This window comes from Pan troglodytes, chromosome 1, assembly GCF_028858775.2.
Source record: "Pan troglodytes isolate AG18354 chromosome 1, NHGRI_mPanTro3-v2.0_pri, whole genome shotgun sequence".
In the NCBI taxonomy this organism is placed as follows: domain Eukaryota; kingdom Metazoa; phylum Chordata; class Mammalia; order Primates; family Hominidae; genus Pan; species Pan troglodytes.
In genome coordinates this window covers 23,380,902-23,520,961 of record NC_072398.2, presented here as the reverse complement: position 1 = coordinate 23,520,961, position 140,060 = coordinate 23,380,902, and the positions used below count along the sequence as shown (strand labels likewise).

At 49.2% G+C, this 140,060-nt stretch overlaps 4 protein-coding genes across 15 annotated transcripts; 2 read left to right on the top strand and 2 right to left on the bottom strand.

The window, feature by feature from the left end:
* The first annotated feature begins 2,372 nt into the window (after window positions 1–2,372).
* On the top strand, window positions 2,373–15,012 carry SRP9 (signal recognition particle 9). Of its 2 annotated transcripts, XM_009441553.5 has the most exons (4): window positions 2,373–2,572; window positions 7,845–7,913; window positions 11,408–11,531; window positions 13,779–15,012. In XM_009441553.5, the coding sequence occupies exons 1-3, from the start codon at window positions 2,501–2,503 to the stop codon at window positions 11,513–11,515; spliced, it is 249 nt and encodes an 82-aa protein (XP_009439828.1). In that variant the 5' UTR covers window positions 2,373–2,500; the 3' UTR covers window positions 11,516–11,531; window positions 13,779–15,012. The 2 variants fall into 2 exon arrangements, with proteins under 2 accessions (XP_009439828.1, NP_001233507.1); NM_001246578.1 differs by lacking the exon at window positions 11,408–11,531 and having other exon boundaries at window positions 2,418–2,572; window positions 13,779–15,008.
* Window positions 15,013–34,462: 19,450 nt separating this feature from the next.
* EPHX1 (epoxide hydrolase 1) lies at window positions 34,463–69,744 on the top strand. Of its 7 annotated transcripts, none has more exons than XM_063791360.1 (10): window positions 34,584–34,876; window positions 35,806–35,977; window positions 53,299–53,486; window positions 56,303–56,483; window positions 62,879–63,106; window positions 63,443–63,572; window positions 64,037–64,245; window positions 66,577–66,685; window positions 68,712–68,837; window positions 69,335–69,744. In XM_063791360.1, the coding sequence occupies exons 3-10, from the start codon at window positions 53,304–53,306 to the stop codon at window positions 69,534–69,536; spliced, it is 1,368 nt and encodes a 455-aa protein (XP_063647430.1). In that variant the 5' UTR covers window positions 34,584–34,876; window positions 35,806–35,977; window positions 53,299–53,303; the 3' UTR covers window positions 69,537–69,744. The 7 variants fall into 7 exon arrangements, with proteins under 7 accessions (XP_016795325.2, XP_063647430.1, XP_063647444.1 ...); XM_063791366.1 differs by lacking the exon at window positions 34,584–34,876 and adding an exon at window positions 35,119–35,322 and having other exon boundaries at window positions 35,744–35,977; XM_024352169.3 differs by lacking the exons at window positions 34,584–34,876; window positions 35,806–35,977 and adding exons at window positions 50,059–50,125; window positions 50,534–50,637.
* A 1,064-nt stretch (window positions 69,745–70,808) lies between these two features.
* Window positions 70,809–107,019, bottom strand: TMEM63A (transmembrane protein 63A). Of its 3 annotated transcripts, none has more exons than XM_003308777.6 (25): window positions 106,587–107,019; window positions 103,478–103,668; window positions 101,652–101,851; window positions 98,493–98,572; window positions 96,206–96,272; window positions 95,297–95,334; window positions 92,098–92,240; window positions 91,322–91,373; window positions 90,784–90,892; window positions 90,108–90,178; window positions 86,986–87,066; window positions 86,670–86,793; window positions 86,433–86,566; window positions 85,055–85,192; window positions 83,373–83,526; window positions 81,095–81,201; window positions 80,836–80,922; window positions 80,058–80,120; window positions 77,807–77,969; window positions 76,845–76,950; window positions 74,096–74,263; window positions 73,081–73,196; window positions 72,676–72,738; window positions 71,215–71,394; window positions 70,809–71,113 (listed from the first exon to the last, which is right to left on the bottom strand). In XM_003308777.6, exons 3-24 carry the CDS (start codon window positions 101,835–101,837, stop codon window positions 71,221–71,223), a joined length of 2,424 nt encoding a protein of 807 aa, XP_003308825.1. In that variant the 5' UTR covers window positions 101,838–101,851; window positions 103,478–103,668; window positions 106,587–107,019; the 3' UTR covers window positions 70,809–71,113; window positions 71,215–71,220. The 3 variants fall into 3 exon arrangements, with proteins under 3 accessions (XP_003308825.1, XP_016795298.1, XP_009439845.1); XM_016939809.4 differs by having other exon boundaries at window positions 101,652–102,244; window positions 106,587–106,685; XM_009441570.5 differs by lacking the exon at window positions 103,478–103,668 and having other exon boundaries at window positions 106,587–106,685.
* A 3,549-nt stretch (window positions 107,020–110,568) lies between these two features.
* LEFTY1 (left-right determination factor 1) lies at window positions 110,569–135,733 on the bottom strand. Of its 3 annotated transcripts, XM_054674617.2 has the most exons (6): window positions 123,532–123,630; window positions 122,525–122,644; window positions 113,107–114,471; window positions 112,076–112,322; window positions 111,689–111,928; window positions 110,569–111,380 (listed from the first exon to the last, which is right to left on the bottom strand). In XM_054674617.2, the coding sequence occupies exons 3-6, from the start codon at window positions 113,354–113,356 to the stop codon at window positions 111,017–111,019; spliced, it is 1,101 nt and encodes a 366-aa protein (XP_054530592.1). In that variant the 5' UTR covers window positions 113,357–114,471; window positions 122,525–122,644; window positions 123,532–123,630; the 3' UTR covers window positions 110,569–111,016. The 3 variants fall into 3 exon arrangements, with proteins under 3 accessions (XP_054530592.1, XP_063647485.1, XP_001138066.2); XM_063791415.1 differs by lacking the exons at window positions 122,525–122,644; window positions 123,532–123,630 and adding an exon at window positions 135,399–135,733 and having other exon boundaries at window positions 113,107–113,467; XM_001138066.6 differs by lacking the exon at window positions 122,525–122,644 and having other exon boundaries at window positions 123,532–123,667.
* Between the last annotated feature and the right edge of the window lie 4,327 nt (window positions 135,734–140,060).

Here is a 140,060-nt window from a genome sequence, read left to right as displayed (position 1 = left end):
CCATAACTTCTTCCTTATCTTGATTTCTCTGCCTCTGTAGGGGCTGAGGCTGGGCTAAGCTTGGAGATGCTGGAACTCACAGTGATGGGGACCCTCACAATGGAGATCTGTTCTTTACTGTCATTCTCTCCATAACTGTGAGCTCTATGAGGCAGGGACTGAGCCTGTCTTGTTCACTGCTGGGTCTCTAATGCCTAGCCCAGCTCTTGGTGTTTGTCCAGGGTGGACACTTGTTTTACTTTTTGCTGAATTGAATTGAAACTGATCTCTTATGTTCCTTCTGACAGAAGGCAAAGTTGGCATTGTCTTAACTTCCATTGTTTTCATCTTCAGGGAAAAACCCCTACACCTGGGGGTCATTCTGCCCAACTCTGCTCTCTCTGCCTCTGCTCATTGCTCTTTATAGCTTCCCTCAACACACACACACACACACACACACACGTCTCATTAACTGAGGATTTGGGTCCCTGGCTCATAGCCTTCTCCTTCATCTTATTCCTTTTCTTACTCATACAAGACTTTGACTTTGTGTGGACAACCCAACTATAAATCCAGCCTCACCAGGGACTATTGCTACTCTAAAATGTTAAACCCCAATATCCAATCTGACTAAAACTTATTTCCTGCTATATTGAATTCAGATTTCCTTTAATCCTGGTTCCTTAACGTCTCTCTTTTGACTCAATTAATTACCAGCTATCTAGCATGGATCCCATAATTTATCATTTCAGTCATTCTCTTGCCAGTACCACCTGCAACATTCTTGACCCTTTGTTCTTCTTCCTCATGTACCCTATAAATCCCTAATATCTGTCTTTTCCAGTCCAAAATCCAAGCTTCTGGGTGTTGCTGGAGACAGACCCTAATTGGGGCTATTCCCAGATATGATCTCCAGTTTCAGCTTTTTACTCTACTTGACATATTGCTTTTGAGTTTCTTTTGTTGTTGTTGTTGTTGTTGTTGTTGTTGCTGTTTTAGAGACAGAGTCTTGCTCTGTTGCCCAGGCTGGAGTGCAGTGAGATGCGATCTTGGCTCACTACATCCTCCATCTCCTGGGTTCAAGAGATTCTCCTACCTCAGCCTCCCGAGTAGAGTAGCTGGGATTACAGGCACCCACGACCAAGCCCAACTAATTTTTTTATTTTTAGTAGAGATGGGGTTTCACGATGTTGACCAGGCTGGTCTTGAACTCCTGACTTCAAGTGATCTGCCCACCTCAGCCTCCCAGAGTGCTGGGATTGCAGGTGTGCACCACCGCTTCCCACCTGTTTTTTTCTAATAGGCTTCCTTATTCATTTCTCACAATGGCTTTTCCAAACCTTCTCCTCAAGGATCCAAACCCATCCTTGCTTCCTCAAAGATCCAAAACCACCCTTCCTATTTACGAAGGTGGTCTCCTGTCTTAGGTGACAAGAAAATGTACCTTCTTGCCCTCGTATCTACATGCTCACCTATACCCTCACCCGACTTTTCCCTCTTCCTCACCCCATCAAAGGCAATAATGCACCTGTTTTTATTCATCTGGGCCTTTGGTCTTCCCCTTCATATTTCCCGAGACCTCGCTTTCTTCTTTCTCTTGTATTTTTGATTTTTCTATCTCTTATGTGTCCTTCTCTAAAAGTTATAAACATGCACAAAATCTTTCCATCTCAAAATATAATACTCTTTACCTGGTGTCCCCTGCAGGCCATCTTCTTTATTTATTTACTTTTGCGCCAGCGTCTTGCTCTGAAGCCCAGGCTGGGTGCGTAGCGCGATCATGGCTCACTGCAGCCTCGGACTCCCGGGCTCAAGCAATCCTCCTGCTTGGAGGATCAGATTTTTTATCCTTGCAGAAGTGATAATATGACTTCTTCCTCATCTCCTAAACACCAGTCATCTGACATACACTGCAGATCTAAAATGGGCCTACGTGTTCTGTCCTTCCTTGCCTACCTGTTGAGCTTGCACCGCTTCTGTGAGTTTCCCCCCACCCACAAGTGATCCTTCTTCCTTCGCGCTCCACTAACCCGACATAAATGTTTATCATATAAAGTTTTCCGTTGCACTCTTGTGTTTATGTCTCCTGGCTTCTTCACCAAGCTGTGTGACAGCTGGGCCCTGTCGCCTCCTTCCTCGTATATGCAGCGCCTATCGCAGAGCCGCTTAATCTTTGTTGAAGGCAGCTGCGGTTCAGCCCTGAGTGCCACGGGACGGACGCCACTCATTCAGCCCTACCGGGGGCGCTGTGGCAGCCGGCATTGGTTGCCTTGCCCTCCGCTTGTCTCGCTCAGCTCTCGAGCCACACGCCCTGGGCTCCGCCCACTCCCTGACAACATCCCTCCTGCCCATTGGGCGAGCATGGACGGAGCTGTCCAATGGAGCGAGGCGTTGGTGCGAGGAGGCGCCGCCATCTTGGGGCTGCTGGGACTCGCGTCAGTTGGCGACTCCCGGACGTAGGTAGTTTGTTGGGCCGGGTTCTGAGGCCTTGCTTCTCTTTACTTTTCCACTCTAGGCCACGATGCCGCAGTACCAGACCTGGGAGGAGTTCAGCCGCGCTGCCGAGAAGCTTTACCTCGCTGACCCTATGAAGGTAAATCGCTGGCGGGGCCGCTGCTTTGGGCCCCAGCCCAGGATGTCTTCCCGCCATCCACTCGGCCCCTGGAGCTTCCCCAGCGCTCCCAGGAGGTGCTGGGAATGAACACAAATGGACCCTGCCAAGTTAATGTTCTGCTCTCTCGTCCCCTTCTTCCCTGATCTAGCGGCCCAGTGAGGCCCTGAAGCTGGCAACAGCCAGGTTCATCTCAGCCCTAAACATTTCTGCAATCGATCTTCCCGCCCCAGTCCCTCAGCTTCCTTTATGGCTTCGGTTGTTTTACGAGTCCCTGAAGCCAGGGCTCCTCCCCCTGCAGCTTCCTGTCCTTTGTCTTGGTTCACTTTTCCTGTACCGCCTAGGCGGTAAGGGTACCTCATGTATATAAAACTGATGATGTTTTTCTACTGCCGCTCAGACATTCTTGAAAGATTCCAATTTGGAAGCATCTGTACCCCCCAGAATATTGGTTCTTAGTATTTTGGGAGTCACAGGCTTTGGGACCATAAGAATAATATTTGCACCTTTCCTCAGAAAAATGGTATAAGTAAATGTATAAGTAAATGTTTGCAAACAATTTTAAGGGATTCATGGACCTCTGAAATACATTCTTAGCCCCCACAAAAATTATAATGGAGGTGGATGTCAGAGGTTAGCTCATTATTAAAAAGCAAAGAAGTCCAAGTGATGGGAGTTTAGCATTCGGGTCTTACTTTTCGTCTCTTGAGGTTTCGGTTATTTTATTGTCATGTCTAAGAATTATTTGAAGCATCTTCGTGTTAATTAAAAGTTCTGCTTCTTTTTAGAACTCAGCATATTGAAGGGATTTTATACTGAAAACCTCAGACCTGGTTATGTATGATGCTTCTTTTGTTTTGTGTTTGTTGTAACTCAGTTATCTCTTTTATGCTGCATTCATTTCCCACTCTCGTGTTACTGACCCCAAGTTAAATTAGGTTCTGTGGGAGACACAAAGGTGAATGAGATTCCGTTCAACCCTTAAGGAGCTGGTATTATTGGAGGGTATTATAGATACAGTGTATTGTGACTGTATCCCTCGGAGAAGAAAGAAAATTAAAAGCAGATAAAATCTCGGAAAACCGGGGCTCAGGATCTTTTTTTCTTTTTTTTTAATATTTTTATTTTTTTTGAGACGAAATCTCGCACTGTCGCCCGGACTGGAGTGCATTGGCTCAATCTCAGCTCGCTGCAACCTCCACTTCCTGGGTTCAAACGGTTCTCCTGCCTCAGCTTCCCGAGTAGCTAGGTTTACAGGCGCCTGCCACCACACCTGGCTAATTTTTTGTATTTTTAATAGAGGCGGGGTTTCACCATCTTGGCCAGGCTGGTCTGGAACTCCTGACCTCGTGATCCACCCGCGTTGGCCTCCCAAAGTGTTGATTACAGGTGTGAGCCACTGCGCCCAGCCCAGGGCTCAGGATTTACTGTGTGAAACTATTGATGATCATTAAGTAATATGAATTATGTTTTAAGTGTATGCAGTGAGCTGGTAACCTGTAACTCCAATGCCACATACAGTTTATAGTGCATATAAGTTTAAAGTGTGCAGCAAAGAATGTTGATAATTATGATTAAAAATAGTATTAGACCCACAGAAAGACCTAGGTAAGTAACAAGCTGTAAAACATTCTTAGTTCTATTTTTTACAATAAAATGATACAATAATAAATGATGGAAATTGTATTTTTTAAATTGAGTAATTTGTTTATAACACTGGTGACTTCTGGTTGCTTCATTTGGTTAGCTTCCCTTGTTGGCAGGGTCATTTGTTTCTTCATTCAGACAATGGTACTCTGAGACCACACACGACTTTTATCCAGAAGTACCCACAGTATAAACTAAAAATACTTGAGAAACAGTAAAGAATATATAAATTCACATCAAGAGTAACTGTACTGTAAGAATGTGATGGCAGTGGTAGGGAAAATGAAAATAATTAGAGCATCACTGTGAGCAAAGCATGTCTAGAATAGACGAGAAAGAGAATATTTCACCTCTTACCCAGTCAGAAAATTGCAGTTGGCACAGGCTGGAGTGCAGTGGCACAAATCACAGTTCGCTGCACCATTGAACTGGGCTCGAGTGATCCTCCCACCTCAGCCTCCTGAGTAGCTGAGACTACAGACATGCCACCATGCCTGCCTAATTTTTTTTTTTTTTTTAAAGACGGGGCTCTTGCTTTGTTGCCCAGGTTGGTCTTAAATCCTTGCCTCAGGTGATTCTCCTGCCTCAGCTTCCCAAGTAGCTGGGATTACAGACACAAGCCATGGCGCCTGGCTTGACTGATATGTTGAGAGGGGAGAGGATGAGTGTAGAGGAAGAGCTTAACAGTTTTTGTTTGTTTGTTTGTTTGTTTTCCAAGATGGTGTTTTGTTCTTGTTGCCCAGGCTGGAGGGCAGTGGCGCCATCTTGGCTCACTGCAACCTCCGCCTCTACGTGACAGGCATTTTACATATGTTTATATGTTACAGGCATTTAATATATATTTATGTGTGTTTACATAGATTTATACATAATACATGAACAATTACAGCAACCCATCAAAGTATATAAATGAATGATTTTATATCTGTTAAGTGATTTACCTAGTTTCTTGAGAGATTAAGATGAAATTTGGACCCAGATCTTTGAACCCCAAGTCCATTCTCTTTCTGCTAGGGCTAAAGAACAAATTTTGTCAGGTCTCTGGAATCTGTTTTCCAAAATTCTCTGTCTTCTCTCCGCAACACATTTAACCTGTTGATTATACCCAGTATCTTTTTACCACTCTGTCTTGTATTGCTGTAATTGAAGATGGCATTACCACCGGATTATGTAATAACCTCTTTGTTGGTCTGTCAGCCTTTTTAGTTCCTTAACACTCTTGCCACAACTGTCTAAAAAACAAAAGTTGAATTCTTCATCTCCTGCTTCAAAACTGGCTCTTTGATAACTGGATATAGTCCCAACTCCCAGTCACAGTCTGACCCATCTCCAGTCTTTCTGGCTTTGTCTCACCATTTTCATGATCTTCAGCTCTAGTCTCATGAAGCTACTGGATTGTATCCTTGTTCAGAATGATTTTTAGCCTTCTGCCCTCTTCTATAAGGTTAAAACAAAAAAAGCATTTCAAAGCCACCTCCTTTTTTAGACTTTCCTTTTTCCCAGTCTAAATTACTTGTTTTCTGTCTTTAGCATTTTATCTGTATATCCCTTTATAGGACTTAATTCATTCTGTCCTTGTGTTTTGGTTATTTTTGGTAAAGAACCTTGATTTTTCTTTCTTTATGGCATCTGACATGGTGACTTGGCACCCTCTAAATTACCAAATGGACCCTTTTATAAACACGATTGGCCTTTTTTCTTTTCTTTTTCTTTTTTCTTTTTTTTGAGACAGAGTTTTACTTTTGTTGTCCAGGCTGGAATGCAGTGGTGCAATCTCAGCTCACTGTAACCTCCGCCTCCCAAGTTCAAGCGATTCTCCTGCCTCAGCCTCCCGAGTAGCTGGGATTACAGACACCCACCACCATGCCCAGCTAATTTTTGTAATTTTAGTAGAGACGGGGTTTCACCATGTTGGCCAGACTGGTCTCGAACTCCTGACCTCGTGAGTGAACTCCTGCCCTCCCAAAGTGCTGGGATTATAGGCATGAGCCACTGCGCCCAGCCATGATTGGCCTTTTAACTCTCATTTCTCCTAAATGAAACCAGTGAGTGTTCCTTTAACTGAGAGTTAAAACTTCACATAGTTGTCATGCTTAGTATATTTTTAAGTGTTTCGTTTCTAGAGAACTGAATTTTTAAAATGTGTAAAACTGAATTTACTAGATCAATAAATAGAATCAGGTATTCTAAAGATAATTAACCTAGTTACTACTATTTATACCTGCTTAAATGCTTGATGAGTTCCCTTTCCTCCTTCACTCAGACAAATCGCATATAGTGATGTAACTTTTTTTTTTTCAGTCTCAGGAATGCAAAGACCGTAATGGGGAAAGGGCTAAGTTCCATTAGCCCTTTTTATTTAGTTTCCAGAATTGTCTTGGGGCCTCTGGTGCTAGATTGTAACCATTTTAAAATTATGTTTCTGTTCTGGCTTGTAGATAAGTAGCAGTTTTTATTTTATTTTATTTTATTTTATTTTATTTATTTTTTTTGAAATGGAGTCTCGCTCTGTCCCCAGGCTGGAGTGCAATGGTGCGATCTCGGCTCACTGCAAGCTCCACCTCCCTGGTTCACACCATTCTCTTGCCTCAGCCTCCCGATTAGCTGGGACTGCAGGCACTCGCCACCACGCCCGGCTAATTTTTTGTATTTTTTAGTAGAGACGGGGTTTCACCGTGTTAGCCAGGATGGTCTCAATCTCCTGACTTTATGATCCACCCGCCTTGGCCTCCCAAAGTGCTGAGATTACAGGCGTGAGCCACCGCGCCTGGCCGATACTTAGCAGTTTTTAAAACAGCTAGCTAAACAAGAGTTACTGATACTGGTTAGGGAAAAACTGCTATACACTGTGCTTGAATCCATCACTGAAAAAAAATAATGTTCATGGAAGTGTTCTTGGGAGATGTCTTATAGGAATATGCTAATATCTAAATGCCTTGGCAATCTGTAGAATATTGAACATAAAGTATTGTGTAACATGGAACTTCAGTATAGGAGTTATTCTGGTTTTTGGAAAAGTTGTTGGTGGAGACTTCAAGGCAGAATTCTGCTTTTATGTAATAATGCGTTATGTTCTACCTGCGTGATAAAGACCTGATTTTGCTGAATATTTTAGTCTGAATCTGCTTGCTAAGATTTGTGGAAAAATGGAAAGTGTGAGTTGCACTGACCTGCAGTTTGCTAATGAATGGATTTGGACTTTTTAACTAGCCATTTCTGCTAAATGTTTTCCTCCCTTTCCTGTCATTCCTCTGTGGCTAGGTGTGTTGGTGTATATTCTTATTGGCAAGAAATGCCACCTTATAAGTCTCACAGACATTCCCTGAATGTGGATGTGTTTTGAGAATGTTCAGTACATCTCTTCAAACTGGCTGCAAATAAATAATCCAACTTTTAAAAAGTCTTAAATAAATGGTAGCAAAGGAATGAACTAAAATAGCTGATTTTTTTTTTTAACCTCATTTCGGTTTAGTTTATAGTAAAAATGCCTTTAGATGTTTGGGGGTATTTATTCTAAAAGGATCCTTTTCAGCCTACCTGAAGACTAAATTATTTATAAGAAATGTCATCTGTCTTCACTGTTTCTAAATATGTATTTTTGTTTCAGGCACGTGTGGTTCTCAAATATAGGCATTCTGATGGGAACTTGTGTGTTAAAGTAACAGATGATTTAGTTGTAAGTATACATTTTTATTTGTTACATACTGTCAGATTTGTTTGAGTTAATTATTTGTTTGGAATTATTTACTTAGAGTTTATGGAGATTACCCATTAGGATGCTTATTTTGCATTTCATTTAAAGATGAAGAACCTCATTCTAGCAGCTACTTTTATAGACCCTCAGGAAATTATTTAACCTGCTTTCTTAATGCATTATGTCAAGTGTCTTTAATAAGTGCTGTCTTCAGACCTTAAGCAACAGAAATGTAGAGACCAAATTGGATGTAAGGGAGTAAAAGTTTCCTTTAAATGACAGTGTTTGAACACAACTTACAGGCTTTATTGTATTTCCTGTCTTTGATATGCTCACTCTTGTTACTTCCTCATATCCCATTCATTCCTTAACCCTCTGCCATTTGTTTTCTGCATATGGTACTCCAGTGAAACTGCTCTTTGTGAGAGCACATCAGCAGCTCCTTTCTTTTCAAACCCAGTGATCTTATTATTCATATCTTATTTGACCTCCTTGCTGCTTTTGATACAGAAGCCCACTCTTTCATAGAAATAATTATTTTGGCACTTGTGGTTCTGTTTTATCTTGGCCTTACTATTCTGTGTTTCTGTTGTTTCATTCTTCTTTGCTGATTGTTTTTTTTTTTTTTTGATGTGCCCCATATATATGTGCTTCTCTAGGATTGTGTCCTTGATTGTCTTTTCATACAGCTTCTGGAGCAGTTCATTTAACTGAGTCTAATACTGCATCTGTCTATGTCTACTTGCAAATGTGTGTTTAGTTCATATTCTTCTGACTTTCTGACTAGCATCTGTATCTCACATACCCTCAAAATTCACTTATCTACAGTGGAGTTTATCACCTGTTCTTTTTTTTTTTTTTTTTTTTTTTTTTTTTTTTTTTTTTTTTGAGACGGAGTCTTGCTCTGTCGCCCAGGCTGGAGTGCAGTGGTGTGATCTCGGCTCACTGCAAGCTCTGCCTCCCGGGTTCATGCCATTCTTCTGCCTCAGCCTCCCGAGTAGCTGGGACTACAGGCACCCACCACCACGCCCAGCTAATTTTTTTTTGTATTTTTAGTAGAGACAGGGTTTCACCATGTTGGCCAGGATGATCTGGATCTCCTGACCTTGTGATCCACCCGTCTCGGCCTCCGAAAATGCTGGGATTACAGGCATGAACCACCCCACCTGGCCTATCATCTGTTCTTAAACTAGCTCTTTCTCTTGCCTGTAATCCCAGCATTTTGGAAGGTCAAGCGGGCAGATCACAAGGTCAGGAGATCGAGACCATCCTGGCTAACATGGTGAAACCCCATCTCTACTAAAAATACAAAAAAATTAGCGAGGCGTGGTGGCGGGCACCTGTAGTCCCAGCTACTCAGGAGGCTGAGGCAGGAGAATGGCGTAAACCTGGGAGGTGGAGCTTGCAGTGAGCAGAGATCGTGCCACTGCACTCCAGCCTGGGTGACACAGCAAGACTCCATCTCAAAAAAACAAACAAAAAAACTAGCTGCTGCTTCTGTTCCTACCTTCCTACCTTTAGTTGCATTATTTTCCACGTGGTCAGAAATCTGGGGATTTTTTTTAATTAAAAAAATTTTTTTAGAGACAGGATATCGCTATGTTGCCCAGGCTGGTCTTGAACTCCTGGCTTCAAGCAGTCCTCCCACTCAGCCTCCCAAGTTGCTGGGATTACACACATGGGCCACAGTGTACAGCCCAGAGTGATTTCTATTTAGACGGAGTCTCGCCCTGTTGCGAGGCTGGAGTGCAGTGGGCGATCTCTGCTCACTGTAGCCTCCACCTCCTGGGTTCAAGTGATTCTCCTGCCTCAGCCTCCTGAGTAGCTGGGACTACAGCCGTGCACCACCACGCCCAACTAATTTTTTTTTTTTTTTTTTTTTTTTTTTTTTTTAAGTAGAGACGGGGTTTTCACCATGTTGACCAGGATGGTCTCCATCTCTTTACCTCATGATCCACCCACCTTGGCCTCTGAAAGTGCTGAGATTACTGGGGTGAGCTACTGCGCCTGGCCTTTTCTTTTTATTTGTTTGTTTGATGGAGTCTCGCTCTGTCGCCCAGGCTGGAGTGCAGTGGCGCAATCTCGGCTCACTGCAAACTGCCTCCTGGGTTCACGCCATTCTCCTGCCTCAGCCTCCTGAGTAGCTGGGACTACAGGCGCCCGCCACCACGCCTGGCTAATTTTGTGTATTTTTAGTAGAGACGGGGTTTCACCCTGTTAGCCAGGATGGTCTCGAACTCCTGACCTCGTGATCTGCCCGCCTTGGCCTCCCAAAGTGTTGGGATTACAGACGTGAGCCACTGTGCCTGGACTTTTTTTTTTTTTTTAAAGAAGGAGTCTGGCTCTATTACCCAGACTGGAGTGCAATGGTTCATTCTTGGCTCACTGCAACCTCTGCCTTCCGGGTTCAAGCAATTCTCCTGCCTCGGCCTCCCAAGTAGGTGGGATTACAGGTGGGCACCACCACACCCAGCTAATTTTTGTATTTTTAGTAGAGATGAGATTTCACCACGTCGCCCAGGCTGGAGTTGAACTCCTGACCTCAAGCGATCCACCCACCTCGGCCTCCCAAAGTGCTGGGATTACAGGTGTGATCCACCACGCCCAGCCCCAGAGTGATTTCTGAAAGGCTAATTTGATTGTTACTCCCTTGCTTAGAAACCTTTAAACTCCACCCTTGCATCCTCTCTAATCTCTGTCATTTCTATATTATGTAAGGGCTCCTTTAATGTGCTGTGATGTGTTAGGCCTCAGTGCTTTTAAACATTGTTTCCTCCTTTGCAATATTGAATCCCACCTCCACCCCTAATGTGGCCAGACTGCTGCTTATCTTTCAAAACCCAACTTGAGGATTACTTCATTTCTTGCTTTTCATTTTGGCTTTTTGTGCTGTATCACAATTCTTTTATCACATTTGTCTTTTTAATAGACTGCCCTTCAAGACAATAGAGATAGATCAGTAATATTCTTACATGTTTTATTTCCATTGCCTACTATGATGTCTTGACCCAGAGAGCACTCAGTAAACATTTTTTAAATAGTTCTTTTGAAAATTTTATAGAGTGATTTTAAAAATCACTTTTTGTCTTTGGTCATATATTGTATTTGTGTTCAGGGTTCCATTATGATGAGACTGCATGAAGTTAGACCTTTTAGTGATTACCATGTCTTCTAAGAACCAATTGAATGTAGTGAGTAGCTAAACGTGGAAAAGGAAGAGTGAATCGAGATGTAATATACTAGACATAGACTGAAGAGATGTGAATCCTAGCTTAGTCATTTACTAGCATTTTGGCCTTGGAAAAGTTTAGGCCAAAAATTTAGCCTTCTGGTCTCAATTTCCTCATCTGTAAAGTATCATAGTGATAGTAAAAAAATATATGAAAGTATCTAACATTAGTGCTTACCCTTGGTAGATTGAGTACATGTATTCTTTTGTTTGTTGGTTGGTTGGTTGATTGCTTTTCTTTTTTTAGAGACAGTGTCTTGCTGTATTGCTCAGGCTGCAGTGCAGTGGCATGATCATAGCTCACTGCATCCTCAACCTCCTGGGCTCAAGCGGTCCTCTTGCTTCAGCCTCCTGAATAGCAGAGACTACAGGTGTGCACCACCACACTCAGCTAATTTTTAAATTTTTTTGTCAAGACAGGGTCTCATTATATTGCCCAGGTTGATCTGGAACTCCTGGACTCAAGCCATCTTTCTGCCTTAGCCTCCCAAACCACTGGGATTATGGGTGTGAACCACTAAGTACTTCTTAAATCTTGACATTCCACACAGAAAAATTTTAATTGTGATTGTCACAGAGTGGTTAGGTATACTTGCTAAAGAAAAACCCCTATGTCCTGTCTTAAAAATAGGGGAATAGGCTGGGCACGGTGGCTCATGCTTGTAATCCCAGCATTTTGGGAGGCTGAGGTGGGCAGATCATGAGGTCAGGAGTTCGAGACCAGCCTGACCAACACAGTGAAACCCCGTCTCTACTAAAAATACAAATATTAGCGTGGTGGTGGGTGCCTGTAATCTCAGCTACTCGGGAGGCTGAGGCAGGAGAATCGCTTGAACCTGGGAGGCGGAGGTTGCAATGAGCCAAGATTGTGCCACTGCACTCTAGCCTGGGTGACAGAACTAGACTCGGTCTCAAAAAAAATAAAATAAAATAGGGGAATAAATGCAGAACGAACTTTAATACAAAAGGCCTTATCTCCAATTGATGGCTCTTTTTGCCCTGTTAATGATTGAATATAATTAAGGATCCATGTTAACTTTGACTTTTTTATAATCCCATGTATCCATCATTTTTCTAATCCCATAATTGATTTAGAGTACTGTCTTCTATGGACCTAAAATCTTTTTCTGTCAGAAACTTCAGTGAGAAGGTATGTACATTCTCTCATAGGACATATGCTAAAATTTTGATGATGAAGATTAATATGGCCTTTTTACAAGATTGCTGCACAAATTTGTACAATGCGTGGATAAAAATTTTTTTTGAGTGAGTTGTTTAAAAGGCTGAATGAATTCAGATCAGTTGGGCATGATGAGGTTGAACTTCAAGTTATTTAAGTTGTTGACTTTTATTATAGGATCATTAGTTCCTGTTGTTTAAAACTCGTGAACCTTTAAGATGGGCTGAAGAAAAGTGGATCTGTACTACAAAATGAGGAAAGGGCAGCCAGCTTAAAGTTGTTGTTTTTGAAGATTCTACAACAGATGGCTTTATGACCAACCATAAGCAGATCTTAAGTATCTAGTGAAGAATTTAACTGCTAACAAGGAAGAATTTGGTTTGATTTAAAAGTAATATCTTCAAGCCTGGGCAACATGGAGAAACCCCGTCTCTACTAAAAATAGAAAAATTAGCTAGGTGTGGTTGTGTGTGCCTGTAGTCCCAGCTACTCAGGAAGCTGAGGATCGCTTGAGCCCAGGACGCAGGTTGCAGTGAGCTGAGATTGCACCACTACACCCCCAACCTGGGCCACAGAGTGAGACACTGTCTCAAAAATACATACCTTCAGCAAATCAAGATTTTTTTTTTTTTGAGACGGAATCTCACTCTGTCGCCCAGGCTGGAGTGCAGTGGCATGATCTTGGCTCACTGCAGCCCTGACTCCTGGGTTCAAGCGATTCTCCTGCCTCAGCCTCCTAAGTAGCTGGGATTACAGGCACACGCCACCATGCCCAGCTAATTTTTGTATTTTTAGTAGAGACGGGGTTTCACCATATTGGCCAGGCTGGTTTCGAACTGCTGACCTGGTGGTCCGCCTGCCTCGGCCTCCCAGAGTGCTGGGATTACAGGCGTAAGCCACCACGCCTGGCCAAGAAAATAAAGATTTACCTGGTTTATGTGTTGACCAGCTATACATAGAGAATTCTAGATTTTTTTCTAAAAATTATTATCAAACCCCCAATTTCACCAGTAGAAAAAGAGATCTTAAGATTTCTGTGTTTTTTTTTTCCAGCATAACTCAGTTACTTATGGCTGGGAGAAAATATGTAGGGAGATAATCTAATACCTAATTCGAAGGAAGAAAATATCTAATTCTAAGCCTTGAGTTCTTCTCATCAGACCATAGCAGGATTTAACATTTAACATTTTTCAGAAGCTTCTAATAGACTTCATTCAGTTTTTTGTCCACAGCAGTGGCATTTAAATTACTGTACTTTAAGACATGGAATTGCTGGAGGCTTGGAAACTTGAGTGCAATTTCCCTAGTACGACCTCCAAGGAGAATAGAGCAAAACAGTGGTAGGAAAAACTCTCAAAATTTTACCCAATTGTATGTTTTCTACATTGTCAGTATCTAGTTTTATATAGTTAATATGTACTTCTAAAATTTCTGACAGTGTTTGGTGTATAAAACAGACCAAGCTCAAGATGTAAAGAAGATTGAGAAATTCCACAGTCAACTAATGCGACTTATGGTAGCCAAGGAAGCCCGCAATGTTACCATGGAAACTGAGTGAATGGTTTGAAATGAAGACTTTGTCGTGTACTTAGGAAGTAAATATCTTTTGAATTAGAGAAAGTGTTGGGACAGAAAGTACTTTATGTAACTAAGTGGACTGTTCAGAAGCTTAGAGGTCATTTTTTGTAATTTTCTTTTTAATGTTTACTTTAGAGAGCTAGGGATGCAAATGTTTTCAGTTAGAAAGCCTTTATTTACTTTTGGAAATTGAACAAGAAATGCATCTGTCTTAGAAACTGGAGATTATTTGATGTTAAGTAAAAGATGTAATTGTTTCTCTGGCAAATTTGTATCAGTAATTTGAAAATGAGATATTAGGAAAAACCAATTATTCTTAAATTTAGTTCATCTTTCTTTAAAAGAACATTAAATGTAACCATTTTGTCAGATCCATGTATTTTGGAGCATAAAATGTATGCTGTTGTGACCAATAAATATAAAATATGGTAATTGGAATTAACTCCACACCATAGTATGCATTGTTATACATACTGTGTACCTAATTATGTATAGCAGTGTAGTCTCAATTATATCTAAAAGTAATTGTGACTAACAAGTATGCTTTGCCTTATTTCCACATTTAAACTACCTGTTAATATAAGGGGTTTGTAGTATCAGCTTGTTGAGCAATGACTTTGAATCTAGTTTTCAGTGATCAGAAGCAGCAGTTATTTGAGTGTATGAATGGAATGATGATCACTGTGCTATAATGTACTGAAACCACCATATTACAGAAATATTTACTACATATTTTCCATCTGTAGTTTCTCAGAAGGGCTATGGATTAGTTTGAACTGTAAAATCCTTGCATACTTCTGTGACACCCCTGCCCATTTTCTGTCTTTAATTAACCAAGGTGTTAGGTGTGACTGTCACAACTGTTATGTTTTCCAGTAAACTAGAAGTACGATATTTGATAATTATATTTGTATCCTAAATTTCACCACCTAAATGTAATGTTGATTCCTCAAGAATGAAATGGCACTACATTGAAATATGTTTTGTATAAATTTGTCATGTTGAACAACATTTTAGCATGGTAAGTTCCCTTAGCTATATGAATTTTGGCATGTTTCAGAGAGATCAGTAAATAAAATATTAGATAAAATATATATTGTTTGTGTTGAAGTTTTTAACTTTTCAGAAATTCTTGATTTCTGAGCTGGGATATACTATATTCATTTAGTCCAAAATGAGCCTAGTAATGCTGAAAGCAAATTTTTTGTTTCTCAGCACTTTATATTATATGACTTTCTCTGCACTATATGTTAATAGCAAGTTTGTTTTCTTGAATTAGAAAAGTAACATCAAATAGTATAGGATTATTTTGGCTTTTTGTTTTTTCCCCCCCCCCCCAAAATTAATGGGATCACTGTCAGGGGAGGGGAGAGGCTTGACCTTTTTCCCCCTTATTTAACACTACAGAGATGACCTGAAAAGGAGGGACTGGCATTTGGGTTCTTTGAGTCCTGGTAGCTTGTAACAGAGTGGTTAAGAACAGACATTCCGAGTCAGACTGCCTGGCTTTAAATCCTGGCTCCACTATTTCCTAACTCTGTGGTCTTAGACTAGATACTTTTCTAAGCCTTCATTTTCATCTCTGGAAATGGGGCCAACAATAGTACTTTGCTTGTAAGACTGTTAAGATTAAACATCATGATCCAAGGCTGGGCACAGTGGCTCATGCCTGTAATCCCAGCACTTTGCGAGGCTGAGGTGGGCGGTTCATTTGAGGCCAGGAGTTTGAAACCAGCCTGGCCAACAAGGTGAAACCCCATCTCTGCTACAAATACAAAAATGAGCTGGACACAGTGGCACACTGTTGGGGTGATCAGGCCCAACACCAGGCCATGGGGGCTACAAAGTCCAGCAGGGTCAAAGGAATGAGAAAAGACAAGAGTGCATAAAGTGGGCCAGGCACGGTAGCTCATGCCCGTAATCCCAGCACTTTGGGAGGCCGAGGCAGGCGGATCACAAGGTCAGGAGATTGAGACCATCCTAACACTGTGAAACCCCGTCTCTACTAAAAATACGAAAAAAATTAGTTGGGTGTGGTGGCGGGCGCCTGTAGACCCAGCTACTTGGGAGGCTGAGGCAGGAGAATGGTGTGAACCCGGGAGGCAGAGCTTGCAGTGAGCAGAGATCACACCACTGCACTCCAGCCTGGGTGACAGAGTGAGACTGGGTCTCAAAAAAAAAAAAAGTGCATAAAGTGGGTCCAGAGGGCCAGTGCCAGATTGGAGGCTGTGAAGGCACCAAGCTCTGGGAGCCCACACTATTTATTGGTGATCAAACAAAGAAGCAGGTGGTAAGGACATGAGGATAAACAGGTGAGGGCGTGAGGATGTGGGGTAGAAAGGTAGTGGTACATAAGCGTAGCTGTGATGGTTTAGCCTTTCCTTTGATGCATATAGAATATGCTCTGCTGCTTGAGTTAATGGAGGACATGTTTACAAGTAAGAAGCAAGGAACCAAGTCTGTGCACATTACAGAGGCTACAAGGGGTCTTAGGCCCTGAGCCCTGGGTTCCATCCAAGCCACAAGGGGTTCTATGCCCTGGGCTTAGATTGTGGTGCGGCAGGGCAGCCTTCCACCCTTTGGCACAGAGCTTGGTGTTCCAAAGGCCACGAGGGGTTTTAAAACCTGGACCCCGGACATCTTTCAAGACTTACATTATGACAGACAAGCCAGTCCTGCCTCAGCTCTTCTACCAACATGTCTCCCTCTCCTTGTTTGCAAAACCGCCATAGTTATCATTGCTTGTTCTTGGCGGTGGCTTTCTCTCCAGAGGCAGCTTCCACATCTGCAGGCTGTATAAAGACAAACAACACAGATTAAAAGCACAATCATTATTGAAATCACAGAGCCTCCAAGTGTCTTGATCGATTTTAGCAGGTTAATAGCTGCTAATCCATCTGCAGCTCCTTCAAGCACTTCACTTCCTGGCATTAGTGTCAGATGTGCCTGAGAGGCTTGAAATACTTGTTCCTTCAGTTTTGCAATATCCAAAGATAAATTTCCAGTATGACCTTTTTGTTTGTTTGTTTGTTTTTTGAGGCGGAGTCTCGCTCTGTCGCCCAGGCTGGAGTGCAGTGGCGCAATCTCGGCTCACTGCAAGCTCCGCCTCCTGGGTTCACGCCATTCTCCTGCCTCAGCCTTCTGAGTAGCTGGGACTACAGGCACCCGCCACCACGCCCGGCTAATTTTTTGTATTTTTAGTAGAGGTGGGGTTTCACCGTGTTAGCCAGGATGGTCTCGATCTCCTGACCTCGTGATCCGCCCACCTCGGCCTCCCAAAGTGCTGGGATTACAGGTGTGAGCCACCGCGCCCGGCTCCAGTATGACCTTTTAAATGTCTCAACTTTTTCCCACTCATGCTCTGTTTCATTATACAGATGAGGAGTAATGTAAAAACCAGAGGTATTTCAATCACAATGCATTTGAATTTTACTTTTTAAGCTTACAATAATGCTCTCCCAATCAAATCACTGTCTGATGGAGATCATTAATTTGGTTTTTTGATTTATTTGAGTTGGAGAGTTCCATAATTTTGTGGAATTCTTTTGCCACTTATTGACAAATTTAACACTTTGTACAGATGAATGTAGAGCCATTCATGTACAGCTATTGCAGTAGTAGTAGTAACAGCAACGAGGCCAATTATAGCAACTATGAGAGCAACTATAAATCTTTTTGAACGGGATAAAAGTTTTTTAAGGATTTCATTTACTGTATGAATGGATGGAGATGCCGCCCACGGTCTATTTAAAGACATAGGTATCCAGACTCCTTCCCTGGCTTTAATTATTAGGACAGTCTGATTTTTATTAAAGGTTGAACTAATACAGGTAAACAAATGACATGCGGGGCATGAAATAAAGTGTGTGTTTATATCAAGAGTAACATTTCCTATTGCTAGCAGAAAAGGTGGCCGGACACAACTTTGAATCCAAAAAGTCCTGTTGGAAAGAAAAGAAAGAGCATATTTATTTTTACCTCCTTCCCCTTTATTCTTGTTATATTTACCCTCCCAAATTTGGATTGAACTTTGAGCCATAGCTAATTTTTATAATTCAGAATGTTCCTGTCCTATGGCAGGAGATACCATTTTTGGACTAGGGGCGACAATGCCAGTAGGACTCCATATGATAGGGACCTCAGCTTTTGTCCGAATATATTGTGTATTATTTAATTGCCAATGGTTCTATCAGTTTGTTACATTTGTTCTACAAGAAGGCCTTCTGGTGCAATTTTCTTTAAAGATCCCCTTAGGGGACTAATTAATGATGATTCCATAGGAATTATTTTATGGCACCTCAGCCTTAACTTGCTATACAATTTTCCCAAGTTCAAGCATCCCCACCTTTAAACTAAACTCTATTTTGTTTATATTTGAACTTATTCAGATGGAACCTCAGGGTTTTAGGATGGGAATGATTATATTTTAAACTGTGCCCTGAAATCATATGCAAAACAGCCCATAATTTATTTTTTCGGGGAATACTGCCAACCAGGCCTGTGTGTCAATCCGTAAACCTCCAACAGCAGGTCCCAGGCATACTGGGGATATTTATATTCTATGGATATATTTATTTTTATCCCTTCCTCATTAGGATGCATTGGCCCTTGGTTATCTGTGGGCTCAGACATCCAGCTACTGTTGTTGGTGTATACCTCAATAACAGGGTCCATCCAACTCACAGACCTAATTAAAGGAAGAAATGGGACATATGCCCAATAAGTGAAATTCTGAGTTGCTCCTATAGTAGGGAGGCTTGCTGCCATGGTGAGTACCGCCAGCATGGCCATCATCAGGTTACTAGTTGTTTTTAGTTTGTTCTGTGTTTTCAAGTTGTCCTTTGCCATCTGCGCCAACTTCTTGATTTGTCCCTATGTTGGAGAATTTGCCTGACGACTATTCTCGGTTTTCTCCTTCATCTCTGAGAGGTTTATTTGTGCCATCACTCATACCGGGATTTTTGGCTCTTCCCAGAGTCCTCTCTTCCTGCTGTAGTTCATGATAGATCTTCAGATGTTTGGTGGGCACGCATACAGGCACATGATTGTCACCTGGAGAGACACAAGCAAATCCTCTTCCCCATGTAATTATCCGCCCTTTGAGTAGTTAAAGGGCCAGGGAGGTTAGTATGTGCTTTTATATGAGTAATATAAAAAGGGGAATGTCTTTGTTGTACTGCTTGCTGTAAAGAATGAAATAAAAGATTAAGTTGGTCATTAGTCACATTTTGAATTAAGGCATATTCAATATTTTGTGTGGCTTGCACTACATAGGCTGAATCAGAAACAATGTTTACTGGCTGTTTAAAAGTTTTTAGTACTGTAATTACAGCCATAAGTTCAGCCCTTTGAGCAGAAGCAAAGTCAGTTTGAAAAACTTGCTGTTGAGGTCCCACAAATGAGACTTTTCCATTATTAGATCCATCAGTAAAAACAGTGATGGCCCCCTTCAATAGGAGCTTTTTGAGTAATGGAAGGCAATATCCATGATGTTAATTTAAGAAGTTGGAATATTTTGGATTTAGGATAATGTATCAAGAATGCCAATAAAACCTGTCAAATTACTTGCCATTCCTGGGAATTAATACAAGCTTACTGAATTTGTTGCTTGTTTAATGGAACTATAATTTGATTTGGATCATATCCCATTAACTTTCTTGTGCGCAGCCTTGCTTGTCCTACTAGTACAGCAATTTGATCTAAGTATAGAGTGAGCGTTTAGTTGTATTGGGAGGTAGAAAAAGCCACTCAACCAGATAATTCTGTTGAACAGTAACTCCTGTAGGTGAATGTTTAGTAGGAAAAACTAAAAACTAATGGCTGCATAGGGTCAATTCGAGTCACTTGTGCCTGTTGAATTTTTTTCTTCAATTAATTGAAGTCCCTCTAATGCCTCTTTGGACAGGAAGCATTTACTGTTTAGTTAGAATTACCTCGTAAGGTAGAAAAGAGGTAAGACATAGCAAAAGTAGGAATGCCTAAAGTGGGATGAATCCAATTAATGCCTCCTAACAATTTTTGAAAATCATTTAGTTTTTTTTTTTCCTGAGGAATAGAAGATTAGTTTAATATGTGACCATTATTGATAATGAACAACAATAACAGAATAAGGAAGAAAATCTCATGATTACCTCAATAAGTACAGAGAAATCTGGTCACACTCACTATCCATTCATGATTACAACTCTTCAATACTATCACTGCAAACATCATACTTTTTTTTTTTTTTTTTTTTAGTGTTTATTAATCATTCTTGGGTGTTTCTCAGAGAGGGGCATGTGGCAGGGTCATAGGATAATAGTGGAGAGAAGGTCAGCAGATAAACACCTGAACAAAGGTCTCTGGTTTTCCTAGGCAGAGGTCCCTGCGGCCTTCCGCAGTGTTTGTGTCCCTGGGTACTTGAGATTAGGGAGTGGCGATGACTCTTAACGAGCATGCTGCCTTCAAGCATCTGTTTAACAAAGCACATCTTGCACCGCCCTTAATCCATTTAACCCTGAGTGGACACAGCACATGTTTCAGAGAGCATGGGATTGGGGGTAAGGTTATAGATTAACAGCATCCCAAGGCAGAAGAATTTTTCTTAGTACAGAACAAAATGGAATCTCCTATGTCTAGTTCTTTCTACACAGACACAATAACAATCTGATCTCTCTTTCTTTTCCCCACATTTCCCCCTTTTCTTTCTGACAAAACCGCCATCATCATCATGGCCCGTTCTCGATGGTCGCTGTCTTTTTGGAGCTGTTGGGTACACCTGCAGAAAGGCTGTCACTTCACACTTGGAAGATTGCACAGCGGCCAGGCAGAGGCGCTCCTCACTTCCCAGACGGGGCGGCTGGGCAGAGGTGCTCCTCACTTCCCAGACGGGGTGGTCAGGCAGAGGTGCTCCTCACATCCCAGACAGGGCGGCCGGGCAGAGGCGCTCCTCACATCCCAGATGGGGCGGCCGGGCAGAGGCGCTCCTCACTTCCCAGGTGGGGTGGCAGCTGGGCAGAGGCACTCCTCACCTCCCAGACGGGGCGGCCGGGCAGAGGCGCTCCTCACCTCCCAGATGGGGCAGCCGGGCAGAGGGGCTCCTCACATCCCAGACAGGGTGGTGGCCAGGCAGAGGCGCTCCTCACTTCCCAGATGGGGTGGCGGCCGGGCAGAGGCTCTCCTCACCTCCCAGACGGGGCGGCTGGGCAGAGGCGCTCCTCATTTCCCAGACGGGGCAGCCGGGCAGAGGCGCTCCTCACATCCCAGACGATGGGCAGCCAGGCAGAGATGCTCCTCACTTCCTAGACGGGGTGGCAAACGGGCAGAGGCTGTAATCTTAGCACTTTGGGAGGCAAAGGCAGGTGGCTGGGAGGTGGAGGTTGTAGCGAGCCGAGATCAAGCCACTGCACTCCAGCCTGGGCAACACTGAGCATTGAGTGAGCAAGACTCCATCTGCAATCCCAGCACCTCGGGAGGCCGAGGCAGGCAGATCACTCAAGGTCAGGAGCTGGAGACCAGCCCGGCCAACATGGCGAAACCCTGTCTCCACCAAAAATACAAAAACCAGTCAGGTGTGGCAGTGCGTGCCTGCAATCCCAGGCACTCAGCAGGCCAAGGCAGGAGAATCACAGGAGCCCGAGGCAAGGAGGTTGCAGCGAGCCGAGATCATGGCAGTACAGTCCAGCCTCGGCAACAGAGGGAGACCGTCGAAAGAGAGAAAGAGAGAGAGAGGGAGGGAGGAAGGGAGGGAGGGAGGGAGGGAGGGAGGGAAGGAAAGGAAGGCAGGCCGGCCATTTAGAGTTTTTAAATCATCTCTTCTAATTTGAACCTTTTGAAGCTTAATAGTACTTTATTCTGCTTTCATTCCTAAATACTGAAAGGGAGTAGAAGTTTGGATTTTATCGGGGCTATGATTGATTAATCCCACTGCAGTCACAGCCTTTTCCAGTTGTTTGTAGCATAGCATTAATTCCTCTTTAGTTTCAGCTGCAAATAAAATTATCCATGTAATGGATAATATAACATTTGTAAAATTGTTCTTTAATTGGCTTCATAACTTTTCCAATATAAGTTTGACAAATAGTCGGGCTATTTAACATGCCTTGTGGCAGTACTTTCCAATGGTATCTGTCCACTGGTTCTTTGTTATTTATAGAAGGAACAGTAAAAGCAAATTTTTCATAATCTTGGGTAGCTAAAGGAATGGTAAAGAAGCAATCTTTTAAATCTATCACTATGAGAGGCCAGTATTTTGGGATCATTGTTGGAGAAGGCAGCCTGGTTGCAGTGCACCAATGGGTTGAATTACAGCATTAACAGCCCTCAAATCTGTTAACATTCTCCATTTTCCTGATTTTTTCTTAATAACAAACACAGGAGAATTCCAAGGAGAGAAGGTAGACTCTATGTGTCCCTTTTGCAATTGTTTCTGTACCAATTCTTTTAAAGCCCCCAGTTTTTCCTTCTTCAGTGGCCATTGCTCTACCCAAACCAGTCTGGCAGTTAACCAAACAAGAGGAATGGGAGCAGGAGGCTCAGCAATGGCCACTCCTAAAAATGATAGCCTAATCCAGTTCGATCTGTTTGTCCTTTTAGTTCTAAAGTTTCTGGTTGGCCATTTTCATTTTTTCCTAGTCCCTTCCCCAGGAGATTTCCCCTTTTTCTCATCATTTGTTTTATTTACTGTTATTACTATACTGGTCCATAGGAATAGATATTTCAGCACCCCATTGTTGCAATAAGTCTCTACCCTGTAGATTGGCAGGAATAGGTATAATAATAGGTTGAATTGTCCCTTCTTGGCCATCCAGCCCTTGGCATGGCAAAATTAAAGAACTTTGAAAACTTCTGAGGCAGCTCCTACCCCAATAATACCAATGGATGCCTTTTGTTTTGGCCAATGCTGGGGCCATTGATTTAAACCAATAATAGAAACATCAGCTCCAGTATCTACTAACCCTTCAAAGTCCTTTCCTTGAATACTTACTATACAAATAGGTCTTTTGTCAGACACTTGATTAACCCAATATACAGGTTTTTCCTGCTGGATTCGTACTACCAAAGCCTCATTCTTTTTAGTGTGCTGCTTCCCAGTTTTGTATAAGGTAACAGCAACAACTGAGCAATTCTTTCTCCTGGGGAAGCAGACCATGGAATTGAGGAACTAATAACTAATTGAATCTCTCTGGTATAATCAGAATCAATTATTCCTGTATGTACAGTGACACCTCTTAAATTTAAACTAGACCTTCCAAGAAATAGACCAACTGTTCCTGAGGGTAAAGGGCCCCTAACTCCTATGGGGCCCTTTGGTGGCTCCCCAGGAGGTAAGGAAATGGGAACCGTGCTGCAAAGATCTACGGCAGCACTGCCTGTTGTGGCGGGGGACAATTGTTGTACTTTTATAAGGGCACTGGCTGTGCCGGATATGCCTCGGTTTGTTGAGGGGCCTGAGGCAGGCCCCTCTTCCTGTTTCCCAAAAGAGGTTACCCATCTTTGCTAAATTTAGAATGACACTGATTTGCCCAGTGATTGCCTTTCTTACACTGGGAGCATCCACTGGGACTTTTCTGTTGACTGATGGTAATAGTTTTTGCCTTTTGATTTCCTTTTCTACATTCCTTTTTTGTGTGTCCAAATTGCTCACAATTAAAATAAGACCCTGAGAAATGGGGCATATTTTTTCCCACCTTTAATTCGGCCATAGCTTGAGCTAAAAGAGTAGCCTTACATAAATTACCCCCAATGCCATCACGTAAATTACCCCCAATGCCATCACAAGCCTTAATATATTCAGCCAAATGAGCCTTCCCTCTCATAGGTCTAATGAAAGAAGGATATTTTTTCCCTGTAACATTTATTTTTTTCCATGCCCATAAGCATACAGTGCATAACTGAACAATGGCAATATTTTTCATTACTGCTTGTCTATCTAATCAGCCTCAATTAGGGCCCAACCCCATTAACTGCTCAAAGGAAACAGGCACAGGAGACTGTGCTTGTGTGTTTTCCCTTGCCTGAGTTTGAGCTTCATCAACCCACCAAGTTGTTGTTGTTGTTGTTGTTGTTTTTTGACGGAGTATCGCTCTGTCTCCCAGGCTGGAGTGCAGTGGCGCAATCTCGGCTCACTGCAAGCTCCGGCTCACTGCAAACTCCACCTCCCCGGTTCATGCCATTCTCCTGCCTCAGCCTCCCGAGTAGCTGGGACTACAGGCGCCCGCCACCACGCCCGGCTAATTTTTGTATTTTTAGTAGAGACAGGGTTTCACCTTATTAGCCAGGATGGTCTTGATCTCCTGACCTCGTGATCCGCCCACCTCGGCCTCCCAAAGTGCTGGGATTACAGGCATGAGCCACCGCACCCGGCCTCAGCCCACCAAGTTTTAAACTGTAAGTACTGGGTCAGAGTGAGAACAGATTTTGTTAAAGTATCCCAGTCATATGGTATTAATCTATTATCAAGAGCCACATTTTTTAGTAAAGTTTGTACAAAAGGAGAATTTGGCCCATATTGACTAATGGCTTATTTAAATTCCTTCAACAACTTAAAAGAAAAGTGGCCCAATTAGCTATATGTTGCCCTCCTTGTTGGGTTATAATAATGGGAAATTGCCATGCTTCTAGGTCTCCTTCAGCTCTGGCCTTCTGAATAGAATTTTGTATGGCACCACCAATTGCTCCAGGTTTTAATGTTGCAGCTACCAGAGCAGTAAGTTTTACAGCTAATTCATCTTCTCGCCCATTATGGGGAGAGGAAGGAGGTGGCCATTTACTTAATTCAGCAGGTGGAACTGACAGGCTAGTAAAATACACCTTTTTCAGCTTTCCTTTCTTTTCTTTAATTTCCTCTGGTTCCTGTTCCTTACATTCAGAATCTGAAGGTAATTTTTTATACTCATCTGCCTCTTTCTCATCTGAATCTGCCTCGCCATCTGTTTGAAATGGCTCAAGAGCTGCCTTTCTCAACGCCCACACTGACCAACAGAAACTGGAATTCTGGCTCCTTCTTTATGCACCTTTTTTAAATCTCTGCCAATTCTTTCCCATTCATCCAACTCCATTGTCCCTTGTTCTGGGAACCATGGGCAAAACTGCTCTACTGTACTAAAGAGTGTTAATAAATGTTGAGTACTAACTTTCACTCCTCCTCTCCATAGTAAATGCCTTAGAAAGTTTAAATAGGCCAGGCACGGTGACTCATGCCTGTAATCCCAGCACTTTGGGAGGCTGAGGTGGGCGGATCACAAGGTCAGGAGATCGAGACCATCCTGGCTAACAAGGTGAAACCCCGTCTCTACTAAAAATACAAAAAATTAGCTGGGCGTCGTGGCGGGTGCCTGTAGTCTCAGGTACTCGGGAGGCTGAGGCAGGAGAATGGCATGAACCCAGGAGGCGGAGGTTGCAGCGAGCCAAGATCACACCACTGCACTTCAGCCTGGGCGACAGAGCAAGACTCCGTTTCAAAAAAAAAAAAGAAAATTTAAGCAGAATGTTTACTTTCATTTTGTCCCATTGTTACCCTGGTTCTTCTGAGCGCCCAGCTTACCCACCGAGCTCTTTTCGGTCGTCCTCAGGTTTCCTTTGATGATGCGTCCTCCACTTCCACATGCTCTAGCTACTGGGGTCTTCGTAGCCCCACGCTGGGCGCCAGAAATGTTGGGGTGATCAGGCCCAACACCAGGCCATGGGGGCTACAAAACCCAGCAGGATCAAAGGAATGAGAAAAGACAAGTTAAGAGTGCATAAAGTAGGTCCACGGGGCCAGCGCTAGATTGGAGGCTGTGAAGGCCCCAAGCTCTGGGATCCCACACTATTTATTGGTGATCAAACAAAGAAGCAGGTGGTGAGGACATGAGGGTAAACAGGTGAGGGCGTGGGGATGTGGGGGTAGAAAGGTGGTGCATTAAGCCTAGCTGTGACGGTTTAGCATTTCCTTTGACACATATAGTATATGCTCTGCTGCTTGAGATAATGGAGGACATGTTTACAAGTAAGAAGCAAGGAACCAACAAGTCTGTGCACATTCCAGAGGCTACGAGGGGTTTTATGCCCTGAGCCCTGGGTTCCATCCAAGCCACAAGGGGTTCTATGCCCTGAGCTTAGATTGTGGTGCGGCAGGGCAGCCTTCCACCCTTTGGCACAGAGCTTGGTGTTCCAAAGGCCACAAGGGGTTTTAGACCCTGGACCCTGGACATCTTCCTAGACTCTTTTACATTGTGACAGATAAGCCAGTCCTGCCTCAGCTCTTCTACCAACAGCGCACGCCTGTTGATCCCAGACAGAGTGGCTCACGTCTATAATCCTAGCACTTTGGGAGGCAGAGGCAAGTGGATCACCTGAGGTCAAGAGTTCGGGACCAACCTGGCCAACATGGTGAAACCTCATCTCTACTAAAAATACAAAAAAATTAGCCAGGTGTGGTGGCATGCACCTGTAATCCCAGCTACTTGGGAGGCTGAGGCAGGAAAATCGCTTGAACCTGGAGGATGGAGGTTGCAGTGAGTTGAGATCCTGCCACTGCACTCCAGGGTGGGCAAAAGAGCGAAATCCATCTCAAAAAAAAAGAAAATCAAAAGGTGTGAAGGCAAGTTAATGGAGATAAGGCAGTCTATTCAACAAATAGTGCTGGAAAAACTAGATATCCAAATGTTTTTAAAAAGTGAACTTTGAGCTCTACCTTGTACTATATACAAAAATTAAAAAGATAGATCATAGTTCTAAATGTAAAACCACAAAACTTATAAGAAGAAAAGATAGGAAGAAATCTTCGTGACCTTGGTTAGGCAAAGATTGAGAAACAACACCAAAAAAAATCTGTAAAAGAAAAAAATGATAAACTGGACTTCTTTAAAATTAAAATCTTCTGCTATTCTAAAGACACTGTTAAGAGAATGAAAAGACAAGCCACATGTTAGAAAAAAATTATTTGCAGCTGGGCACAGTGACACACACCTGTAGTCCCAGCTCCTTGGCAGGCTGAGGTTGGAGGCCAGCTTAGTCAACATAGCCAGGCCTTGTCTCAAAAAAAAAAAAAGAGAGAGAGAGAGAGACCCAGGGTGGTGGCTCACACCTGTAATCCCAGCACTTTGGGAGGCCGAGGCAGGTGGATCACTTGAGGTCAGGAGTTTGAGACCACCCTGGCCTACATGGTGAAACCCAGTCAGTCTCTACTAAAAATACAAAAATTAGCTGGGCACAGTGGCACATGCCTGTAGTCCCAGCTACTAGGGAGGCTGAGGCATGAGAATTGCTTGAACCTGGGAGGTGGAGGTTGCAGTGAGCCGAGATCGAGACATTGCACTCCAGCCTGGCCAAGAAGAGTGAACACTTATCTCAAAAAAAAAAAAAAAGGAAGAAATTGCATTATTCATTTTATTGCAAAATATCTTTGACAATTTTCAATGGATTTTTGTATTGCCATTGACTCCATATACACGATTGTAATCATCTACTTTCACTTCACCCTTCTCTGTGATTAAATCTTTGAAAAATCCTAGCTTTAGCTGTTACTAGAGGAGATGAGCTTTCCTCCTGCTTTAAGAATTCTTTCCTCATGGACAAGTTAACTCTCTGGAGCAGACGGGGGCTGCGTAGCACAGTGGTTAAGAAGAGGCCTTGGAACCAGTTGGTCTGGCCTCCATCTAGCTCTGCCTTCCACTGGCTGCAGGTCCTCTGGCACGTCACTGAACACCTCTGGGTGTCAGTGGCCTCAGGTGGAATGGGGTTAATGCAGGAACCTACCTGAGGATGAAATGCAGACATCACCTGAGATAATACATGTGAAGTACCTAGTCCATTGTCTGGCCTATTAGGAGACCTAGCTGATTTAATTATTTATGATTCAAATATGTTTATTCATTCATCTTCTCACAAATATTGAGCTTTTAAAACATAGTGAGAGCTAGATCATAAATCTCCCTCCCAGGTGCCCACTAAGCTGTGCCCCAGGCCTTCTGACCTCAGTCTTCCCAGCTGACCTCTGACCCTGCTCTCCTTGCCCACACAGAGCTCAGGGCGACTGTGACCCTGAAGCACCAGTGACCGAGGGCACCTGCTGCTGCCACCAGGAGATGTACACTGACCTGCAGGGGATGAAGTGGGCCAAGAACTGGATGCTGGAGCCCCTGGGCTTCCTGGCTTACAAGTGTGTGGGCACCTGCCAGCAGCCCCTGGAGGCCCTGGCCTTCAATTGGCCATTTCTAGGGCCGCGACAGTGCATCGCCTCAGAGACTGCCTCGCTGCCCATGATCGTCAGCATCAAGGAGGGAGGCAGGACCAGGCCCCAGGTGGTCAGCCTGCCTAACATGAGGGTCCACCACTACGCCCCGCTAATTTTTGTAATTTTAGTAGAGATGAGGTTTCACCATGTTGGCCAGGCTGGTCTCAAACTCCTGACCTCGGGTGATCCACCCGCCTCAGCTTCCCAAAGTGCTGGGATTACAGACATGAGCCACCACGCCCGGCCCTCCTATTCTACTTTCAAGTCTTTTGGTATTTGTCTCTGTATATTTAAATATTATGCTTATAATGCATTTTTCTTACACTAAACCCTACTGCTCCCACTCCATCCCCCCAATATATTTATAATTTTTGTAAAATTTATAATTTTACAAAAGTAATAATTATAATTTTTGTAAAATCAATAATGTCTTTTTTTTTTTTTTTTGAGATGGTCTCACTCTGTCGCTTAGGCTGGAGTGTAGTGGTGCAATCTCAGCTCACTGCAACCTCCGCCTCCTGGGTTCAAGCAATTCTTGTACCTCAGCCTCCCGAATAGCAGGGATTACAGGCATGCACCACCAAGCCAGGCTAATTTTTGTATTTTTAGTAGCGACAGGGTTTCACCATGTTGGCCAGGCTGGTCTCAATCTCCTGGCCTCAAGTAATTCACCTGCCTCTGCCTCCCAAAGTGCTGCGATTACAGGTGTGAGCCACTACACCAGGCCTAAATCAATAATGCCTACAAAATTATGATTATATAAATATTGTCTGCTACAGAGCCAAGCAATGTGCCATTATTACATTTTCTTTCTCAATTTTCCATTTTTCCTGTAGTTTTTTCCCTTTGCTTATTTTTCTATATACTGTCTTAATTCCCCCCCCCCCCAATATACCATTGGATGTGACAAATGTCCATTGATATTATTTTCCGAAAACTTTATCAGTTGGCCGGGCGCGGTGGCTCACGCCTGTAATCCCAGCACTTTGGGAGGCCGAGGCGGGTGGATCACGAGGTCAAGAGATGGAGACCATCCTGGCTAACATGGTGAAACCCCGTCTCTACTAAAAATATTAAAAAAAAAAAAAAAAAATTAGCCGGGCGTGGCGGCGTGCGCCTGTAGTCCCAGCTACTCAGGAGGCTGAAGCAGGAGAATGGCGTGAACCCGGGAGGCGGAGCTTGCAGTGAGCCGAGATCGCACCACTGCACTCCAGCCTGGGAGACAGAGCGAGACTCCGTCTCAAAAAAAAAAAAAAAAAAAAAACTTTATCAGTAAATGCATTAATTATTCCCTCCCCCACAACCCGAGGCCTGCTTCCTAGCACCCTTTGTCTTTCTCTCCTTCCCACTCCGTGTCTTTTTCTTCTAATCTGGACAAGTTGCCCTCTAATTTTGCTGCACAGCTGTCAAGCTGAGACTCCTCTTTGCTGATAATCTGTATTAGATTCTCTGTTTCCCAAAAACCATGTCTTCCCCTTTTTTGTGTATATATATATATACACACACACACATACATATATATGTATATACACATATACATATATATGTGTATATATACACACATATATGTGTATACGTGTGTGTGTGTGTATATATATATATATATATATTTTTTTTTTTTTTTTTTTTTTTTTTTTTGAGTCTCGCTCTGCCACCAAGGCTGGAGTGCAGTGGTGCAATCTCGGTTCACTGCAAGCTCCGCCTCCCGGGTTCACGCCATTCTCCTGCCTCAGCCTCCCGAGTAGCTGGGACTATAGGCGCCCGTCACCACGCCTGGCTAATTTTTTGTATTTTTAGTAGAGACGGGGTTTCACCGTATTAGCCAGAATGGTCTGGATCTCCTGACCTCGTGATCCGCCGGCCTCGGCTTCCCAAAGTGCTGGGATTGCAGGCATGAGCCGCCGCACCCGCCTCCCCTTTTATATTTTAACTCCCTTGTTTTGCTGGATTATATCCTCTAGTAAGTACCCAAGACAAGGTGCATGAGAAGTAAAAATGTTTTTAGTCCCTGAATGTCTGAAAATACCTTTAATTTGTCCCCACATTTTATTATAGAATTGTTAGAAATACTTTTCCCATAGACATTTCAAGGTCTTGCTGCATGCACTACTTTATGACAGCCAGTGTTGCTCTTGAGAAGTCTGATGATCTTTGTGTTGACCTTTTTGAAAATCTTTCCCTCTCTCTAGAAGCTGTTAGGATCTTCCCTTTTTCTTTAGCATTCTGAAATTTCACAATATGTCTCATTGGTACGGGTTTTCTAACTTTTGAGCATGCCTTTTTGATCTGGAGCTACTTGTCCTTTGGTTTGGGAAGTATTATTGGATTATTTCTTTAATAATTTCTTTTGTTTGGTGTTCTCTTTCTCTCTCATATAACTCATATTAGTCTGGGTGCTTCCTGGATTGGTCATCTGATTTTCTTTTCCTTCCCCTACCCACCGCCGCCCGACTGTCCATCTCTTTAATTTGTGTTCTGTTTTTCTGGGAGAATTCTCAATTCTATCTCCTGACTTTTCTGTTAGAATTTTTATTTCAAGAAGTATTATCTAATTCTCTGAATGTTCCTTTTTTTCAAATTGTCCCTTTTTCATAGATAGAATTCTTCTCATATCTTCAAGGGCATTGTGATTTCTTTGAAGATTTTTCTGCTTTTTGCCTTGTCTCTGTTGCCTGTGAGCAGTTTTTCTCTATTTTGGGCTTTGCCTTTCATGTCACAGGCTTTGCCCAAGTGTTTGGTGATCCTTCAGTATTTAGAAATGAGACACTAAAACATCAATTGAAAGTTCTGTGTGTGGTGGGTAGTAAACTGATTGGCCTCAATGGCAGGTGATCAAATAGGGATCAGCTGTTTTGTTATGGGGCCTCTGAATGTCATTAGCTGTGGATAATGGTAATTAATGGCAGTAAACTAACAGTAAAGTTGCAAAACTCCCATACATGTCTTACCCAGACACTAATTGTTAACACTTTGCTGCATTTGCTTTCTAATTCAATATCTCTGTGTGTGTGTATATATATACACACACACATATATACACACACACACATACACACACACATATATAGACACACACACATATAGTTCCTATATATGTGTACACACTGAAACATTTTAAATTTCAAACATGATTCCTTAAATATTAGGTTGGTGCAAAAGTAATTGTGGTTTTTGCCATTGAAAGTAATGGCAAAACCGCAAATACCTTTGCACCAACTGAATACTTCAGTGTACATTTTTTTAAGATCAGTGATGTTCACTTAAGAAACAATTCAGTTTTCAAACTCAAGATATTTAACATTAATATAATCTATTATTGAATCTACAGAACTCCTTCAAATTTCCCCAATTGTCCCAACAATATTCTTTATATAAATTTTTTTTTCTGGGCCAGGATCCAATCTAGAACAGAGAGCACTGCAATGAGGTTTCGCAGCTCTTTTGTCCCCCTTAATCAGGAACAGCTTCTCAGTCTTTCCATATCTTTCATTACATTGCCCTTTTTTCACACTGACATTTTTGAAAAGTGCAAGCCAGCTATTTTGTAGATTTTTTTTTTTTTTTTTCGAGATGGAGTTTCGCTCTTGCTGCCCAGGCTGGAGTGTGCAATGGTGTGATCTCTGCTCACCACAACCTCTGCTTCTTGGGTTCAAGTGACTCTCCTGCCTCAGCCCCCCAAGTAGCTGGGATTACAGGCATGCACCACCATGCTGGGTTAATTTTGTATTTTTAGTAGAGACGGGGTTTCTCCATGTTGTTCAGGCTGGTCTCAAACTCCTGACCTCAGGTGATCCACCTGCCTCGGCCTCCCAAAGTGCTGGGATTACAGGCCTGAGCCACCGCACCCAGCCTGTAGAATGTTAATGTCGGGTTTGTGCAATGTTTCCTCATGATTCTATCCATATTGTGCATTTTTGGCAGAAACAATGTTGTTTCCTTTTTGTTGAATCAGGAATTGATCTACAATTTTTATCCAAGATTGCCTCCCACACATTATTTCATTCTACCTGATGTACCTGGAAACTCTCCAGATGTTTATGCAGAACAACAGCCTTGCTCTGATTTTTTACACAATATAATTTATTCTAAAGAGCACACTATACCCATTCTTTTGCCCCGTAAACCTTTCAATGGCTTTTAGCCAAAAGCAGTGAAAATCTGTCTAAATTTTGCCCTGCTGAGTTGGACTCTGATGCATTTGTTTCTACACTGCCCATATGTAGACTGTACTTAGAAATATCTTGCACTATTTTAGATTTCACAGCCCAACGCTGGATGGATGATTAACCAAGTAGGAGGGTATTAGGATACAAGAGGTTGCCATTTTAATGCAGTTTTTGAAAAACAACAGCTTTGGCCACACCTGGTGGCTCACGCCTGTAATCCCTGTACTTTGGGAGGCCAGGGCAGGCAAATCACTTGAGGTCAGGAGTTTGAGACCAGCCTGGCCAACATGGTGAAACCCCATCTCTACTAAAAATACAAAAATTAGCTGGGTGTGGTGGCAAGTGCCTGTAATTCCAGTGGCTTGGGAGGCTGAGGCAGGAGGATCACTTGAACCTGGGAGGCGGAGGTTGCAGTGAGCCGAGATTGCGCCATTGCGCTCCAACCTGGGCAACAGAGTGAGACTGTATCTCAAAAACAAACAAATAAATAAATAAAATAACAACTTTATTGAGACATAATTCACATACCCATAAAACTCACCCTTTAAGAGTGTAAAATTTCATGGGTTTTGGTATATTTACAGAGTTGTAGTGATGTAACCATCACCAATATCTAATTTTAGAAGAGTTTTGATGCAGGGCAGCTGAGACCCCAGATTGGGTCTCAGCCCAGCAGGGTTTTTAGCTTTGTCCAGGAAAGAATTCAAGAGAGAGCCCGTGGTGTGAGACAGCAACTTTTATGGAGGTGGCAGTGTCCAGCAGCAGCAGAGGGGGCCTGCTCCTGCAGTGCAGGGCTGCCCCACAGGCAGTGTGCTGAGAGCAGCAGCTCTGGGCAATTCTGCAGTCATGTTGATACCCACTTTTAGTTACATGCAGATTAAGGGGCAGTTTATGCAGACATTTCTAGGAAAAGGGTAGTAACTTTTGGGTCCTCGGGTCATTGCCATGGAAGGGGGGTGATAACTCCAGGGGCATGCCCTGGTAAACTGACATGGCACACTGATATGGTGGGCATATCTTATGCTCATCTTCCACCCAGTCCCTGTTTTAGCTAGTCCTCAATTTGGTCTTCAATCTGGTGTCCAAGCCCCACCTCTGGCGTTAAGTCCTGACTCCTACCTATTTCACCATCACTGCAGTTTTAAGAGTAACGAATTTGGGTCCCCTGGTGAAGTGGCCAGAGGCAGAGCTTCTGTGTGAACTATTTGGAGGGGAGGGGAAAGAACTCTCCCAGACTGCAGGTTCTGAAAGGAATACAGAGATGTCAGAGACTGCAGGTGCAAGAGAAAGCTTTTATAGGAGGGTGTAGAATTAAAGGACAAGAGGACTCTACATGTGGATGGAGGAGGGCACCCTGTCCGGCAGTACTGCAAGAGCAAAAGTTTGGAGGTGGGAGTGAGGTGAGTGTGTCTGCCGGCCAGAATTCTTGGGCCAGGGTGAGCAGAAAGGTTGGAGGCCAAGGGAAGGTGGGTGGTGGTGAACCATATCCTGAAGTGTGCAAGGTGACAGTCAGAAGCTTAGAACTCCAGCCCTGGGCCCTGCATGTGGCCTCCTAGCTGTAGTCTGTCCACCAAGATCGTGAGGATGCTGGTGGTTGAAAGAACTGCACCTCTGAGCAGGTGAAGAGAGAAGCTAAGGAGGGGTGATGGCAGAGGCGATGGGACAGGCTTTCTAACGATGAGGGGCTGGGGATCAACGCTCTCACGGAAGCTAAAAGAGCCCCAGCAACCACCCGCCTGGGCCCTGAGCTCCCTCCAAAGCGGGAGGGGATTCACTAAGAGGTTGCTCCCCTGGCATTGAACTCAGCATCCTATACTGGTCCTCACCATGAAGACCCCCAAGAGTGCTTCAGACCATTGCTTCTCACATTCTCTGTTTAAAGACACTAATTTGTTTTTAGATTTCCAAGCATGTCACGGACCAATATGTTTGTTAAATATACTAAGAATGAATTGCTAGAAAGATGAAATTAAAAAGACATACACCGCCAGGTGCAGTGGCTCACGCCCATAATCTCACCACTTTGGGAGGCGGAGGTAGGTGCATCGCTTGAGCCCAGGAGTTCAAGATCAGCCTAGGCAACAAAGTGAGACCCCCGTATCTACAAAACTTAAAAAATTAGCCAGGTGTGGTGGCGCAGCCTGTAGTCCCAGCTATTCTGGAGGCCGAAGTGGGAGGATCGCTTGAGGCTGCAGTGAGCCGAGATCGCACCATTGCACTCCAGCCTGGGTGATAGAGTGAGACTCTGTCTCCAAAAAAAAAAAAGGACATACATCAAGCAAGTTTGGATTTTTGTTTTTAGATTCAACTGACGAAGTTACGGGATCAAACTGCTGTACGAGCTGCCAAACGCTTCTCTCCATTTCTGGCCGCGGGGCCGCGGACCGCCCTTTAAGTAGCCCGTTTTATCCCCGGCAGAGGTGGAGCCTTAGGCAGGCCTAGAGACTTTCCCGGGTCCTCCAGGCCGGGGAACGCCCCGCTCGGAGGCCGGGCTTGGGCGGAGACTGCGCCGGGGCTGCTGAAAACTAGCCGAGGACAGCCAGGGAGCCGGAGAGATCGCGCGCCTGCCGCCGCCGGAGCCTGCGAGCCGAGACCGTAAGCGCCCGGGGCCGGCCGGGCCCGCACTCCCCGGACGCAGACGCGGTTCGGGCTCCGCGCGGGCTCGGCCGCCGGGGTGGGCGGCGGGCCGGGGCGCCAAGGGGTCGGGGCTGCGGTCGGCCCGCAGGGGTGCAGAGGGACTTGTAGTTGGTCCGCCCCCAGCTCCTGCCCCGGCCAGGAGACTGCGCGTGCCGCCTACTGGGGGAAGGAGCCTGCAGGCGACCGCGGACTTCTCGCAGGGAATTCCGCGTCCCAGACTGCGGGCGGACGCCGCAGGGAGGGAGGCTCGCGACCCCGGGAGCGCACCGCGTCCCCTGGCCTGGGCGAGCTCTGCTTCCAGGGCCGTGGCTCGCTCGGCGGTGAAATGCACTTAATTTGTCACCCAAGTCGGAACACTGATTTTCATGCGCGTCCGTGTGAAGAGACCACCAAACAGGCTTTGTGTGAGCAACATGGCTGTTTATTTCACCTGGGTGCAGGCGGGCTGAGTCCGAAAAGAGAGTCAGCGAAGGGAGATAGGGGTGGGGCCGTTTTATAGGATTTGGGTAGGTAAAGGAAAATTACAGTCAAAGGGGGGTTGTTCTCTGGCTGGCAGAGTGGGGGGGTCACAAGGTGCTCAGTAGGGGAGCTTTTGAGCCAGGATGAGCCAGGAGAAGGAATTTCACAAGACAATGTCATCAGTTAAGGCAGGAACAGGTCATTTTCACTTTTGTGGTGGAATGTCATCAGTTAAGGCAGGAACCGGCAATCTGGATGTGTACGTGCAGGCCACAGGGGATATGATGGCTTAGCTTCGGCTCAGAGGCCTGACACTGATCACACCTTTTAGTTGAAATGCGCTTTCATCTCCATCTGCTGCCGCAGCCGCCGCCCCGCACCCCCTCGCTCTGGTCTCGGGATTGAAGGCCAGCCCTCTCCTCTTGTAGAACAGGAAACTTGCCCGGGAGTTCACCTTGTAGTCGAAGCCAGGGAATGTGGTCAACCTGAGCAAAAGCGCCGCGGAGACCGAGTGGCCGCCTGCCTCCCTCCCTGGAAGACGTCGGTTTTCTCTGAGCTTCTGGCTCCTTCCTTGCCCTGGCGGCTCCCGAGATCTTGGAGGTGGGGTGCCTAGCAATGTTGTAATCCTAATTTTGACTTTTTTTTTCTTAAAGTTGAATGCCCCCTCCATAGCCCACCTCCCATTGTTTAAGCTTCAGGTTCTGCAAAGCCTGGATCCGCCCCTACAGGCAACACTCGTTGTCCTGGAAGTTCTGTGAGGGCTCAGCTTGTGGCGGGAGGTGGGAGGTGGGAGGTGAGGGGGACCCATGCACTTGGCAGGCCAGCTTCCAGGACAGCCCTTTGCTGGGATTGATGAGCTGTTGGTGGAAAATTGTTGAGGACCTTGGGGTTGGTGCCTGTTTCGGTACCACTGTGCAGCCTCCTCTGCATCCAGCATAATTTAAAATAAACATTTTCAGGAAGCCACACTTCTCCAGAAAGTAACATTGTTTTCTGGTGTAACGGTTGCCTCCTTCAGGGAGCTAGGTTTGGGGGATAATAGGGGGCCTTTCACTGGCCCTACTTGGTCTGACTTAGCAGCAAAAACTCTGGGAGTGCTCTCCAAGCAGTTTTTCTTTCCCAAATTTCCACACCTAGGAGGCGCTGAGGAGGCATGGGTGGTACTTAGGAACTGCTCACTGTGGAACTGAGGCACAGCGGGGAGCATGCCCTCGTGGGATTTGCAGTTCTAGGGGCAGAGGGATAATAAACAAAATACATTTGTAAACTATAAAGTATGTTAGAAGATGATGTGTAATATGGAGATAAATAAAACTTTAAAGAGGGGAGAGGAGTGCCAGGTGGAAAGGGAAGGCCTCACTGAAGGGTGGCACTGGCATAGACCTGAAGAGTTAGGGAGCAGCCAAGCTGCTGCCTGGGGTGCAGGTGCAAAGGCTGGGGGCAGGAGTGTGCCCAGCTTGAATGGCCTGATGTTTGTGTTTGCAGAGTGTGGGTCAAGCTGATGAGTGACCTACTGGATAAACTGAACTAGCTCAGTCTGTAAGTGAGGGGACTCCTGAGCTTTCTGCGGCCTTCTTCCCAATTCCAGGAAAGGAAGGACCTTCCACGGAAAATAACTGCTCAGCAAGACAGCCAGGGTGAACCTCAGCACCGTCTGTGACAAGCCACATGCTCTCTGCGTGATGCCTCCTGCCTCTCAGCTGTGCCTGAAGCACACTAGCTGGCATGGACTTACGCGGCTGGGAACATCTTCAGGAAGCCCTGAATGAGGGCTCTGTGGGCAGAGGGACCTTTGCAGAAAGGGCATCTTGACCACTGCAGGAGGTGGAGTGACTCTGTTCAGGCCCCTCCTGGGGTGTCCTGGTTCCTGCCTGATGTCTTAAGCATAACTGGCATTTTCAGGGAGCCCAGGTTCACCAATGCACAGTGCCCCTCCTGTCGACCTGATACCCAGGCTTGGTGATTGCTCACCTGGCACCTTGATTCCTGTTCTGGTATCTTGGCCCAGGCCCAGACATGTGAAAGCAGGGGCTACTGAGATTCATTTCTCAGTTCTTACGCCAAGAGGTTCAACCGCATGGATCACAGCTGGGCGTACCAAATAAGGGAGGACCAAGCATGAGCTGGTCACCCCTGCTGAAGAAGTAGCTCGAAGCCCACCCACTCGGGGACAGAGTGGGCACAGATGGAGTAGACAGATAGTGATTCAAGGGGCGCCTAGGATCTCATACTGAAAACCCACCTCTGCTAGGGCCATAAATCCCATCAATAGCAATTCATTCCTTTGAGAGGTAATACAGTGATGTGGGAAGAGGATTGGGCTGGAAAAAAGACTTGGCTCATGTCCCAGCTCTGCCATGAATGTGTCCCCTCTCTGGACCTCATCTGTAAAATGAGGTTAGGCTCAGCGATCTGCAGGCCTTCTTGCAGCTCTGCTATGTGATGATTCTGTGGCAAAGTCTGAAGGGATTTCAGGAAAGGAATGTGTAGGAGGGAAACGGTGAGTTTTGAAGGGACTCAGTGGGCCCTGTAGCCTCTGCTGGGTCCAGTGAAGACACTTCAACTAGAGTGAAGGCCCTGGCCACAGGGTAGGGGAGGCAAAATCTTAAGAGTTCAAGGGCCCTGAGTCAAGGCAGGAGGGTCACTGCCCAGCCCAGCTGGCCCCCTGGGCTGCCTGTGTGTGGTTCTTGACCCAGACCTAGTGGCTTAGGAGCAGAGTCTCCAAGGGGCTGTGGGATAAGGTGGGGATTGCAGGAGGGAGAAGGCACCCCAGCAGTTCCCCCGTTAGGGGACCAAAGCGTTGCCAAGGATCCAGCCGCACCCCTCTCCTGAGGAGGGAGGAGCTGGTGGGCGCTCCGGGAAGAGCTTCCTCTCAACAAGGAGAAAACTGCGCAATCCAATCCTCCGTTATATAACTGAGCACACGATTGTGCAAACCAAGCTCACACTGAGCAGCCTCCCCTATTGTCAAGGTTTATTTACTTTCCCAGGGGAAGTCATAGTTCATCCTTTCTCAGCAGAAAGCAGCCATTTGACTGCCACAGCCTGACCTACGGCATTCCAGGAGATGGGTTCAGAGACCTGGTGTGGAGTCCTCATGCCCACCCGCCCTGCTGTCTGTGTCTTTCCGTCTGTTGCCTGGTGGGTGGGTGTGGTTTAGTGCATGGTCCATCCCCCGCACAGCCACACCCATTAGGCTCTCCAAGGCCTAACTGAGCAAGCTTGCAGAAGAGGGGAAAGTGTTCTTTTCTCTGAGGAGTTAAAGAGACTTCTGGAAAATTCTCCAGCTACTCCACAAACTAAGGATCACAGGCCTTGTTCTTAGGTCAGGAGCAGGAGTTTTTGCTGCCTTTAGCATTTGGGAAGTTTGATGAATAGAGACTGAATTTTAATGTCTTTTTGGTACTTAAGAGCTGGATTAACTACTTCACATATCTGAGCTTCATTTTTAATTCTCTTTAAAACAGAAAAACTGTCTGGGCAAGATGGCGCACACCTGTAATCCCAGCATTTTGGGAAGCTGAGGTGGGTGGATCACTTGAGCCCAGGAGTTCTGAGACCAGCCTGGGCAAGAAAGTGAGACCTCGTCTCTATAAAGAATAAATTAGCTGGGAGTGGTGGAGCACACCTGTAATCCCAGCACTTTAGGAAGCTGAGGCAGGAGGATCTCTTGAGCCCAAGAGTTCAAGACCACCCTGGGCAACATAGCGAGACCCTGTCTCAAATAACTTTTAAAAAGAAAAACTACCTCTTCTTAAGACGGTTGTAGTATGGGAGATGGTGTGTTTAAGTCTTCCCACCCCAGTGTCACAGCTCAGGGCTTCTCTAGCCCTCCTCACAGCGGTTGGGGGTGCCCAGACACATCCTGAAGTCTAGGCCGTGTTCTGAGTGTCTCTGCCACGGGCCCGCCTGGCTGGCTTTAGTCCAGGAGCAGCCTGGACTGTGACTCTTGAAGGCTGTGGGAGGCTGGTGACTGGGAGCAGGAGGTCTCAGTGCGTCCCTGAAGGGTCAGAGAGCCATGCTGTGAGAGGCCAGGAGCAGGCAGCCATTGGCCCTCCAGCCCTCACCAAAGGCCACCACCTCAGCTTGTCCTCTGGCAACTCAGCCTGGGAATTTGCTTTCCCTGTGAAACGAGAGACACTGGCCGCATTGAGGGGTGACTTTCCGGTCCTACAAAATTGTATCCCTCTTTCTGCTAGAACTGGTGAGACTTGGCTAATTTCGGAGAGACTTTAGGAAAGTAAGAGAAATACATTGGTCCCAGTGCCAAGCCCCAAGGCCATCTTTCCAGGTATGGGTATATCCTGCAGTGATAAGAGAAGACTGACTCTTACCAGCTCTTTGGGGGAAATGAATATACTTTCCCACGTCCCAGTTTTTCTGGCTGTGGCAGGACCTGTTTGCTGCCAAGTTGTTCCTGTGGGGAAATAGCAGTGGGCCCAGCAAATGTAGCCACCAGGTCAGGGCACAGCCACCAGGTGGAAGAAGCAACCCTGCCATCTTCCGGTTCCATGTGTGCCTCACTGAGGCAGGACTTCCACACCCTACTAGGAAGGCTGCTATCAGGGTCATAGTGATACCCTGTCAGGACATCGTTTTTGTTTTTGTTTTTTTTTTTTTTTTTTTTGAGACAGGGTCTGGCTCTGTTGTCCAGGCTGGAGTGCAGTAGCGCCATCTCAGCTGTCTGCAAACTCCGCCCCACCAGGCTCAAGCCATCCTCAGCCTCCCAAGTAGCTGGGATTACAGGCGTGCACTACCATGCCCAGCTAATTTTCTTTTCTTTTTTTTTTTTTTTTTGTAGAGACAAGGTTTCACTGTGTTGCCCAGGCTGGTCTTGAACTCCTGGGCTCAAGCGATCCACCTGCCTCAGCCTCCCAAAGTACTGGGATTACAAGCGTGAGCCACGGCACCCGGTCAAGATGGAACATCTTAATTTCAGAGTTGCCTTCAGGACTGTTGATTGAACCCCATAAATATTTTTAGTCTTTTGGGACTTTTAAACTCCTTTTTGAAACCTAAGCATTGCCACAAACAAACTAACCTTTGCCACGACCAAACAACCCAGAACTCGGACCCTGGTCCTCGGGCTGCCCTACAGGAAGCACCCCTAGTCCTCTTGCTGCCCTACAGGAAGCACCCCTAGTCCTCTTGCTGCTCTGCTAGATGAGACGGCAGGCTCAGGTTCCTCCATGAGGCCCGGCTTTCAGTGCTCTCCTGTTACACACTGCAAGGAAGCTTCCAGATCGTGGAGCACATTGTTGAGGAAAAGACACCTTGGGGAGAAGGGGGAGGTGCAGAGTGTGGTTAATGGTGGGAAGGAACTCCGGTAAGTGTGTTATATGATCTGCTCCTATTATCCCCTGGAATAGGAGCCTCTCTCCACTCAAGTAGAGAATGCCAAGGACTGGCCCGGCACGGTGGCTCATGCCTGTAATCCCGGCACTTTGGGAGGCCAAAGCAGGCGGATCGCTTAACAGGAGTTTGAGACCAGCCTGGCCAACATGGCGAAACCCCTTTCCTACTAAAAATACAAAAATCAGCCGGGCATGGTGGTGGCAGGTGCCTGTAATCCCAGCTACTCAGGAGGCTGAGGCATGAGAATTGCTTGAATCTGGGAGGTGGAGGCTGCAATGAGCTGAGATTGCACCATTGCACTCCAGCCTGGGCAATAAAGCAAGGCTCTGTCTTTAAAATTAAAAGAAAAAACAAGTTATTCTAATTTTTTTTAATTTTAAAAGATAAAAAAAGAGAATGTCAAGGACTGAAATTGCATAGAGGGCAATGCTTTTTCCTTATAGGTGGTGAACTGGGTTCTGCTTGAGTTTTTTCTCTGGTAATTTAGAACCAATGGAAGAAACTCAACAGCTCTAATTTTAATTGGCAGAATGTGAGATGGAATGGGACCTCAAATGAAACTCCAGGCCAAGAGCTCATGAGCCCTGCAGCATGTGGGGCGTCTCTCGGTCTTCTTGAGTTCTGTAACTTAAAGTTTGTGTGGCCTTTAAAGAGTGTGGAAGTAGCCGTCCCCTCTCCAAAGGCGCACAGGATTTGGCCAGCCCACCCGCGTGGCCTTCCCCTTCCCCTCTCCAGACCCTCCACAGCAGATGGGGCCACGGAGGCCTGGAGAAGTGGAGTCACTGACCTGAGGCTACATGGCTGGCAGGCAGCAGGGCCAGGCAGCAAAGCAGGCAGTGAGGGCCTAACCGCCCGCGGGCTGGCTCGGGGCTCCCTCAACCACATTGGCATCCCAGTGCCAATCCCAAATTGTTTTCTTTCTATCTCTCCACACATGTAGATAGCATGGAGGTGGAGGGAATTCCCTCCCACACAGAGGGCGATATGCCCCAGAACAGCACTCCTGCCCCCAAGAAGGCTGTCTCCTGACACTTTTTACTGCTCTTTTACTCTCCCCCAGCTTTTTTTTTCCTGCTTGTAAACTGCATTTTTCCTTTCCCTTGGTTTCTGGCTCTAAGCTGTTTTCCCAGGGCTTGGCTCCGGCGCTTGCACAGAGATAAACACGGCCATTGGCCTGGTGCACAATCCCAGTTTGCCTGCATCCGGCCTCTTCCATCCTGAGTCTCCAGGGGTCCCTGGGGTTCAGGGACAATGGCTAAGGGAGAAGCTGGGAGTTCCCCCCAGGGTTTGCCTCCATCACTCTTGAGCCAGCCAAGGGAGTGGGGCTGGGAGCTTCAGGATAGCTTTTGGGAAGCCCCTGGGAGCCCCAAGGCTTGGGTAGCTGCTGACAGGGAGTTCGCAGCAGGGACGCTCCCAGGCTCCCATCCTGCGTCCGCTTGGCAGGCAGGCCAGGAATGGGAGGGAAGCCATCTGTTTTTCTCTTTCCACTGGATGTTCCCTTCGCCTTCCCCAGGGAGGAGTGATGAGGCTGGGGTGCTGGGGAGGGCAGTATGGGGGCAGGCTTGGGACCAGGCCTGCAGAAGCAGCAGACCCTCCAAGCCCACCTACCTCTCTGGCCTGGCATCTGAGGGGCAGGTCATGCCATAGTTTTTCCCTTACCCTCTCTGCCCCCACACTTTCCTCCCCAAAGTGGCAGACTTCCCCCAGGAGAAGCACTGGCTTTTCACGCTGCTGTGAGTCTCAGTCACTATTAGAGAAACGCAGTCAGAGCCAGGCCTGCCCAACTGTCGCAGGGCTGGGTCCACCTCATGGCCTTTGTTCTGGAAAAATACTTGGGCATTCTGCCCTGCAATGCACTTAGCCAAGGCCGGGCACATGGCAAGTGCTGAGTCATGGCCGGCTAGCACTTTACTGCGATTTTAGGAGCACTTTCTTGTGGTGAGGTTCTGACTGCTTGCTTGGGTTGGGGGAGGGGAGTCTTTGGGCAGGCGGTAGACCTGCCCCTTTACTTTGTGTGGCCGGATCTGAGTCTGACCCCATCTTTTTAGACCCAAAACCCTGATATTTGTAGTGCGCCTAGGATACTGGTTCTCCAGTCTTCTTTGGGGTCAGGGGGCGTTATAGTGCCTCATGCCACCTACTCAGCCCTCTTCCTGCATCTTATGGTCTGTCTCTACCAACTAGGCTAAGTAGGTTATATTTATTATTCCTCAAGGGGAATTCAGCTCTTCTTGTTCAAAAGTTCTGATTAATTTTCTATGCTCTCATTCAAAGAATTTTTAAATTCATTCATTCATTCAACAAATAATTAAGCATCTACTAGAAGGCCAGGCACTGGGAGTCCAGATGGGAGCCAAAGCAGACATGGTCAGTGGCCTACAGGAGCTTCCGTCCAGCTGTCAGTCACATAATCACCCTGACAAATGTGAGCTCGACGAAGGCTAGGACTGAGAGATCTGCCTTGCTGGGATAGGTCAGGAGAGGCTACCCAGAGGAGGGACAGTCAGTCTGAAATCTGAAAGGTGGATAGAAGTTAGGGAGGTGGGAAGGGGAGGGAATAGCTTTTCAACAGAGGGATTCGCCTTCATAAAGCCCCACAGTAGGACAGCATGGTGAGCACAAAACTGAAAGATCGGGGGGCAGCGTGAGATCCCAGCCCTAAAACTCTCACTTAGCTTTCAAGTAAACTGTTTCTCCATAATATTGATACCAGTAGCACTCTGACGGGCTAGGGGAGTGGTGAGATCACACAGGCCTTGAAGGCCACATTAACCCAAGGACAATGGGAAGCTCTTTAAGGGTTTCGCAGGGGATGGGATATACATGATCAGATTTGCATTTCCAAAAGATCACTCTGGCCTGGCTCATGCCTGTAATCCAGCTATTTGGGAGGCTAAAGCAGGAGGATCACTTGAGCCCAGGAGTTTGAGACCAGCCTGGGCAATATAGTGAGAACCTGTCTCCATTAAAAAAAAAAAAAAGGTTTGTATGGTGGCTCATGCCTGTAATCCCAGCACTTTGGGAGGCGGAGGCGGGGCGGATCACGAGGTCAGGAGATTGAGACCATCCTGGCCAATATGGTGAAACCCCATCTCTGCTAAAAATACAAAAATTATCTGGGCATGGTGGCATGTGCCTGTAGTCCCCGCTACTCAGGAGACTGAGGCAGGAGACTTGCTTGAACCAGGGCGGAGGTTGCAGTGAGCCGAGATCGTGCCACTGCACTCCAGCCTGGGGACAGAGAGAGACTCCATCTAAAAAAAAAAAAAAATGTTGTAAAAAGATTGCTGTGGCTTCAGAGTGGCCATTGTGTCGGAAGGGGTAGAGCAGATGTGAGTGGACCGGGCAGGGTAGTAGTCCAGGGGAGAGCCACAGGAACCTGGGCTGGGTTGGAGATGGATTTGAGATGTACTTTGGAAGTTCAGCTGCCAGAACTTACTGATATCTGTGGCGGAGTGAAGGAGAGGGCTTTCAAGGACATTGCCTGGGTTTTTGGCTTGGCGGTAGCAGGGCGGGTAATGTCAGTTACTGAGGGAGGGAACACCAAGAGAAGACAAAGTTTAGGGGGACAGGATCACAGTGCGATTTCAGATGCACTGGAGAACATTTTGACACAAGGTACTGTCTGGGCCCCAGGTGGCTCTGCTCTAATACATTTATAACTCTTTGTCCGCACTTAATCACTCTGTCATACTTAGCTGTGAGGGGGCCAAGAAATGTCAAGTGTTTGGCTGGTCTTCTCCAACTAAAATTAAAAATCCTTTGCTAAGGAAGAAGGAGAGAACATTGCTAGCAGTCTGCCTCAACATCCCAATCTGATGGTGTGTTTGCCACAGCCACCAGCTCATCAAGGACAGCTGTGGTGAACCGTTGAGTTCTGAGTAATCTCCTGTCCGGGCCACCTTTCTTCACTCAACCACAAAATCCTCACATTCCCAAGTATATTTTCTTTCTTTCTTTTTTTTGTTTTTTTGAGACAGAGTCTTGCTGTGTTCCCCAGGCTGGAGTGCAGTGGTGTGATCTTGGCTCACTGCAACCTCCGCCTCCTGGGTTCAAGCAATTCTCCCTGCCTCAGCCTCCTGAGTAGCTGGGATTACAGGCATGCCTGGCTAATTTTTGTATTTTTAGTAGAGATGGAGTTTCACCATGTTGGCCAGGCTGGTCTTGAACTCCTGACCTCAGGTGATCTGCCCACCTTGGCCTCCAAAGTGCTGGGATTACAAGCATGAGCCACCACACCTGTCCCCAAGTATATTTTCTTAGCTCACTCTTTTCAGCATGTAATTTACAGAAGGATAATCTGAATTGTAAACACGATTTCTAAGTTAAAACTCCTGGGTCAGCTCGTGATGAAGTAGCAATTTATAAAAGAGATAGTATAGTAGTAAATGAGACAACTACACTCGGAAATGTGGAATCATCAACTCTTACCCGAAAACAGCCTATGAGATTCTTGTGTTTTTTCATTCATGCCATGCGCTTCCTCACTTCCATCCCATTCCATTCCACATGCTCTTCTTTCTGCCTGGATTATTCCCATTCCACCATTATTTTTCTCCTGGTAAACTCCTATTCATACTTAAAAACCCTGCTTGATGACCCCTTCTCTGTGAAAACTTTGTGGCAAAACCTAACCACTTCTGCTTGTGCACACTTCTCTTCCATCTGTGTGCATATAGTATGTGTCTATAACTGGAAGGGTGTTTATCTGTTATCCGTTTGTCTGCCCTGCTAAAGTGTGAGCTCCTACAGTTGCAGGGTTCTGTGTTAGTCCCGGTGCCTGCACCGTACCCAGCCAGTAGTTACACTCAGTGTTGCTGAACCAACCTCTGGTCCAAAAACATGTTTATACTTGCTTTTCCAAGGCGCCAATCCAAATCTCTTATTTACTTTAAAAAACAAATAACTTCTTGGCACTTTAAAAACCACATTCAAATAACAGAAAAAGAGTTCATTTGAACTTTAAGTATCAATCTTAAAATGAATTGTATGTTTTAAAACTTGACTTAGTGACATCACTTAAGAGAATTTTTAAAAAGCAAACTTTTATTTTTACCCCAGTGTAACAGAAATATTAAGTTCCATTAAATTATTAAACTGATCTACCTTTTCTTATTTTTTTGAGATGGAGTCTTGCTCTGTTGCCCAGGCTGGAGTGTAGTGGGGCAATCTCGGCTCACTGCAACCTCCGCCTACCCAGGTTCAAGCGATTCTTCTGCCTCAGCCTCCCGAGTAGCTGGGACTACAAGTGCACACTACCACACCCAGCTAATTTTTGTGTTTTTAGTAGAGACGGGGTTTCACCATGTTGGCCAGGCTGGTCACGAACTCCTGACCTCAAGTGATCTGCTCGCCTTGGCCTCCCAAAGTGCTGGGATTATAGGTGTGAGCCACCATACCCAGCCTGTTTTTCATTTTTTGGTTCTTTTTTTTTTTTTTTTTTTTTTTGAGACAGGTTCTTCCTCTCAGGCTGGAGTGCAGTGATCATAGCTTACTGCAGCCTCAACCACCTGGGCTCAAGCAATCTTCCCACTTCAGCCTCCCAAGTAGCTGGGACCTCAGGCATGCACCACCATGCCTGGCTAATTTTTTTTTATTATTTGTGGAGATGGGGTTTTGCCATGTTGCCCAGGCTGGTCTCAAACTCCTGGGCTCAAGTGATCTGCCTGCGTTGGCCTCCCAAAGTGCTGGGATTACAGGTGATTTACCTTTTAACTGTGCCAAAGAACAAAGCACCTACTTTATTTGCTCTCCCGTATTTAAAACTGTCCTTTATACCTCAGATCCAGAAAGATAAACACAAGTAAACTAACAAGTACTCTACTTGTATCATTTGTTGCTTTCTAACAGTTTACATTTAGTCCATCTTTGAAGGGTAAAGACCATTGATTGCTCATCTAACTTCTTCACCTTGAACTTAGTGAGATTTTCTTCCACGTTTCACAAATGCATGCCCAAAATTTGACTTCAGTGTAGAATTGGAATTAAAATGTATGCAATCCCATTTCTTACAGTAGGAGCCAAATGTTCATCAAGTTCCCCTCTGAGCTCAGTATCTTGTAGCTAAATGACCACTATCTTCCAGTCCCGTTTTTAAAAAAAATCATGCTGGTTTGCAACAAAATTGTATTTTCTTTACTAGGCAAGTGAACCATTTTGTTGGGAAGAGTACCTTGGCTTCGAGAATAAAATGATTTCATTCTGAAAGGCTTCCCCTCCAACCCCCTCCTGCACAAACTCTCAGCCCAGTAACTTGTCAGTATTCTGGAAAAGTGCATTACGAAACAAAAACTCAAATCAGATAAAATATATCTCTGGAACTTTTGAGGCAGATCAACGAAGCTCTGATTTCAGGTGCTAGCAAAATAAAGCAGGCACTCTCATTTTGTATTGCTTTACTTCTCAGTTTTTCATGGTGTCTCCTAAACTTTGATGTTTTGAAGAAGTTCTAATGTTTGCTACATCAGCAGGAGCTGACCACAGGGAAGAGATAAATATAGCTCTCCTTGGAAAGGTGAAGGCTTAGCCACCAGAATTCTGCCCCTTGATGCTGAGAATGCACCTTCTCCGAACAGATGGAAAAGAGGGGTGGAGATTACCCCAGGGACATATCTTGCAAAACGCTGATACCCGAAGATGTACATAGCCTTGTGCTTTTGGTCATCCTCCCAAATCATGTCCTTGGTGAAGGCACATGGAGAGGAGAGCAGATGCTGCCAGACCACGGTGCCTGACGCCATGCACTCCCTCACGTCCAGCCTGTTTATGTGCACACGGCTGCAGCGGGACCTTGGGGTGTGGGCTAAATAACAGGAACAGGGGCTCCTCTGGGGTCTGTTACAAGGCAGAGATGCTGCACGGTAATTAGGGATTTAGGGGAAGAGGAAGGAACACACATGTTGATAATAAGTAGTTCAACATTATTATCCCCATTTTACAGATGCAGCTACTGAGCTTAGAGAGGTTTCATAACTTGCCCAGAGCCCCTCAACTAGTAAACAGTGGAGCCGAGATTTGAACGACCCAAAGAGGAAAGCAAGCAGCCCCTTTATTACTTTTTTTTTTTTTAAGATGAGGGTCTTGCTATGTTGCCCAGGCTGATATTGAATTCCTGGCCACAAGTGATTCACCACCTTGGCCCCGCGAAGTACTGGGATTACAGTCATGAGCTACCACACTGGGCCAAAGCCCTCATATTGTAACCTCCAAGATGTTTTCATTTCTAAAGTCAAAGGTCGTCAGAGTTGCTGTTTTGAGGGGAGCCATGGGATGGGGAGTCTCCGGGAAACCCAGGCTGGCTCCTTAAATGGCATCACCCAAGTTGGCCATCAAGCTTCCCCAGACTCAGTCACTCGGCCCCCGCTTTCCCTGGCTGTAGAGCAGGGGTTTGGACTCGAGGCTGCCGAGTTCCTCTCCAGCTTCCATGCCCAGTGGCAGTGACTTATCAACTGGCCCACCCGGTGGATGTAGGGGTGATGCAGCCCTGCTCCGTCCTCTTGAGTGCTGGGTGGCCGTGAGAGAGGGAGGCCATGAGAGGGAGGGGAGGGCTCTCATCTGCTTAGTGCCACCCCCTCCCCAGCCCACCCCAGGTCCTCTGCCGCCTTGGGTTCCTGCGTGAACAGTCCTTCTCACTCTGGGCGATGTTCGCTTTCACCAGCCCAACCCCAAGAAGTCCACCCTGGGGAGGACAGAGGGGGTCTCCATGGCTCCACACCCCCATGCTTTGTCGGAGATCTGGCCAGGCAGAGTGGTACCCTCTTGACTGAGCCTCGAGCCTTTGCTTTCCCCTTACTCCAAATAAAGCCACAGCCCTGGCGAGGGAGCCCAGAGGCCTGAGGACAGCCTGCTGGGTGCCTGGCACTCTCTAGATCCTCCCTGCCTGGGCGGTGGGTATCTGCAATTCTGTCTCAAACTGCAGCAGAATGTGTGGGCAGGGTCAGGCAGATAGAGAGTGGGTGCCTGGACTCATTGGTCACACTCTAAGACCGCCCACCCCCGCCGCCCCCGCAGTCCTTCCCAGGACTGGCTGACCCACCAGATAGGGGAGGGTGTTGTTTCTTATTATTACATTTTTTGAGGAAAGCTATGCAGGCCTGGGAGACGTCTGTGCTCTAGGAGTCCCTTCTGGCCTGAAGACTCAAGGCTGCAAACAGGTGCTGAGAGGGAACAAGAAGGGGAGTTGGGGTGCAACACACCCAGTGACAGACCAGGAGTGAGTGCTGTGGCCACAGATTCTAATCCTCACAACTGCAGTGTGATTTAGGCTAAGCCCCTTGCCTACTCTGATTCTTGCCTTAAATAAGTGAAAAGGAAAGTCAAGTTTGATGAACTGTGGCTCTTTAGTGGGTGGATTTGCATGTACCATGGATTACATTTACCAGGGTCTAGGAATTGTCAAGCGCCCAGCAGGCTGCCATCAGGCCTCCGAGCTCCTTCGCCAGGTGGCTTTATTTGGAGTAAGAGGAAAGCAAAGGTTTGAGGCTCAGTCAAGAGGGCGCCACTCTGCCTGGCCAGCTCTCCGACAAAGCAGACGGGGGGTGTGGAGCCGTGGTGACCCCCTCCGTCCTCCCCAGGGTGGGCTCCTTGGGCTTGGGCTGGTGAAAGTGAATATTGCCTGCAGCAAGGAGAAGGACTGTTCACGTGGGAACGCAAGGCGGCAGCGGGGTTGAAAACCCACCCACACACAGTCAACACCTGCTGTCACACCAGGCTAATCAAGAACACCTTTCTTTGGTGCATTAACTACCTGCTATTAAATAAAGGGCTGTTACTAGGTGGCAAAGTAACACACTGCAGTAGAGCCTATTTGTAATCTGAGATCAGTGGCTGTAAGGCACCATCCTTGAGCCAAGCAAGTACTAATATTCTTGTTATCTTAATTAGAATGCAAGAGATCGTGTTTTTAAAATTCTCTTTGAATCTGTCACTTTGCCCTCCTCTTCCTGGGTGATACACCTGGTAGTGCTGGTGGGGGCCATCATAATGCCCCTTGTCCCAGATTCCCTTCTTTTAGATGGGACTCGAGCACTGATCATTTCAGCCCTGTATCTCTCAGGTCAACGTGGTTCAGTTTGCTGTGCAAAGTCCAGGGGAGATAACCACGCTGTGCACACATGAGATTGGCTGACTTGGCAGGACTGTGCAATTGTCAAAAGGCCATGGGGAGTGGGGGCCAGTGCCTGCAGCCTGCCCTGCCTCTCTCACAGGCCCTTAGAGCATCGCCAGGTGCAGAGCTCCACAGCTCTCTTTCCCAAGGAGTAATCAGAGGGTGAGAACGTGGAGCCTGGTGGACAGGTGAAAGCACTGGGATCTTTCTGCCCAGAAAGGGGAAAGTTGCACATTTATATCCTAGAGGGACGCGACAGCGGTGCTTCTCCCTGTGCTGAGGTACAGGTAAGGAGGGTGGTTTGTAAAGTTCACTGGGGAGGGTGATCCCTCTTTATTGTTCATTATGCTCGCAGCCTCCTTGACAACATCATGCAAAATGTGTCTTACTAGCTTCTAGTGCATAAAATATTGGTGGAGCTCTTCGCTGTGCTGGGCCAGTCACCAGTGCTGGGCACTGTGGGTCAAGGCAGTGCCCAGGACGGGCACAGCCCTGCCTTCCCAAGCTATGGTTTATTGTGGTAGGATCTGCTTGCCCGGTGAAGTGTGTTCAGCTGCTCCTGTTGCTGGGGGAAGCTCTGCTCTCTGCCTTCCGCTGCCTCCCACACGCTCCCATGTGTCTCCCAGTCCCTAACCCCTAGTCCTGCTTTCAATACCACAGGGGCTTGTAGCTGACTTTTCTCCATCTTCTTAAAGGGCAGGATTTCCTGGCAGAGATATAACGTCTTTCTGGAAATGAAAGAAGCTGATGCATGTTTTTTCTTTTCTGAATTCCTTAAATAAGAGGAACTCATTTCCAGGTATTCCCTGCCTTGTTTTTATTGTGGGAGTGTGGTCCCAGCTGCCCATCTGATCAGCTGACATAGGGTCCTTGGGGCCCAGGCACTGTTGGGGCTTGGGATTGAAAGATGAAAGCCACAGGGCCAGGCACAGCAGCTCGTGCCTGTAATCTCATCACTTTGGGAAGCCGAGGTGGGCGGATCGCTGGAGGTCAGGAGTTTGAGACCAGCCTGGCCAACATGGTGAAACCCTGTCTTTACTAAAAATACAAAAATTAGCAGGAGGTGGTGGTATGCACCTGTAATCACAGCTACTCAGGAGTCTGAGGCACGAGAATCTCTTGAACCCAGGGACAGAAGTTGCAGTGAGCCGAGATCGCACCGCTGCACTCTTTGAGACTCTGTCTCAAAAAAAAAAAAGGGAAAGCAATGGCCTGGCTTGGCTGGAGATGGAACATGCATCAACGTGTCCCACGTGTCTCCAGCAGGGATAGTGAAGGCCTGCCCCCGGCACATGGTAGACTGAGTAAATGTTGATCAGTGAGACCTTGAGGCACTTTAGAGTTTCACAATCCAGAGAGGGAGATAGATTGGAAGTTCAAGGGTGGACACCTGGGCATGATTCCCAGGACGAAGGCTGCAGTCGGTTCTAAGAAGTATGCTGGTGACTATGAGAGAAGAGGTTGTGGGTTTCCTCTCTTGAAAGCTGTCTCCATAATCACATGTGGGGTGATAAGGGCTCTGGTCCAGGGGAGGGGGCGAGGCACACAGGGGGCTGAATCTGATGGCATGAGGACTTGGTGATGGGCTGTGGGGGAAGAATTGGAGATGACTCTAGGGCCTGAGGGTGGGAAGCTGGGAGTTCACTGGGATCACTGATAGAAACGGGGAGGTGGGGGGTGCCAAGCTGATTTTCCTGATTAGATTTCCTACAGAACTGCAGGAATAAGGCGAGAGCCATCGCCCTGGGTGGATTTCTGTTTGGAGCTCTATCACTGGACCACTGTGGACAAGTATTTCATAGAACGACCCCCAGTAGCCCAATTCTAGGTTTAGAGGGGCAGCTCTTGACAGGAGCAAACTCCAGGGCCTCTGCAACCCCCCAGCAGAGTCCCAAACATCTGACATGTAGCCAATGGAGGACACGCAAGTGGTGGGGTTCCCAGTAGGGACCACCTCCTGCCTTGGGTTTCCAAGACAGAGCGAGGGGCGCTGCTGGGGCGTGGTCTGCAGGGGCCTTGTCAGAACTCGATGCTTTCTCCTCCGTCTGGGTCCTAACTGCAGTGCATCTAGAGACCCTCCTCTGACTCAGGCATAAGGACGGCCCGCATATTCATGCAGGTTACTCTGAACAAGAACAGTCTGTGGGTTACTTCCCTAGGAATGAGGAAGATGAAGAGCTAGATAACAATGCTGGGCTGGTATCTGCCTGATAGTGCTTTGCCAAGACTATGGTTTCTTCCTCTTCTGATCAAAAAAGACACAGGAGTCAGACAAATGGGGATTAAAAGACAACTGAGTTGATGTGAAATGTAACAGGCAACACTGTGGACACAGAAAGTAGATTAGAGGCTGCTTAGGACCTAACGTGGAGGGCAGTAGGGGAGCGACAGCTGAAGGGTATGGAGTTTCTCTGTGCTGATGAAAATGTTCTACAGTTGACTGTGGCTATGGCTGCACATGTCTGTGAATATCCTAAAAACCATTGGAGGGTTCACTTTAAATGGGCGAATTGTATGGTATATGAATTATGTTTCAATAAAGCTCTTACACACACAGCTAAGCTGTGTGGCCATGGCTGGGCTTCCTAGCAGTGTCCCCCAACCCCAAATTGAACTTACTCTCCCAGCACTTGGGCCTCCCCATTACCCCCTGTCTGCCCTGAGGATAAGCCTCTCTCCAAGAAGGACAGAGCAGGGGCTGTGGGCCACCATTCAGGAAAGGTGCTCCTCTCCCCTGGGGGAGGGAACCCAGAGGTCGTGGACAGAAGCCTTCTCAGACATGCAAAAAACATGAGGCTGTCGGGCGCCGTGGCTCACGCCTGTAATCCCAGCACTTTGGGAGGCCGAGGCGGGCGGATCACGAGGTCAAGAGATCGAGACCATCCTGGCCAACATGGTGAAACCCCATCTCTACTAAAAATACAAAAATTAGCTGGGTGTGGTGGCACGTGCCTGTAGTCCCAGCTACTCGGGAGGCTGAGGCAGGAGAATGGTGTGAACCTGGGAGGCAAAGGTTGCAGTGAGCTGAGATTGTGCCACTGCACTCCAGCCTGGTGACACAGTGAAACTCCATCTCAAAAAAAAAAAAAAAAAACATGAGGCCTCAGAAATGTAGCTCGCAAAACCCCCTACCCAGGGCTGTGCAGAAGCCAAACCAGGTTCCTATTTTCCCAGGATGATGAACAGTTTTCAAAGCTTAGTAGGATTGTGGGTGATTTTGTCTCATTGTCTGTTGTTTTTCCATTTTTCTATATCATATATATATAATATTTATACTATATATAATATGTATATAGTGTGTGTATATATATATAATATGTATATATTAGGTCAAGTGTAAATAAAATCAGGGACAGGGTTGGAGCGCAGCAGGAAAGAGCCTGCTGTGGATCAGAGTCTCTGGGCTGTCAGGGCTGGGCTGGGTGGGCTCCGTTGTTAAAGGCTTCCCCTCATCTTGCAGGAGCCATGTGGCTAGAAATCCTCCTCACTTCAGTGCTGGGCTTTGCCATCTACTGGTTCATCTCCCGGGACAAAGAGGAAACTTTGCCACTTGAAGATGGGTGGTGGGGGCCAGGCACGAGGTCCGCAGCCAGGGAGGACGACAGCATCCGCCCTTTCAAGGTGGAAACGTCAGATGAGGAGATCCACGTAAGGCACCTTGGGCCGGGCCGGGCTGGGCAGTGGAGAGGGTGGTGTCTCGAAGACAGGGGTTGCGTCTTAGGCCAGATGCGGGAGGGGACGGGGGCTTGGGAATGGTCCATCCTACTTGGGAGTGTGTTTCAGTCTGCTTTTCCTCTGCTGGGCAGGTGCAGGTTGCTTTGGAGAGGGATGCCCAGCCCTCCCACTTTATCTCTCCTCCTTTCCCTACCCAAGGCCCAGCAGTGCTCAGGCAGGAGATGGGGTGCCAGCAGACCCAGTTAACCTGCATCAAAGGTCACAGAAAGCAGCTGTCATCACCACCTCTATGCCCTGCCTGAAGCCTTGGGAGTGAGGTTGTGGGAGAAAGTGAGCAGGTTCCCATCAGAGACCCAGGAAGCACTGAGAAGGAAGGGATGCTACTGGTTAGGCACCGGCTGTGTGTCAGCCATTCCTGGTCGCATTCAATCCCTACGGTGATCCCACGGGGTGAGGATTGTTGTTCCCAAACTGCAGATGCAGAAGCTTAAGCTCGGGGGCATAAAGCAACTCGTTCAAGGCGGCCTAGCTAACATGCGGAAGGATTTGAAGTCCAATCTAATCCTGAAGCTGCTGCCCCTCCTCTGCACAGGGATAGAGTCAGGAAGGAGGTGACTGGGCAGGTGGGGTGACCTGAGAATGCATTCTTGGGGAGGAGCAAGGCTTGAGTGGGGGACAGGACAGTAGGCAGGCCTGGCACGGCCCTGCCAATCCTTTCTTTCATTCCGTGGGTTTTGAGCACCTACTGCGTGCAGGCCCAGTGAGTGCTTGGGAGAAGAGACAGCCCCTTCCGTCCAACAGCATACAGTCCAGTGAATGAGAAAAGGAATGTGCACAAAGAAAAGTAGACTAAAAGATAAATAAAGATAGGCTGGGTGCGGTGGCTCACGCTTTTAATCCCAGCACTTTAGGAGGCTGAGGCGGCGGATCACCTGAGGTCAGGAGTTCAAGACCAGCCTGGCCAACATCGTGAAACCCCATCTCTACTAAAAATACAAAAAAAAAAATAGCCGGGCATAGTGGCGGGCACCTATAATAATCCCAGCTACTCGGGAGGCTGAGGCAGGAGAATCCCTGAACCCAGGAGGCAGAGGCTGCAGTGAGCCAAGATCACACCACTGCACTCCAGCCTGGGCAACAAGAGTGAAATGCCGTCTCAAAAAAAGAAAAAGATGGATAAGGATAAATGTCACAAAAAGCATGGATAAAAGTCATGAGAGTTCCAAGGAGGAAGGGATTTAAAAGCAGAAGCTGGGCTAAACCCAAGAGCAACCAGGCTGAGGCTCCCTGGGTAGGACTTGCTTGCTGCAGCCTTGCTATTTAGGGCCAAGGCTGAGCCCTGAGGAAAGCTCCTTTAGGGAATTAGACTCCTAAGGGAGTCTGAGATTTCCAAAATCTGTTTGGGGGTGACTGAAACACTTGGGAAGAAGCCTGGGAATGGTGATGCTTGAGAGGCTCTCTAAGCTGACATGAACTTCCTCCCTCTGGGGCTGGCCTTTTAGCCTAATACATGCCCCTGAGACTTGCACCCTCTCTCCTGGTCTGTAAATTTTTTAGTTTTTGGAGACAGGGTCTTGCTCTGTCACCAGGCTGGGGTGCAGTGGTGCGATCTTGGCTCACTGCAACCTCCGCCTCCTGGGTTCAAGCGATTCTCCTGCCTCAGCCTCCCAAGTAGCTGGCATTACAGGCACCTGTCACTATGCCTGGCTAATTTTTCTATTTTTAGTAGAGATGGGGTTTCGCCATGTTGGCCAGGCTGGTCTCGAACTCCTGACTTCAAGTGATCCACCTGCCTTGGCCTCCCAAAGCACTGGGATTACAGGCGTGAACCACCGTGCTGGGCCTGGCCTGTAATTTTTATCCCAACTCAGTTATAATGTATCATTCAATGTTGTATATTGGGGTCAGGAAACCAGGCCCATAGACCAAATGTAGCCTGCTACCTGTGTTAGCACAGCGCCCGTGCCAAGAATAGTGTTTACCTCTTTAAAGAGTTAGGGGGAAAAAATCAAAAGAAGAATAATAGTTTGTGATGTGAAAATTTTGTAGCAGTCAGATTTCAGTGTCCATAAATAAAGTTTTATTGGAACACACCACCCCCATTCATCTGTGCATTGGCTGTGGCTGCTTTCACACTACGAAGACAGAGTGGAGTCACTGCAGCCTGCAAAGCCTAGAATATTTACTATCTGGCCCTTTACAGAAAAAGTTTGCTGACTCCCGCTGTAGAGACGCCTGGGTAAATTAAAGATGAGTATCGTGTATACACTTAAAGAGTAAAAGATGGGATGGGCGCAGTGGCTTACACCTGTAATCCCACCACTTTGGGAGGCCAAGGCAGACAGATCACTTGAAGCCAGGAGTTCAAGACCAGCCTGGCCAACATGGCAAAACCCCGTCTCTACTAAAAATGCAAAAATTAGCCGGACATGGTGGCTCACACCTGTAATCCCAGCTACTCTGGGAGCTGAGGCATGACTGGCTTGAACCTGGGAGGTGGGGGTTGCAGTGGGCCGAGATCACACCACTGCCCTCCAGCCTGGGCAACAGAGTGAGACCCTATCTCAAAAAAAAAAAGAAAAAAGAAATGCAAAGTCTACAGTGAAGAAGGAAGAAGTGAAGAACACATCCGCTTTGGGAGTAGCCAGTGATGTGGGAAACTGCCTTGCCACTCCCAGAGTGCAGTGTCTTGTGGCTGCAGGGTTTGCTGTGTTTTCTGGAAACAGACTTTGCTCTTGCGCTCTGTCCTTCCCATCCCTCTCAACTTGGGGTCCTGCATTTTGCTCCAGGACTTACACCAGAGGATCGATAAGTTCCGTTTCACCCCACCTTTGGAGGACAGCTGCTTCCACTATGGCTTCAACTCCAACTACCTGAAGAAAGTCATCTCCTACTGGCGGAATGAATTTGACTGGAAGAAGCAGGTGGAGATTCTCAACAGATACCCTCACTTCAAGACTAAGATTGAAGGTATGTTTGCAAAACGCCAGCCAGAGAGGGATGTATGTCATGAGAACAGCCTTCTTCCACAATGTGACTTACAGTCAGATAAAGTTGGAGAGATTCAGAACCCAATTATAGGTCACTGAGATGTACTTATACGTTGTAACCTTACTAAATGCAAAAATATTGCAGTCACAACAAATCTGTCCATCTTTAGAGGTAGGCAGGAACACATACATGCAATTTAAAAACCAAAGAAATGCACCATCCAGTCCAATGATGTGGCAATCTTTGAGAGGAAGGATGGAGATGAGATTTAGACCCAGGCCAAGTGGGGTGGCTCAGAACTGTAATCCCAGCACTTTGGGAGGCTGAGGCGGGTGGATCACGAGGTCAAGAGTTCAAGACCAGCCTGGCCAAGATGCTGAAATCCCATCTCTACTAGAAATACAAAAAATAGCCAGGTGTGTTGGCAGGCAGCTGTAATCCCAGCTATTCTGGAGGCTGAAGCAGAGAATTGCTTGAAGCCAGGAGGCGGAGGTTGCAGTGAGCCAAGATCGCGCCACTGCACTCCAGCCTGGGCTCCATCTCAAAGAAAGAAAAGACTCTGCTCTCAGTTCTTTTGGATCTATACTCAGAAGTGGACTTGTTGGATCATACGGTAATTCTGTGTTTAATTTTCTGAGGAACCGCCATACTGCGTTCCGCAGCAGCTGCACCATTTTACTTTCCCACCCAACAATGCCTCAGAATCCCGATTCTCCAAATCCTTGCCAATATTTTTCTCCTTTCTTTTTTTCGGTAATGGTCATCCTAATGGGTATGAAATGGTATCACATTGTGGTTTTCAGTTGCATTTTCCTAATGATGACTGATGTTGAGCATTTTTTATGCGGTACTTATTGGATTCTTTGTAATTTCTCCGAAGAAATGTCTGTGCATGTCTTTTGTCCATTTTTTGGGTGTTTTATTAGGGTTTAGGAGTTCTCTATATATTCTGAATAAAATCTCTTATATGATATTTGCAAATGTTTTCTCCCACTCTGTGGGTTGCCATACAATTAATCTTTTTCAGAGACAAGGTCTTGCTGTGTTGCTCAGGCTGGAGTGCAGCAGCTATTCACAGGCGTGATCATAGCTCACCACAGCCTCGAACTCCTGGGCTCAAGCAATCCTCTCGCCTCAGGCCTCCTGAATAGCTGGTACTATAGGCGAGCACCACTGTGCCCAGCTTGTTAATTTTTTATATTGAGGAAATTGTACATGTTAGGAATCTTATTTTTAATGTTTAAGATAATTTGGCCTTTTCAAGGAACAGTGAAGATTTTAATTTGTTAAAATTCTAGGAATTACTTAAAGTATATGAAAGACATGTTGGTCAGTCAGATAAACTAAAGTTCCTAAAAAAAGGAAATTGAAATTATAGGGTTAACTGGGTGTGGTGGCATGCACCTGTAGTCCCAGCTACTCAGGAGGCTGAGGCAGGAGGATTGCTTGAGCCCAGGAATTCAAGGCTGCAGTGAGCTACAAGGACACCACTGCACTGGGTGACAGATCAAGACCCCATCTCTTAAAAAAAGAGAGAGAGGCTGGGCACGGTGGCGCACGCCTGTAATCCCAGCACTTTGGGAGGCCAAGGCGGGCAGATCACAAGGTCAGGAGATCGAGACCATCCTGGTCTAACTTGGTGAAACCCCGTCTCTACTAAAAATACAAAAAATTAGCCGGGTGTGGTGGCAGGCGCCTGTGGTCCCAGCTACTTGGGAGGCTGAGGCAGAAGAATGGCGTGAACCCGGGAGGCGGAGCTTGCAGTGAGCCGAGATCGCGCCACTGCACTCCAGCCTGGGTGACAGGGCAAGACTCCGTCTCAAAAAAAAAAAAAAAAAAAAAAAGGCGGGTGCGGTGGCTCACGCCTGTAATCCTAGCACTGTGGGAGGCCGAGGCAGGTGGATCCCAAGGTCAAGAGATCGAGACCATCCTGGCCAACATGGTGAAACCCCGTCTCTACTAAAAATACAAAATTAGCTGGGCGTGGTGGCACGTGCCTGTAGTTCCAGCTACTCGGGAGGCTGAGGCAAAAGAATTGCTTGAACCAGGGAGGCGGAGGTTGCAGTGAGCCGAGATGGCGCCACTGCACTCCAGCCTGGCAACAGAGCAAGACTCCATCTCAAAAAAAAAGGAGAAAGGAAGGATGGATGGAAACCTCGACTTGGAGGTGCCAGGGCAGCAAACATCCTTGTTCTGATGCAAGCAGGCCAGGCCTGTGGGAGAATGAGCCAGAGAAAAGCTAAGTCAAATCCCAGTGGTGTGTGTCCTGGAACTAGAGCCCATCCTGGAGCTCAGCCAAGAACACTAAAAAAAAAAAAATAATAATCTGGAATGATTTTTTGGATCAAATTTGGACTCCTCTTGAGTGTTGCTGTATTCTTTACAGTAATTTGATATCTTCTATTATGAGCCTAACAAGAGGATCCAAGCCACTTAATCCCAGCCAAACTGCTGTATGCAATTACCGTAGGTTCCTGTTTGGATTCCTGGCACGAAATTGCCTGGCTTCCTTGAGTTTGACTTGGATCCCTGTGTTGTCCCAGCTCTTCAGTGTCCATCCAGCAGAAACTAACAGGGCGCCTGCTGTACCCAGGCATTCTGCTGGGGCTGGGGACGCATAGAGAGGACAGGGTCCCTCCTTCACAGCTCATAGGCTCTTCAGGGGCAATTCCAGCACATAGTGGCGGTGTTCTGAAGGAGGAGGCTCTGGGAGCTTCATGAGCCCCACAATCTTCCTTTGAATGTGAGGGAAGGCTTCCTGGAGGAGGTGGCATCTAAGCTGAAATGAGTGGGACTTTGCCAGGTGTGTGGGGAAGGTGGTCCAAGAAAGGGGAACAGCATGCTCAAAGGCCCAGAGGCAGGAGGCAGTAAAGGGCCCTTTCCATCCTGGCAGCTGCCAGCCTTACCCCACTGGACCCTTTCAGGGTTCTTCATGAGACTGGGTTTTTTTTAGAGACAGGGTCTCACTCTGTCAGCCAGGCTGGAGTGCAGTGGTGTGATCACAGTTCATTGCAGCCTCAATTTCCTGAGCTCAAGCGATCCTCCCACCTCAGCCTCCCAAGTAGCTGGGACCACAGGTATGCACCACCACACTAGGCTTTTTTTTTTTTTTTTTTTCTTGAGACGGAGTCTCGCTCTGTCACCCAGGCTGGAGTGCAGTGACGCAATCTCGACTCACTGCAAGCTCCGCCTCCCAGGTTCACGCCATTCTCCTGCCTCAGCCTCCCGAGTAGCTAGGACTACAGGCACCCGCCACCATGCCCAGCTAATTTTTTGTATTTTTAGTAGAGACGGGGTTTCACTGTGTTAGCCAGGATGATCTTGATCGCCTGACCTCGTGATCCGCCCACCTCAGCCTCCCAAAGTGCTGGGATTACAGGTATGAGCCACCGCACCCAGCCTTTGTTTTTTCTCTCCTTTTTTTTTTTTTTTTTTACATTTTTAGTAGAGACAGGGTCTCACCACGTCACCCAGGCTGATCGCAAACTCCTGGGCTCAAGCAATTCTCCCACCTTGGCCTCCCAAAGTATCAGGATTATAGGTGTGAGCCACCACACCCAGCTGACATTGGGCGTTTACGGTACAAAACCTCCCTCAGGTACAACGGCTCCAAAAGAGCCAATTTCCAGCATTGAATTCATCGTGGACTTACCCATGTGTGGTTCTGGCACCCTGCCCGGGGCTGGAGGCCTGTTCTTGGCCTTGGTCCTTTAGAATAGGAGTAAATTTGGCAACATAGAAGGACACCCAGGATACATTGTTAAGTTAAAAAAAAAAAAAAAAAAGATTCTAAAATAGAATGTATGTATGGTTCTATTTTTGTTAAAAGTTATGTTCTCTAAGTCTTTTTAAAAAGTTTGAACTGTCACAGCCAAGAAGGGTCTAAAGAGACATGACAGCTCAGTGGTGTGTGAGTCCTGGATGGGATCCTGGAACAGAAAATGGATATTAGGGGGAAAACTAAGGAAATCTGGCTCATATTTTGTTGTGTGTAGATACCAGTATTATCCAGGTTTTAAAAAGGAGAAAATCCTGGCCGGGTGTGGTGGCTCACGCCAGTAATCCCAACACTTTGAGAGGCCAAGGTGGGAGGATGGCTTGAGCCCAGTAGTTTGAGACCAGCCTGGGCAACATAGCGAGACCCCTTCTCTACAAAAAAAAAAAACAAAAATAGGCTAGACATGGTGTTGCCCACCTGTAGTCCCAGCTACTTGAGAGGCTGAGGTGGGAGGATCACTTGAGCCTGGGAGGTTGAGGCTGCAGTGAGCCGTGACTGTGCCACTGCACTTCAGCCTGGGCAACACAGTGAGACCTCATCTCTAAAAGAAGAAAAAAAAAAAAGGAAATCCTGCAATGTGTGACAACATGAATAAACTCTGAGGAAATAATGCTAAGTGAAGTAAGCCAGGGACAGGACAAATACCGCATGATTCCACCTATAGAAGGAATCTGAAATAGTCAAACTCAGCAGAAGCAGAGAGTAGAAGGGTGGTTGTCAGGGGCTGGGGAATAGGGGAAACGGCATTGCTGATCGTTGCTGTGTAAAGTTTGAGTCCTGCCAGCCGAATACATCCTAGAGATGGGCTGTACAGCAGAGCGCCGTCAGTGTTGGACACTTACAATCTGTTAAAAGGGTAGGACCCATATTAAGTGTTCTCGCCATATAATAAAAAGTGTAAACACTAAGGAAATCAATGGACTTTATAGTTAATAATATCTCAGTCAGGTTCGTTAATTGTAATAAATGTACCATGCTAACATAAAATATTAATAATGGAGGAAACCCGGTGGGTGTGAGGTATATGGGAGTTTTCTGGACTCTTTGCAGTTTTTCAGCAATCTAAAACTGTTCCAAAATAAAGTTTAGACAGACAACACCATGTTTTCTTTAGAGAGTGGGATTACATGTGAGTCTTCCCCCTTTGGCTTATCTGTGTTTTCTAAGTTTTCTACAGTAAACATGTATTATTTGTATAATATATTAACGACAGAACAGAACATTAGCTAGACCAGCTGACTGCACCAGCCCTGGTGGCAGAGAGTTCCAGGCATGGCAGCCGCCCTCACTGTGAATGCCGTAAGGCCCCAGGTGCTATCCAGGGCACTGGCCTGGGAAGGGGCTGCCTTCTTTTGATATGCAGAGGCCCCAAGTCAGTCCAGAGGAGACAAGAATCCATTCACCTGCCCTTGGCTATGATGATGTTTTCAGCATTGCACTTAAAAAAAAATCTTCCACTTTATTTTATTTTAATTTTTTGAGATGGAGTCTTGCTCTGTTGCCCAGGCTGGAGTGTGGTGGTGTGATCTCGGCTCAGTGCAACCTCTGCTTCCCAGGTTCAAGCGATTCTCTTGCCTCAGCCTCCCGAGTAGCTGGAATTGCAGGCGCCTGTCACCATGCCCGGGTAATTTTTTTGTATTTTTAGTAGAGACGGGGTTTCACCATGTTGGCCAGGCTGGTCTTGAGCTCCTGACCTTAGGTGATCCACCCGCCTCAGCCTCCCAAAGTGCTGGGATTACAGGCGTGAGCCACCACACCAGGCCCAAAAATCCTCCACTTTAAAGAAAATATCATTTGGTAATCAGAAAAAGGTGACATTTTGTCAATGTGTATGAAAAAAATTATGCATTTAATACCTGTTCATTGTAGAAAAATTGGAAAGTACATAAAACTCAAAGAGAAATTAAAAGCACTGGAATCTACTGCTCAGGAGAACTGCTTTTTACATTCTTGGAGTTTATCCTCCCAGACTTTTAAAATTCACCAATACATGGTATAAGTACAGTATAAGCATAGATGACTTTTTATAAAAACTGGGTCACACAATGGATATGACTTGATCATTTGCTTTTACCTCCCAGCAATATCTTTTGATCAGTTTTCTATGTTAAATAAATATACATCTACCCTGTCAGTTTAGATGACTGTATTGGACTCCAGTATACTGTCAAACTATACTTGATTAATCCTGTATTGCTGGATACGTGGGGCTTTCTCCCTACCCTCCAGATTTTAAATTATTGAACAAGTATTTATGGAGGCCTGCTGTGAGCCAGGAGCTGTCCTGAGCCCTGGAAACCCAGCAGTGGCTGTACAGACCTGGCCCAGCTGTCAGGGGGCACCTCTAAGGAAACCGGGAGGCAATAATCGTAGCTCCCTTGCAGGGAGGTTGTGAAGGCTGAGTGAGGACATCTGTGCACCTGGAGCACAGTGTGAGTGTGAAACCAGTGTCAGCCCTTATTACTGTCAATACCATGAAGGGGGGCGGGGGCACTAAGGGTGGCAGGAATCAATATCTAGGCTCTGGGGGGTGCCAGAGCCTGACCGTGCAGGGTCTTCTCTCTCCCTCCACCCTGACTGTGCTCTGTCCCCCCAGGGCTGGACATCCACTTCATCCACGTGAAGCCCCCCCAGCTGCCCGCAGGCCGTACCCCGAAGCCCTTGCTGATGGTGCACGGCTGGCCCGGCTCTTTCTACGAGTTTTATAAGATCATCCCACTCCTGACTGACCCCAAGAACCATGGCCTGAGCGATGAGCACGTTTTTGAAGTCATCTGCCCTTCCATCCCTGGCTATGGCTTCTCAGAGGCATCCTCCAAGAAGGGTACGGGGCTGCTAGAGGCTCCATAACTGCCCCGTCCTCGCCAAGGGTGGGCCAGGTGTTCCCACCAGGCTCTCCTTCCGGGGGGGTGAGCAGGGAATTGGCCCGAGGAAGCTGGGAAAGGAGGGGCCTGAGAGGCCGGCCCCAGACACACTGCCCTCCGGGGCTGGAGATGCCACCCCTATATTTGGGCTCCAGGATTCCTTCTTGCCTCTGTGAGCTTTTCTGACCTCCACCTGGGGGTAGGCGGGCCTGAGAAATTTCATAGAACACCAGAGGGGCCCAAGGAGCAATCTGCCTGTGACTCCTTGACTCCATGCCTTTCCCCATCACTGCCAGGGTTCAACTCGGTGGCCACCGCCAGGATCTTTTACAAGCTGATGCTGCGGCTGGGCTTCCAGGAATTCTACCTTCAAGGAGGGGACTGGGGGTCCCTGATCTGCACTAATATGGCCCAGCTGGTGCCCAGGTGAGGTCACTGTTGGGGTGGTGTGTGTGTGTGTGTGTCCTCTAAGAAGTGGACCTCTGTGCAGGGTGGGCCAAGGACCCCCCAGGGGAGAGGAGGGAGTGTGACCTGTCACTCAGCGGTGCCTGAGGCACGTTGACTTGGATCCTCCTGTCTGTAACCCAGGGTTGCGGCTCTGGGTCAGGTTCCCAGGCAGAGAAGGCCTGTGATAGGAGGGGAAGGTCAGGCATTAGACCTCTCTGCTGGACCAAGCTCTGGGACAGCCCTGAGCAGAACTCCCTAGAAACTGTATTTTTCCCCCAACCTCCCTTCTCCAACTCCCATGGCCTCCCCAGTGGGGCCGGTGCTGAAAGAGGCTGGCTCTGTGCTCGCTCCTCAGCCCTGAGGCCTGTTCCTCCGCCATCTCTCCTCTCTCCCTCTTCTTGACACCAGCCCAGCCTCACCCTGGCCCCTCTCTCTGCCTTCAGCCACGTGAAAGGCCTGCACTTGAACATGGCTTTGGTTTTAAGCAACTTCTCTACCCTGACCCTCCTCCTGGGACAGCGTTTCGGGAGGTTTCTTGGCCTCACTGAGAGGGATGTGGAGCTGCTGTACCCCGTCAAGGAGAAGGTATTCTACAGCCTGATGAGGGAGAGCGGCTACATGCACATCCAGTGCACCAAGCCTGACACCGTAGGTGAGTGTGCTCAGGGGTCCTCGCCCACTGCCGGCTCCACTGGGGCAGGGAGACACCCGCGGGGTAACCTCACCACCCCACCCCAATGCTGCCCACAGAAGGAAGCCTCTTGTAAGGACCTCCCAGCTCTTTAGATCTTTAAACTGCATTTTCCCATAGAATCAAGAGGATGGACCCTCAGCAGATTCCCAGGCCAATTTAGCAACTCTGTTTAGCCGACTCAGTATTCATAGTGGCTTTCAACCCTGATCTCCCACCCCTGAGTCTATATCCTACACTGAGAAGCAGAGGGATGGAGGGGGTGAGGTAGGAGGAATCCTGGGAGTGGGCAGCTCTGGGGCTGCAGGGGAGAGGGGAGAGGGTGCCCTGGGGCCTTGGGGAAGAGGTTCCCAGGCAGTGAGGGAGGGCCCAGCAACCATGTCTGCCACCAGGGTCCTGTTAAAGGACAATACTTTTTCAAAAAGGTAAATTTATAAAGGAACCAGTAAAATTTTAAAAAGAAACAATTCAAAGACAAATAAGAACACTGAAATTAATTTGCTAACAGACACAAAACTTGTCAACATCCACAGAGTAATATCAATTAAATCTCCATGGCACAAAATTCATTTGCCTCTATGAACGAGAGTCATTTGCATTACCCTCAGTTCTTTACAATTCACAGAACTGTAAAATAGCTCAATGACAAGGAAAGATGGGACCCCTGTAGCATCACGTCAGTCCGGAAGGTCTGCTAGGTAACTCCCTAGATCTTGTCCAGAAGACACCCAGGAATTGTCTTGCCCATCTCGAAGTTCTTCATAGTTTTCATGGCAAACCCATGCCCACACACACGAGGCAGCTCATAATCATAATAATGGCACTTTATAAAAATCAGCATTTTTCTCTGATTATAAAATACATGTTCATTGTCAAAAAGCTTAAAAATGCAAAAAGTACAAAACATTAAAGACAATCTCATATAACCTCTTCTCCCTCCCCACATCCCCTCTCCTTCAAAAGAACTTGTGAACATTTTGGTGAGAATTTTCACAAGTGAAGTACGTCCATATCACCAACATGGCCCCAACACTCCAGATGCCCCTCAGGGTTCTCTCCCAGGTACCACGCTCTGACTTCTGACTGAGATGGTTTTGATTGTGCCTGTTTAAGTCCTTCTATGAATAGAATCACAGAGTATATACCCTTGAGTCTGGCTTCTTTTGCTCAATATTATGTTTGTGAGATTCATTTATGCCATTGTCCCAGCTTTATTTATTTATTTTTTCTCAAGACCCAGTCTGGCTCTGTTGCCCAGGGTAGAGTGCAGTGGTGTGATCTCGGCTCACTGCAACCTCCGCCTCCCAGGTTCAAGCAATTCTCCTGCCTCAGCCTCCCAAGTAGCTGGGATTACAGGCACCTGCCACCATGCCTGGCTAATGTTTTGTATTTTTAGTAGAGACGGGGTTTTACCATGTTGGCCAGGCTGGTCTCGAACTCCTGACCTCAGGTGATCCACCCGCCTCGGCCTCCCAAAGTGCTGGGATTACAGGTGTGAGCCACCGCACCCAGCCTGTCCCACTGTCCCAGCATTTTTTTTTTTTTTTTTGAGACAGAGTCTTGCTCTGTTGCCCAGGCTAGAGTGCAGTGGTACGATCTCGGCTCACTGCAACCTCCACCTCCCGGGTTCAAGCAATTTGCCTGCCTCAGCCTCCCAAGTAGCTGGGATTACAGGCATGCACCACCATACCCTGCTAATTTTTTTGTATTTTTAATAGAGATGGGGTTTCACCATGTCAGCCAGGATAGTCTCGAACTCCTTACCGCAGGTGATCCACCTTTCTCGCCCTCCCAAAGTGCTGGGATTACAGGCATGAGCCAATGCCCCCAGCCTGTTCCAGCCATTTTTAATGACTGTACAGTATTTTGGCTTATGAGTATATCAATATTTATTTGTAACTGATCCCCTATTTTAGACTTTTTTAGGTGGCTTCTCATTTTTCATGAATCAGAGCACATAGACTGAAAAACCCCGCCTTTTTAAAAACAGCACTTCTCATTGGGACCCCACCAAATGCAGAGGCATAGGCCCTTCAATTTGAAGGAAGCTGAGCAGGCAGTGTGCCAGGCCCTGGGAGACAGTAGGAAGGTATCGTCCCTGTTTATCAGATGAGGATGCCGAGGCAGAGTTAAGGAAGCGAGGCATGTGAGCACCCAGGAGTTAAGGCAGGCCTGTGCTCGAACGTGGCTTCCTGCACACAGCCCCGCCCTCTGCGGCCAGTGCCACACATCACACCTGAAGCTCCAGCTCTCTGGTCCCCAGGCCTGAGTCTCTCCCTTGCTCCCCGCCAGGCTCTGCTCTGAATGACTCTCCTGTGGGTCTGGCTGCCTATATTCTAGAGAAGTTTTCCACCTGGACCAATACGGAATTCCGATACCTGGAGGATGGAGGCCTGGAAAGGTGAGGCCCTGGTTTGCCCCTGCAGTCATGACCCTGGTCCCAGCAGCCAACCTCCTCACCCTCTTCATCCCCTTGTCTGGTTGCTCTGCATGGGGCACTCAGCAAATTCTATTGTTGGCTTTCTTACAAATCCTCACCCCGTGACCAACGTAGCTGCATTTTTTGGGTGAGGCGGCCTGGTGAGTTGTTCCCAGCCTCACAGTGCATGGTCAGGACTAGGATGCAGGCTCACCTGCTTGTGCTCCTTTTGCTGAACAGGCCCCTCTGGGGATTAGGGAGCCCACAGGGCAGCAGGCACCACGTTATTGTCAAGAGCACCTGGGCTTTTCCTCCTGATTCCCTGGAGAGCCTGGCATCAGGGTCACGTGACTGCGTGTTCCAGGAGGGTGGTCGCAGAAAGGCAGGAGGCTGTTAATCTCTCAGAGCCTTAGAGGCTGTATCCTCTACATGCCCGACTCCCAGCTCTGTGGCCTGACTCAGGCTTCACCAAGGTCAGCTCTGACCCACCCTTTCCAGGGCCCATCCCTTTATTCCTTCAGTGACACACAGAGGACCAGACAGTGCTGGGGACGGGAAAGACAGTAAAATGAGACTGAATCCTGCCTTGGGGGTAGGGACTCTGCCTTGGCCATGCTGTAGCCCCATCACCTAGAACAATGCCAGGTGAACAGTGGGAGAGCCCAGTACATAGATGTTGAATGAATGCGCAAAGGACTGTGAGAGTCCAGTGGAAGGAGGATTCTCTTTGTGTAAGCGGCAGAGAGGGGAAATGACCAGGAGAATGTATCTGATTTGGGCCTTGGAGGATAAGTAGGAGTTTGCTGGATGGAGGAGAGAAACTTAGGCAAAGAGAAAAGCAATAAAAATGCAAGGAAAGGGTGCTTGGAAAGGGTGGCTTGTCCAGAGGCTGAAGCAGGTACACTGGGGCCAGATCAAAAGCAAACTCATTCCTGCAGGCGGTCCTCACCTCCTCCAAGAGCCTCAGCAGGGCCTTCGTCTGGGATCTGTTTCCCCTGCCCTACATTCAGCAGGACACAGGGGTTGATGGAGCTGCTGCAAGACCACCTTGGCAAGGGGTCTGGCCTGCTCCTTGCACACGGATACCTGGAGCAAGATGTGAGGCCCCACCAGACTATCCCACTAGGCCACTCCTGCAGCTCTGGCCCCGGGTTACAGGGAGCACCAAATCCCTGAGCAGGAGGTAGACAGGATCAGATCTGTGTTCCAGAAAGAACAGGAACACACTAGGGTGGAAATGGTGGTCGTGGTCGTTTTCAAGCTGCGGGCAGAGCCGAAAGGGAGATGGAAGCACTTGGCCAACTTGCAGAAATCCAGTTCACAGAGGTGACGTGTATACTGGAACTAGTTTTCATTGACCAGTTTTCATTTTGCCACCAAAATCATATTGAAAAGGCTGTTTCCTTTATCTCTGTCCCTGCTCCCTGCTGCTGTTGCTAGAGATTCAGGGTTTGAGTGAGGAAGGTAGGGTTGGGAGCGCGTGCTCTGGGGAAAGTGGAAGGTGGAGTGGGGGCTGTGGAGTATGCATCCTGGACCCAAGCTGGCTAGGTTTGGATTCTCCACTTAATAAGTAAAATGGAGATAGTAGTACCTATGTCCCATAGGCTGTTGAGAGGAAAACATGAATTAAAAGAAGGTAAGGAGCTTAGAACATGCTGCCTGGTATGTGGTCACCACAGTAGCTGGTGCCCTGAGCAGTTTCACGGTGCAGGGGTTGAGGGGAGGGAGGAGAGGTCAGTGGCAGGAGAGAGGTGACAGGTGTGTAGAGGCAAGGTGGGTGGGGGGAGGACCTTGGGGTGATAAGAGACACTTCAACTAAATCCATGCACTCCAGTCTGGTGCCCTGGGCGCAGCCTGCCTGTGACACGAGGATACCACACACCTTGCATGAGGTCTGAGGAGGGAAGCTGCATGGGCAGGGCCTGGCATTTGTAGGACTTTCCGGCTGCCCTTTGTCACACAACTGCATGTGGCACTGAGAGTGGGGCTTTGTGTTCTGCGTTCCCAGGAAGTTCTCCCTGGACGACCTGCTGACCAACGTCATGCTCTACTGGACAACAGGCACCATCATCTCCTCCCAGCGCTTCTACAAGGAGAACCTGGGACAGGGCTGGATGACCCAGAAGCATGAGCGGTGAGCCTGGCTGAGCCGAGAACAGGGGCCTCTGAGGCTGGAGGCAGGGGGACGGCCAGTCTTGGGCTCCACGAGGGGCACTTGGTGGTGGGATAAGTATAGCCTTGCCTGCAGGTGCCCCAGGGGCCCTTGGATGGGAACACTAAAGGTCGAGGTGTTTGGAGAAAGCCCTCATGGAGGGACCAGGTGCCTGGCTCCCGGGCGGCCCTCAGTACCGCTCCCCAGTCTAGGATGCTGGTCTGGAGTGGCACTGATGGTTCTGGGATTCCCAAGTCTCACATGGAAACCCTCAAAGGTGGGGATTTAGAGGCTGTCCCTCCCAGAAAAGAGAGGGCCCTCAGGGGAGAGCGGTTGAGACCCTGGATTTGTCCTTTTCTTTATGGCTCCTTGTGGGTGGGCCAGCTGATCTCACCCCCAGGCGCTTTAACCCCCTGCTGTGCAGGACGGAGGGGCGCAGGGCCACAGCCTCACCCCTCCGTCGGCTCTTTCACTTCCAGGATGAAAGTCTATGTGCCCACTGGCTTCTCTGCCTTCCCTTTTGAGCTACTGCACACGCCTGAAAAGTGGGTGAGGTTCAGGTACCCAAAGCTCATCTCCTATTCCTACATGGTTCGTGGGGGCCACTTTGCGGCCTTTGAGGAGCCGGAGCTGCTCGCCCAGGACATCCGCAAGTTCCTGTCGGTGCTGGAGCGGCAATGACCCACCCCTCTCCCCCCGCCCGCCACCTCCCCCCACAAGTGCCCTCCAGGCTTTTCTTGGGGAAGATACCCCTTTTCTGAGGAATGAGTTTGCCTCCGTCCCCTGCCCATGCTGGGAGCCCACGCTCACCCCTCCAAGCTCACTCCCCAACCCCCAACTCCGTGTGGTAAGCAACATGGCTTTGATGATAAATGACTTTACTCTAAAAGCAGCTGGAACTCAGTGACATGAGCGTGCGCTGACCCCACATGGGGCCCCCTGTGCAAGCAGAGCTGGCCGGCCCCTCCTTGCTGGCAGAGGCATGGGAGGCCTGCTGGGGATGAGGCCACTGGCCAGGGCTATGCTGCACCAGACCAATGGCACCGCCCCCACCCCTCCCAGCGCAGGGGCAGCTTGGAGCAGAGGCAGCACTGGCCACCACTGCGGGGGCAAGTCAGCGTCAAGAGAGTCCCTGAGTGAGAAGGCCCAGATAAGCCCAGGCCCACCAGGCCAGCGGACAGGCACAGGCAGGGCCTGCAGAGGTGCCAAGGCCCCAGGCCAGTTGTGCTAGGAGCCTGGACCTGCTCTTCCGCACCCCCATCCCGCCCCAACTGCACAGGCTTGTGCCTTGGTGCCCCCTGGAGGCAGCAGGGAGGAGGCTTCTCAGGCAGAAGTCTTAAGTTGCATCCCATTCCCCAGAATCCCCAGGAGGGAGAAGAGGGACGGGCTGCCCCTCCTTCCTGCCAGAGCCACAGCTCAAGGGCAGTGGGATGGCCCTGCACCCAGCCCAGGTACCCCTTCCTCTGTGCCGACCATGCTGTCCTTTGGCTCCGAGGAGGCCCTGAGCACTGCCCACCCCCACACCTTGGAGGGAGCAGACGGAGGGGGTGAGTACTGCACAGATCCTGCCTGGAGGTGCAGACTCATGCACTCAGCCCTGAAGAGGTGAGAGAGGCTGGATCTTAACTGTGGTCCAATGGGCATATTATGAGTGGTCCTTGTCCCTGCCTGCTATGGGGTAACCCTGACCCAGCTAGTGTCCCTGACAACATGATACAAAAACACAGAACTCTAGCGGGATACAGAGATGTGTGCACAGCTGGCAGGAGCACTGGCCACCTCCCAACCTGCTCCCCATAGCTTACTCCTGGATGTAGCCTGGAGGGACTGCTGGGCTGGGGAGGGACTGGCCATGGAGCAGGGAGCTGGATGCCAGCCGGACCTCAGACCTGGACTGCAGCATCTCTTTGGTTATCGGTTGTGTGTGTGCTCAGAAGGGAGGAGGCCTTCCCCTTGTTACATCTCTCTCTCCATATATTCTCCCGGACTCATCAGTTTGGGGGGCGAAAAGTCCACCACATGGTCTTGGCAACAAACCACTGGGGATGTCACCCCAGCTGCAGAGCTGCAAGCTTGTGCCGGAGGGGAAACTGGGTGAGCAAGGGAGGGGCGAGGCCTGCCTGTGCTCCCCTCACCACTGCTGGGACCAGAAAATATGGGCATCTGATAGCTCAGCTGGGCAGTCCCAACGCATTCCCACTCAGCCAAGGGCCTGAGCCCCAGGCCATTCTGGTTGTGTCTTTTCAGAGCAGTGAGACCTAAAACAGATGGGAAGAAGTCATGAACTTGGGAGTCAGGCCGCTTCACCTGTCTTCTCACCCCACAGGCTCCCCTGAGCCTGGCCCAGCCAGCAGCTCACCCAGCCTCAGGCCTCCTGGGGGGCAGCAGCCACACTGCCCGTGGCGCTCTGCGCCAAGCACTGTCCAGGGATAGTCCCGCTGATGTTGTGGATGGCACCATAGGTCTGCTGCTGCCGCTGCTGCGGAGACAGTGCTGTCCTCTCCGAGGCCAAGCCATTCAGAATCCGAGGCACGTAGGGCTGTCAGCAAATGGATTTGTGCTTGGCTTGGACAGGCATGAGCTTCCACACTGCATCCCTCCCCTCCTGCCCTTCTCCCAACAGGACACAGACAGTGGCCATAAAGGACTTATGAAGAAACACCAACATCCATTTAGGACATTAAGACCGAAAATATGACACCTGCAGAATTTCCTAGCAGCCAGGGCAAAAGAGAAAGCACAGTTATACAGTTCTCATGATCACAGAAGGAAGCACAAGAGAGCAGTTCTCAGAGGAAACTAAACTTCCTAGCCCTGGATCCTAGGAGGATTTCTCACTTTGTAGAAGAAACAAGTCTACCTATATAGGGGGGCTTAGAACGCTGCCCTGGGACCCCTGGGATGCTCAACATATCTGTGTGAGTCTCATTTTGAGTCTCATTTCCTCCCAATCCCAGGCTCCAGCCACTGACCCCAGGCACAGAGCCCTGCCATACTCCTCCCGAGACCCTGGCTGTGAGGGCTTGACATCATCCACCTGTCCTGCATGTTCCCTGCTTGGCCAGCATAGCCACAGGTGTGTCGCTGGGTAATGAGTCCTTCTGAGGCCCTCCCTTGTTTGGAACTTGTCCAAGGACAGACACCGATAAGAGAGCCTGACACCTGGGAGGCAGCCACCAGAAAGAACCCTGCAGATGAAGTCGGCTCTGTTCTGGCTACAGCTGTCAGGAAGGCCGGTGACTACAGCTCTGGAACCCTGGGGCTCTGCTTTCCCTTCCCAGCCCCACCCTAGGAGCAGGACCCTGGAGGCTGTGTGCAGAGAGAACTAGGAAGGCAAGGAGCCCTGTGTCTCTCTACCATGGGGTCTTCCTCTGAAGCAGGTGCAATGTTCATTTCTTGAATTCAAAGGGAAGTCTGCCTGACACCCTCTTGGAACCTAGTGGAGGACCTCGCACAGGCAGGTGCATCGCTGATGACAAACCTTTGTCAAACCCTAGCGCCTTATCATGTGCCTTCACTAAAGCCCCAAACTCACCAGGCATTAAATATGCAGAGAAGGAAAGAGAGCAGGGAACTGAAACCAAGGGGGATGGCCATGAATCGAGACAAGACTCTATCTCCTCAACAGTTTCAAATATGCAGGTTAAAATACCCAGGGGGACCAGGATTCCTTCTCTGCCATTAATTCACAAACTTGCCTGCCATGTGATCTTAGCAAGAGATGATCAAAGCACATTTGCCGAGGCCCATCTGGTTGGGACTGTTACAACCAAGGCAAAAAAAAGGGCGACAAGCTCGGAGGCTGAGGGGCACAGCTTACTGTGAACGGTGGGGGCATGTGGGCCTCTGCCTCACTTCCTTTGTCACTTGCAGGCTCTTCTGTCTGCAGATAACAGCAAAAACTTGCGATGATAAACAAAACTGATCTCTGTGAACGAACACCCTCCAAACACACAGACTATTAACACCCGGAATAATAGTACCAGCTGGCACCAAGCTCCCCGGCAGCCCGAGAGAGGATGGGGTGGGGGAGTGCAGGGATGAGGGGAGGAAGGGAAGCTACACATGGCACCCAACCACCCACGCCTTTCCCATGGAGAAGCAGAATCTGGAGAAGGCTGCTGCTGTGTTGATACAGACAAGGGTGGGCGGGGTTGACAGCGAGCCCGTCCCACCATCTGTTCCTCCCAGGGCTTGACCGGGCAGTGGGGTCGGGGGCCTTTACTTTGTAGTTCAGAGGGCTGAGGTGCTTGAAGCATCCAAAGCAGGTGTGAGCCAGGCAGACCAGGATGGTGAGCAGCAGCACCAGGAAGGTGAACAGAGTGGCAGGGGCCTTCATACCTGGTGATAGAGGGTGGCTAGCCTTGGGGTGGGTGGGGAGGGGCCACCACCTACCCTCACCCTGCTGAGGAAGGGGCCGCACCTGGTGTGGAAACTGCCCGTGACTTCTCCCTCAGGCAGAAAATAAAGGTAAGGCCTAACCCCCCACCCCCACCCCTCAACTCCAGCAGCAAGGATGGTGTCTTCACAGCCAGGAGCACAGAGAGGGACCCACTGAATGACTGGCATCATCCCTGGTCGGATTTCAGGCACTGGGGTGCCAAGTCAATGGCAATTCTTCAGCCTCCTTGCTGGTCCGTTCCCTCCAGTCTCCAGTGCCCTGGGCTAGAGAGGATGGACCCTCCCACACCCCCAGTCTGACCGGGGCAGACGTGTCTTTCCCCCAGGAGTGTCAGTTTTCTCTCCTCCATGTCCCCACCTCTTCCATGCCAAGAGGTACAAGGAGCTGGGCCCAACCACCAGCCTCAAAGGGCAAATCTGGATCAGCTTCCCCATTTCCTCTGGTTCAGTCCCTGCACAGCTGATAAAGGCACTATCTTCTCTCCAGGGATGTATGGGACAATTGACCAGGCCTTCACAAGGGTTACACCTGCACTCGGGCTAGCTTAGGAGCCAGGCTGTCAACACCACACCCAACCAGCCCCTCACCCTGGGTATCATGTTTTGATTGGACACCTAACCAGTCCTCACTCTGGGCACTACATTCTGACTGGACATGTAACCAACCCTCATTCTGGGTACCACGTTCTGATGGGACACCTAACCAGCCCTCACTCTGGGCACCACATTCTGACTGGATGCCATGCTGATGCTGTGAAAGCAATGAGGGATCTGACTGGCTGGTGGGGATGCAGGGCTGGGAGGCCAAGGGCTGGCCCCAGGTCAGAAGGGCTGCTCACCCAGGCGCAGGAAGGAAAAGAAGTAGAGCCAGAAGAGGCACAGGATGGGGGCTGCCAAGGCCTGGTTCACAGCGGCAAAGTGGATCCCCTTCTCCAGCTTGGCTGGGAGGTAGACGAAGTAGAGGTTGTGCCGGTCCACCATGTGCTTGAGCAGGATGTAGATGAGGCCTGCAGGGGATGGGGCTGTGAGCTGGAGACCTCGCTGGGCCACACAGACACCTCTGTCCTCTTCCTCTCCGGGGCGGCTATTTTGGCAAGGAGCCAGGGCTGGGGCTGCTGCTCTACTGCCTGAACACAAAATGAGGCATCCTGCACCTCTGGCTACTAGTTTTTTTTCACTTTCTCTCTCCTACCCACTTCCTCACTTATCTGTGACCCCAAGGTGTAGGGGATCGGTCAGGGTGGTGGGAGAAAATTTAAGATAAAGTTATAGGAAATAGACACAAACCTTCTTGGAAAGCCGAGAGGTTTGCATAGCTTCAGTAAAGGGTTTGGCTGAAGGCAGCTGTATTCTCTTAAAAGCTTAGGGTGCAGATACATAGGAATGTGGGGGAGTTTACCTAAATAGCTTGTTTACTCGTGGTCCTAAGACCAACCTTTGATCATCCACTGGTGCATGATTGCTCGCTATTCGGGGGGTCGGCAATGTTAATTACCCTCTAGTGGTGTTTACTCGAGACCTTTGTCATTTAATCTGTACTAAATAAATGCGAACTTCGCCTGGCATTGAGGACTACACTGCAGACTCAGGCTGCAGAGCCCCTTAGCCGCACTGACAGGCAAAATATCTGTCAGTGTATGTCTGTCTGTCTTTTTTTTTGAGACAGAGTCTCACTCTGTTGCCCAGGCTGGAGTGCAGTGGTGCGATCTCGGCTCACTGCAAGCTCCGCCTCCTGGGTTCATGCCATTCTTGTGCCTCAGCCTCTCAAGTAGCTGGGACTACGGGCGCCTGACACCATGCCCGGCTAATTTTTTGTATTTTTAGTAGAGATAGGGTTTCACCATGTTAACCAGGATGGTCTCGATCTCCTGACCTCGTGATCCGCCCACCTCTGCCTCCCAAAGTGCTGGGATTACAGGCGAGAGCCACCGCACCCGGCAGTGTATGTCTTTCATCCGTCGCTGGGTCAGGGTCTGTGGGACAGACCCTGCACCAAGGGAGTTACAGTGTCTGTGATCCTGTCCCCACAGAACACTAACATTCCAGAATCGTCTTGGAAAGAGGCTGTTTCACAGTTGGATGCCTGGCCTCAATTCCTCCCCAGCCTTTCCCATGCTGAGCCCCTGTATGTCAGTGCTCCCACACCCCTGGCCTTCTCCCACCCGGCTGATCCCTGCCCTCATCACAGTCAACAGAGAATGAGGCCCAAGGGTCTTACCCCAGGGGTGGCACAGGAGCACACAGGGGACCAACAGAAAGTGGGTGCTGCCTTTTCTATTATGCCAGGTTCTGTTGTTTTTTTATTTTTTGTTTTTTTTTGAGATGGAGTCTCGCTCTTGTTGGTCAGGCTGGAGTGCACTGGTGCAATCTTGGCTCACTGCAACCTCTGCCTCCTGAGTTCAAGTGATTCTCCTACCTCAGCCTCCCGAGTAGCTGGGATTACAGGCGCCTGCCACCATGCCCAGTTAATTTTTGTATTTTTAGTAGGGACAGGGTTTCATCATATTGGCCAGGTTGTTCTCGAACTTTTGACCTCAGGTGATGCACTGCCTAGGCCTCCCAAAGTGCTGGGATTACAGGCATAAGCCATCGTGCTCAGCCCCAGGTTCTTTTTTAAAAAATAAATTTTGTTTTGAAAGTGTAAATACTGTAGATTTTTAAAACTACACAAGAAAGTATACAGGGAAAACTAAAACAACTTTTCCCCCTAAAACTCAGCTATCACTGCCAGCAGTCTCTTGGGTTTTTTGTTTCCTTCTAGAGCCTTTCATTAATCTGCCAGTTGCAGATGTTTTATTTCAGTGGCCAGGACCTTGGTCTTTAAACAGTCCTGAGTTCAAAGCCTGGTTCTCCTGCTTACTAACAACATACGAAGTTCTTTTATGTGAAGGGGGAATAGAAACAGGAACTGCCTTGTAGGATGAGGTGAGAAATGTGGTAATCCACGTGGAGGCAGGCATCTGCCAGAGTGAAAGCAGCACGAGAGCTTTGATTGTGACTCTGGCACTGTCTTACTTGCTGCTAAAGAAATCAACCATGAACGACGTAGTCAGTGGGCAGAGAACCTCAGACCAGAAGTACTAAGAGCGGTCCTAGCTGAGGGCCAGTGGGAGGAATTCATTTAAAAATGAATGAGGCCGGGTGCTGTGGCTCATGCCTATAATCCCAGCACTTTGGGAGGCTGAGGCAGGTGGATCACCTGAGGTCAGGAGTTCAAGACCAGCCTGGCCAACATGGTGAAACCCCATCTCTACTAAAAATACAAAAAATTAGGCAGGCATGGTGGCGGGCACCTGTAATCCCAGCTACTCAGGAGGCTGAGATGGGAGGATGGCTTGAGCCCAGGAGGTGGGGGTTGCAGTGAGCCAAGATCATGCCACTCCAGCCTGGGCATCAGCATGAGACCCTGTCTCAAAACAAAAAAAGAAAGAAATGAGTGAAATCTGGTGTCACGTGAGTCTTTGGCAGCTTGTGGCTCTTGTGGCTGTGGTTTTGGGAACTCCATTGTGCCCTGGTGATAGCTGTCCCCGAGAGGTTTGGTGCAATCAGCCGTCCATGTACCCTGGGACAGGCTCCAGGGCCACTCACCAAATGGCGCGATGATGGGACAAGTGATGCTGTAGGCCACAATGACAGTGAAGACACACAGCATCCACGCATACATGGCTCCAAACTCGTACTGGAAGGCCTGGTTCTGGGAGGAGGAGGTGGTGAGGAGCTCATGGACTTGTTCCACCTCAAACACCCTTTTGTGCTCTCTAAGTGGTGATGGGAGAGCAGGGTGGAGGAGGACTTTGGAAATAGGAGATGCGTGGCTCCCCGCCTCCCAAGGTCCTTCCCATCCCTCCCAGCCTGCCCTGCTTCACTCAGTGCACCCAGCCCTCCCGAGGCATGGTGATGCGTGTTTGCTAGTGCTCCCTTCGTTCCACCCAACAGGCATGTGAGCCCCTGGAGGGAAGAGGTGGTCAGGGAAGAGGTGTAGAGTGACTCCAGCCCTTCTAGCAGGGGATCCTGGGCCGGCTTAGTTCATGCCTCTGTGAAATCGGGATACTAGCAGTGCCCAGCTCATAAGGGGGCTGAGAATGAAATGAAGGAATGCAGCACTTCTCCCACTTTCCTCGCACAGTGCCCACCATGGCAGAGGAGAATAAAAGAGAAAGCCACACCCTCCAGTTCAGGGAATCCTGGAATAAATGCCACAAGCCGAAAATGCCTTTGACATCTGGGGTTTGGCTAAGAATTTATGCAAATGGGTTACAGAAAAAGAGTCTGTTGGTTTGAGTTGTATGTATGTATGTGTGCGATCAAACCGTTTCAAATGCCAAAGTCCCAAGCTCTCTCCTCCAGCCTGTGAGCTAGAGAGGAGGCTGGAGGAGGCCACGCCTGCCTGGACCCGGGTTTGAGAAGCACTTAGCCCAGTGCCTGCACTAGTGGGTAGTGAGGTAAATGCTACCCACTAGCGGGGGTAGTGGGGGTGAGAGGCCCTCGGGTCAGTGAAGGGGGACATGGGAGGGAGTCAGAGGCACAGCCCTGGGCCCAGGGGATGGCACCTGCTTGACATTCCTGCGGTCGGCAGCCGTCTTGGCCATGATCATGCGGAAGGTATAGAGGATGAGGCCTGGCAGCCGCAGCAGCTCCATGCCATTGCCGATGAAGGCCGAGGCGATGACATAGTTCACAAAGAAGGCGCCCTGGTCAGGCAGGAAGACGCACCTGGGGAAACCGGGGCCCAGGTCTGTGAGCTGAGAGCCGCTCTTGGAGGGAGAGGAGGGGCCCCTAGGCTGGGCAGGAGCAGAAAGCCCCTGGGAGGGCTGTATACTCTTCCGTTCATTCAGCACATATTTGGGAAACACATCTGTGCGCCAAGCACCTTTCTAGGCATTGAGAATAGAACAAAGCCCCTGCGCCACTCTCTTGAAGTTCACATTCTAGCTGGGGGCACAAACAAGCAGACAAACAAATATTCCATCTGCTGGAGACGGTGAGCACTAGAGGAAAACAAAGCAGGGAGGGTTCCTATGTCATACAGGGGTTGGAGGAGCCTTTCTAACAAGGTGATATTCGTGCAGAAATGTGAAGAGGTGAAGGAGCAAGTCATCCCCAAACCTGGGAAGACAGGATTCCAGGGAAAGGGAACAACATACAAGACGCCTGAGGATGTCCTCGTCTGCTGCACATCGAGGGGCTGGACAGCAGTGGGCGAGGGGAGGCAGAAGACAAGGCTGAAAGGGGCTGGGGGCCAGCCCAGGGCAAGGGATCTGTTCCAATGGGGTCAGGGAGACTACGCAGATGGCCACTGTGTCATCCCCATGTGGGATGAGGGCGGTTGTGATGGAGATGGTGAGATATGAAGGGATTCTGGATCTACTTTAGAGAGAGAGCTGTCAGGATTTTCTGGTAGGCTGGGTATGGCATGGGAGGGATAGAAAGGAAACAAGGTGAACTTTGAGGTTTTTTGCCAAAACAAGTAGAAAAACAATATGGAATGGGGAAAGTTGTAGAGTAGCAGATTTGAGGGTAAAAGTCGAGAGTTTGGTTTTGGGCAGGTAACATCCGTGGTACCCAGTAAAACTCCAGCTGGAGTTTGAGGTGGGCAGTTGGGTTACCAGCCTGGAGGTGCAGGCTAGAGGCATAAATGTGGATGTTGTCCGCATAAGTTAATTCAGGAGCAGTATCATGGCATGGAAGCCGTGGGTTCAGCTGAAGTCACCTAGAGAGGCAGTGTGGACCCAGAACTGGGGGCTGAGCCTTCAGGCAGCCAAAATCTAGAGTTGGGGAGATGGGAGAGAACCCACCAAGGAGGGTGACAAGAGGATGCTGTGGGATGAGAGACCCAAGGCCGAGCTTCGAGGAGGAAGGCTCGGATAAATGTGTCAGATGTCGCTGATAGATCATAAGATGAGGATTGAGCTGGTCACTGGATTTGTCAATCTGAAAGTCACTGTCAACCTAGACTATTGCTGGCTGTATGTATGTGTGTCTGTCACAGTCACCAGCTCCCAACTCATCAGCTTACTCAGCAAGAACTCATTTAAAATAACTCGCCCCATCCTTACAGGTAAGCACATTCTTTTAGGAAAGTCAATGCCAAGCCTCTGGACCTATATTAAGACCTAATGTATAGTCTGTAGGGGCTGGGGTTGAATCCCAGCTCTGTTCCTTAACCAGCTGGGTAAACTTGGGCAAGTTATTCAACGTCTCCGAACCTCAGTCTCCTCATCTGTAAAATGGAGAGAATAATAGTATCTTCCTCATAGCTTGTTGTAAAGATACAGTGAGAAAAAGATGCATAAAGCATTTAGCATAGTGCCTTCTTAAACAATAGCTATTACTATTAAGTGGCATGGTATAAGTTTAAAATACTAACAAGGATACATCAGTAATAAATTTAATTCTATTCTGGCAAAAATAATCCCCAGAGCCCAGAGGCATCCTAGCTGCCATCTTTAATTATTATTCTCCTTTCCCCAGTCCCTGGCACCACTGAGACCCAGCAATTCCTTCTCCCCATGTGACTCTGTGCTCAGTAAGTTTCAATGAATGAGACGGCTGCTAATTGAGTTCTGGCCTAAAAAATTAACCACATTTCTGCAAGCATAGCACAAAGTGGGTCAGCTCCCACAGTGTCTACCAGAAACCTGGCAGGGTGGAGGTGAGGCCCCAAGCCCTGCTGTCTGGGGAGGAAGATGCCTGTTCGGAAGCATAGGCTACGACCGCCCCCACCCATCCCACTGCAGCCCCAGCCCCTGTGGGACTTTCACCCAGGGCCATGGCTCCAGAACTCAACTTGGCAATACTCACTCCAACCTGATGGAGGCCTCCGAGGAAGTTTTGTCAAAGAGCCACCGGAAGAAAAAATCTAGACTGAAAAACAAAGGAACCCCCTAAGAGTTTATTTCCAGCATTCCATATTGTCACTACACATGCTTTCATTTTCTTTTGCTCTAAAAACAGGCCAAAGCTCAAGATTGACTTTTGTTCTCAACGATGCCACTTACTACGGCATGACCTGTCACAGTCTGCTTTAACAGAAACTTCCTTCCTTGAGATAAATAAAGCCATGATGAGACCTTCCCTAAGTGGAAGGTCCTTGATAAGTTTCATTTTCTTTTCTCTTTTGTAGAGATGGGGTTTCGCCAGACTGCCCAGGCTGGAACTCCTGGGCTCAAGCAATCTACCCACCTCGGCCTCCCAAAATGCTAGGATTACAGGCGTGAGCCACCGTGCCTGGCCACAAAATTTTCAAGCTGGTTTTTTTTTTTTTTTTTTTTTTTTTGAGACAGAGTCTCACACCTGTAATCCCAGCACTTTGGGAGGTCGAGGCAGGTGGATCACCTGAGGTCAGGAGCTCAAGAACAGCCTGACCAATATGGTGTTTTTTTCTTTTTTAAAAAGAACAATCAATCATATTGCCAGAAGAATCAATGACCCAGCCGTACTGCACGCCGAGTGGTTGCGACAGGCTTAGATATTGTTAGAGGTTTGCTTCTGCTACCAAACCGTTTGCATTCTCCTGGGGACAGTGCTCTCCTGATGTGACTGTGATTCTGAATTTAGAGCAGAAGGTGGTGGCATATACCTGGTGAGACCCAGGGAGGGCAGGATCAGCACCATGAAGATCAAGAATATGTAGACTTTGGTCATCATGATCTGGTTTTCCCCCGACCTGCAGGAAGTCAAAGGTGAGCATTCGCAGTCCCCCAAATGCTCTATGTGCCCCCAGTGAGGCCCCTGCCGTGTGCCCACTGCCTGAGCAGCTGGGGGGTTAGGGTGTGGACAAGGGAGTGGTCAGAGATATCCTTCTTAGGGGTAGGGCCTCGGGGCTCCCGGGCACTCACTTGGTCCAGTGAGACTCCAGCAGTGTAGAGTAGTAGACAATGGAGGGGAGCAGGGCTGAGAAGGACCAGAGCAGGAGGGTGGGGAAGAACTGGCTGATGATCGGGTTCTAGGAGAAAGGTCCACAGGAGAGAGAGTCACAGGGGCCGTGGGCCACGCGGCTCTGAGGCCATGACCTATTGGTATGGTCGCTCAGTGGACTCCCAGGGTAGGAGTTTGTCATCTCTGACCCCAGAACCAAAACTGTGCCAGGTACAGAGTTGGTAGTCCATAAATGTTGGCTGAATAATCAGTAACAGCACCTTATATTTGTACAGCTCCTCACAGCACAGCAAAGAAAGCAATTTCACATACGAGTAAACTCCACTTATCTGACTAACCAGATTAAATAACCTTCTCTGCTCCCTATACAAAACCAATGACTGATGCCATGGCAAGACTGAACACCGAAGGCCTGGAGTCCTGGCCGGGGGGGCGGGTGCGGGCGGGCGGGGGTGCCCTGCCTGCTCAGCTCCCACTGTCCAGCTGCAGCATATCAGGGCTCCACTGTGTGTGTCCACAATCCTGCTGTTTGTTACTGGGATTACATGAGCTGATTGACTTATTACTGTCACTGATTAGATGAACATAAAAATAGAGAGAAATTTTCTTTGAAAACTAAGTTGGCTACTTTGGAAAGACTTAATAAAAGTCAATTTCTAAAAAAAAAACAAAACGCTGTTAATTAGATGAGAGTAAATTAACGATAAAAGATCAAGGGATATGCAATCTAGGAAGTTTCTATATTCAGAATGGCTTGGCAAATATCTAAATTCTTCCTTTACTTTAAAGAAACCAACACTGGAATCACAAAACAATGAAATAAGGGTGTGGTTGATGTAAAGTAGACAAAGGGGAGCTCTCATCAGCAGATCCATCCTCAAAAGAATAGGCCTGTCCTTCTATTAAAAGATTGGCAAAGGAATGCATATTTATAATACCTGCTTTAAATCTTAAACAAAGCTGCTGAATTTATACTTAGGTAGTTTAAAACTATCTATGGAGTCAGATAAGAGCTTCAACCACACATCAGCTCATTGATTATCATGACAACAGCCTCACGCCCTGTATAATAGTACAGGTGTTTTAACTCCAGTTCTTGGATGAAAAACTGAGGTTCAGAATTCATCAGATAGGGAATGGCAAAGTGAAGACAAGGAGGCCCACCTGCCCCGTGTGCTTTCCCAGGGAATGATTAACCAAATGCAAAGTGAAATTTAAAAAGAAAAATAATCTAGGGAGATGGTTTGGCAAAGCTAATCATGAGAAACCAATAGCTTTTTGAGTAGATGCCAGTTGAGTGAGTGTTTGGCTGTTATCTCACTGATTCATCTAAGATTTTTGAAAATCGTTCGTTACCTATACAGAATAGTTTTTTTTGTTTGTTTTTTTTTTTGAGATGGAGTTTCGCTCTTGTTGCCCAGGCTGGAGTGCAGTGGTGCAATCTCGGCTTACTGCAACCTCCACCTCCCAGTTCAAGCGATTCTCCTGCCTCAGCCTCCTGACTATCTGGGATTATAAGCGCCCACCAACACGCCCAGCTAATTTTTGTATTTTCAGTAGAGATGGGGTTGTGCCATGTTGGCCAGGCTAGTCTCAAACTCCTGACCTCAGGTGATCCGCCCACCTTGGCCTCCCAAAGTGCTGGGATTACAGGCGTGAGCTACCGTGCCCGGCCCCAAAATAGTTTTATAACAAGGTCATTAGCAACCAAAATGTAAAAGAAATAATTTGTGATCCTGCCACCCCAATCAACGAAGCTCTTTTCCTTCCTTCCTGGCCCCTCCCCGTAGTGTCCATGACAGACATGCCTCACTGGTACATCCCTGCTTCTGTCAGGAGCCCTGCATGGGTGCCACAAAATCTATACAATTTTGAATGGATGCTTGATAGTCTACCAACCTGAATATACCACATTCAACTCAAATGATGCCTACCATTCAGTATTTAGATAGTCTATTAAAATATATATGTATGCATGTGTGTGTATATATACATATAACGTGTGTGTATGTGTGTATGTGTGTGTGTGTGTGTGTGTGTATGGCATTACTATAAGGACTTTGTAATAAATGTGGCCATGCCTGCTCAGGGCTTAAAAGCAAGGATGTGAGCTGAGCAACATGACCCCCTGGTTTAGTTCCCCACACATACCCCACTCCTGTCCCCACTCCTTCCCCACCCACCAAGCCCTCTTCTCACCAGCTATCCTGGGAGGGGCCTTGCAGAACAGTTACTCACATTCAGCGCATGGATGGGTTTGGTGACATTAAACTTGTCCATGGTGGACAGGATGATGGAGGGTGTGGTCAGGAAAAACAGCCCCAGGAAGAGGGTGAAGTTGATGCCCAGCCACTGTAGCCACCAGCGGAGGCCCTGGATAGAGAGGTTCTTCCTGCAGCGGGAGAGGGGATACAGGTCTCGAGGCTTGTCTCCCAGTGCTCGTGGCTTAGGTGGGTCAGAAGGTCAGATTTAGGCAGACCAAGAGACTAGCCTGGGGGCAAGTTCTCCGCACTGACCTTCAACTACAGAAAGACCAAATCTTAGGTCCCCAAGAGCTCAGAGGGAACAATTATTCTCTCAGATGTGGCTCCCCAGCTAGAGTCTGGGGGCCAGAACCTACCCAAAGAGATGGCATGAGCACCCAAGCAGGCCAAACAAGGCTCCAGCATGGCATTTATTTTTTCTTTTTCTGTTTTTTTTTTTTTTTTTTTTTTTTGGAGACAGAGTCTTGCTCAGTCACCCAGGCTAGAGTGTGCAGTGGTGTGATCTCGGCTCACTGCAACCTCTGCCTCCCAGATTCAAGCAATTCTCCTGCTCAGCCTCCCATGTAGCTGGGACTATAGGCGTGTACCACCACACCCAGCTAATTTTTTTGTATTTTTAGTAGAGACAGGGTTTCACCATGTTACCCAGGGTGGTCTTGAACTCCTGAGCTCAGGCAATCTGCCTGCCTCAGCCTCTCAAAGTGCTAGGATTACAGGTGTGAGCACCACGCCCGGCCCCAGCATGGCATTTCTTAGACACATCTGCAATGCTTTGTGACTAACGACACATTCTTCCCAACGGGGCTGTAGCTGGGGTACAGGAAGGAGGAAGGCAGGGACAAAGGAGTGAAGGCATAGCTTGCACCTGCCCTGGCCTCTCATCCCAAAGAACAGACCCACAAAGCAAGCCTGAGTTTAGGAAGCCTTTTGAACCAAAGAGCAAAACTGTCAGAGGCAGAACTAGAACCGAGCAGAGGGGAGCACTTCAAGCTCATTCTGTGCAAGGAGCTGAGGCAGGGCTGGACAGGCAGCTGCGCTGGGGCTTGCGCTGGGTGCCCTTACCCTCAGCACAGCGCTGGAGGCTCACCAGGGCCCCCATGGACACAGCTCAGCTCCCCAGCACGGCCCCAGGCTGACACTGGACCTAAGTAAGGCTGCACAAGCTGCATGCGGCTACTGAGCATTTTAAATGTGGCTGGTGTGAATTGAGAGGTGCTAGAAGTGTAAAATACACACCAGATATTTGAAGACTAAGTGTGAAAAAGAGAATGTAAAACATCTCACATTTTTCAAAAATTGACTGCATGTTGAAATAACAGTTTGGATATATTGGGCGAGATACATTATTAAAATTATTTTCAACTGTTTCTTTTTACTTTTTTAGCATGGCTATTAGGAAATTTAAAATTAGACGCAGAACTGGCATTATATTTCTGCTGGGTAGCACTTGAATGCTAGGGAGGAACACTGGAGAGAAGGGCTGGGCAGATACCCCAGTTGGGCCACACCGAGCACATCACAGCATCACGGCCCACAGAATTGCAGATGTGTGGAGATCTCCATTGACTGCCAGGTCACACCTGTGCTCCAGGTGATGGGCAGCTCCCACCAGGAACCCAGGCCTCTCTCCCACCTCTCCTTGGTCTAGGAGCTTACCAGCAGATGTCCTCAGGGTCAGCGGCAAAGGTGACTGTCCACTTGGAGGTATAGAGCTCCCTGCTATGGGAGGACGGCTGGGGCTCACCTTTGCACTGAAGGCTCTGACACTTGCAGGCGTTGAAATCTTTCAGGATGCTGCAAGGAAATGTAGCAACAGCCAGGCCCAGGCTACTCAGGTTACCACGCACACATGTGGCAAGTGGGGACTGAGTAGGAGTGGGAGGCAGTGGCATAGGACCTTTGCTTTGTTGTGATTAGTGTATTATGAGTAACGCTATGTAAGAGGTGCCACGCAAGCACACTGTGTGGAGAATTTTGTTTAATCCTCGCAACCACCAGCAACAAAGGGAGTACGATTCCCATTTTACAGATAAGGAAACTGAGGGCAACACACTGCTCTTCCATAGGGCCATCCCCCTCCACCCTGCCTGTTAAGCTGGAGCTCTGATCAATGCTACTGCCAGGCCAGTGGCTCAACTTTTCCTTCTGTCACTTTTTCCCCGGGCCCAAGGGTAGCAATAGACCACGTTACACACTGCCTGTTCCCAAGCTTCCCTCCTCAGGGCTCCCACCTCGACCCTCACCATCTCAACAGGTCACAGCTTTTCCTCCTTTAACCTCCCGTAAGGAGCCCAGCAGCCCCTCTACTCCTGCCTCAGATGCCTTCCCCTTTCCTCCTGCCCCAGTGTCTGCAAGGAGGCAGGAAGTCCTGTGTGAGTCCATTCCTAGTGTCACAATGCCCGGGGCAGGGAAGGCAGGGGGAGGGGCAGTGGCTGGACACCTTTCCACACCCCTCTCCCGACCCACCCCGTGCTGCTCCTAAGGCGAGATGACACTGAGACCACAGGCATGAGAGCCGGAGTCCCGTGCCAAGGGCCACTGTGAAAAGCCACTCCCCAGGGTCAAGCTCCCCACTGCAGTGAGCGCCCCAGCGTGCCCCAGGGGTCTTCCCCACAGCTTTGCATTTGTGGGAAGGTGGGGAGCCACAGACAGAAGGATCTGTGGCCCAGAGCAGATGTCTGAAAGGAGGGTGCCTCCATCTCCCCCGGGGCAAGGTTGGCACATGAAGCCAACAGGATGGGTCCAGGGCAGCAGGGAAGAGCCCGGCAGTGGGGCCAGGCCACATCAGCTCGAGGGGGTCAGCCAGAATCACCCACTCCGTGGCTGCTGTCCACACCCCCACCGCCTGTTACACAAACATGGGCTGGGCTGGCTGAAAGTGAGTGTGGGTAGCTGAGGGAGGAGAAGGAAACACCACAGATAAATCCCAGGGATGGTGGGTCAGCAGTACCATCTCCACCCGAGAGGGACAGTGAGTTATCTGGAGGGGAACAGGGAGTCAGCCAAGAAGGGGTCTGGATGTGCCCACACTCACTAGGTGGCCATGGACTTCTCCTGGAAGGTGACGAAGGCCATTCCCAGGGGCTGGTCCTGGACGTGGCGTTCTTCCTCTGTGATCCTCTCCAGCAGCCTGTCCTTCATCCGTGTGTAGTAAGAGATGGCGTCTTCCTGCCAGAAGACACATCCCATTGGGATGACGTGGCCCCATGCTGGTGTCTGGGGCACCCTGATGCCAATGCCTCTGCTCCCAGCCGGGGGGCGGGACCCTTACCCACTCACAGCCCAGCACTTCACAGCAGCAAAACTGGCCACAGGGCTTGGGGTTGATGAGGGTCCGCTGGCCTGTCTTCACCTGCAGGTTTGTGTAATAGGTCAGGCTCTTCTCAGTCTTATTTCTGTAGGGGTGGGAGCGGGGGCACAAACTTCAGATTCAGAATCCTGTGGCAGGGACCCCCATACCCACAGTTCAACCATCGAACGCCAGGGGAGAAGGAGGGGTCCAGGGCCTCCTGCCTCCCTTCCTAGCTGGGGGATGCGAGGCCAGCAAGGAAGGAGGAAGCATCTTGCAAGGCCCGCCCGCCACTCACTTCTCCTTGCACAGGTAGATCAGTTTGGCCACGTTGTAGCACAGCTGCACATCAACCACCTCACACGTGGGATACGCGTCCCTGTGGCCAGGGAGAGAAGGAGGCAAAAGACACCGTTGGAAAAGAAAACACCCCAAGCAGGAGACGTGCCCACGGATCCAAGGGAAAGGATGGCAGAGTGATCTCGCTGCTGGTTTCTGTGCCAGCGGAGACCTCTCTTCTCTTTGTCTTTTATCCTCCAAAAGGGGGAAATTTTGAAATTTAATACAAAGAGGGCTTTTGTTTTGTTTTGTTTTGTTTAGAGACAGGGTCTCACTCTGTCACCCAGGCTGCAGTACAGTGGCGCAATCATGGCTCACTGCAGCCTCAACCTTCTGGGCTCAATCAATCCTCCCACCTCAGCCTCCTGAGTAGCTGGGGCTACAGGCACATGCCACCACGCTGATTTTTATTTTTTGTAGAGACGGGGTCTCGCTATGTTGCCCAGGCTGATTTCGAACTTCTGGCCTCAAGCACTCCTCCTGCCTCAGCCTCCCAAAGTGCTGGGATTGTAGGCGTGAGTCACCGCACCCGCTAGCCTTTTTTAGTAGTATGAAGCTAACTGCCTGGAACTGACAAGTTTATACCCACTTGGCTTGCAATCAGCTGGCACTTCTCCTGGGGAAAAATGAACACATCACTATCCCCTCTAAAGACCCAAAGGAACAGATTTATTGTTTGTGCTAGGTCAGTATCTACCTTGAGCCATCACTGAAATCCTATTCAGGTAGCCTTTTTTAAGGTCACAGACCTTTCAGAGGGTCTAAGGAAAGCAAACGACCCTCAGACCAGAAAATATCTACACACATATTAACAACCAGCAAGGCCAGGTGCGGTGGCTCATGCCTGTAATCCCAGCACTTTGGGAGGCTGAGGCGGGTGGATCACTTGAGGTCAGGAGTTTGCGACCAGCCTGGCCAATGTGGTGAAACGCTGTCTCTACTAAAAATACAAAAATTAGCCAGGTGTGGTGGCACACACCTGTAATCCAGCTACTCGGGAGGCTGGGGCATGAGAATCACTTGAACCTGGGAGGCAGAGGTTGCAGTGAGCAAGATTGCCCCACTGCACTCCAGCCTGGGCAACAGAGTGAGACTCCGTCTCAAAAAAAAAAAAAAAAAAAAACCACCAGCAAAATACATACTCACTATTGACCAGGTATTATTACATATATTGATTTATTTAATCCTCATTATAACCCGTGAGGTTTTGTCCCCATTTTACAGATGAGTAAACTGAGGCCGACAGAGGTAAGTGGCTTGTGCCCAAGATCACACAGCTAGTGAGTGTCTGAGCCAGGAGGTGAATACAGGCAACCTGGCTCCAAGGTCAATGCTCATGGCCACCATGCAATACCCCCTCACCATACACGCAAAATTATACATACAATTCCAGGGGATTCCAGAACCATGTAAATCCCCACCTACCACCTGCCAGGCACTGTTCTAGGTGCTGGTAACAGGGCCTGGATGTGCTTACATTTTAGTGAGAGAGACAGCCCATAGGTATATCAATCATGAAATTAAACAGTAGGACAATTTCTGGTCTCAATAAGAGCTGTGAGGAAGAAAACTGCAATTTAAGCATCCCTGCTTGAAAGGCAAATTCATACATCAATCCCCACGGATTGCAACAGCATTCACTAAAAAGGCCTCTTAAAATAGGGGAAAGCATGAGTCATGCAATGTTTGTATGAGAATGAGGAGACTTTTTTTTCTCTTTAAAGTTATACATTAAGTGGAATTACTGTTTCCAGGTGTTGCCTAGCAGGCAACTTTGAGGAGTTGCTTCAAGGAAATACAGAAAAATGATTCTGGTATTGAGTATTTACATATTAGTAAATATTTCTAAAATACTTAAGAGTTTCTGAAGAAGTTTTTCAAATTTTAAACATTCAGTTTACGATTCTGTCTAGCAATTTGCTTAGCAAGTGCTTTCTTCACAAATAGTGCAAAGTTAAAGTGTAGCCAACTCCTAGTCCATGCAACAAATTAGTGGCTGCTGTATTGATAAGGAATGAAGAGAGGCCGGGCATGGTGGCTCACGCCTGTAATCCCAGCACTTCGGGAGGGCAAGGCAGGAGGATCACTTGAGCCCAGCAATTCGAGACCAGCCTGGGCAACATAGCAAGACTCTATCTCCATAAAAAATTTAAAAATTAGCTGGGTGTGGTGGCATGTGTCTGCAGTCCCAGCTACTTGGGAGGCTGAGGCAGGAAGATGCCTTAAGTCCAGGAGTTGAGGCCGCAGTAAGCTATTATTGCACTACTGGACTCTAGCCTGGGCAACAGAGCAAGACCCTGTCTCTAAAAAAATAAGATAATAAAAAAAGGAATGAAGAAAGAATAAAATGTCAGCTCCTCAGCCCAGCCTTCAGGTCCTCCAGCATGGGGTCCTGGGAGCCTTCCCGGCCTGCTTGCCCTGCCCCCCCGCACCCCACCACCACCTTTCCTGATGCTCTGGGCCTTTCCCCACATCCCTGGCTGCACACGTAATCTCCTCACAGGAAAGACTTTCCTCCAGCCTCCATCTGCAGGAATTGGTGCAGATACTCAAAGGGAGCCACTGGAAAGGAGGTTCTACCAGGGAGAGCCTGGACTCAGACACAGTGCTCACTCAACAGACACTCGCTCAGTGGGTGGACAAACGAACAAACGCAGAGATGGCCCCAAGGTCCTTCCACCTGTGAGACCCTAGCCCTGTGGGTCCATACAAATGCTCAGCTCACATCTCTCTTATTCTGCAAAGGTGATGCTAAGAACCCCGGGTTCAACAATCTTTTCCCCCGTATGCTCTCAAGACGTTTATTTGCACCTACACCCTGGTCTGTGCTCTGGACACTGTGCACAGGCTGCTGCTTGAAGAGGATAGGCCACCAGGGTGCTATTCACTGCACAGCACCAGCAGGGCTGGCACACAGGAGCCACTCCATACACGTGTGGCAGGGCCAGGTCCTTCTCAGATCTCACCTGGATACCCAAGTGAGAGACAGAAGGCGCTCACCTAAGGTGCTCGCCCTGCGGGTGGGGCTGTGCTGGTCCTACGTGGAGGGGGCTCAGCTCCCCTCCCACCCCACCTGCTTACCGGAAGTGGCTCTCCACAGTCTCCTTCCTGGCATCTCTGGGGAGTCCTGTGATGAACAGGGTCCGCCTCACCTGTCCGGGAAATACAGCAGGGAGAGAAGTCACCCACAAGCCAGTGTGCCGGTATGCTCAGGTTTCCTACCCCACTCCAGCCTCTGGAAAGTAAACAACAGGAAATCAGAAGGCTCCAGTTTTCTCCTTCTGTGGCCGGGGGAGCCCCAAAGCATGTCATTTACACAGCGTCTTCTTCCAGGCTGTACAAAGAATCCACTTCCAAAGCAACTCTATGAGCCTTCTTTGCATGGCAGGAGACTGAGAAAGAGGGGAAGTGACTCAAATGCGGTCACACAGCAGATCAGAGGAGGACCCAGGCCTGGAACCAAGCCACAGAAGCTCCCCTCCCCTGTGAAGCTGTGGGCGGCAAAGAGAAAGGGCTGCTCTCAACCCAAACTTCTTTACTTAGCACCAGTAACTGTCCAAATCTTGAAACAATCCACCAGGAAACTGTTTTTTTTAAAGATGGTGCCAAGTGTGAGCAAGAATAAGCAAGCGGGGCTCCTGAGGCCCTCCCAGAGCTCATTGCGGTCAGGGCCTGTGGCACAGCCTGGGAGGCCCTTCCACTCCGACTCCCACCTGAGTCCCTCCCAGCACATGTCCCTAAGTCCCGCCTCACTCACCAGGTTCTCCTCTTTGTACTTAATGGACTGAGTGTGGTGCCGCATGAAACCCACAGTGAGGAAGAGGTAAATGACAGCAAAGATGGTGTGCAGCCAAAGGAGGTCATTGCTGAGAGGGAAACCACCTGCCATCAGGGCTGGGATCCCAGGCAGGGAGCTGGGGGTGCAGAGCTGGGGCCTGGTTACCCTCAGTGGGCACTGAACTGAGGACCAACAGCTTCACCGCAAGAGATGCCTCCCACAGAGGTTGTGTGGCCAGCACCCCTCAGCCCACAGTGAATACTTCAGAGGGGTCCCCGTCCCTGTCCTGACAAATGAACTCCAGATCCACAGGACCCTCCATGTTTCTTAAAACCCTGGCAAAACAGTGTCTGCCTGTGGCGTGTTCATGCCCACAGCTCAACAACACACTAGCTGCAAGGGGCCTTCAGATACCAGCCGGCCCCCTTTGGAGTACCTCTGGCCTGCCCCGGGCTCCCGACCTGCCTTCTCCTTGATCTCACCCATCAGCACCTATCCCCACGGGCTCCATACTCACTCAGTCTGTAGGTTTGCTATTGTTGTCCTCCCAAAACTGTATGGGTCTTTGTCTGCAGAGAAGCACAGATACTTAGTTCCAGGGTCATGTGGGGAAGCAGGAGAGGGCGTAACCAATCAGCCTTGGTTTGTGGAGCTCTGGGGAGGAGGAGCATGTCTGGACCAGCAGGAAGACAACGTCTGACTGGTCTTTCCAGAGCTACACCATCAAGGCCTCTGCTTGAAACCAAAATGCTCCCTGATAACTTCTCAACCTTCCATTGCAGGTAAAGGCATAATGTGAATTCATTTTGTTTTGAGAAAACTAAAAACATCCTATGTTGTTACAAAACCAACGTTGGGAACCACTGGGTATCCTAAGTGGATTCATGGTGGCATTTTGGAAGGTGGATTCTTGCAGTTGCCCTTAGATATAATGCCACACCCTGATTTTAATTAAGTATCATGGATATCTTCTGGGTCCATTAATTGTGACCTCCTAATTTGGGTGAGGGCAGGAAAGTATAAAAGACTCTCTGATAGCCCCTGATTCTGTAAATCTTGGGGGGCTTTTTTCCCTATTTAAATAGAACCAGACATTGATATTGGGGCCCCAGTTTTAGCCTAGGTTTGCTCCAGATCTTTAATCAGATAGAAATGTTCAGAGTCACCCTGAGACCATCTTACATCTGAAGTGGGGCATGACTCCTGGGGTTCTGGTCTACCACAGTGAGCCCTTTCCCTAGGACTGCCACTCTGCCCCATTACAACATAGACAAGGGTGAGGAGGGTCATTACCCAGCAAGTCCCCTGAGAGGTTGACAGGCAGGATGACACACAGGGACAAAAAGCTGACCACCACCAACAGGAAGATGATGTGCCTCTGGAAGGACAGGTAGTGGATGGCGTCCTCCCCACACCATTCCAGGATCTGGTCATCACTGGCCAAGACACAGAGGAATCTTAATGAGCAGTGGAACAGGCCTCGGGGCTCTGCATGAAGTGTCTCATATCATCCTCACCACACTCTTATGAGATGGTTCGATCGCTATCCCCACATTTTTGTTCACATATGAGGAAATAAAGGCACAGGAAATTTGCATAACTTTCAGGATCTCACATGATATAAATTCCAGAGCCCACCGTCTTAGCCCCTGTACCATACTCGAGGTAAAGGAATACCAGCACTCCATCTGATGTTGCTAGAAACATTTGTGCCCAAGTTACGTGTGTGGAAAAGGTACGTAAATACAGTCATCTCACAGCCCTGTCCTGCTTCTAAGGAATCACATTCAGAATAAAGTTAGGGCTGGGCGCAGTGGCTCACACCTGTAATCCCAGCACTTTGGGAGGCTGAGGCAGGTGGATCACCTGAGGTCAGGAGTTCGAGACCAGCCTGGCCAACACGGTGAAACTCTGTCTCTACTAAAAAATACTAAAAAAAAAAAAAAAATTAGCCAAGTGTGGTGGCACATGCCTATAATCCCAGCAACTCAGGAGGCTGAGGCAGGAGAATTGCTTGAACCTGGGAGGTGGAGGTTGCAGTGAGTCGAGATCCCACTACTGCAACTCCAGCCTGGGTGACACAGTGAGACTCCATCTCAAAAAAGAAAAAAAAAAAAAAAAGAATAAAGTTGGGAATATGCCCAGGCCCCAGGCCCCCACCTGTTTCCTGTCTCCCCCTCAGGTGGAGACCTGAGGTGGAGCCAAGAGTCCCAGTCCATCCTACCACCCTGGCCTCCTCCCTGTGTCCCCAGAGATGGGGAGGTGACTTGCTCCACCCTTTCCCACCCTTGGAGTGCTACACTTGGAGGCTCTGGGTCCACTGGGGACTCAGAAAATTCCAGGTTCACACAAGCCAGACTTCTGTGCTACAGAGGGAGAAGGGGCAGGGCACTCTGCTCTTTCCCACTCCCTGAAGGCACTGCTTCTAGGCTGGGAAAGCAGTGCTTTGGGAAGAGCTCAGGGGGGCAAGGGCTGCATCATAAAAAGGCAGATCTGAAAGATGTCAGCGTGGGCTTTGCAGTCAGACCACAGTGTAATCCAGCGCAGCCGCCTCCACCTGAGGGCAGGTCATGGAGCTTACCTGCCTCTGACCTCGAGCAAGGAAACTGCCCACTGCCTACCTCATCGGCTTAGCAGGGGCTCAAGAGATAATAAGCATCAAACACCTAGTCCTGTACGTGGTATCAGCAGATGCTCAGAAATATGCCTGTTCATATGAGTCCTGATTACTATTTATCTAGAGGACAAAGCTTTGCAATTAACTACATTGTTCTCATTTCTAAATAAACTAACTCGCCTCCTGCTTCCTCCTGTTCCAGACCAGAGTTGACTGTCTCCCATGGGGCTCTGTCTCCTGCCAGTTCCCCTGGGAACAACTCCTACCAAACCGAACATTTACAACATGCTCTCACATGTATTCATTCCTTTGAATTAGGCTGAGCATATGTTATCCTCAGCCTCCTTTTACAGTTGGGGAAACTGAGGCCCAGAACATTTCATCCTTATAACCACATTTCATTATATAACCACCACATTTCATCAATTCTAAGATATCATTTTCATATTTCTTTTCTTTTTTTTTTTTTGAGACAGTTTTGCTCTTTCACTCAGGCTGGAGTTGCAGTGGGGTGATCTTGGCTCACTGCAACCTCCGCCTTCCGGTTTCAAGCGATTCTCCTGCCTCAGCCTCCCGAGTAGCTGGGATTACAGGCACCCGCCACCAAGCCTGGCTAATTTTTGTATTTTTAGTAGAGACGGAGTTTCACCATGTTGGCCAGGCTGGTCTTGAACTCCTGACCTCGTGATCTGCCTGCCTCAGCCTCCCAAAGTGTTGGGATTACAGGCGTCAGCCACCGCAGCCGGCCATATTTCAACTCCTCTGAAATGAGGTGTACGCTATAGTTATAGTTGATGGTAGCTTAGCTGACAACATTTTCTTGTTCTTAGTGCTATGTAAAATAACATGCACCTGGGCCAGGCGCGGTGGCTCATGCCTATAATCCCAGCACTTTGGGAGGCCGAGGCGGGCAGATCACCTGAGGTCGGGAGTTGGAGATCCGCCTGACCAACATGGAGAAACCCCGTCTCTACTAAAAATACAAAAAAATTAGCTGGGCATGGTGGCGCATGCCTGTAATCTCAGCTACTCTGGAGGCTGAGGCAGGAGAATCGCTTGAACCCGGGAGGCGGAGGCTGCGGTGAGCCGAGATCGTGCCATTGCACTCCAGCCTGGGCGACAAGAGTGAAACTCGGTCTGAAAAAAAAACAACATGCATCTTACAACAATAACTTCTTAGATTCAATGGAATATGGCAGCAGGTGAGAACCAAGACTCACATCAGTCACCACCACCCCCCCCCCCCCCCCACCGCCTCCTGGCTCCCTCCACCACATGAGAGGTAACTAACTGGCTCTTAATCACCTTTAATAATCTTTTAGATTTCTCTCCATGGGCCCCATTGAAAAAAAGAAAGCTTGTAACCAAATGAATTGAATGTATTATATTTCTTCACTTTTCACTAATTCAAAGACATGCAAACCTGCCTAGGAGAGCGTCCATTGATATTTAATTGGTGTTAAATATTAAGTTGAATAATTAAAGCAAAAAAATAGCTTTAATTAGTTTGTGCAGTATTATGAGAGATGAACATATGATTTCCACTGAATATGTTGAAATAAATAAAGTTCATCTCTATCTTCAAGAACTCTTGGGATCCAGCTCAATTTGGGAAGCCCCAGGCTCCAGCAGGGACTGTGTGCCCTCCAGCATGGAGGCTCCAATCCTACAGGCCTCCTTCCTCTGCCCCTGACCCCACGGGCTGCCTGGTCACCATGATTCTCAGCCCTCACATACTGCTTTGGACATTAACTAAAAAGTATCTAAGAGACCCCATCTTAAAATCAAGCATCTTGGCTCTTGCCTCTTGACTGGCCAAACACCCAAAAAAACCAGCCCAAAGGCCCCCCAGCAGCTGCCCCCTGGTGTACTCACTGCAGACGGAAGATGGCAGTCAGCCAGGGACAGCATCCCTGGAAACGGAGAGAACAGGGATTAGCTTCCAACATCTGTGTCTTTGAGAGGCAGATGTAACCATTGTCTTTGACATTAAATAACCATTTAACCTCCTGTTGTATAAAAAACAGTGCTTTTATCCCATATTCAGCAAGCATGAGCCCAGTACTTCACAATATACACCACATGCCTGGAATTCTTGCTAAAATCTCCTGACAACTTCATGGTCAAATCACAAAACTTAGATCAAAAGCTGATGAAAGCTCAGAGCAGCTCTGGGCAAAGTGATGTGGGCTGCTGTTTGATTGTTTACAATCACTGACCAAGAGGTGAGGCAAAAGAGAGGAAACAAGCCTAACGGATTGGACGGTCCACTGGAGTGGGTGTTAGGGGGAAAGGGTGTCTGCAGGTTTTATTGTCCTTCACATCTCAAACTTAATACCCCTACAGCTGGGCTGTTATCCAGCTAGGAAAGACAAATATTTGTTCAATAATTCATTCAACAATGACTAAACACCTACTATGCATCAGGCGCTGGGAAACAGGGCTGGAGAGGGCAGGGCTCCTGCCCACATCTGGCTCATAATCCAGCCAGCAAGTCCATAATTAACTGTCATACAAAGCCATAGGTGTAAGAGAGAGAAGTGCTGGGGAAGCCCAAGGGATTCCGTACCCCTTCCTGCCTGCAAATTCATCCAGTCTCAAGGTCCCGGGTCATCCAGCTGCCATCTCTCCTGTGGTATTTCCCAAGTTCAGGTGCCTTCGTCGATGCAGAAAAGCACTTTCTCCAGCACTTGCCACTCAAGATCTGCCCTGCTCCCTCCCCAAAACCATGACTGCCAGTCCCCACCCCCTGGCCATGACCACAACTGGGCCTTAGATACCAACCAGCTCATTTTCAAAGTCTTGTTGACCTGAGGAGGAAGTCGATGACAATCTCTGAAATCTGGACTCGCTAGAGACACAAAAAGAAAAAAAATGACAGATAATTCTTAGAAAAAAAAAAGAAGCCAAACAAGTCAAAAAGATCACGTCCAGTATTTTGCTGCCTCTTGGAGCTCAGAACCAAAGCTACCAGCCCTCGATGGCTGGGACAAAATATAACTCACTCTGTGAAAGATAGAGACAAGGACAATGACCATTCCCAGGCATGGTATAAAACTCTATGTTATACGGGATGAATAGCAAGGGGTCAACACCCAGAAACCACACCACTGTGACTCGTCTAGCTAAACTGACTTCAAAGTGTTGCCTATTTATAGCATATTTCCCTATATTATCAAATAAAACTTGGAATAAATACTACATTTTATCAAATCTAAGATACCACTGGTTGTAATTTGCACAATTATTTTATGAAACACTAAAGAAAAAATGCTGCCAAATAAACTATGACCACCCATCAATAACAAGATGCCTCCCAATTTCAGAGATGAGAAAATGTCAAAACATATGTTTTAGAGTGGACAAATGATGGCACTTTATATTGTGGCATTTTAATCAGATCCTTTCTTGCGAGTACCCCCATAAAAACACCCCATGCGCTATAAATCTGAGGTGTTTGCAATACGTATATGTGACTGCTTTTCTTCTTTTTTTTTTTTTTTTGAGACAGAGTCTGGCTCTGTCACCCAAGCTGGAAGTGCAGTGGGGTGATCTTGGCTCACTGCAAGCTCTGCCACCCAGGTTCAAGCAATTCTCTGCCTCAGTCTCCCGAGTAGCTGGGCTTACAGGAACCCGCCACCATGCCTGGCTAATTTTTGTATTTTTAATAGAGACGGGGTTTCATCATCTTGGCCAGGCTGGTCTTGAACTCCTGACCTCATGATCCACCCCCGCCTCGGCCTCCCAAAGTGCTGGGATTATAGGTGTGAGCCAACATGCCTGGCTGTGACTCCTTTTCTCTAGTCTCCTATTCCTGGTTCTACTGCCCCCCTGCTAAAGACAGAACACATGACGAAACTTAACTTTAAAAGCCTTTGCAGAGACACTGTCCCTTTTGACCTTCACAGTGACCTCATGGGGAAGAGAGGACAGAAGGAGACCGACCCTATTAAGTTTGGGGCCTTGACCAAGGTCACACAGCCAGGGATACAGCAGGGCCCTCTGATCCCCAGGTGGTCTTTTCAACCAGAGTACATGGCCCCACTTCCAGCGGAATGTGCCATACAGGCATCAGATGTCCCAAAAGTTTCTCTCCAACAGTCCAAGGTCATCATCACCTCAGGCTTTAGCAAATCCCAGAGCAGGGATCACGGGGAAGGATGGTGCATTTTCAGGTACACCTCCTCTTCCCAGTTCAAAGGACCCTGCCGCACAGGCCACATGTCAGGAGGCGCCCGAGAGTGGAGGGTCTGCCAGAGCCCCTCTGGGGCTCTGGCTGGCAGCTGGGGCCAGTCCCTGAGTTTTCATCACTCACTTCCTATTACCACATCTGACACAAGATCCTGGGTGCAAACAGCCAGCTGGAGCTGGAACGTCAGATTGTGCAGATCCAGAATTCACTGTCACCCTTCAGGCGACATGAACAGAGAATCCTGGAGCCCCATGCAGAACTGGAAGGACCTGAGGCCTGGCCGAGGGAGCCTGTGCTTTGTAACAGACTCATCCAAAGCCGGCACTGACCTGGCAGGAGGGTGGGGCAGTTCCCTGATGGCTCTGCTGCCCTTGATCCTCACTCAGCCCTGGCCCCAAGCTAATTAATTTCAAAGATGATCACTTAAAAATACTCAAGGTGAGAAAGAAAATGGGCATCCTCTTCAGAGGATGATGAAAGCCCTCAGTATCTAAAGCAACCAGTCTGAAGCCAACAAGGTTCATGGCCTTGGCCCAACAGAAGCCCTGAGGGAGCTGAGCATCTGAGCCTGGGTTTTTGTTTTTGTTTTTTGTTTGTGAGCACAGTGAGGGTAGCGAGGCTGACCTCATAGGTCTGTGTGGAAGAGCAAAGAGAACAGCTATTGGTACAGGCCAGGTAGATACACTTAATGAACACAATCTCATAGCAGTGTCATGTGTGGGTCCTGCCCACATGGAGGGCTTCATAAGCCCCTAGCCCATTCCAGGGACACACACACACACTATACACACATATATGCACACATGCACATATACACATTCACACACATATACACACACGTACGCACACGCATTCACAGCCTAGGCGATATGTCTTTACCTGTCTGCTTCTGACACCAGGGCAATGCGGCCATAGTCCCAGAATCTTCTTCTTATAATAGAAAACACCAAGATTAAGAACTAAAAACAGAAAAGAAACCAAGTAAAAGCATATTGGATGGCTTCTCATTAGAAGACACAGCAGTCTCAGGGGTAAAGCCCACCTGCCTGCAATCAGCAGGGCTAGAAGGAAAACACCCAGGCCCAGAGAGGGCACTGAAGTGCCCAAGGCCATGCAGCTCAGTAGCCTGGATGCTTTGCTCACCCCCTTCACCAGCTCCTGTCACCTGTGCCCACGCCACCAAGGCTGCCAGCGCTGACGCCAAGCTTGCCTGGAGCCTGCCTAGTTCTGCACGTCAGCCCTGTCTCTTGCTCTCAAGGCAGCGGTAACACCACAAGGCCCAGTCTCGGGCCCTGTTCTGCCTTCAGTGGCCCTGAGCAGGAGGGTAAGTTCTGGCCCCAGAGCAGCCCCAGGAACCAGCGTCCTTCTTCACTTTACAGAAAATTTTTTTCTTTTCTTTTTTTTTTTTTGAGATGGAGTCTCGCTCTGTCACCCAGGCTGGAGTGCAGTGGCACGATCTTGGCTCACTGCAACTTCCCCACCCGGGTTCAAGCAATTCTTGTGCCTCAGCCTCCAGAGTAGCTGGGACTACAGGTGCCCGCCACCACACCCAGCTAATTTTTGTATTTTAGTAGAGACAGGGTTTCACCATATTGGTCAGGCTGGTCTCGAACTCCCGACCTCAGGTGATCCACCTGCCTCCGCCTCCCAAAGCGCTGGGATTACAGGCGTGAGCCACCATGCTGGCCAGAAAGTTTCATTTTAAATTACAGAACCAAGGTAGCAGATCCTCCTCAGGCTGAGCCAGAAACGGTCAGATTTTTCCTCTGAGTTTGGTTCCCCTGAAGGCAGGCCCCAGAGGCCCTGCAATCCCCCAACAGAGAGCATGCATGCAGGCAGCAAGGCACCATGAGAACCTGTGCTCGGGCTGGCTTGGCCTCCGTAAGCTGGGACACCTCAGCAAGCTTATGCCCAATGGCAACCTCAGGGCTGGACTAAGCCGCTTAGCTCTAGACATCTGTACACTCTAGACTGTCCTCACTCCCCACAGTCCACCTTGGCAGGCTCCCTGCCATGTTCCTGCCTCTCTTCCCTCCCTAGACAGGGTCCCTCTCTTTGAGGTTCAGGGAGGTAGAGAAATACATCTTAGTAAGCACACCCCTGCCTGCTCTGATCAGAAACAGGGGTTTTGAAGGTAGGCTTTGTTTTCCTAAAGGAAATCCAGAAGACCTGAACCCCAGAGGCACTGAGTTCTCGTGGAATTTTCTTCAGGTGAATCAGGAAGTTGGTGACATATTTTCAAAGGCAGGTGAGTCATGTTGTAGGAAAACCACGAAACCTGCTCAGCAGGTGCCTGCCCTCTCTGTCCACAGCAGCTGCCGCCCTGGCCTGTGCAGTGCAGACACTTCCCACAAACCCACGCTCTCCAGGGCCCTCTGGCTCTTATGTGTCCCCCCTCCCCCACCCCCAAAACTTACTGCAATAAAAATCCACCCCTGGCCGGGCACCGTGGCTCACTCCTGTAATCCCAGCACTTTGGGAGGCCAAGGCTGGTGAATTGCTTGAGCTCAGGAGTTTGAGACCAGCCTAGGCAACATGGTGTGAAATCCCATCTCTACCAAAAATACAAAAATAACCCAGACACGGTGGCATGTGCTTGTAGTCCCAGCTATGCAGGAGGCTGAGGTGGGAGGATTGCTTGAGCCCAGGAGGAGGAAGTCGCAGTGAATTGTGATTATGCCACTGTACTTCAGCCTGGGTGACAGAGTGAGACCTTGTCTCAAAAAAAAAAAAAAAATTCACCTTCAGCAGCACAATAGAGGGTGACTCTCTTCTCAGCCAACACTGTTGCAACAATACCCACCCAGCCCAGCTAGGGTCCCTGCCCAGGTCCCTCTCTCAGTACTCCTCACCTTGGCCAAACTCTCCCCACCCTGAAGACCCAGGGCCACCCTCCTCTAATCCCACCAATTCTGAAATCCACCCCCACACCCCTGCCCACTCCTCCTTGCTACCCTAAGCCACCCTCCCCATGTTCCCCACCCAAGCCTAGTCTCCAGCTCCAAGCAGTCCAAGGATGTTTACTCCATCAGAGCCATCTGCCCCCTTCACTCAGATGGTCTCTGCCACATGTTAGGAGACAGTATCAAGAGGCACTGGCCAGCCCATGGCATTTGTGAAAAGAAGGGGCACTTTAACCCCAATAAATCTCAGCCAGCCAACGTTGAGTCTGCATAAGGAAGAACAATGCCATGGGGCATCTTTGTGAACAAGGAGATCTACGTTAAAGAAAGGCTACCTGCTGAAGGTACGCTCTAAGAATCAGCTTCTAATTCTTTTTGTTTGTTTGTTTTTGTTTTTTTTTGTTTTAAGACAGCGTCTCGCTCTTGTTGCACAGGCTGGAGTGCAGTGGCGTGATCTCGGCTCATTGCAACTCTGCCTCCCAGGTTCAAGCAATTCTCCTGCCTCTGCCTCCAGAGTAGCCGGGATTACAGGCGCCTACCACCACACCCGGCTAATTTTTTGTATTTTTAGTAGAGACAGGGTTTCACCATGTTAGCCAGGCTGGTCTCGAACTCCTGACCTCAGGCAATCTACTCACCTCAGCCTCCCAAAGTGCTGAGATTACAGGCATGAGCCACCGTACCTGGCCCAGCTTCTGATTCTTTAAAAACCCCAGGGATGCCAGAGGGGAACAGGAGGTGACACTTGGGAACTGCAGCTGCTCTATTCTAGTCCGTATTCTCCATTCACATGTCTCAACCCCTTGAGATGACCCTTCCCAAGGGCCTTAAAGATACGACAGGCTGAGAGCTCTGCAATCACAGTAGTAATCACAGGCATAGCTATGTGAGTATTCTGGCCTTATCCAAATTCCAAAATTCTCTGAGATAGGAATTATGATCTCCATTTCCGGAGCAGAAAGGGGAGGTGCACAGAAGCTAAGTAACATGCCTAAGTCACAGAGCTGGTAAGCAGCAGAGTTGGGATTTAAACCCAGCTATGTCTGACTTCTCATCTAAGTTTCCCAGAAGGCCCTGGGTGGGGCATTTAAACAAATAACTGAGGCAGTGGGACACGACTCATGAGGGCTCTCACCAGGAAGCAGCTGACGTCTATGAGCAGGACAGTGGGGATGCCACCAAAGGTGACCCCCTGGAGCACGGTGCTGTTTTTGGCTGAGTTGTAGCAATAGGAGTCGTTGGGCCGGTCCCCGAGTCCCAGCTGCTCCCTGATGGACACTGCCTTGGACTGCCACAGCTCCAGGAACGGGGAGTCCATCATCGCGCCTGTCTTCCCTGGAGCACAGGACAACAGGACAAGGCAGACGTTCAGGGCTCAAATTTCTTGCAGGTTCCCACCAGTGCTGGCAGAGCCAAAGGTAGGCGTTTCCCCAGGGACTGATCGGGCACAGTGAGCCAGCAGCAAGGAGTCCGGGAGAGCCAGACATTGGACCTCTGCGTGCCTGGCAGTGTCCACAGAGAATGGCTGCATTGTGGGACAATCTCAGGGGATCGGATGGTCAGAGTGGATGGCTCATCCAGGACACAGTGGGCGGATCTCCAGAGGGGGCGATATGGAGCAAAGGAGGGACAGAGTTGCTGCAGCTGCTGTCTTAAGAAGTCCTAAAGCTCCTCTAGCCTCGAGGACTCGTGTTGGGAAAGTCACTCCTGCAGAAGCCACTGGCGGATCTAGAGTACAGACAGGGGAGAGGGAGAAAGGCACACAAAGGCAGGAAGAGGAAAACACCGGGATAAACAAACAGGGAAGAAGGGAACATCCAAGTATTCACGATGGTCCATCCACGAGCCACAGACCACACCTCACTCCCACTGCTCACAGAATGTCAGAGCTGGGACCTCAGAGATGGGTCCATCTGCTATACTTGGAAACCAAGCCTCAGAGGTTTAATAACTTGCCCCAAAGTTAAGGTTAAGGAGCTGGTCAGGGCAGAATTGAATCCCAAACCCAATATCCTGACTCTCAGATGCCAGTTCTCTTTTTACTTTGCCACAGAGGAGAAAGTAAAGGGGGTGGTCTAGGGTAGGGACGGGGAGGGAGTCAGGAGTCCCAGGGCCTCCTCAGGGACCTCTGGGTCCCCTAGCTCTGCGCTTTCACACACACATACCCCTCCTGGGTACCATCAGTCTAACTGCAAGGCCCAGCATTTCCAAAGCAAACACTGCTCCAGGCTGGGTTGTTGACCTTTCCTTCCTGAGGCTCCTGGCGCCCCTGGTGAAGCTAATAGAAATCTCCAGTGTCTGTCCCCTGACACCAGAGGACCGGGAGTTAGTGTCCAAGTTCTCATGCTGTGGCTGAAGGGCCAGAACACATATTCAGCCTGGACTTGCTTAAGATCCTACCTGCCCAAATCTGGTAAATCTAGAATTCCCAGGGGATTTTTCGGCTAAGTCTGGTGCTTCTAGCTGTTACAGGGACAAAGATCTTGAGAACAAGAAGAAAAGATATAGAGAACCCAAACAGATGTTTGGATACCAGTAGTGCTGGTGAGGTGTGTATGTTGGGTAACCCCTAGGCCTGCAGTGCTGGGGACAATCACACATGGACACCTACCTACCTACCTACACACACACACACACACACACACACACACACACACACACACGCGAAGCACAAGAAGCATGAATGAGTGGAAAGCCCAAGAACATGGGAGCATCCCACAGACAGCCAAGTCACTTTCTCAACCTTCTAAGAGACTTGGCAATGGCTGGAGGTAGTGGGGGTTGTGATGCCAGAGTCATGGGGCTGCTGACTCTGAACAGAGTGTCACAAGAGTGACCTCTGGAACACAGATGTTCTTGGCTTCCCTTTAAAATCCCCCAGTGGCACCACCCAATGGAACACCCCAGCCCAACACTTCGAGGCCACCACCTACCCCTCCTCCTTCCTGTCCCCACACTTACCAGACACTAGGGGAAGGAAGGACTGTGGATGGGCCCGTTGGAGACGTCCTCAGTTGGAGCTGTCTCTGGCAAAGGCAAAAGCAGCCCCGGCCACCTCCCAAGCTGCCAAGGGCCAGGCGTCGGGCCTAACACTCATGTCCTGCAGGGCTTTCCTGACCAGTGAGTCCTGGGGTACCAAACTGTAGACTTTCCTGAAGGATCACAGACACCAAGCATCACATGGGAGCCACCCTTTTCCAGTGTAGGGGTCTGGATGGAAACCCTCCAGCACACACCCGTGTATGCATGCTGCCCATATGGACCTTTAGGTTCTGCCCAGTGGGCTCCCTCCTGCCTGGATCTCTCCCCAAACTCCCAGAACTGGTTCTCCATCCATCAGTGCTCCTCTGTGTGACCCTACTCCTCCTTCCTCGGCCAGCACCACCTGTGGCCCCAGCCTCTCTCCTCTTCGCCAATGGCTCAAGGACCTGCTGGGTCTAGGGGAGCAGCCCTCTCCCACAGAAACCCTGGAGGCTGTGGGCTCACAGTAGGGCCCCAAGCAAAGGACTTCACCTGGGCCCCAAGGGCCAATGCTACTGGGGAGGCTCCCCACGGTTCCCCAAGAGCTAGAATCAGGAAAAGGGAACACAGCAGCATGAACAAGGAAGGCTTGAAAAGTGAAGTGGAAAGAAAAAACATCCCCATAAAATGCTCACAGAGGGAGCATTGTCCCTGGAAAGGGGAGGGTGCTGTGGTGGTGCTGGGAGTGGCATACCCTCGCCAATGCTGCAGAGAAGGAGAGAGGCCTCTGCGGAGGGAAACACCTGTGGCTCCTCTTCCCCCTTCCTCCAGCCCCAGTCATGCCTCTAAGTTACTTGTCTCTTGCCAAATAGGCTTCCCAGAGTGGTTTGACAAAGTTTGATAAGAACTCAGGGAGGTGGCTAGCAAATACTATCAGCCTGAGACGGAGGTAAGGTCAGGTGGCCAGTCCTGTCTGCCCTCTCCGATGAGCACCCAGGTTAGGGTACAGCTCTGGGGACCCACAATCTCTCTCAGACCTTTCAGCTCGGTCCCAGCCTGTCCCTGCCCATTAGACACGTAAAGTCCAGATCCCCCTGAAACAGCTCCGTCCCTCTGGCTCTCCATGGGACAGCTCCTCTGCATCTTCACAAACAGGCACGCTCTGAGCGGGCAGCTGGGAACACAGACACCATGCGACAGTGCTGCCAGGCTGAGGAGAAGGCAGGGGGAGGGGAGCACCCAGCTGGCAGCTGTATAGAGGAGGCCAAACCAGCAGCTAGGCACTGTGGTTGAAGTGGCACTGCCTGGCTGAGAACCCCTGGCAATATTCAGTCATCCTAGATGTATGTGAATGCCTAGCACTTACCTGTGCCTTCCAGAAATTCTCCATTCATCCCCTTATTCCTACTCAATATGCCGAGGGTAGGAAAGCCAAGAATTACTGCTGAGGCCCAAGAGCCAGAGTGGGCAGCAGGTGACTTCACGCTCCCAACCCAAAGTTCAACCCATGTGCAGGCAAGCGTCTGATTGTGGCCAGTGGGAGAGGGCTAAATCCAACAGCTGGTCTAAATTTGCCAAAGTAAACTACCTATGCTAATCCACTGCCAGTCTCCATTGGCAGCAAGGACTGGCCTGGTGGCCAACTTGACAAGCTCTAGAAATACCAGCAGAATGTTGCAGGAAGTATATGGATATTGTTCGTTCTTGCAAGAAGGCCCGTACAAATTCAGGGTAATTTTATCATCACCAAATCTTTCAATCCTGTGATGACAATAGCGAAACTACAAGCAGCTCCAGGCCTTCTGCCTCAGGAGCTAACTCTGGTCTTTCAGATGCAGAATAAGGTTGCAAAGTAAAGTACAAACTTCTCCTTATGGCAACACCAAACAGGACCCAGTAACCCGGACAACTGTTTACCTCTACCCTGGAGCACAAAGGAAATGACACAGCCCCTGGCTGAAACCAGAGGCAGTGTGGCTCAGGGATTATGTGAGCAGGCTCTGGAGTTAGGGTCTCAGCACCACGCAGTTCAGACAAGCAGCCTAACCACTCTGTGCCTTGGCTTCCTTCGCCAGGAAATGCGAGTGATGACTTTCTCTCACGGAGCTGTTGGGAGGCACAGATCCCAAACAACACCTGTAAAGCACTTAGCCCAGGACCCGGCCTTAGCAAGCAATTAGAAGCTGTCTGCCTTTATTTTAAGTCGCCCCTCCAGCTAATGGGAAACACAAGGGCAGGATCCCACCTGACGTCTTCTCTGTTAGAGCCCAACGAACAGCTAGGAGAGACCTTTGCCCCCACACTAAACAAAGGAGAGGGGCGTGTGAAGGGAAAAGGAGCCTCGGCTTCCGTTCATATCCCCCTTGAAGGCACAGCAGACTTGAGGATGACCTGAGAGGTGTCAAGGGAGGGTCAGTGGGTCCGCCACGCTGTCCACCCCTGCCCTTGAAGAGGACACCACCTGCCTGGGGCTGAATGACCAAGGCCCCTCCAGGGCCTCAGGTAGCTAGTCTTATCAGGTGCTGGAACCTTTGCGGATTTGGTTTCTTAGCAGAACTCGCCTCACCCTTTCCGCCCCCGCCCTTCCCCCCAGTCCCCGAGTCCCCAGCCTCCCTCCTCAGGACTCCGCCAAGGCTGCAGGAAGTGGTCACCCAGGAACAGCCCGAGGGTGGCCTCTGCCTTCCTGGCGTCAGGAGAGTCGGACGCTTGGCCCTTTCCCAGCCCGGCCTCGTATAGGGTCCGAGGAGCCCATAGCTGCACTCCTAGTTAGGTGGGAGGTCGGACTCCGCCGACAAATCCCAAAGAGAGGGGTGGGGAAGAAGGAGATACCAGCCCTGAAAGCGAAAAGCCGGAGAGGAAAGTCCTGAAAAGCCGCCAGGAATTCCCGAGGAGCGCAGGGCTGGAATGGGGGCGCTGCCCGGACCCTCTCCTCCCACCCAATCCCGCGTCGTCACCCCCTGCTTGGGGTCGGGGGCTCTGGGGTCTGCGTATGCTGGGAGCCGTTCCGGAACCGGACACCTGGCGCGCACCCCGACGTGGACCCGGCCCCGCACGTCCCGGGAAAGGCGGAGGGTGCATTGCCCCTCCTCACGCCCCCTGTCCCCTGTACCTGCGGCGGCGGCGTGTCTGGCGGGACCCAGCAGCGCGGGGCGTGTTCCGACCACTTAAAAGTTACAAAGTGAAACTCCGGCGCCTCCTGCACATGCGCAGAGCTGCGGCCACCGCTTGCCCAATTTGGAGTCTTGGCCCGCGGCGGCGCAAGCCTGTACGCAGCTGACTGCGCCTCCCGCGGTGGCCCTCGGCGGTCCTCTGCCCCGGCCTGGCCTCCTGGTTGCCGCTCAGCCCCGCAGCTCCTCCCGGAGGTCTGCAAGCCCCGGACCGGCCAGCTCACGTCCAGGCTCCAAGAAGGGATCCGCCGGGGCGCACCCTCTTCCGTCCCCCGGCACGAGCCCAGTCTCTGGACGCCTGCGGGAGAACTGGGCCAAGCACAAGGTGGTCGCGGCGCAGGGAGAGCATCTGCAAACGTTGGTCCCTGTAGTGCTTTGAATTTCCCCGAAGAGCTCTTAGACCCGCCCCGGGAGAGTGGGGTTGCGGGGGTGGTAGCATGGGGAGCTCAGCAGGATTCAGCCCGCACCTCGGCTCCGGGTAGTCGGGGACCGCGCGGAGCGCCCTGCAAGAGGCCGCGGCTCCCCCGCCGCTGTAGAAGGCCGGACCGTGAAAGCCCGGAGGGTCTCCGTTCGGGCAAAAATGTGGGGGCGGGTCGCAGCATTTCCAACGCCCCCTGGGGCTAGTCCATTACTGCTCGAGCCAGGGCCGCCAAGGGCACCTACTCCAGCCCAGGTCCGAGAGCGCGGCATGCCTCCCGGCCGGGAGCCAAATGTTTCCAGGGAGCCGGTGGCCTCCACAACCGGACCGCAAGCTCGCGAGGGCAGGGCCGGCCCGCCGCGCCAGGGACTGCTGGGCGCTGCGCGGGAAGTGAGGCTGGGTTCGGGGAGGACCGCGCGCCCTGGGAATCAAGGAGCAAACCAACCCCTCCGCAGGCCCTTGTTTCCCTATCTGTGAAATGAGTGGTTGGACCAAAGCTTCCTCTCAGGTCCCTTGCAGCACCCCTCTCTGAGCTCTGAGCAGTCCTCACCCCACATGCATGCCTTTGCAGGTTCTCCGACCTCTCTTCCATTTCTGAGCTTTCATCATTTTCTGTAACGGCATAAAAATATCCTCCTTATTGCCGGGCGCGGTGGCTCATGCCTGTAATACCGGCACTTTGGGAGGCCGAGGTGGGCGGATCACCTGAAGTCTGGAGTTCGAGACCAGCCTGACCCGCATGGAGAAACCCCGTCTCTACTAAAAATACAAAATTAGCCGGGTGTGGTGGCACATGCCTGTAATCCCAGCTACTAGGGAGTCTGAGGCAGGAGAATCGCTTGAACCTGGGAGGCGGAGGTTACGGTGAGCTGAGATTTCACCATTGAACTCCAGCCTGGGCAACAAGAGCGAAACTCTGTCTCAAAAAAAAAAAAAAAAAAAAAAAAAAAAAATCCTCCATACCTCCCTGTCCCTGATTCTAGCGCCAGTCTGTGGCTGTCCAGGGGTGGGGGGTGGGGAGGGTCTCTTCCTGCCTCTCTCAGTTCTTTTCTGTCCCATCTGTCTTTCCCCTTCTCTCCCCAAAGCTCTAGCCACTAGTTATTTTCCAGGGTTTTTCCTCTGTGCCCCCCCAGTATCATCTCTGCCCTTGTCCCTCCATAGCTGCGCCTGGCCATCCCCCCTCCCTGCTCTCTTACCTCCACATCTGACGGTCTGCAGAGTCCTGGGTGTGGCCCCTGGACTCCCCGTTGGCTCCTTAGACTGTCCCTGTCCAATCTTCCTTCCACTCCCCACTCCCGCACCTGCCTGTCCTCCTTCCTTCCTCAATGAATGGTGCCCCCACCTGTCTGGTCTGTGCCATGGGTCCAGGCAAGTGCAAGGTTCCGGTCTTGGTAATTAGAATGCTGGAGCCACTGACAAAGATTTCAGAGAGAGAAAGGATTTCTAAATTTGTTCTTGAGTAGGTTAAGGTTATTTCAAAATCAAGAGAAGGCCTTGATGGATCGAAATGTGAGTTGAGATAGCCACAGCCTTTGTTATGTCAGTTGTGTGAAGTGCTTGTAAAATCACTATTTTATTTTTTAATTTTTAATTAATTATTTACTTATTGAGACAGAGTCTCACTCTGTCGCCCAGGCTGTAGTACAGTGGTGTGATCTCAGCTCACTGCAACCTCCACCTCCTGGCTTCAAGCGATTCTCCTGCCTCAGCCTCCCAAGTAGCTGGGATTATAGGCATGTGCCACCACACCCGGCTAATTTTGTACTTTTAGTAGAGATGGGGTTTCTCTATGTTGGTCAGGCTGGTCTCAAACTCCCAACCTCAGGTGTTCCTCAGGATTACAGACGTGAGCCACCGCGCCCAGCTGCACAGCTCTTACAGCTATAAATTCCAGATCCTCTGAAGCTTTATTTTCTTCTCTAAGTATAGATGATAATTTTGATCACAGATTTTATTTTGATGCAAGTAGGATTGGAATAAAGCCCAGTCACTATGCCCAGGAAAGTCAAAGTGTCAAGAACAAAAAAATTTCAGTATTGGCCCGGCACGGTGGCTCACGCCTGTAATCCCAGCACTTTGGGAGGCCGAGGTGGGCGGATCACAAGGTCAGGAGATAGAGACCATCCTGGCTAACATGGTGAAACCCCATCTCTACTAAAAATACAAAAAAATTAGCCGGGCGTGGTGGCGGGCACCTGTAGTCCCAGCTACTCGGGAGGCTAAGGCAGGAGAATAGCGTGAACCCATGAGGCGGAGCTTGCAGTAAGCCGAGATCGCGCCACTGCACTCCAGCCACTGTACTCCAGCCTGGGCGACTCCGTCTCAAAAAAAAAAAAAAAAAAAGAAATTTCTGTATCAATTCTGGGAGGGCAGGTACCATAGATTCTAGAATCAGAATGCATTTTATTTTTATTTATTTTATTTTTGAGACAGAATCTCACTCTATTGCCCAAGCTGGAGTGCAGTGGTGTGATCTCAGCTTACTGCAACCTCCGCCTGCTGGGTTTAAGCGATTCTCATGCCTCAGCCTCCTGAGTAGCTGGAATTACAGACGCACACCACCATGCCCAGCTAATTTTTGTATTTTTAGTAGAAATGCACTCTCACCATGTTGGCCAGGCTGGTCTTGAACTCCTGGCCTCAAGTGATCCACCCACCTCGGCCTCCCAAAGTGCTGGGATTACAGAAGTGAGCCATCGTGCTGGCCCTGAAAGCATTTTAATCCTAGTTTCATGTATTACCTAACCAAGATCTTTACCAAGTCTTGGCCAACTCAAGCTCTTTCCTTAGTTTTACAATCAGGTTGACCTAATCTCTGTAGAACTTTCTGCTCCTTCCTCAATTTGCAGAGCTTTGATTAAAATGGAAAATTACAGCCGGGCACAGTGGCTTGTGCCTGTAATCCCAGCCCTTTGGGAGACTGAGGCTGCCGAATGACTTGAGGTCAGGAGTTCCAGACCAGCCTGGGCAACATGGCAAAACCCCATCTCTACTAAAAATACAAAAAATTAGGCCAGGTGCAGTGGCTCACGCCTGTAATCCCAGCACTTTGGGAGGCCGAGGCAGGCGGATCATGAGGTCAGGAGGTTGAGACCATCCTGGTTAACACAGTGAAACCCCGTCTCTACTAAAAAATACAAAAATTTAGCCAGGCATGGTGGCAGGCACCTGTAGTCCCAGCTACTCGGGAGGCTGAGGCAGGAGAATGGTGTGAACCCGGGAGGCAGAGCTTGCAGTGAGCCAAGATAGCGCCACTGTACTCCAGCCTGGGCGACAGAGCTGTCTCAATAATAATAATAATAAAAATACAAAAAATTAGCTTGGCGTGGTGGTACATGCCTGTAATCCCAGTTACTCAAGATGCTAAGGCATGAGAATCGCTTGAACCTGGAAGGCGGAGGCTGCAGTGAGCCGAGATTGGGCCACTGCACTCCCGCCTGGGTGACAGAGTGAGACTCTGTCTCAAAAATAATTAATTAATTAAAATAAAATAGAAAATTACAAAATTATAGATTAAAATGTGTTTTATTCATGTTTTACAAAGTCTTTATTATCTGGATTGGGGATGCACAACCCACACTTAACCCCAGGTCTTAGGTCCAGAGTGGTGGTGGAGGACTTTAGCCCAGATCCAGTGACAGGACAAGTAAACAATGACACATTGGGGTTTCTGCCCTCAGGTTACAGTATCTCCACATGTAAGTGCTTAGAATATAGTGCAGTGAATAATAAGAATAGAGAAAACTGAGCAAGGGCTCTCCAGTGGCCAAGGATTCTCATTCCTGAGAAGCAAAAATTAGGTGAGGTAACTTGTCAGAGGAAGCAAATTCAGGGCTCACTAGAGAGCACAGAGCATTTGTCCATCAGCAGTTCAGTCATCGCCAGCTCTCCTGGTACCCTAGAACACTTCAGAAACACACACAAGTCAAGTCCCTCGATGGCTATACTAGGCGCCTATGGCTGGAGCCTCCTTGGCACGAGCGCACCATCCGAGGCACAGCTGCACTTCTGCACCCTCATGTTGGGCAGGCTGACCACCTGGGGCCTGGTCCTGCCTCCCTCCTTGATGCTGACGATCATGGGCAGCGAGTCAGTCTCCGAGGCGATGCACTGTTGAGGCCCCAGAAACGGCCACTTGAAGGCCAGGGCCTCCGGGGGCTGCCGGCAGGTGCCCACACACTCATAAGCCAGGAAGCCCGGGGGCTCCAGCACCCAGTTCTCGGCCCACTTCATCCCCTGCAGGTCAATGTACATCTCCTGGCGGCAGCAGCGGGTACCCTCGGTCATTGGTGCTTCAGGGTCACAGTCGCCCTGAGCTCTGTGTGGGCAAAGAGAGCAGGGTCAGCGGTCAGCTGGGAGGGCTGAGGTCAGAGGGCGTCTGGGATGGAGATTTATGATCCACCTCTCAACTTCAAAAAGCTGGATGTTTGTGATATAGGATGGACAGCTAGAAATAACTTGAAAATTAATAACCAATATTTACAGAGGATCTCCTAAGAGTCAGAGGAAGAATTGTATACATTGTCTCATTCATTCCCACAGCATTCTGAAAAGTTGTCCATTTCAAAATAAATGTAATTGCCTGTCTCTTTATTCCGGCTTACCAGTTTGACCCTCAGCACCTACCCATAGTCCCCAAGGTCCAGGGTGTGCAGCTCCAGCTGGGGCTCCCCAAGCCCGGCTGGCGCCCCCTGCGAGGCAAAGCGGACCAGCTTGTGGGCGCCGGACGCCAGCGGGCCCAGATGCTCCCTCTGCACCGACACCTGTAGCAGCAGCGGCTGCCGGGGCCGGCTCAGCTGCTGCCAGAAGTTCACGGCCTCGGTCACGTCGAAGGCCTTCCAGCCGCTCTCGTGGACGGACACCAGCCTGAGACATGACACAGAGACCCAGCGCCGCTTGAGGGCGGGGACTGGGACGGGCCCCGAGGACCCCGCACCGCCCCCCCGCGTCCCCGCCCCCAAGCCGGGCCTAGCAGCGCCCTCCCCCTACCCTGCGCGCCCGCGCGACCCCCACCTGGAGTCGATGAGGGAGGTGCGGTTGGAGCCGTCGTCGCGGACGCGCAGCCACTCGACGGTCACCCGGGCCCAGGCGCTGCGCGGGGACAGCCGCCCGTGCCTGTGCAGCGCGGCCTTGGGGACCGGCTCCTGGAAGAGCCGCAGCACGGCCTGCACCAGCTCGCTGTTGGGCGGCAGCCGCTGCTCCATGCCGAACACCAGCAGGTGCGTGCTGGCCTCCGACGCCAGGAACCTGCCGGCCACCTCTGGGGACAAGAGCAGGGTCAGCAGGGCCTCCCCCGACTCCAGGGGAGCTCTGAGGATGGCAGGGCCACTGAGCTGGCAGCCAGGCTAGGAGACACCGGCCCTGTTCTATCTCTGGGGCAAACCCAGTTTACAAATCTCCCTTGGATCTGGGCCTTGTTTAGTAACAATTTCCATCCAGCAGGCAGGGGCGCCTGTGGGACCCTAGCTAGCAAGTTTGCCTCAGCTGAGATGCTGGGAGCAGAATCCTCACCCAGGTGCCTGGCATTGGGTCTAGCTCTGGGCACTGAGGAGCTAGGGAGGCGAGAGGCTGCAGGAGGATTCAGGCCGGCTGCAGGAGGATTCAGGCCCGCTGCACCCCTGACAGCCAGGTATAACCCAGGTTGTCTACTCAAGTGCAGTATTTTTCAGTTACCCAAACACGCTTCTATTTACAATGACTCATTTTGATGTTCACAATGCTGGAAGATGGGCAAGACATAGTTATACCCCAGTTCCATGTGAGCAAATGGTTGTGAGATGATTTTAAAGCAATATGCTCCAAGTAGAACTCAGACCAGAGTGGCAGTACGAAAACAGACCCCCGGAGTCCTGACTGCATGCACCGCTGCATGCGGAGTCCCCGCCATCCTCACAGGCCCGGCCCCACCTCACTGCCCCTTAGACCGTGGCCCTCACCCAGCCTCCCACAGACCTCTGCAAGGCCAGGAGCCCTTTGACACCACCGGAGTGGGCACCTCTGACCTGCCCCATGGGACCAGGGGCAGCAGGGAAGGAGGGCCTCACCTCGGAAGCTCTGGCTGAACCTCTTTCCGCGGGAGCGGTCCCCGTGGCTGCGCTGCAGCAGGGCCACGTACTGGGCCCTCACGTGGGTGGGGATGACCAGCTCCTCCATGTCGGCCCTGTCCAGGGTGGGCACCTCTCTGAGCTGCAGCTGCCGCAGCAGGCTGCCCAGGAGCTGCTCCCCGGTCAGGGCGGCCCCGGGGCTGGCCAGGGGCAACACCCAGAGTGTCCAGCAGAGCCACAGGGGCTGCATGGTGCTGCCCTGGAGGAGCAGGAGGCAGAGTGGGGCTGTCCCTTGAGAAGGCTGCAGGAGGGTCTCAGGCAGCTGGATGTGCTGAGAGCCAAGCCTGGGCAGCTTTATAGCCTGGGGTGGAGGGAGGAGGTAGGGAGTGGGGAGGGAAGGAGGGAGGGAGGTCACACCCCTGAGACCTCCTGGAAGCTCACAGCCAGACGGGTCCCTGAGCTGGGAGGAGGGGGCTGTCTAGATAGGGCAAGTCTGTCTGGGCTGTGAACAGCTGGCTACAGCTGTCTATACAATGGTCATGAACCCCTAATGTGGGTTGAGGCCTGACCAGTTAAATTAAAAAGCTCATTTCCTAGAGTAGAGGTGGGGCTCTCGTTCTCTGCAAGAGGCTCAGTTCCCCCAGCTGCTGGTAAGTGGACCTAGAGTCTTGTTCCTTGCTGCAACCAAACAACTGACAGGAACCAGAATGGCTCGGGCAACGCCAGGGCTCTCTAAGGACCAATCCAGTCTGCAGGGATGAGCATCCGGGCCCGTGCTCAGAGGGTCCTGGGGCCTCATGAGATCCTGAGCTGGTGGTCCCCAGTTGTGAAACCAGATTTCCCACTGTTCTGGGGGGACCTTCCTAGGCAAGGGAGCCTAGGAGCATTTAGTTCCAACGGGGTTTTGTCCAATAAGGAAGGAGCCTCATCCTCTCCCTCATCCCTGCTGTTCACAGAATTAGAGTTTAGAGTTGAAAGGAATATCCAGGCTACCTTCTCCCCCAATTTTTTTTTCTTTTGAGACAGAGTTTCATTCTTGTTGCCCAGGCTGGAGTACAATGGCACAGTCTCGGCTCACGGCAACCTCTCCCAATTTTTGAGCTGAAAAAAAACCGAGGCTCAGAGGTGTCAACTTCCCGAAGCTCACAAAGTTAATGATCAATGTCCATATAAAGTCAGGTCTTGCAATTCACAAAGTTCTTGGCACACTCAAATTATTTACAGCCTAGTTTTGATCTATGCCCTAAAGGGAGCCAGGTGGTCTCAATCCAGGTGATCAGGTCTAGGCTGGGGCAGGGGGACAATCCCCCAAGACAGAGGACCCCTATCCCGAATGTGGATTTGTGAGCTGGTTGAAGAGTTTTGCTGGGGAAATAAAACATTTGGGTGATCAGCCAGGGGTAGGGCTACCAGATAAAATACAAGGCACTATTTGGGACATAATTATACCAAAAAAATTATTCATTGTCTACCTGACATTCAAATTTCACCAGAGTCCTATATTTTTATTTGCTAGATCTGACAACGAAAAATAAAACAAATGTGGATTGGGAGACTGTTTACAATGGTCTGAAGTGTTGCCAGGAGGGAGGGCAGCCCCACCCTTTGTCATGCAGAAGAAGGAGCCTGGCTTCCCCAACCATCCCCACCTGGGTCTGCCCAGATTGGGCTTGAGATGGTAAAGTGGCCCCAGAACCAGATCTTCTATCTAAGGGAGGAGAGCGGGGCAAGGGAATGAGTGATCCCTACCCTGACTCAGAGCACATTTGGACCTGGCCCTCCGCCCAGAGCTAAGGGCACTGGAGGGCAGTGGTCTGGCCATGCTGGGGAGAGGGGGAGGGGGCCCAGGTAGGAGGGTGGATGAGGAGTGGGGCCCTGTGCCCTCGAACACCCTCCTGCCCCTGGTGGGCCAGGATGTGACCCCAACCAGAGGCCAGGTTGCCAAGTGAGAGCCATGGGAAAACATGGGGGTCAGAGGTCATCCTGGGGCCTCCATGGATGGGGATGAGCTGGACTCAGGCCTGGGCTCTGACGTCAGCAAAGCTAAGAGTCCAGCAGTGGAGTGGCTTCTAAGTCAGAGCCCAGCATCTAGGGTCTCCAGGGTGGCTTTTGCCCCCTTCCTGGGCAGGGGCAGATACTTCTGAGAGTGCTCAGGAAATGCCCCAAGGCCAGTCCAGGTGTCCTGGGCTGCCCCAACCCACACCATCAACCTCCCTGACCCCAGGCCTGGGGGCCCATGTGGCTCCTTGGTGGTTCCAGGCACCCCCTGTGTGGGCACTTCCTGTTCTCCCAAAGTAGCTCAGACTCTGGCATCATCAGGGGTCCTTCCCTGGGGCTCTGTCTGGGCTGAGGAGGGTGGGAAACAAACCAGGAATAGGGACCCGTTTCAGTTCATCCAGCGCCTTTGTGTGGTGGGCACATCTTGCCAGACAGCAACAACTCAAGCATGGCCTGGGAAGGACCCTTTGTCCCTTGGTGATGTTTGTTCAGTGTTCCAAGCTATGGACCCTGGGAACGGCCAACCTGGATGTTTAATTATGTTTAACTATGAAGAAGGTCAGGCCCCTGGCCTGTTACTTGGAACACAGGCTGTACAAGGAACAGAGGTCCATTGTTTTGAGGTAGGTGGAGGCTGCTAAGTAGAGGTTGCTAGATGGAAGTTGCAATGTGAAGGTTTTGGGCTGGGCGTGGTGGCTCACGCCTATAATCCCAGCACTCTGGGAGGCCAAGGTGGGCGGATCACTTGAGGTCAGGAATTGGAGCCTAGCCTGGCCAACATGGCAAAACCTCGACTCTACTAAAAATACAAAAATTACCTGGGCTTGGTGGCGGATGCCTGTAGTCCCAGCTAGTCAGGAGGCTGAGACAGGAGATGCGCTTGAACCCGTGAGGCAGAGGTTGCAGTGAGCCGAGATTGCACCACTGCGCTCCAGCCTGGGTGACAGAGTGAGACCCTGTCTCAAAAAAAGCCAACCAAACAAACAAAAGTTGCAATGTGAAGGTTTCTACGTGACCTGCACACTTTTCACAAATGGCAGCGGTTGCTCCTGTCCAGCCTGCCGCTCCTGGACTTCCCCCTGTGCGTAAGTCCCTTGAATAAAGCTCATGTCTTGCCTGCTGTCTCTGGGTCTTTTCTTTGGTCTCTCCAAGGTGGTGCCCTCCCAGCTTGCCTGCTTGGGGGTCCAGCATGACACCCTTCTTGGCAAGAGTGAGTTCAAACCTTGCTATGCCACTCACATTTACTAGCTGTGTGGCCTCTGGCAGGTTTTCTTTTACTTTTTCAAATTAATTTTTTAATGTTATTCTTTTTTATTTATTTATTTTTTGAGATGGAGTTTCGCTCTTGTTGCCCAGCCTGGAGTGCAATGGTGTGATCTTGGCTTACTGCAACCTCCGCCTCCTGGGTTCAAGCGATTCTCCTGCCTCAGCCTCCCGAGTAGCTGGGATTACAGGCGTCCGCCACCATGCCTGGCTAATTTTTTTGTATTTTTAGTAGAGACGGGGGTTTCACCATGTTGGCCAGTCTGGTCCCAAACTCCTGACCTCAGGTGATCTGCCCACCTCGGCCTCCCAAACTTCTGGGATTGCAAGCATGAGCCACCGCGCCCTGTCATATTTTTAAATTTTTTTTTCTGAGACGGGGGTCTCACTATGTTGGCCAAGTTGGTCTTGAACTCTTGGCTTCAAGCCATTCTCCTGCCTTGGCTTCCCAAAGTGCTAGGATTACAGGTGTGAGCTACCACACCCAGCCACTGGCAGGTTTTCCACATTCTTCAATACAATACGTTTCCACCTATAAAATGGGAATAATGTATTTTTCTTGCATTGTTTGTATTAATTGAGATGTCTACAGAGTGCCTAGCACAGCCTCTTGGTACACACTAGGTGACCAATAAATAGTAGGAGTCTCTTATACTGTTAGTAACTTTTTAAATGTTTAAATGTTTTAAATTGTGTGTTAACATTGTTTCTTTTTTTTCTTTTTTCTTTTCTTTTTTTCTTTTTATTTTGTTTCCTTTTTCTTTTTTGTCCTCTGGTGTTGAAACTGAATTTTTTTGGTTTTTTTTGGTTTTGTTTTGTTTTGTTTTTTGTTTTTTTTCTTGAGATGGAGTCTCGCTCTGTCGCCCAGGCTGGAGTGCAGTGGCACAATCTCGGCTCACTGCAAGCTCCGCCTTCCGGGTTCACGCCATTCTCCTGCCTCAGCCTCCCGAGTAGCTGGGACTACAGGTGCCCACCACCACGCCCGGCTAATTTTTTTGTATTTTTAATAGAGACGGGGTTTCACCATGTTAGCCAGGATGGTCTGGATCTCCTGACCTCGTGATCCGCACGTCTCCCCCTCCCAAAGTGCTGGGATTACAGGCTTGAGCCACCGCGCCCGGCCTTGTTTTTGTTTTTGTTTGTAATTAATACAAATAGCACAACTTTCAAAAGATAGGAAAGGGAATATGGAAGAATGTCAGTCTCTTTTTGTTCCTCATCTGCACATTTTTATTTTATTTTTATTTATTTATTTTTTGAGACAAGGTCTCACTCTGTTGCTCAGCCTGGAGTGCAGTGGTGCCATCTCAGCTCATTGCAGCCTCAACCTCTTGGGCTCAAGGGATCCTCCCGCCTCAGTCTCCCGAGTAACTGGAACCACAGATGTGCACCACCACACCCAGCTGAATTATTATTATTATTATTTTGAGATAGAGTCTCACTGTGTTGCCTAGGCTGGAGTGCAGTGGCAGGATCTCGGCTCACTGCAACCTCCACCTCCCAGGTTCAAGAGATTTTCCTCCTCCAGGGTTCAAGAGATTCTGCTGTCTTAGCCTCCCAAGTAGCTGGGATTACAGGTGCCCACCACCACGCCCGGCTAATTTTTGTATTTTTAGTAGAAATGGGGTTTCACCAGGTTGGCCAGGCTGGCCTCGAACTCCTGACCTCAGATGATCTGCCCATCTCCGCCCCCTCAAAGTGCTGGGATTACAGGCATGAGCCACCGTGCCCAGCCAAAATTTTTTATGCTTTGTAAAGAGGAAGTCTTGCCGTGTTGCCCAGACTGGTCTCGAACTCCTGGGTGCAAGTAATTCTCCTGTCTCAACCTCTGGAGAAGCTGGGAACATAGGTGTGTGCCATCATGCTTAGCTTATATTTCTGTTTTTGAGAACTGTTTGTTCATACCTTGTGTCAATTTTCTACTGAGTTGTTTTTTCTTATTGATATGTAGACACTTTATATATCAGGGACATTAGCCTTTTCTCTGTTATATGCATTGCAAATATTTCTCCCATGTATAATTTGTGTTTTATACTTTGTTTATGCTGTTTTTTTGGTCATACTCTAATGTTTTTCTTGAATTATGTTAAATTCACAGATTAGGAAGCACTGGCATTTTCTCATCTAAGAACACAGTTTGCCTTTCCTCATGGTTTGTCTTATGTCTTACATATAACTTGTTAAAACATCTTATAAATAACTTGTTAAATCAACTCCTGGGTAGTTTGCTTTTCATTTGTATTGAAGATGGAATTTTTTTATACCATCACACTGCTTAAGTGTTGTTTGTGTCATTAAAGACTTGATTTCTTTTTCTTTTTCTTTTTTTGAGACAGAGTCGCTCTGTCACCCAGGCTGGAGTGTAGTGGCATGATCTCTGCTCACTGCCACCTCCACCTCCCAGGTTCAAGTGATTCTCCTGCCTCAGCCTCTGAGTAGCTGGGATTACTGGCACACACCACCACACCTGGCTATTTTTTATTTTTAGTAGAGACAGGTTTTCATGGTCTTGAACTCCTGACCTCAAGTGATCCACCCGCCTAGGCCTCCCAAAGTGCTGGGATTACAGGCATGAGCCACTGTGCCCAGCCTGAAGATTTCAGGCTATGGTACCAATTGGTACATAGAAGTCCTCTTCAAACTTCTTACAAACAATAAGACATTCCAGTAAAGTGAGTTCAAAATTGGTGCATAGAAGACTTTACTGGAACTTCTTATTGTACCTAACAGTTCTTAGTTGATTTCTTGCATTTTCTAGGTACAAAATCTTAATATTTGCTACTAATAATTTAATTCCTCTTTTTCAAAGTTTATTCCTCTGGATTTTTTTTTCTATTGTCTAACTCCATTTAGTAGTTTTTCTAGAACAATATTCAATAAAAGTGATGATAATGGATAGCATTGTTTTGTCCTGGTTTTAATAGGACTCCTTTACTATTTCCCCATTGAGTATGAGCTTTACGGTTGAGCTAAATACATTTTATCATGTTAACGAAGTATCCATAATAGAATTTTTTAAAAATCAAGAACGGGCTGGGCGCGGTGGCTCCCACCTGTAATCCCAGCACTTTGGGAGGCCGAGGTGGGCGCATCACGAGGTCAAGAGCTCGAGACCAGCCTGACGAACGTAGTGAGACCCCGTGTCTACTAAAAATACAAAAATTAACTGGGCGTAGTGGCGCACGCCTGTGATCCCAGCTACTTGGGAGGCTGGGCAGGAGAATTGCTTGAACCCAGGAGGCGGAGGTTGCAGTGAGCCAAGATCGCACCACTGCATTCCAGCCTGGGCGACAGGGCAAGACTCCATCTCAAAAAAAAAAAAAAAAAAATCGAGAACGGGCCAAGCATGGTGGCTCATGCCTTAAATCCTAGCACTTTGAGAGTCCAAGGCAGAAGGATTGCTTGAGGCCAAGAGTTCAAGACCAGCCTGGGCAACATAGCAAGACCCCATCTCTACAAAAACATTTTTAAATTAGGTGTGGTGGTGTGCACTTAGCTACTCAGGAGGCTAAGACAGGAGGATCACTTGAACCCAGGAGTTTAAGGCTGCAGTGAGCTATGATTGTGCCACTGCACTCCAGTCTGGGTGACAGAGTGAGACCCTATTTCTAAATAATAATAATAATACTAATAATACTACTAATAATAATAATGGATGTTGAGTAAAACGAATTTGATGAATATCTGGAGCAGTGAGAACTCTCAGATATCACTGGTGAGAGCGTAAAGTGCTACACCACACTAGAGAACTTGGCAGTATTTACTACAGTTCAAGATACCAGGTAAACTTAAGACCCAATGGCCAGGCACCACGGCTCATGCCTATAATCCCAACACTTTGGGATGCTGAGGTATGAGGATGGCTTCAGGCCAGGAGTTCAAGACCAGCCTGGGCAACATAGCAAGACCTCATCTCTACTATAAAAAAAAATCAGCCAGGCATGGTGGCACACACCTGTAGTACTCCCAGCTACTCGGGAGGCTGAGGTGGCAGGATTGCTTGAGCCCAGGAGTTCGAGGCTGCAATGAGCCATGATTGCACCACTGCAATACAGCAGCCTGGGCAATAGAGCAAGACCCTGTCTCTTAAAAACAAAAAAGGGGCCGGGCACAGTGGCTCACGCCGCTAATCACTGCAATTTGGGAGGCCGAGGTGGGCCAATCACCTGAGGTCAGGAGTCCGTGACCAGCATGGCCAACATGGTGAAAGTCCATCTCTACTAAAATTACAAAAATTAGCTGGGTGTGGCAATGGGCACCTGTAATCCCAGCTACTCGGGAGGCTGAGGCAGAAGAATCACTTGAACCCCCGTGGCAGGGTGGGGCACAGAGGTTGCAGTGAGCCGAGATCACGCCACTGCACTTCCAGCCTGGGCAAGAGAGTGAGACTCCATTTCAAAAAAAAAAAAAGAAAGAAAAAAGGCACAGTCATTTCATTCAGTTGGACAGAAATGCATGCATAAGATTGATGATACAGCAGCATTGTTTATAAGAGTCCAAACTGAAGCAACTCACCAAAAATATCCATCGACACTGTAAAGCACAAATAAAATGTAGTATAGTCTTATGGAATACTTTATGGCAAAGAAAATGAACCGAAACTGTCTACAACATTGGCAAATGTCACAAGCAGAACATTGAACAGAAGCCAGACATGAAAGATGAATACGATTCCATTTGTTTAAAATTCAAAACCATGCAGAAGTAGAGTGTGTAGAGATGGATTTGTTTGCTTTTGTGGGAAGGAAAAAAAGTCATTTGCTAATTAATAGTGATAATTCTGCTCCTCGTTTCTAATATTTACACCTCCGATTTTCTTCTACAGTTACTCATTTTGATTATTTGCAGTCATTGTATACAAACTTTTCAGGAAATACCCTCAGGCATGCAGAGAGCTGGAGGTGGAAATTATAAGAGGACCTGTGTCCCCTATATTCAGGGACCTATCCCACCAACACTCTGCCCTCCTAGCCCCAGGGCCTCATTGGGAAGTCTGTCTGCTGCCTAAGCGACCACAGTCCAGCCCAGCGTTTCAATACCACCCAGTGCTGGCAGCAACAGAAGCAAGTTGTCCCCTGGCAGATGAAGTAGGTGCCACTGGCTTCCCAATCTCCCTAGATCCAGGCCTGCCCTGTGTGTAGGGAGCTGCCCCCAGCTGCCCAGGCTCATGCAGTGAAGTTTGGTTTGTTTGTTCTCTTTGTGGCTTAAGTCATACCTCAGCTCCACCTATCAGTGAACCACTTCCTGTTGGGGAAAACACCTAGACGGTGTTTTGATTCCACCACATCTCTGTGGCAGCATAAACGTGCATACTGCCTTGTGCCATAGCAAAAGTGATTTCATGATTGACGGCTGCTCCTGCCACTCTCTCCACAGCTGACACTTTAGCCTCGACTTCCCTCCTTCCACGCCTCCTGAAAGCTGCTACTTCCCAGCATCTCCATCCAAAAACACCTCCTTTCCCTTTTCAAAGAAAAGTCTTTCCAGGATTGAGAAATGACAAAGAAGGCCGGGTGCAGTGGCTCAAACCTGTAATCCCAGCACTTTGGAAGGCCAAAGTGAGCAGATCACCTGAGGTCAGGAATTCGAGACCAGCCTGGGCAACATGGTAAAACCCTGTCTCTACTAAAAATACAAAAAATCAGCCAGGCGTGGTGGCGGGTGCCTGTAATCCCAGCTTACTTGGGAGGCCGAGATACGAGAATCCCTTGAACCTGGGAGGCAGAGGTTGCAATGAGCCGAGATCGCATCACTACACTCCAACCTGGGCAATAGAGCAAGACCCTGCCTCAAAAAAAAAAAATGTTCAAAAAGGAAAACACTCACATAAACCAGTCCCTGTCCTCAAATCTTGCCTTGAAGAAGGAAATTCTAGAAGCCATTCATCTCCATAAGCTCCTCTTCCGGCCTCCCTTTCTTTTCAATTACTTATGCAAATATTTGTTGATGATTCTGCCCCTTTTCAGTATCCTGAATGAACCTGAAGAGACAGGGGCAACCTCAACAACAGGAAGTACAGGTGCAGTGTGGGGACCTGGGCCAGGCAGGCACTCCGCAAAGGCGAGTTCCAGAGCCCACAGGTGCCCGAGCTACCCTTGCAGTGGCTGGTTCCACAGTCACCTTCAGGAAGCCTGGTTTCTCCCCTCGCTTCACTTACCTCTCCTTTTCTCCTTCGCTGTCCCCCATGCCCTGAGAGGAAGGCATTGTTGACATTTCATAAAGGAGGCCCAGAGCATCTAAGATCCTTGCCCGAGGTCGCAGATTGTTAACGAGAGCACTGTAGGGGGGCAGGGGAGGAGCAATCCTAGCTAGGTGACCTTGGACAAATTCATCATCTGCCAGTGCCTCAGCTTCCTTGACTATGAGATGGGGCATCAATTCTATCTATGCCCCGAGTGCACAGTGAGGATTACATGCGTGCCAGGCAACCACACGGAGCCATCCTGGGCAACAAGGTCCAGCCACCACTGGGGCCTGGCTGCAAAGCGTCCTCTCTCGCCCTCTTTCGGAATCCAGCCGCTCCCGGCTTCACCATCTGACTTGTGGACAGCCTATCAGAGGGAGGGTCAGCGACTTGTCCAGGGCCACACAGCTGGTGAGTGGCACACTGGAGACTGAACTGAGAACTCACTCTTGCCAGGAAGGGGCTGGATGACCTGAAACATGGGTCTTTATTCCTGCCTCGTTCCCCACTGTCCTCCATGGGAGTCTGAGCTACTCAAGGACAAAAGGGAGGGCCCACACAGGGCATGTCTGGAAACCCCAAGGAGCCACATGGGCCCTCAGGCCTGGGGTCAGGGAGGTTGATGGTGTGGGTTGGGGCAGCCCAAGACACCTGGACTGGCCTTGGGGTATTTCCTGAGCACTCTCAGTAGTGTCTGCCCCTGCCCAGGGAGGGGACAAAAGCCACCCTGGAGACCCCAGATGCTGGGCTCTGAATTAGAAGCCACTCCACTCCTGGACTCTTAGCTTTGCTGACCTCAGAGCCTAGGCCTGAGTCCAGCTCATCCCCACCCATGGAGGCCCCAGGATGACCTCTGACCCCTGTGTTTTCCCATGGCCCTCACCTGGCAACCTGGCCTCTGGTTGGAGTCACATCCTGGCCTATCAGGGGCAGGAGGGTGGCTGAGGGCACAGGGTCCCATTCCTCATCTGCCCTCCTACCTGGTCCTCCTCCTCCTCCCTGCATCATGTCCTCAAGTTCAGTCCCAGGGCTGGGCCCTCAGTGGGGGTGGTGAGCTTCCTCTCGTTCTCCCATTTCCTGCCCCCTGCTGCCCTCCAGGACAGCAGATGTGGCTTCAGGATGACTTCACAATTCCTGGCCTTTTGGGCCCTATCTGACCCTGCAGACCAGCCAGATCCCCCACCCCCACCCACCCACAGGCCTAGGAAGCCAGGCTCCTTCCTCTGCATGACAAAGGATGGGGCTGCCCTCCCTCCTGAGGACACAACAGCCCATTGTAAACAGTCTCCCAATCCACATTCGCTTTCTTCTGGCTGATTGCCCAATTATTTTATTTCCCCAGCAAAACTCTTGAACCCATTGGAAATCCACATTCAGGAAAGAGGTCTCTGTTTGCAGAGGGATAATAGGTCTGGGGGCTTTGCCTTCAGTCTGCCCCTACTGATCTCCCTTGCCCTGGCCCACACCCAATCAGTCATGTGAATTAATAGTGTCTTACCCTCTCTCCAACCCCTGGCCAGAAGGGTCCCAGGGTGTGAACTGCGTGTTACAAACAGCCAGAGGTCAAGAAAAGAGCCTGCTTCTCTTTTCTCCTCTATACCAAGTGCCACTTCACATGCCAGTCATTCACAGCTGCCTCCTGGGCTCCCACTGCCAGCCTGGCCTCTCCAATGGGCACCAGAATCATCTACCCGAATGCCCTTCCACTGCCACCTGTTCCCATCTCAGTACACCCAGCCAGGTCTCCAGACCTGGGGCTCATTCTGTTGTTTTTTGTTTTTGTTTTGTTTGGTTTTTGAGACAGAGTTTTGCTCTTGTTGCCCAGGCTGGAGTGCAATGGCATGATCTCAGCTCACTGCAACCTCCATCTCCGGAGTCCAAGAAATCCTCCTGCCTTAGCCTCTCAAGTAGCTGGGATTACAGGCGTGTGCCACCACACCTGGCTAATTTTATATTTTTGGTAGAGGTGGGGTTTCACCATGTTGGTCTGGCTGGTCCCGAACTCCTCACTTCAGGCAATCTACCCACCTCGGCCTCCCAAACTGTTGGGATTACAGGCATGAGCCACTGCACCCAGCCCTGGGGCTTATTGTTGTTGTTGTTATTATTATTATTATTATTATTATTATTATTATTATTATTTGAGACAGAGTCTTGCTCTGTTGCCCAGGCTGGAGTGCAATGGCGAGATATCGGCTCACTGCAACCTCCACCTCCCAGGTTCAAGCGATTCTCCTTCCTCAGCCTCCCGAGTAGCTGGGATGATAGGCGCATGCCACCACTCCTGGCTAATTTTTGTATTTTTAGTAGAGGTGGGGTTTCACCATGTTGGTCAGGCTGGTCTCGAACTCCTGACCTCAGGTGATCCACCGGCCTCGGCCTCCCAAAGTGCTGGGATTACAGGCATGAGCCACTGCACCTGGCCAGGGCTCATTCTTGAATCCTTCCTATCCCACATCCCTCAGAGTCAGTCCCCAGCAGGTGTCTTGGTCTCACTTCCAAAACACATTTTATATCCATTCGTGACCCTCCATCACCTGCCAGGGCAACTGCAACTGCCTCCACCTGCTCCCATTCTCCATCCTCGGAGTCAACAGTGGTCTGTGACAAACTTTAATCAGAAAACATATTCCATTAATCAAAGCTCTCCAAAAATTAACTCAAAATGGATCATACACCTGCATGTAAAACACAAAACTATAAAACACCAAAAAGAGAACATAGTAGAAAACATAGATCATCTTGAGTTAGGCAATGACATTTTTTGACCCATGAAAGGAATAATTGACATAAAGTTGGACTTCATTAAAATGAACCTCTGCTTTGCAAAAGACACTGTCATTCCCTCAGTTATACCTTTCAAGAAGAAAAAGAAATAGACACTGTCAAGAGAATGAGAAAAGCCGCAGTCAGGGAGAAAATATTTGGAAAAGACATATCTGATAAAGAACTGTTATTCAAAATATACAAATAACTCTTTTTTTCTGTGTTTTTTTGTTTGTTTGTTTTTTGAATTTTTGAAGCAGGGTCTTACAGGGTCTTACTCTGTTGCCCAGGCTGGAGTGCAGTGGCACAATCATGGCTCACTGCAGCCTCAACCACCTGAGCTCAAGTGATCCTCCTACCTCAGCCTCCCAAAGTGCTGGGATTACAGGGGTGCACCATTGTGCCCAGCTAATTTTTGTATTTTTTGTAGATGGGGTTCAGGCCCATGTTGAACTCCTGTCTCAGGTGATCCTCCTGCTTTGGCCTCCCAAAGTACTGGGATTACGGGTGTGAGTCACTGTGCCTGGCCTGAAGAACTTGTAAAGCTCAACAATAAGAAAACTAACCACCCAATTAAGAAATGGGCGAAAGACCTGGACAGATACCTCATCAAAGAAGATATACAGATGGCAAGAAAGCATATAAAAAGATGCTAACTGGCCAGGCGCGGTGGCTCATGCCTGTAATCCCAGCACTTTGGTAGGCCGAGGTGGGTGGATCACCTGAGGCCAGGAGTTCGAGAGCAGCCCGGCCAACATGCCAAAACCCCATCTCTACTACAAATACAAAAAATTAGCCAGGTGTGGTGGTAGGCACCTGTAATCCCAGCTACTTGGGAGGCTGAGGCAGGAGAATGGCTTGAACCCAGGAGGCGGAGGCTGTAGTGAGCCGAGATCACGCCATTGCACTCCAGCCTGGGTGACAAGAGCGAAACTCTGTCTCAAAAAAATAAAACAAAACAAAAAACAAAACCAAAAAAAGATGCTAACCATTGGCCGGGCGTGGTGGCTCAAGCCTGTAATCCCAGCACTTCGGGAGGCCAAGGCGGGTGGATCACAAGGTCAGGAGATTGAGACCATCCTGGCTAACACGGTAAAACCCCGTCTCTACTAAAAATACAAAAAAATTAGCCGGATATGGTGGCAGGCGCCTGTAATCCCAGCTACTCGGGAGGCTGAGGCAGGAGAATGGCGTGAACCCAGGAGTGGGAGCTAGCAGCAGTGAGCTGAGATGGCGCCACTGCACTCCCAGCCTGGGTGACAGAGCGAGACTCAGTCTCAAAAAAAAAAAAAAAAAAAAGATGCTAACCATCATATGTCATTAAGGAATATGTCAGTGGGGAACAACAATGAACTATCACTACACAACTATTAGAATGGCCAAAATCCAAAACATGGACAACATCAAACACTGATGAAGTAACAGGCAGAGTAACAGAAACTCTCACTCGTTGCTGGTGGGTATGCAAAATGGCAGTCCCTTTGGAAGATAGTTTGGCAGTTTCTTACAAAACTAACCATACTTTTATCAAATGATCCAGCAATCACGCTCCTTGGTACTTACCAAGTACCATATGAGCTGGAAACTTATGTCCTCACAAGAACCTGCACACAGATGTTGATGGTAGCTTTATTCATAATTGCCAAAACTTGGAAGATGTCCTTCATTGGGTAAATGGGTAAATAAACTGTGGTACATCCAAACAATGAAATATTATTCAATGCTAAAAAAAAAATGAGCTGTCAAGCCATGAAAAGACATGAAGGAATCTTAAATGCATACTACTAAGTGAAAGAAGTCAATCTGAAAAGGCCATATATATATGATTGCAACTATATGATGTTCTGGAAAAGACAAAGCTATGGAGACAGTAAAAAAATGTGTGGTTTCCAGGGGCCAGAGAGGAGGAAGGGATGAACCGGCAGAGCACAGAGAATTTTTAGGGCAGTGAAACTACTCTGTGTGTTACTGTACTGGTAGACACATGCGTTTATACATTTGTTCAAACCATCAAATGTGCGCCAAGAGCCAACCCTAATGTAAACTCTGAACTCTGGGTTATAATCATGTGTCTGTGGCCGGGCGTTGTGGCTCATGCCTGTAATCCCAGCACTTTGGGAGGCCAAGGCGAGTGGATCACCTGAGGTCAGGAGTTTGAGACCAGCCTGGCCAACACAGTGAAACCCCATCTCTACTAAAAATACAAAAATTAGCTGGGTGTGGTGGTGGGCACCCGTAATCTCAACTACTCGGGAGGCTGAGGCAGGAGAATCCCTTGAACCCTGAAGGGCACAGAGGTTGCAGTGAGCCGAGGCTGTGCCACTGCACTCCAGCCTGGTGACAGAGCAAGACTCTGTCTCAAAAAACAAACAAACCAAAAAACAAACAAAATGATGTGTCTGTGTAGGTTTATCAAATTTAACAACTGTACCAGGCTGGTGGGGACATTGATAGTGGGGGAGTTTATACATGTAGGGGGAGAGAGTATATAGGAATTTTTTGTGCTTTCCTCTCAATTTTGCTGTGAACCTAAAACTGCTCTAAAAAATAAAGTCTACTAGAAAAAAAAAACAAACCTCCAGTGACTTCTTATTACACGTTGGATAAAATTCAAATTTCTTCCCATGTCCTTAAAGCCCAGCTGACCTGGGCCAGGTTTGCCTGCTCCACCTCAGGTCCTACCTCTCCTCCTCTCCTCACTTGCTCCCTGAGAACGATGCACACGGGCCTCTTTACTCTCCCCAAACGTGACATGCCAGTTGCACCTCAGGGCCTTTGCACAAGCTGTTCTCTCTACTTGCAAGGGTCTGTGCCCAGATCTTTGTGTGTTAACTTGTTCTTATCATTCAGGATCAGATGTCACCTCCTCAGAAAGGCCTCTCTTATCCATGCATACATATCTACATGTTCCTTCCTGCCTCTACCAATTACTATCTCTCTTTATCATTCTGGTTTATCTTCCTCATAGTACTTAGTACTATCTAAGATTTTCTTCTCCACCTCTTTAACCATCTATTGACTGCCTCCCCGCTGGAGCGTTGCTTCCAGGAGCTCAGAAAATTTGTCTAACCTGTTTCCTGCTATGTCCCTGTGCCTAGAACAATGACCAGCACAATGAGGTATCATGGTAGACACTTCATCAATATTTGTCGAATGAATTAAAAGATGGGCATTCTCACTGTGCAAGCTTGGTGAACTCTGGATTTCAATTCTTTTGTAAAATGAGGTAGATAGACGAGATCATTCCTTTCAGCTCTAAATCACTAGGAGAGAGAAAAGGGGTGCTTGGGACTTCCCTCTGGATTAACCCCCATTGGTGCTAAATGCTGCCAGGCCTCTGCCAAGGAAGGTCTCCCAGGACTGAGAAGGGTAATCAGTTTCCCAACCAGAAGTCAGCTGTCCAGAGCCCTGTGAGCCCCAGGCCCATGCCTGCAGGCCAGATTGTTTCTCAGTCAGCAATCCTTGGTGTGGACTGGGAAGTTTCTGTGCCATCCAAGGCTCAGCTCTGGCAAGGAACAGGATTCAGAGTCCACACAGAACACCAGTTGGTTCTCCCCTCTTGGGCTGACCAGCATCTGCCGGCTGTGTGTTAATAAGAAATGGGCTCCACTCCATCTCCTTCTCTGGAAATAAGCTTTTATTTATTTATTTATTTATTTATTTATTTATTTATTTATTCATTTATTTAGAGATGGAGTCTTGCTCTGTTGACCAGGCTGGAGTGCAGTGGTGCAATCTGGGCTCACTGCAACATCCGCCTCCTGTGTTCAAGGGATTCTCCTGCCTCAGCCTCCCGAGTACCTGGGACTACAAGCGCCCACCACCATGCCCAGCTAATTTTTGTATTTTTAGTAGAGACGGGGTTTCACCATGTTGGCCAGGCTGGTCTTGAACTCCTGGCCTCAAGTGATCCAACCGCCTCAGCCCTGTAAAGTGCTAGGATTACAGGTGTGAGCCACCGCGCCTGGCTAGCTTTTAAGGGTCGGTTTCCCTAGACCCAGGGTGGAGGGCTCTGGCCACCCAGGAATTCCCAGAGCATCTTCCGAGAGGAAGGCACCTAGTGCATTGTTCATGGACCTTCCTGTGAGGGGGCAGCACCAGTGGCCTGTCCTCCTCAGCCCAGTGACAGCAGGTCCTTGCTGAAACCAGCCCATGCTCCCAGCTCCAGGGAGCTCCCAGCGAGTCCAGATGTTGGGAGGTTGGGGAGGAGCACAGCTTGCAGTGTCAGACCAGGGAGACCCCTGGGGTGGAGTCTGGAGACCTGGATTTGGCAGGGCTCTGTCACCGACTCATAACCAGGACATTCTGCACCTTGGGTCTGAGGAACAGAGATCCTACAATTTCAAAAACAGTAAATGTCTCCAACCTTTCAGAGCAAGAAAGCTGCACAGTGTAACTGAGAAGGGAGGTGGATCAAGCTATTTGGGGGAAGCTAGGAAGAGGGTCCTTCCTCGCCCTGAGTCAAGGCCCATCCTTCTGGTCCCAGGGCCAGACCTTGCACTTGCCTGGACCCATGGCATAGATCAGGCAGGGTGGAGGGGGCACCATTCATTGAGGCAGTGAAGGGAGGACAGGCAGGTGCGGGAGTGGGGAGTGGAAAGAAGATTGGACAGGGACAGTCTGAAGAACTGATGGGAAGTCCAGGGGCCACATCCAGGACTCTGCAGAAGGTCAGATGCGGGGTCTTTGGCAGGAGGTAAGAGAGCAGGGAGAGTAGATGGCCAGGCACAGCTACAGAGGTACAAGAGCAGAGATGATACTGAGGGGAGCACAGAGGAAAAACTCTGGGAAATAACTAGTGGCTAGAGGTTTGGGGAGAGAAGGGGAAAGCCAGAGGGGACAGAAAAGAACTGAGAGAGGCAGGAAGAGACCCTCCCCACCCCACCCCTGGACAGCCACAGACTGGCGCTAGAATCAGGGACAGGGAGGTAAGGAGGATATTTTTATGCCATTACAGAAAAAGATGAAAGCTCAGAAATTGAAGAGAGGTCGGAAAACCTGCAAAGCCACGCATGTGGGATGAGGACTGCTCAGAGATCAGAGAGGCTTGGTGCTGGAAGGGACCTGAGAGGAAGCTTTGGTCCAACCGCTCATTTCACAGAGAGAGAAACTGGGGCCTGCGGAGGTCACCCCACTGTAGATGGTGAGCCAGCCTGGAGTCAAGCATCTATAGGTTAGAGGATCTAACCATATCTCCAAGGTCCAGGCCTCATGGTGCCCCTGGAGCCCCTTGTTCTCCTTTGGGAGAACAAAAATCAAATTAAAAAGCTGATTATTTTCTGGCTCAGCCTGAGAGGCTCTGCTACCTTGGTTCTGTAATTAAAAATGAAATAATACATAAAGCGAAGGAGAGAGCTGGTCCCCAGGGCTGCCGTGGGACCAGCCCTCATTTTCCCACATAAGGCTTCAGCTTCCTGCCCTGGGTCTCGAAAAGCAGACGGTGATATGGGGGACAGGTTGAAGGCTGGCCACGTCAACTTTCAGGCCAGGAAAGCCCCACCTCAGATCAAAGCCGAGGCTGCTGTGCCCCTGGGAGGGAGCATTATGTGAGCCTGTTTGTGGGTCAGCATTGACAGGGCAGGCCCCGGGAGGCCTGTGTGACTTGAGCATGAGCTGAGGGAGCCTGCAAGGGGATTGGACATGGCACAGGGCAGTGAGCTGTGTGGCCTTGGGCAGCCCATGACCCTCGCTGGACAACGGGGAATTTGACCTGCACCACGTTCGTGTCCCTCCAGGGTCTCTGGATCTAGACTAGGGCTGTTTCCGCTAATTAGGAATCATCTCGGGTGTGTGTTTTATTTCCACTTTCCATGTTTACTGTTGGTGTTTCCATAAGAAGTTTCCAAGATGTGTTAGTTTGGTGTCAAATAAAACAGAAGCATCCTATGGTGTGTGTGTGTGTGTGTGTGTGTGTGTGCATGTGTGTGTGCGCGCATGCGTGTGGGAGCATGTGTGGGTGTGTCCATGTGTAAGTGTGAGGCTGTGACTGTGGCAGTGTGTATGATCCCTTCCCGGACCACGAGCTGACTGAGGGCAGCACCGAGGCCAAGGCTGGCTCTGTGGCTGCCCCATGCCCACGGAGTAGGCTCCTGAGGGTCCTGTGACATGGTTTTGGATTTTGTTAATGAAAGATGCTGGTCTCTGGGAAGGTTTGATCCTCCTGCTTGGTACCTGGAAGCCCCCAGAATGTGTCCAACAACAGAGTTCAGCCTTTTCCTATCTTACAGCCCAAGGTCCTTTGGCCACCAGATGGGAGCTGCCACAGGCCGATTCCAGACAGGCGGCAAGGAGAAGGAAAAGAACAAAGCTGGCCCCTTCAGAGGTGGGCAAGATGAGGAGTGCTCACAGTGGTTCACAGTGGGGGTTGAACTGGGGCTCTGGGTCCCGTGGCCAGGGGTTCAGGGGTGGTCGTGACCGCCTTTGTTCCAGGGGTGGCCTGGGCCTGAAGCAGACCCTGTGTGAGGAGTGGGAGGGCTCCCTGAGGAAACGGCTCCCCTGCAGCCTGGATTTCCAGCTGCTCAGCCCAGCAGGGAAGGGGTCAGTGCGGCCTGAGCCCTGCACACCACAGCTCTGGGGAGCGGCCTGTATTCTCCATGATGAAGACACCACAGCCCTGGCTGGGGATGACCAGCGGGGCCTCCACAGCCACACTGACCTTCGTCTGAAGTAGGTCTGCCTGACGGGTGCATTTGCCATGCAGCCTCATTCTTCTCCTGAGCATCCTCCTATCCAGGGGTCTGGGTTCAGGAACGTGGCCCTCCTCACCCTGCCCCTCTCACCCAGGCCAGCTGGAGCCTCCACTCCACCCTTGTGCTGAAATCCTCCCCCTGCTTCCCCAGGCCCTCTGTCTCCTTCTTCTCCCTCATCCCTTGACTCTTCATGATCTCCAGGCTGCTTGTCATGGGCTGAATTGTGGACCCCCAAAATTCATATGCTTAAATTCTAACCCTCAGTACCTCCGAATGTGTCTATTTGGACATAGGACCTTTAAAGAGAAAATTAAGTTAGATGAGGTCACTAGGATGGACTCTAATCCAGTATGACTGGTGTCCCTGGTCTTGAACTTCTAGCCTCCAGAACTGTGAGAAAATAAATTTCTTTTTCTTTTATTTTTTGTAGAGATGGGGTCTTGCTGTATTGCCCTGGCTGGTCTCAAACTCCTGGCCTCAAACAATCCTCCCACCTTGGCCTCCCTCCCAAAGCACTGGGATTACAGGCATAAGCCACCATACCTGGCTTTCTTTGGTAGAGACAGGGGTCTCACCATGTTGCCCAGGCTTGTCTAGAACTCCTGGCCTCAAACAATTCTCCTACCTCAGCCTCCGGAGTAGCTGGGATTACAGGCATGAGCCACCACCGTGCCCAGGTTGACAAACACATTTCTGTTGCTTAAGCGACCCAGGCTTGGTCATTACAGTTTTGCTGTAGCAGCCCAGGAATGTGATGTGCCACTCTGCCTACACTGATGTGGACTCAGCTCCAAGTCCACAGTCACGGTGCCAGGTTGCAAACCCACATCTGTGCCTCCAGATTCTTCTGAGGCCCTGCCTCTGTCCCTATGGTCTGAAAATGGGGGGCCCACCTCCCCTTAAAGAGGAACTCCCGATGGCAATGGGGTTCAGTGCAGGCTCCAGCCATGCTGCTCATCTCATCTCGGCCCTGGGCAACCCCAGTGAGCCTCATTTTTCTCATTTGTGAAAATGGGCGTCGGATAGAAACACGCACTGGATAGGGTTGTTTGTGGGGACTGGGGAAGGTTGGGGAAGTCCAGCTCCAGCTTTGACCTGTATCTGGCACTCCATGAACGCAGCTTTTATTTTTATTATTCCTCTCAAACCTATCCCCTTCCAGGATTTTCCAGGTCAGTTAATGGTGTCACCAAGCAGAAGCCTTGGCCTGGCTTCCACACCTGCTTCTCTCTCACCTGCCCTCATCTCATGGCTCAACAATCCCCATTAAATACCTGCTAAACAATAGCCATTGTGCTCTGCACTGAGCAAACAGCAGGAACCCTGTAGACGGCGGAGGTTTCAGCTTATCTGTGCATTAAACAAATTGAATTTTAAACAAGCAATTGATATTAGGGGGATACACCGGGGGAAGCCAAGGCTCTTTAAGCCTTGTGGATTACCCTCTTCAACTGGCTTCCCTCATCTTTTATACCCAAATGGCTGCAAGACTCAAGGCACCGTTTTCCAACATTTCTGGAGTTTTCTTTCTTAAGCAAAAATTAGGGCTGATCCCTCCCTACTTAAAAACCTCTTAGGCTGGGCATGGTGGCTTATGCCTGTAATCCCGCCACTTTGGGAAGCCGAGGCAGGCGGATCATCTGAGGTCAGGAGTTTGAGACCAGCCTGGCTAACATGGTGAAACCCCGTTTCTACTAAAAATACAAAAATTAGCCAGGCGTGGTAGCACACACCTGTGGTCCCAGCTACTCAGGAGGCTGAGGCAGGAGAATCACTTGAACCCAGGAAGCAGAGGTTGCAGTGAGCTGAGATCGCGCCACTACACAGAGCAAGACTTTCTCAAACAAAACAGAACAAATCAACCTCTTGCTGCCTCAGCTGCCTTCCACTGTGCCAAGTCCAGCATCTTCATTGTTCAGACTCACCTGTTGTCCAGTCACACACACACCCAGCACACACTCACCCAGCACACACTCACTCTTCACTCCATCATATGAAGGACTTTACCAACACTGGGCACTGGTTCCCGCCACCCTACCTGGGCACAAGCAGTGCCCATCACCCAGGGTGCCACTCCTCAGCACCCTGGTCCTTTAACACTTCTTCAGCTGGAAAACTCCCCTTATCTTTTCTAACCCATGTCCAACCTGACATTCTCTGCCAAGTCTTCCTGAACACCTCCTCCCTTCTCCCAGTGCTCCTCACTGCCACCATTTATTATCTTGTCATATGGAATTTGCAATCACTTCTTTGTATCCTGATTTCCTCCACCAGACCAGGAACTCCAGTGGGGAATAAAGTGATCAGGTCGGATTGTATGCGTAGCGCCCGGTCTGGCCCACAGTAGACACTCAGTAGGTGAGGACTGAAATAAATGAATGAATGTGTGCATGCATGCAGGGCGGGTTGAGGCAGGTGCTTTTTGCACCTCACCCCACTGAATTTTTACACAGCAGAGGAAGTTCAAGTTTACAGGAAGGCCAGCTTCTCTCTCTATCCTCCCCACCAGCCTTACCTCCACAATGCCCTGAGGCTTCTCTTTGCCTGGAACTCCATTTCCCAGGGCTGGCCCTGAATGTGTCGGGATAGTGACACCCTAACATAGGGGGTCCTGGTCCATGAATAATTTGCATTTTATGTGCCCATGATCTAAATAAATATATATTGACTGCTAATTACAGTGTTTCCTCTTCACCTTCTTTCTGGTCTATCTCTTTGGACACGTAGGAATGTTGGCTGCAGGCCACAACCAGCTCAATTCAATTTAACAAGGATTCATCAAGCTCCACAGGCAGTGGCCCCACACCCAGCTGAGGGTCAGCATCTCCAGTGGAACCTACAGAGATTCTGATTCCAAGCTTTGGGGTGGGAGATGAGGGTCTGTCACATTCAGAGAGGCAGAAAAGACAAGGAGAAGGCATTTCTGGTGGAGAAAATGAGGTGACTAGGAACAGTGGGTTGTACAGTTAAGCACAGGTCTGGTTTTCAGATAGAAAAAGCATTTTGAGGAGTAAGGGTAATAAGGCTGGAAGCAGAACTCAATAAATGCTAGTTTCCTCTCTATTTCCCTTAATTTAAAAAGGCAGATGATCAATTAGGTTTGGGAACCAGGTCTGGAGCCAGCGGTGCCCTGGGGAACAAGGACCCTGAACCCTCCCAGGGTGGAGCCTGACCCACTTCCGGTGCTGGGTCCTGTCTTTCCAGTTAACCTCTCCAGGCCTCAGTTTCCCTAACAGTTATAATCAACACAACAGCAACCTCTGGTTATTAGCGCTGTCTTGCCAGACACCAAGCCCAGCCTTTATCTCATTGAATCCTCATCTCAGCCCATGAGGTGGGGATCTTTCTCACCCTCACTTGACAGATAAGTTCTTGGAGGTTGAATAACTCACCCAAGGTCACCTGTCGTTAAAGTGACTGACTCTCTAGGCCTCGTCTTGAGCAAGATGGGTGTATATCGATTCAGATGGCCCACGTCAGGCTGGACACGCGGGCCCCTGGTGAGGCCTGAGTCCCTGGCCGGGGAGCTCCGCTAAGCTGCCCGACCTCCCGTGTGCAGAGGGCGCTGCTGGGGCCACAGGCGAGGCTGCGTGGGGAAGCGGAGCGTGGATTCCAGCGCTTTCCCCTAGATCCAACTCTGAGCTGCTTTGCTATGTGAACTCACGAAATGACCTGCCACAACTAGCAGGTGGGCACCCAGCCGGGGCGGGGGTTTGCATCCGGTTTCTCTCCAACCAGGCCGGGGCAGGCGGCCTGGGGAGTTCGGCTGTGGCGCCTGGCGCCCTCTGGCGGCGCGGGGAGGTCCTCCTCGGTCGCGGGCGGCCGGGACCGCTTGGAGCCGCGAAGGGACGTTTTCTAGGAACCACTAGCCAGGCGCGGGGGGGGGGGGGGGGGGGGGGGGGGCTCACGCCTGTAATCCCAGCACTTTGGGAGGCCTAGGCGGGCGGATCACGAGGTCAAGAGATCGAGACCATCTTGGCCAAAATGGTGAAACCCCGTCTTTACTAAAAATACAATGCTGTCCTCAAGGGTCTTAAGAACTCTTCCGTGAGCTGAGTGGGGAAAACGGGAAAGAAGACTCGAGTCTGGAGGCTGAGACTTTGACACCAGCTTCCCCAGACATCTTGGATGGGTGCCTTGAGTTCTTCCTATGGGGGACGGGAATGGCGATGGGGACAGGGATGGGGATGCCCCCTCCCTACGTGCCTCCAGATCGCCGTGGGACTCCTGCTGGATGCGACGAGTGACAGCCCCTTGTCAGCCCAGAAGCGCTACTATAGAGCAAAGACTTGTGTTCATGAGAAAATAACTGACAGTCCAGGATGCCAAGGACCAATGGCCCGGGAAGGAGCTGGGGAGAGAAGAGGAGGCAGCCCCGGAAAGGGGGCGTGAGCAAGATAGCGGGGCACTGGGGAAGGCCGTGGGGTTCAGCAGAAAGATACACTGTTTAGGGCAAAGGGAGCATTATGCGGGGATCCGGGCAATGGCATAACTTTATAAATGCTCATTTCTTGTTCCTTTCCCTTAATTCAAAGAGCAGACAGTAATGATGGTTATATTTGTTTCTACAAAACAAAAAACAATTAAAATATTTGCTTCTCTGAGTGGGTTTCCCAGGGACTCAGGCAAGGTTCCCACACCACTGCAGGCTATATGGAGGCCAGTCCCCATCCCCCTCTGTTTTTTGGGCCTTCTTCCCAGGCACCTGTCCAGGGATCCCCGCAGCATCACCCTCTGCCTACACCTCCACCTTCTCACCTAGCCTAGTTTTGGGGGATCATTCCTTGTTTTCCAGCCAGAGGACCCCTCAGTGAGAGCAGTGAGGGCAGCAGTGCCTGCACATGCCAGGTCAGGTCAGTGCACTGTAAAACGGGTCTTGGTTTTAGACATACCTGGATTGGCACCCAGGCCTTTCCCCTCACTGGCTGTGCTCCCAACTTGTCCAAGCCTGAGTTTTCCAAATAACTACATCATAATTATTAAAGATTAAATGAGATCATGGGCCTTGCATGCGTAAAACCAGATCTGGTGCATAAAAAGAAGACACGTGTTTGTTTTTAAAGTTTCTACGCTTCAAGTCATATATGTGAAGTTGCTTGACAAGGAGCATTGGCTGGGCTTCCCATCTTAGGAAAGAGGAAAGCTTGCAGTGTGTGGGATTGTAGAAGGGGGAGGGATTGTGTCAAAGCAACATGGTCACCTGCCCAGGGGCCTCCCAGCTGCACAGTGACCCAGGTTACCCAAAGGCTTTGCCCAAAGCAACTGACCACCCTGAGAGAAGGATGAGCAATTATTATCTATTTCCCATTTTAATGAAATAATAAGTTGAAACTAAAGCAGACTAATGACTTACCTGAAGTCACCTGAGCAGTGAGGATTAGCACTCAGGCCTTTGCTCTTACTGTTACCAGAAGTTCATTAACTACACTGGCAGAAGGAAAGCAATCTTTATTGTAATTTAATTGAAAAGATACTACACATGAAATTCTAATTTCATATTCACATATCTTAGAATTCAGGGTGGAGCAGTAACTGAGAGGTACATACCCCCACTGGTTTCTTTTTGTTTGTTTGTTTTGTATTGTTTTTTTGAGATGCAGTCTTGCTTGGTCGTCTGGGCCAGAGTGCAGTGGAGCGATCTTGGCTCACTGCAACCTCAGCCTCCCGGGTTCAAGTGATTCTCCTGCCTCAGCCTCCTGAGTAGCTGGGATTACAGGCACCTACCACCACACTGGGCTAACTTTTGTATTTTTAGTAGAGACGGGGTTTCACCATGTTGGCCAGGCTGTTCTCAAACTCCTGACCTCAAGTGATCCATCTGTCTCAGCCTCCCAAAGTGCTGGGATTATAGGCGTGAGCCACCGCGCCGGACCCCACACTGGTTTCTCAGCCTCTCATGGTTGCTCAATATCAAAGTACCTCAATTGACAAGTCTCTGATGTCCAGCCAAACCTCACATGCTCTGCTGCAGCCCACCAGCATGTGTTTTCAGTCACTTATTTTCAAGGAGGACAGAACATTTATCCACATAATCCTTCCTAAAATGGAAAACTGTTATAAATTTGATAACCATCCCAATCCCTTTTTACTTGAATATTCCTGAGGTACTTCCCTGTTACCTGAAGAAGCCTAAAGCTGTAAGAATTGGGAGGATGCCTCTGAAGTATCCACGTACTGAACAGGCTCTTGGGCAACACACGGGGGGAGGAGCAGGCACACTCATAGAGCACCCCGAGGCAAAGTGGCCAGGACAGAAATGTACTAGGCTTCCCCACATCCCAGCCAATCGGGCACAAGCACAGCCCTTCAGTGCTCAATCAACACCTGCTGATTGAATAAAAGAAAGTCAAAAACAAACCAGGGCCAGGCGCGGTGGCTCATGCCTGTAATCCCAGCACTTTGGGAGGCCAAGGCAGGCAGATCACCAGGTCAGGAGTTTGAGACAAGCCTGGCCAACATGGGGAATCCCCGTCTCTATAAAAATACCAAAAAAATTAGAGAATCGCTTGATCCAGGGAGGTGGAGGTTGCAGTGAGCAGAGATCTGCACTGCACTCCAGCCTGAGCTCCGTGTCAAAAAATAATAAATAAATAAACAAACAAAAAAATAAATAATTTTAAAAACCAAACCAGGAATGACCAGGTCCAAGGACAGTCTAGGAGTTGCACAGAGTTTTCACCCCAATACACCAGAGACCTCGTTGGGCACTCAGGCAACAGTCCAACCTGACATTCAAGCAGAAGAGCTGTCATTCATTCAAGCATTTGTTCAGCTGTGTTTATTGGGTACCATGCACTAGGACTGGGAAGATGGCCTGCAGCCTAGCTCTCATGCTAAGTATTCCTGCTGGAGTGTCCGAGACACAGCTCGAGGCCAAAGCAGGGCACACAGGACGTGCTCCCACCTTGACTGACCACGTGGGGCCACGCATCCTGCTTCAGTACCGCATGGCCAGGGCAGCCTGGCCCCTCTAAAGGCTGTCCAAATGCATTTTGTAACTAAGCAATCCCCTTATGAGATTCCTAAATCAATACTATACAAAGAGGTTTGTAATGAAAGGTCTCCCTCCTGCCCTGCCCCTATCTGCCACATTCCCACTGCCCCCCACAACCAGGTGCTGTTTTAGTGGTTTCTGGTATATCCTTCTAGAATTTCTTTATCCAATTTTGTATTTTCCCCCTTTCTTACATAAAGGTAGTATACTACCCACACTGGCTTGGACCTTGAAAAGCGGGGTATTTCATTTTCAAAATGCTATGGACTTCATATAATCACAATATCCACTTCTGTGTTCCATCTAGTTTATTGGTAAAAGTGAATACAAGTCAAGGCTTTACAAGTATTTTGCTCAGATGTGCAGAAAGGACTAGCTCTCCTGCTTGAAACAGTGAAGGAAAGCACAGCCAGCCCCTTGGGCTGAGGCTGACTCTCGGTGTTTCTTTGGAGAGCGTTGCTTAGTAACAGTTGCAGGGGACACGCACAGACAGGGGGATGAAAGAAGGATGCAGGAGATGAGGGAGGTTGCGTTTGTTTTCTAGCATGCCCCACGAGTGGGAGCAGTGGGAAAAATCTTTAGATCTTTTAACCACCAAAATCATGCCTACTTACTGCAATCAACAATCTAAAGTAAAATAAAGAAATCAAGAAATTAAGTGAAAAGTCAATCTCAATCCTACTTCCCCAAAGTAATGATCATTAATAGTTGGGGCAATAGTTTGCCCCATTTTACAGGAGAGTAACATGGAGGCAATAGGTAAGGAAGCGTTTTTCTGGGGTCCTAAGAGACACCCACTGGGAAATCAGGATTGGGGGGTACTTAAGGCTGTGCTGCTCAGGGGTCCTGAGAAGAGGGCAGTGCAGGGAGCTGGGAACAGGGAGAGGGGGCTGGTTCCTGTGCGCAAGTGGCATCTGTTGCCTATTATCAGGAGCAGAAATCCTAGCACTTCTGCTCACTGAGTCTAGTAACTGGAGTTGCCAGGGGCAACAGCACAGTCAAGCCCAGGCTACTCCACTTTACTCATACTAGAAAAGAGCAGCAAACACAGACAGCTTCA

Excerpts from the sequence above, each read along its gene's own strand:
- EPHX1 (XM_024352169.3), top strand. The coding sequence starts at position 50,586 with ATGCATGTTTTTTCTTTTCTGAATTCCTTAAATAAGAGGAACTCATTT. Across the intron at positions 53,487-56,302 it reads CGTCAGATGAGGAGATCCAC|GACTTACACCAGAGGATCGA; the intron begins GTAAGGCACCTT and ends ATTTTGCTCCAG. Across the intron at positions 68,838-69,334 it reads ATGACCCAGAAGCATGAGCG|GATGAAAGTCTATGTGCCCA; the intron begins GTGAGCCTGGCT and ends TTTCACTTCCAG.
- SRP9 (NM_001246578.1), top strand. The coding sequence starts at position 2,501 with ATGCCGCAGTACCAGACCTGGGAGGAGTTCAGCCGCGCTGCCGAGAAG. Across the intron at positions 2,573-7,844 it reads ACCTCGCTGACCCTATGAAG|GCACGTGTGGTTCTCAAATA; the intron begins GTAAATCGCTGG and ends TTTTTGTTTCAG. Across the intron at positions 7,914-13,778 it reads AAGTAACAGATGATTTAGTT|TGTTTGGTGTATAAAACAGA; the intron begins GTAAGTATACAT and ends AATTTCTGACAG.
- TMEM63A (XM_003308777.6), bottom strand. The coding sequence starts at position 101,837 with ATGATGGACTCCCCGTTCCTGGAGCTGTGGCAGTCCAAGGCAGTGTCC. Across the intron at positions 92,241-95,296 it reads ACTGCCATCTTCCGTCTGCA|TGATGACCAGATCCTGGAAT; the intron begins GTGAGTACACCA and ends TGTCTTGGCCAG. Across the intron at positions 85,193-86,432 it reads GAGAAGTCCATGGCCACCTA|CATCCTGAAAGATTTCAACG; the intron begins GTGAGTGTGGGC and ends ATTTCCTTGCAG.
- LEFTY1 (XM_063791415.1), bottom strand. The coding sequence starts at position 113,356 with ATGCAGCCCCTGTGGCTCTGCTGGACACTCTGGGTGTTGCCCCTGGCC. Across the intron at positions 111,929-112,075 it reads ACCTCCCTCATCGACTCCAG|GCTGGTGTCCGTCCACGAGA; the intron begins GTGGGGGTCGCG and ends GTCATGTCTCAG. Across the intron at positions 111,381-111,688 it reads CTGGACCTTGGGGACTATGG|AGCTCAGGGCGACTGTGACC; the intron begins GTAGGTGCTGAG and ends TTGCCCACACAG.